The following is a 121,896-nucleotide window of genomic DNA, read 5'->3' on the forward strand; positions in this document are numbered from 1 at the left end:
CGGAGCCTGGATTAGAACCCAGGTCCTTCTGACTCTCAGGCCCATGCTCTATCCACAGGGTCATGCTGCTTCTCAAGGGATGAAAAAAGCTAAGAGTCAATGATTTGTGCAAAGGATAATTATTCACCATCTCTCACACCTCTGGCCCTCCTAATCTGTTTTTTTGAATTCTATTGTTATCAACAATCTATGCAGAATTGTTGTATGCTGACCCAAACTCATGTTTCTTTAGAAAGAAAGGAGAATGATAATGATTCTTAACTGCAAAAAGCCTTCTTTTCAGTGAAAATATGTTTAAGAAATTAAGAAATCAAACAAAAGTATTTATTGAGAGCCTACTACTTGCACATAACATTGTACTAATTGCTTGATAGAGTACAATAGAATTAGTAAAGATCACCTCTGTCCTCAAAAACTTACAGACATTAAAATAAATCAATCAATAGCATTTACTGACCGCTTACTGCGTGCAATATACTTTACTATGTGTTTGGGAGAGTAAAATACAACAGAATTGATAGACATGATCCTTGCCCTGAAGGAGTTTACAGTCTAAATGGGGAGAACAGCCTCGAGGGAGAGAAATTATAGATAAGTGGAAGTAATAGAGAAGAAAGGTAGGTACACAAGTGCTACAAGGGAGTATGTGTTTACCCAAATGCTTAAGTGATGTAGAAGTGCTGAAATGAATGTTGAGGGCCCATATGAGGTGGTCAAATTAGAAATTAATCAGGGAAGCCTCCTGAAGGAGATGTGATTTCAAAAGGGCTTTGAAAATGGGGAGAGGTGTCATTTGTCAGATATGAAGGGGGAGGGTGTTCCTGGCGGTGGGGAGGGTGTGAGTAAGAGGTCAGTGGTGGGAGAGATTGAAGTGCTCAGTACACAAAGTAAGTCCTCAGTAAATACCACTGATTGACTGAGGCAGAAGAAATAAAACACAGTGAGTTGGTTAGCATAAGAGGCATGAAGATTGTGAGCAAGGAGGTAGTAGGAAAAAGGAGTGGAAAAGTAGGAGGGAGGGAGCTGATTGAGTGCCTTGAAAGGAATGGGCAAACACTGGAGATTTTTAAGGAGGGAAGAGATGTGTGTGGTGGCATTTTAGAAAGACGATTTTGGCAGCAGAGTGAAAGCAGAGGGAAGAGACTGGAGAGAGGGAGATCAGCAAGGAGACTGACGTCAAATTGGGATTTGACAAAAGCCTGATCCAGCGTGGTGGCCAGAGCAGAGTTTTGGGGGGATCAAAACTAGAAGTTTCTAAAGACTTCAAATTACAGTGGTCAAATGTACTGAAGATTAATGCAGAAATCCTTAAGAATTCTAAAATCCAGGGGAAAAAAACAACCAACCAGCCTTTTGCCTATTGACCCCTTTCCCACATCTTTTCTCCCATTCATCCACTCTTTCTCTTAACAATCCACAGCCTAGTGGGAAGATCATGGCTTTACAACCAAATTATGTAATAAATGCCTTGATTTGATAATACCCTTCAAATGTGTCCTCTCATGAACCTTCACCAGATTTTATTTGTAAAATTTGTTTGGGACACCATTTAGAGTTTGCAAGGTTTCTTTAACAAATAAAAAGATGAAGTCTTACTTGGAGCAAGTATGACCTAATGTGAAAACCTCATTGTAGAAAAAGGAAACAAAGTCACCTTTGATAATATTTTGGTAAAGTGAATTTTTTTATAGAAAAAGGAAATAAAGTCACCTTTGATAATATTTTGGTAAAGTGAACTTTTTTAGTGAACATGTCCTTGGAATTTTATGACCCCTTGCTATAATTAGGTTTCTTCTGAACCAAGTCACCATTCTATTTTCCATGATCTATTCTTATCTTTTTATGACTTTGTCATTTATATCACAAAAACTACAGGCTGACTCAGGGGAGACAGCTATTATACTATTCTCTGCTTTCTTCAAAGATGCACAAATCACTTTCTTTCAGACACCGGGCTTAATCGAATGTGCCCAATTCTTTCCATCTGAAGAAACTGCGACCCAGAGAGGTTGAGTGGTTTTCCCTAAATCACACAGTGAGTCAGGGGTAATGCCATGATTCCTATCATTTGTCCAGTACTAAAATCATTATAATATACCACATTTCCTCTTTGGGTTCTGAGGGGATTTTAAAAACATACATTGGAATTTTTGAATTTCTATCAGGCACAGTACATGGAAAAACCCTATTAGATCACTGTGCCCTGTCATACCTGCGCAGAGAAGGCAGTTATGAACTTCTGAGAAAAGACACATTTTGGTCTCCACATTTTGGTTCATGAATCCAAGCCTTTCCAGATTAAGTCAGATTAGAGCAGTGATTAAGAGGGAGGTCAAAATAAACCAACTCAGAAATACAAAGGAAGCTCCAGTTTAGGCTTGAAAATTGCCTGCCAATAAGATTAGATTTGAAGATTCAATTAGTGGCAGATCCCTAATAGAGTTTTCTTCCATTTGTTAACTAAGAGGCCAAAACCTTGGGAGGTTTGCTGATAACATGGCACAAGGTGAGTCATCAGATGCAGGATTACTCACAGAGTAAGGTAAATGTCACTGGTTCACTGTCTTTGATGGATTTACCCTGTTCATAAATATACGCAGATATATATTGATTTTTTTCCTTGCACACGACTGTTAGTCAATGCTCTTGACAGCTAATCCTCCAGTCCAAGAGTTGTTTTTTTCTTGCATTTCCTAATGAATTCTCAGGAAGTTTCACCTGCCCTGGGTTTAAGCTGATGTAACCAGAGCGGATGTACTCAGCCATATCTCCCAAGGGCAGGACCTGCCTTAAGTCTAAATCATAAGACTAGACATGCTAGGTCAGGAGGGGCAAGTTGCTGTTGGATCTCTTAATTAATCCATTTATCCTAGACAAAGGGCACTTTCAAATGTCAGGGGGCAATGTCATTTGGGCAAGGAGTGGAGGAGAAGGCCACGGGAAGAGCTTGGATGGGGATGAGACAGAGTGTCCCATCTTCCACTTGCAGGCTCCCCTCCTCCACCCAAAGCTTCCCAAGTCCAGTTATTGGATAGAGCCGGCTTACTCACTGTGCCCCATTCTCGTCTATCTCTCCACCAACCCCTTTCCCATGATCTCCCTCTAGCCTGAAACTCGCTTCCCTTCCATATATACCAGACCATTACTCTCTCCCACCTTCAAAGCGTTGTTAAGGTCACATCTCCTCCAAGAGGCCTTCCTGGGCTCACTCTCCCTTCCACGTCATCTATGCCCTTGGACCTGTGACCTTTGGGCATTTAAGATCCGCTCCACCCACTGCCCCAAAGCACTTGTGTACACATCATTAGATTATATATTATAAATTATTTATATTAATGTCTGTCTCCCCATCTAGACTGTAAGCTCACTGTGGACAAGGAACGTGTCTGCCAACTCTCTTGTACTGTACTCTTGCAAGCACTTATCCAGTACTCTACACACATTAAGCACTCAATAAACACCACCAATTGCTTGATTGGTATTGGATACTGCTTGGCCCAAACCTCCTGCTAAGCGCTTAGTACAGTGCTCTGCACATAGTAAGCGCTCAATAAATACTATTGAATAAATACTATTGAATGAATCTGCAGGAATTTCTGATCATGAACACGCTTGCTGGGATGATGGCTCAATCCTTCCATCAGCAGTTTATTTTAATGTTTGTCTCCCCTCTGGACTCTGAGCTCCTTGTGGGCAGTGAATGGGCCTACCAACTCTGCTGAGTTGTTCTCCCTCACACTCCAAAGCACTCAGCACATGGTAAACGCTCAATAAATAAAATCCTACTGACTGATATCGCAGACACATATCACCATATTCAGTACGACCCAGTATAATTCAGGGCAAAAGACTTAAATTTCGCCTCTGCTCTTGAGAGTCCCATCCAAGGGGAATATAGGTGTTGAACACGTTATGTTCCTCAATCAATCGATGGTATTTATTGAGCAATTACTGCATGAAGAGCATTATACTAAGCGTTTGGGAGAGTACAATATATCAGATTTGGTCAACACGAACTTTGCTATAGTTTTGTTCAGGTAAAGTCCCCAACAGCTTGTTTTTTAATATGTCTCCATTTTTCTACCAGAAACCAGCAAGAGGAGCAACTCCCAGCTGAGATTACGGAAGACAGGGGCAGAGAGTTGAGTGAGGTCAGCACAAAAGAAATACTGGCCTTAGATTCTGTTGTAACTTCGGCAAATATTCTGGGCTTGCTGGTAACGACTTTCTTCTCCAGTTACAAGTCACTGAAGTAGCATAATCATTCCAGAAATGTTTATTTTACCAGGAAGTGGCCCAGTGGTGGGGCTGCTCTGTGAACAGGATTGGCAGCTGGACCAGCTGCCTGACTTGACTAAGCGATTGCAGTGGTATGCACATGCCTTGCCACTGACTGAGCTGTGCTGGATTCCATTTCCAGGTTTGGCGGCTTAGTGACTGCATTGATGCTTATGGACCCGTGCTTTCTTATGACACCCAGTCATACAATTGTATTTCTGCCCCTGTTTTTTTCCCTTTCAGTTCATTTTGTTATACCGTACTCTCCCAAGTGTGCTTAGTACAGTGCCCTGAACACAGTAAAGTACTCAATAATTATGATTGATTTTGTTTAAAAACAATGCAAACTCATTTTCTTTTCTTTTTGTAAAATTTCCCTCATCCTTAAACATTTGGAGAAGGACTTGCTATTGCTCTATTTCCTTGCCTTTCTCTCTGATTCTTCCCTCAGTTGGCTAACTCCCAAAAGGACTGTCTCTTTCTAGGGAAAGGGGATCAATAATAATAATAATAATAATAATGTTGGTATTTGTTAAGCGCTTACTATGTGCCGAGCACTGTTCTAAGCGCTCGGGTAGACATAGGGGAATCAGGTTGTCCCACGTGGGGCTCACAGTCTTAATCCCCATTTTACAGATGAGGGAACTGAGGCACAGAGAAGTTAAGTGACTTGCCCACAGCCACACAGCCGACAAGTGGCAGAGCTGGGATTCGAACTCATGAGCCCTGACTCCAAAGCCCATGCTTTTTCCACTGAGCCACGCTGCTTCTCTAATCTGTATCTGGATCACTCTGTATCTAGCTTGGGGGAAAGTATTAGATGGGGTGGAAGAATAAAACATGGATAGAGACATTGGGTCAGATATTTTCCCCCAAAATGAGTTAACCATGCAAGGCATTGTTGACCATGTATGGGATTTGGGAATGGACAGACAGACAGACACACACACGCAGAGTGCACTGTCTAGGAGTGCTCTCCAGCAACCTTATGCATATGCAAAAATAAATAAAAAGAAAAAGGCAACATCCAAGATTTCTGAGGGACACTAGGACCTGCTAGGGCACAATTTATGAAAGCTTGGGTCTTGATGAGCTTCTGAGGTCCTTTTAATCAATCAATCATATTTATTTAGCACTTACTGGGTGCAGAACACTGTACTAAGTGCTTGGGAGAATACAATATAACAATATAACAGAGTTGGTAGATACATTCCCTGCTCACAACGAGCTTAGTCTTGGGGGAAGACAGACATTAACATAAATAAATAAATTATGGCTATGTAATCCCATGAGTCAATTTTCCTAAGAACTGGGGTAATGTAAGCTCATTATGGCAGGGAACAGGTCTGCTAATTCTGTTGTATTGTAGTCTCCCAAGCACTTAGAACAATGTTGTGTACAAAGCAAGAGCTCAGTAAGTACCACTGATTGATTGATTGATTGATTGGTTGTACTTTGGTAGCCAGTTCAACTGAGTTCCTCTGTCTCTTCTGGATTTATAAAGAGAGGCTGGGCCAAGCAACGATCCCTAGGCCAGCCCGGTCCTAATTCTGAGCCAAAGTGGTCAGATGTCTGTGGGAACAGTGCTGGATCCCACCACTACAAATCAAGGATATAGAGCCTGCCTCTTTCCTCTCGACTGCCCAAAGTCTTGGGTCTTATTCACAAGAACAAACTGGATCGGACTTCATGAGAGGAGCACCTATTTCAGTCCTGTTGAGGATGATAACGATGATGGTATTTGTTAAGTTCTTACTGAGCGCAGCGTTAGATATAAGATAATCAGATTGGATACCGTCCCTATCCCACATGGGTCTCATTATCTCAATCCTCATTTTACAGATGAGAGAACTGAGGCACAGAGAATCGAAGTGGTTTGCCTGAGTTCACATAGCAGAGAAGTGACAGAGCTGAGATTAGAACCTAGGTCCTTCTGACTCGCAGGCCTGTGCTCTATCCACTAGGCCATGCTGCTTCTCTGGTCAACAGAGTATACACAGGGGCTCTTTGAAGGTTTTGGGCTTTTCCAATGGGGTCTTTTACCTTGAGAATCTGGACCGTCGTGGATCTCCAGCAGGACCAGGAGGTGTTTTCAGCTCATCATGCCTGTTGAGATTTGTCCAGTGGTGCATCCTCTCCCTGAGCAGTCTGAGCACCTCGGCCTTATCCTGTAAAAGCAAAATGAACTGTAAAGTTGGCTTTTATCCAGTGAATCATTAGCCACACCCGATTGTCGGAGCCAAAAAGTCCATTTTGAAGTCTGACTGATCCACTTTGGGCATTTAATAGCTCAAATTAATGATCTAATCTCCACTTCATTTGTACTACCTTGGTGTCAAATGACTACCAGTCTAACATCCCTAATATTTCCTTCTGATGTCTATATCCTTTTCTCCCCAAACCCATTATGGAACTCTTATCCGTGATTTTATCAAATCCTTCTCAAAGGAATTGGTAGCATCTAACTGTATAACTCACTCTAGTGATGAATGCCTTATGCTTACCACCCCTCTGCATGAAGAAGTTTTACCTTTGCTTTTTTTGAAGCTTCCAGAAGCAACCTTCAGTGGGGGCCTTTGAGGTGTGAGATTAGGTAAATAGGAATTCCTTGCTAGCCCAGTGCTTAGCCCAGTTCCTGGCACATAATAAGTGCTTAAAAAATGCTATAAAAAACCCAGTATACCCAAGTCATGATTCTGTAAACCCAGGTATGATTCAAAACCGAGGTATGATTCCCTCATTTTTTGCCTTTCCTAACTTAGGGGTAAAACTTAACTTCAGGATACCTTACAGATGTTGTCAATCATAATAAATAAAACACCTCCATATTCTCATTTTAAATAGGAATCCCTAATCTCCTAATATCCGCCCTTTCCTCTTTACCCAAACGGCTACCTTACTGCTACGGGCTCTCGTTATATCCCGGCTAGACTACTGTGTCAGCCTTCTCTCTGATCTCCCTTCCTCCTCTCTCGCTCTGCTCCAGTCTATTCTTCACTCTGCTACCCTGCTCATCTTCCTGCAGAAACGCTCTGGGCATGTCACTCCCCTTCTTAAACACCTCCAGTGGTTGTCTATCAACCTCCCCTCCAAACAAAAACTCCTCACTCTAGGCTTCAAGGCTCTACATCACCTTGCCCCTTCTTACCTCTCCTCCCTTCTCTCTTTCCTACTGCCCACCCCGCATGCTCCGCTCCTCGGCCGCCCACCTCCTCACCGTCCCTCGGTCTCACCTATCCCGCCGTCGACCCCCGGGCCACGTCCTCCCGCGGTCCTGGAGTGCCCTCCCTCCTCACCTCCGCCAAACTGATTCTCTTCCCCTCTTCAAAACCCTACTTAAAACTCACCTCCTCCAAGAGGCCTTCCCAGACTGAGCTCCCCTTCTCCCTCTACTCCCTCTACCACCTCCCCTTCACCTCTCTGCAGCTTAACCCTCTTTTCCCCCCATCTCCCTCTGCTCCTCCCCCTCTCCCTTCCCATCCCCTCATCACTGTACTCGTCCGCTCAACTGTATATATTTTCGTTACCCTATTTATTTTGTTAATGAAATGTACATGGCCTTGATTCTATTTAGTTGCCATTGTTTTTACGAGATGTTCTTCCCCTTGACTCTATTTATCGCCATTGTTCTTGTCTGTCCGTCTCCCCCGATTAGACTGTAAGCCCATCAAACGGCAGGGACTGTCTCTATCTGTTGCCGACTTGTTCATTCCAAGCACTTAGTACGGTGCTCTGCATATAGTAAGCGCTCAATAAATACTATTGAATGAATGAATGAATGAATGAATACTACTCCAGAGAGTTCCTTTGAAGAGTACATGAGGTAAAATCTCACATTTCCTAGCTCTGATGAGTAAACTGAGGCACAAAGTGTTAAGTGGATACTCAGGGTTGCAAGTTGAGTCATAAGCAGAGTCAAGAGTAGAATTGAGTTCTCCCAACATCCCAGACCTAACTTTGTCACAAACTCACTAGCTGAAACTCCCACTATTCCCTTTCTCTTCTGCATCAGTCTTCCACTTGGGTTTGTACTCTTTATTCATCCTACCCTCAGCCCCACAGCACATATCCATATCGATAATTCGTTTCAATGTCTGTCTTCCCCTCTAGACAGTAAGCTCCTTATGGGCAGGGAAAATGTCTATCAGTTCTTTTTGTTTTGTTTTTATGGTATTTGTTAAGTGCTTACTATGTGCCCAACACTGTTCGAAACACTGGGGGAGAAACAAATTAATCAGTTTGGACACAATCCCTGTCCTACATGGGGCTCAAGGTCTGAGTTGGAGGGAGGAGGATTTAATTCACATTTTACAGAAGAGGTAAGTGAGGCACAGAGAAATGAAGTGACTTGCTCAAGGTTACACAGCACAGTTGTCAGAGCTGGGATTAGAAACCAGGGCTTCTGACTCCCAGGTCTCTATACTTTCCAATAGGCCATGCTGCTGTTTTATTGTTGTACTCCCCTAGTTGTTTCATACAGTGCTCTTCCCCAGTAAGAACTTGATAAATACATTCGATTGATTGATTGAGTCCCAGAAGAGCTGTCAACCAATCGATTGTATTTACTGATCACTTATTTTGGGCAGAGCACTGTACTAAGTGCTTGGTAGAGTACAATAAGAAGAAAAGGGCAGAAATGGAAGAATTAGAAATTAGGCTAGGAGTAAGGGAACAGAGCTAGAGTACAGAGCCAGCTATTCTCCCAAGGCCTTCTCTCATGAAATGTTGAAGGTGACTCAAACCTGTTCAGCTTGGAAAGCCTGATGTGGATGTTGGGTCAGCCCTTCCTGATTGGGGCAGGGCCGAAATCTCACTGAGAATCATTTTGTTTGTGAGAGTTTTGTAGTTTCCTCTTCTGGTAAAGATTGTGATGAGGAAGACTACTAGAGACAAAATAGATGGAGACACACACACACACACACACAAACACACACTCTCTTTCTCAGCAGGATTTTAAAGAATACCAGAGCAGGTTTAGCTTTTGTTGAATATGTGGACTGTTTGTTTGCAGACTCACTAGTAAATCTCAAAAACGTTTGCATAGTCCTTTAGTGCTTTGCTCTGGCTCCTAAAACACTTTCACCTTTTTGTAGGGTTGGAACACAAGTATAAATCTGGCTAAGCAACAGACGTGGAACTTGCTTACTCTGTGCAGAGCACTGTATTAAGTGCTTGGGAGAGTACAATATAACAGAATCAGTAGACATGTTCCCTGTCCACAAGGAGCACACAGTCTAGAGGGGAGGCAGACATTAATATAAATAAATGAATTACAGATATGTACACAAGTGCTGTGGGACTGAGAGTAGGGTGAATGCCAAGTACCAAAGGGTACAGGCCTAAGTGCATCATATATATGTATACATATATACACATGTTTATATATATATATATATATATATATATATATTCCCCAACTACCTACTACAGCATTAAACGAAGTAGGTGCTCAGCTCAGCAATCATTAGTAAATAATAATGATAATCATAATGATGAATGTCAAATGAGTTTAACTACTCTTGATCAGAAGATCTGACCTGGGGCTCTGATTCAGTTATCTTTGGTTCCTATTTTATTTTCCTAGAAAATAGGAGTTTAGTAGATAGGGATAAGATATTATTGGTCCCATTTTACTGATAGAGAGACTGGCATCTTATGTCTGCTCACCATAGGAGGAAGGATGAGAATTTCCATCTCAGTTCACTCCTTTCTTCCTGATCCCTGTCACATTAATTACAGAGTTCTAGCAAATAAATCTAAGTAGTCAGCAGAATGATTTAATAACAATGGAGCATTTGGAGGCCAAGAAGCAATGAGATTAAACTACACAATAAGGATAAGACTGATCACAAGGTTAAGATTGATCCCTGCCGCTCTCTCATACTAGAGAAGCAGCGTGGCTCAGTGGAAAGAGCACGGGCTTTGGAGTCAGAGCTCATGAGTTCGAATCCCAGCTCTGCCACTTGTCGGCTGTGTGACTGTGGGCAAGTCACTTAACTTCTCGGTGCCTCAGTTCCCTCATCTGTAAAAAATGGGGATTAAGACTGTGAGCCCCACGTGGGACAACCTGATTCCCTTATGTCTACCCCAGCGCTTAGAACAGTGTTCGGCACATAGTAAGCGCTTAACAAATACCAACATTATTATTAAAAAGTTAGCCATGGAACAAGTGTTCTGAACTCTGATAAGAGGTGCTAGGTGAACGTAGGGTATGTGATACATTACTTCTGCTTAGGTAAAATAGTTTCATTTCAAAAATGGCAATAAAACATCTTTTGAGTCATACCTGTGATAGACAGTTTATACCTACTATATGCAAAACTGTCTCCAGCACACATGGAATATCAGAAGCATAAGGTATAGTCCCTGCCCAAGAGGAACTTGTGAACTAAGGGAGAAGACTCATAGGTCAACAACCATAAAATAGTGAAGAGAAACAAATGAGGTAAAAATACCAGACAGAAATGGAGAAATAAGCAAACAGCTAATAAAAGATAAATGCATTAAGTGATACATACAGGGCTAGCAAAATGGGCTGTCACTCAGAAGGAAAAATCTGGGGTACACGGACACCGGGAAGTAAGAATCCTGGGCTTGGTCCAGGAGAAGAGTTTAAGGAGTGGAACTACTGCAGCAGTAATGAGATATATTCCCTAAACTCCCATCTCCCTATTCTATTGTCAGAAGTGGCCCCAGTTCCAGCCCTTTAGCAGAGTGGTGACAAACCTAAATCATCTACACACACACCCTGACCCTTTCCCCCACCTCCCCAAATCTCTAGTGAGACTGTGAGAGTTGTGAGTAGAACATGATAGAGATGGCAAGCGGAATCTACCAACTCTTTTATATTGAACTCTCCCAAATGCTCAGTACAGTTTTCTGCACACAGTAAGTGCTCAATAAATAAGATCAATTGATTGACTGCTATCAGACCTTGAGTACTTTCTTATTCATCATAACATCTTGGTGCTTTATGGAGGGATAAGTTATTATTAGTCCCCTTTTACAGATGAGGAGATTGAGGAACAGAGAGGTTTAGCGAGTTGTCTGGAATCCCACAAGTCAATATGTCACTGACCTCTAAAGAATTTGCATCTGCAGTGGGATCATTTTGATTTGGATCACGACGTGTAACAGAGAGGCATTTAGCATGTGCGAAAGATTTGATCATTGCAAATAATTAAATAAAACTAGAGAGCTAGATACAATAATTACAGGAGTTAACTACGATACTTTGGGGTGCAGTGTAAATGTGTTTCAGCCCTGACTATTGCTATCCAGGGGGCAATTATCCAGAAAGCTAGTTTTTTTGCCATGAACCCTTTCAAAGAAGGTTTTGTGTAGCACTGCTGCCACCTAGTGGACACCGTGAGCGTGGACAACCTCTGGTGAGAGTAGTTGCAATCTCCCTCCCTCCCTCCCTTCTTTCTTTCTTTCTTTCTTTCTTTCTTTCTTTCTTTCTTTCTTTCTTTCTTTCTTTCTTTCTTTCTTTCTTCTTTCTTTCTTTCTTTCTTTCTTTCTTCTTTCTTTCTTTCTTTCTTTCTTTCTTTCTTTCTTTCTTTCTTTTTCTTTCTTTCTTTCTTTCTTTCTTTCTCTCTCTCTCTTTCTCTCTTTCTTTCTTTCTTTCTTTCTTTCTTTCTTTCTTTCTTTCTTTCTTTCTTTCTTTCTTCTTTCTTTCTTTCTTTCTTTCTTTCTCTCTCTCTCTCTCTTTCTCTCTTTCTTTCTTTCTTTCTTTCTTTCTTTCTTTCTTTCTTTCTTTTCTTTCTTTCTCTCTGTCTCTCTGTCTTTCTCTCTCTCCCTCCCTTTCTCCCTTCTTTCTCTCTCTCCTTCCCTTCTTTCTCTCTCTTTCTCTCTTTCTCTCTCCTTCTCTTTCTTTCTTCTTTCTTTCTTTCTTTCTTTCTTTCTTTCTTTCTTCTTTCTTTCTTCTTCTTTCTTTCTTTCTTTCTCCTTTCTCTCTTTCTCTCTTTCTCTCTTTCTCTCTTCTCTCTTTCTTTCTCTTTCTTTCTTTCTTTCTTTCTCTCTCTCTCTCTCTCTCTCGTTCCTTCCTTCCTTCCTTCCTTCCTTCCTTCCTTCCTTCCTTCCTTCCTTCCTTCCTATTTACTGAGCGCTTACTATGTGCAGAGCACTGTACTAAGCGCTTGGAATATACAATTCGGCAACAGGTAGAGACAATCCCTGCCCAATGACGGGTTTACAGTCTAATCGGGGGAGACAGATGGACAAAAACAAGACAACATAATCACGATAAATAGAATCAAGGGGATGGACACCTCATTAACATTAATTTGGGGAAGCAGCGTGGCTCAGTGGAAAGAGCCTGGGCTTCGGAGTCAGGGGTCATGGATTCGACTCCCGGCTCTGCCACTTGTCAGCTGTGACTGTGCGCAAGTCATTTCACTTCTCTGTGCCTCAGTTACCTCATCTGTAAAATGGGGATTAACTGTGAGCCTCACGTGGGACAACCTGATTACCCTATATCTCCCCCAGCACTTAGAACAGTGCTCTGCACGTAGTAAGCGCTTAACAAATAGCAACATTATTATTATTATTAACGAAATAAATAGGGTAATAAAATATATACAAATGAGCACAGTGCTGAAGGGAGGGGAAGGGAGAGGGGGAGGAGGAGACGGAAAGGGGGTTTAGCTGAGGGGAGGTGAAGGGGGAAAGGGGGAAGGAGCAGAGGGTGGAGGGGGAGCAGAGAGGGAGCAGAGGGAAAAGGGGAAGGCCTCTTGGAAGAGGTGAGTTCTCAGTAGGGCTTTGAAGAGGGGAAGACAGTTAGTTTGGCGGAGGTGAGGAGGGAGGGCATTCCAGGACGGCGGTAGGACGTGGGCCAGAGGTCGAGGGAGGTTTTCACCAACAAACTGGGACAATTTGGAGGAGGAGGAGTAATGGTAATTTTTTAAGCGCCTTTTGAGGGCACTTCACCCTATACTAAGTGCCTGGGAGTTCTGCTATTGATCAGGGGGAAATGCACCCCTTTGGAAATGGGGAGATGTAGATTTTAGTCTTGGTTCTGTCCGCTGGGGCTTCCGGCTGAAAAACTGCTGGGGCAATCTGGGAAGTGGACAGGCCCAGCAGGATCCTGAAAAATAGGTGGCTAATGCGGACAACAAAGACCACCACGACGGCTACAGAGGCAACCGCCTCCTGGCTCACGGCATTGCGGCATAACGCTGGCCCCGTGAGAAGCAGCAGCCTAATGGTTAGAGCTTAGGCCTGGGAGTTAAAAGGACCTAGGTTCTACTCCTAGCTTCACCACTTGTCTACTGTGTGACCTTGGGCAAGGCACTTAACCTCTCTGTGCCTCAGTTACCTCATCTATAAAATGGGATTAAGACTCTGAGTTCCATGTGGGACATGGACTGTAGCCAACCTTATCACCTTGTATCTACCCCAGTGTTTAGAACAGTGCCTGGCACATAATAAGCACTTAACAAATATGATTTAAAAAAACAAACAAACCCAAAACTGCTATGATTACTTTGGCCATAAATGAACCCTGAAGGTGTGGGGCCTTTGTGATGTGTTCCATCTTTCCCTGACTTCTTGCTTGGTTGCCAGTAGGAAGTAGGAATCTACCAACTCTTTTATATTGAACTCTCCCAAATGCTCAGTACAGTGTTCTGCACACAGTAAGTGCTCTATAAATAAGATCAACTGATTGACTGCTATCACACCTTGAGAAGCAGCGTGGCTCAGTGGAAAGAGCACGGGCTTTGGAGCCAGAGGTCATGGGTTCGAATCCCAGCTCTGCCACTTGTCGGCTGTGTGACTGTGGGCAAGTCACTTAACTTCTCTGCGCCTCAGTTACCTCATCTGTAAAATGGGGATTAAGACTGTGAGCCCCACGTGGGACAACCTGATTCCCCTGTGTCTACCCCAGCACTTAGAACAGTGCTCTGCACATAGTAAGTGCTTAACAAATACCAATTTTTTCTTTTATTTATTCCTCATCATAACATCTTGGTGCGTTAGGGAGGGATAAGGTATTATTAGTCCCCTTTAACGTGTGATTGTCAGGACACAGGGCAGGTTTGAACACGGTCATCAACTTCTCATCAGATGTTCTCAATTCTGACTGAATTTTCAGGACCAAAGCTTTCCATCATTCTTGGCAGGTGACTCCATCAAACTCTTATGAAGGGTGCCTGGCTCGCACACTCGGCTCCTCTGCCGCTAACCTCCTCACCGTGCTTCGTTCTCGCCTGTTAACTTCTCTGTGCCTAAATTCCCTCACCTGCAAAATGGGGATTAAGACTGTGAGCTCTATGGAGGACAGGGACTGTGTCCAAACTGTTAAACTTGTATCCACCCTAGCGCTGAGTACATGGGCCTGTAAGACTAAGATCAAGTCTACTAATTCTACTGTACTTTCCCAACCATTTAGTGCACTGCTCTGCAGACAGAAGCGCCTCAATAAATATTACTGACTACTTAGTATTTCAGGGCTAGACAAGAATAGAGGGAAGGCTTTCAGCCATTTTTTCTCTATAGCAACTTTATTCCAAAAAAACCCCTCAGAGATGACCAGGCTAAGCAAATCACTAATGAACAGAGACAAAACAACACAATGTGTTTAATGGCAGTGTACACACTGTTAATTATTCAAATGGGAAAAGGGAAAGGAATGGTCTGGTCTACAACAGTGCTGCCAGAAGAACTGGAATGAACTATATTTACCTATGCAGCTGGTAACAGCCAAACCCAGGGCTCAGACTCACTCTCCTCCCTCCCCCTCGCCAGTCATCCCTCTACCTGTTCTGCCCTTGAGTATCTCCAAAGCTGCCAGAGGAGCAGACTTTGGGCTTCCCAGGTTGTCCCTATCTCTGGCCCCTTTCATTTACTTCATGGAAAACAAGACCAAAAATTTTTTTTGTGTTAAGAAACACATGCTGTCTGGGCTTTCTTTCAAAATGTGGTTTATTTCATCCCTTGCTGACTTGGCCAAATGTGCTGATGAAGTCAGCAACCATGTTAAAAACATCAGGATTATTTTAGGAGTCCAAAGCATATGCTGCAACACTTCTCCAGTTAGCTGTCAAGCCCTAGAAAGGGGGTTGGGGGTGGGGTGGGAGGGGTGTGTGGAGGCAATTCTGCTGGACTTTCAATTTCAGATTTTTACACATCTGTTCCAAATTTTTCATATCGCAGACAACCTCAGCTGACAAGCGCATCAAGCAGAAACTCCTGAGCATAGGTTTTAAAAAGCTCCATCAGCTCTCTCCCTCCTCCCACTACCCCCTAGCTTGCATGCTTCACTCCTCTCGAGTCAACCTACTCTCTGGGCCTCATGTTTTCCTGCCACTGACTTTTTGCTCACACCCTTTTATTAATAATGATGATAATAATGGTATTTATTAAGCACTTATGTGCCAAGCACTGTTTGAAGCACTGGGGTAGTTACAAAGTAATTATGTTGTCCCACATAATCCCCATTTTACAGATGAGGTAACTGAGGCACAGAGAAGTTAAGTGACTTGCCCAAGGTCACACAGCAAGCAAGTGGGGGATCTAGGATTAGAAACCATGTCCTCTGACTCTCAAGCCCGTGCTCTTGCCACTAGGTCATGCTGCTTCTCTTTTAACTCCTTCCCCCTATTACATCCAGCAGACCCCCGCTCTCCACATCTTTCATATCTTTTTGAAATTACATTTTCTTTAGGTCTTCCCTGATTAGTCTCTCACTCCTCGCCAATTACCACTTCAGCACTTCTCTGCCACCTATGAACTTGGGTATTACACACATTCCAGGCTATTTATGTACATATCTGTATATTCTATTACTTCTTCCCATCTGTTATTTCTTTTTCATTGCTGTCTCCCCAGCTGCACTGTAGAGAACATGTCTTCGGACCCTACTGTTCTCCATTTTTTTAAATGGTATTTTGTTAAGTGTTTACTATGTGTCAAGCACTGTGGAAGGTACAAGCTAATTAGGTCCAACGCTGTCCCTATCCTGCATGGGGATGACAGGAGGGAGAACAAGTATCCTCATTTTACAATTGAGAAAACTAAAGCACAGAGAAGTTAAGTGACTTGCCCAAGGTCACAAAGCACACAATTAGCAGAACCGGGAATAGAATCCAGGCCCTTCCTCCTGACTCCCAGGCCCGTGCTCTCTCCACTAGGTCAAGTTCACGCTGCTTCTCCCCAGGTACTTGATACAGCACACTCACAAAGCGGGTGCTCAATAAATACTGATTGTTTGACTTCCAAGGCCCTCAGAGAACCGACAATATCCATCCTAGGTTACCACTGCATCATGGACCGGGATGAAAATCCTTTAGTCCTGAGCACCATCTTCCCATAACGATAATTATTACTCTGCAAAACCAGTCCATTTTCCTATCACAGTCTGCAGACCCAGGCACTTTAGTTTAGATTAGCTAAACTCAATTCATCGACTGTTCATTCATTCATTCATTCATTCAATAGTATTTATCGAGCGCTTACTATGTGCAGAGCACGGTACTAAGCGCTTGGAATGTACAATTCGGCAACAGATAGAGACAATCCCTGCCCAATGACGGGCTTACAGTCTAACTGGGGGAGACAGACGGACAAAAACAAGACAACATAATCACAATAAATAGAATCAAGATAAAGAGAATCAAGCTGTCTTTATTGAGAGCTTGCTTTGGATAGCAGCACAGGCCTGGGAGTCAGAAGGACCTGAGTTCTAAATCAGACTCTACCACTTGTCGGCTGTGTGACCTTGGGGAAGTCACTTCACTTCTCTAAGCCTCAATTACCTCATCTGTATAAAATGGGGATGAAACCGGTGAGCCCCATGTGGGACACGGACTGTGTCCAACCTATCTACAGTGCCTGGCATATAGGAAACGCTTAACAAATAGCATAAAAGAGAAGCAGCGTATCTTAGTGGAAAGTGCAGGGGCTTGGGAGTCAGAGGTCGTGGGTTCTAATCCCAGCTCCGCCACTTGTCAGCTGTGTGACTTTGGGCAAGTCTCTTAACTTCTCTGGGCCTGTCACCTCCTCTGTCAAATGGGGATGAAGACTGTGAGCCCCACAAAACAGAGAGCATAAAGCAGCGTGGTTCAGTGGAAAGAGCCCGGGCTCAAGAGTCAAAGATCATGGGTTCCAATTCCACCTCTGCCACTTGTCAGCTGTGTGACTTTGGGAGAGTCACTTAACTTCTCTGGGCCTGTTACCTCCTCTGTCAAATAGCGATGAAGACCGTGAGCCCCACAAAATCAACAGCATAAAGCAGCGCGGCTCAGTGGAAAGAGCCCAGGCTTGGGAGTCAGAGGTCATGGATTCTAATCCCAGCTCTGCCACTTGTCAGCTGTGTGACTTTGGGCGAGTCTCAACTTCTCTGGGCCTGTCACCTCCTCTGTCAAATAGCGATGAAGACCGTGAGCCCCACAAAATCAAGAGCATAAAGCAGCGCGGCTCAGTGGAAAGAGCCAGGGCTTGGGAGTCAAAGGTCATGAGTTCCAATCCCACCTCCGCCACTTGTCAGATGTGTGACTTTGGGCAAGTCACTTCTCTGTGTCTCAGTTCCCTCCTCTGGAAAAGGGGGATTAAGACTGTGAGCTCCAGGTGGGCCAACCTGATGACCTTGTATCGCCCCTCCCAGTGCTTAGGACAGTGCTTGGCACATAGTAAGCACTCAAGAAATCGTCTCGTTATAAGTGCCTCAGCGACCTCATCTGTAAAATGGGGATGAACTGTGAGCCTCCCGTGGGACAACCTGATTCCCCTGTATCTCCCCCAGCGCTTAGAACAGTGTTCTACAGAGAGTAAGCACTTAACAAATACCAGCATGTGTGACCTTGGGCAAGCCACTTAACTTCTCTGTGCCTCAGTTCCCTCATCTGTAAAATGGGGATGAAGACTGTGAGCCCCAAGTGGGACAACCTGAATCCCCTGCATCTCCCCCAGTGCTTAGAACAGTGCTCTGCACAGAGTAAGCGTTTAACAAATACCAGCATGAAGGAGTGTAGCTCAGTGGAAAGAGCCCGGGCTTGGGAGTCAGAAGTCACGGGTTCTAATCCCAGCTCTGCCACTTGTCAGCTCTGTGACTTTGGACAAGTCACTTCACTTCTCTGGGCCTCAGTGACCTCATCTGTCAAATGGGGATGAAGACCGTGAGCCTCCCGTGGGACAACCCGATGACCCTGGATCCCCCCCCAGCGCTTAGAACAGTGCTCTGCACGTAGTAAGCGCTTCACAAATGCCAGCATTATCATTATTAATTATACGAAGCGCTGGAGCCGCATGCAGTGGATGCCCAGCCCGCCGGACCTTCCCCCTGCCCCCGCTATTCCCCCTCCCTGCCCTCCCGTGGCGTCACTTTCGCCCCCCTCCCTGCCCGGCCTGGACGTCACTTCCGCCCCCCTCCCTGCCCGGCCTGGACGTCACTTCCGCCCCCTCCCTGCCCGGCCTGGACGTCACTTCCGCCCCTCCCTGCCCGGCCTCGGCCGGCTGCGGCGGGGGTTGATCCCGCGGTGGGCCGGGCTCTCGCGAGACTTCGGCCTCCCTTCTTCCTTCCCCGCCGGCCCAGTCCTTCCTGCCGTGGGGCCCCGGGGTCGCGCCGCCGCCCTTCGTCCTCCTTCCCCCGCGGGCCGTCACCTCCGTCGTCACGGTGAGTGCCGCCGCCGCCTCCTCCTTTGCCTTCTGTCCCTTCCCGGCGGCGGGGAAGCGGCCTGCGGCCCGGGCCGGCTCCTCAGGCGTTGAGGGTGGTAATGGCGGGGGGGAGGGAGGGAGGAAGGGGGGGGAGGCGCGTTCGAGGCCCCCAGGCCCGATCGGTCCCGCCCCACTCGTTCGTTCACTAATAGTATTTACTGAGCGCCGACAGTGTGCAGAGCACTGGGCTGAGCGCTTGGAATGGACAGATCGGCAACAGAGAGGGACAGTCCTTGCCCGTGGACGGGCTCACCGTCTAATCGCGCCTCCGCTGCTTCCCACTAAGGGACTCTGGGGGTGTGTGTGTGTGTGTGTGGTGGAGGGGGCTGCTCTGTGATCCTCGTCCTCCTTGCCCCCCCCCCCCCCCCCGTGACTGTGGGCAAGTCACGCCACCTCTCTGGGCCTCCGTGACCCCCCCCCCCCCCCCAAAATGGGGATGAAGAATCATAATAATGTTGGTGTTGGTTAAGCGCTTCCTAGGTGCCGGGCACTGTTCTGAGCGCTGGGGCAGATCCAGGGGCATCAGGTTGGCTCACGGGAGGCTCCCAGTCTTCATCCCCATTTGACAGATGAGGTCACTGAGGCCCAGAGAAGTCAAGTGACTGGCCCACAGTCACCCAGCTGACAGGTGGCAGAGCCGGGGTGAAGACGTGGGACGACCTCGTAATCATCATCATAATAATGTTGGTGTTTGTTAAGCCAGCGCTTACTATGTGCCAAGCACTGTTCTGAGCGCTGGGGGAGATGCAAGGTCATCAGGTGGTCCCACATAGGGCTCCCAGTCTTCATCCCCATTTTACAGATGAGGTCACTGAGGCACAGAGAAGTTAAGTGACTGGCCCAAGGTCACAGAGCAGACAAGTGGTCGAGCCGGGATTAGAACCCATGACCTGACTCCCAGGCCCGTGCCCTATCCACTACGCCAGGCTGCTTCTCTACGATTATTATTAACAATAATAATAATAATGTTGGGATTTGTTAAGCGCTTACCATGTGCAGAGCACTGTTCTAAGCGCTGGGGGAGATACAGGGTCATTGGGTTGTCCCATGTGAGGCCCACAGTTAATCCCCATTTTACAGATGAGGTCACTGAGGCCCAAGGAAGTTAAGTGACTTGCCCACAGTCACACAGCTGACAAGTGGCATTCCACCCCCCCAACCCAGCGCTTAGAACAGTGCTTGGCACATAGTAGGCGCTTAACAAATTCCCTCATCGTTACCCTGGATCCCACCAGCTGGCAGAACAATGTTTGGCCCATTCACTTATTCAGTAGTATTTATCGAGCACTTACTATGTGCAGAGCACTGTACTAAGCGCTTAATAGTAAATGCTGAACAAATACCATCATCATCATCATTACCTTGTATCCCCCCAGCTGTTAGAACAATGTTTAGCACATTTTCATTTATTCAGTAGTATTTATTGAGCGCTTACTATGTGCAGAGCAGTGTACTAAGTGCTTAGCACTGTACCAAGCGGTTAATAGTAAACGCTGAACAAATACCGTCATCATCATCACCTTGTATCCCCCCAGCTGTTAGAACAATGTTTGGCACATAGTAAGTGCTTAACAAATACCATCGTCATCATTGTTATTATTAATACCATACTAAACACTTGGCAAGTACAAAGTGACAAGTTCCCTGCCGGACAAGGCATATGTATGTGCCATCTGTCATATTTATTGAGCGCTTAGGGTGGGTAGTGCACTGTACTAAGCACTTGGGAGATTACAGTGTAGCAGAGTTGGTGGACACGTCCGTTCTCTGCCCGCAACAAGGGAGGTGAGGGAAAGCGGGGGTGGTTTTGCCCCTCCTCGAATGGCAGATTCCGACCATGTGTTTGAACTGGGCCGATAATAAGACTAATAATCGAGGTTTGGGGTTAGGCGTCTACTACGTACCTGTCATTGTGCCAAGCTCCGGGATCAAGACAGGACAATCAGATGAGACACAGGCCTTGCCCCCCCATGGGGCTCGCCGTCCAAGGGGCTTTGCCTAGGATGGGAGGAAGACCATCGGGGCCGACGAGTGGGTCAGTGGATCTCAGTCCCTTCTGGGTTCTAGGGTGTTACTGGGGGGGGGGGGGGCACTCCGGTGGCATTCAGTAAATGACCATAACAGATCGCAGACAGGCTAAGGGGTTGCAGGAAATAGTATTGCAGGTTGCCTAGGCGCCTACCTTAGTGCTGATGGGTACTGGGCAACCGGATGAGCACTTCTGTTAAATTTAAAAGATTCGCAGGTGACAGGACCGCTGAATTTTTAAGGATGATGAAGATTATTTTTGGAGATGAATCGCTAAATGTTTATATGAAGCCAGAACTTACCTTGTATACAGAAACTAAGAATGTATACCATAAGAGTGGCTTTGTGAGCAGTTTGAGGATGGGGGTTAAAATTAGCATTGTTGTAGTTAGTGGTCAGTCATGTGTTCGACATATGCTTTAAAAATTGATAGCCTTACATGTTTCACTCACTCCCCGATACTGAAACTGATAATTTTAAAGGTGATGTCTAAGCAGGTTACAGGAAACTGTTGAAAAGTAACTTGAAGGGGGCTCTCGTGTGTGTGTTTTTGGTGGTGTGTTGTGTTTTTGGCATTTTCTTTATGGTGTTTTCCCTCTTCTTGTAGATGTCAGAAGATCTAGCAAAACAACTTGCCAGCTACAAGGCTCAACTCCAGCAAGTTGAGGCTGCGTTATCTGGCAATGGAGAAAATGAAGACCTACTAAAATTGAAAAAAGATTTACAGGTGAATATTGAGTGCACTTGGAAATTGAGACTTAATTTCTTGAAAGATAGACTTACACATAGTCTATCTTACAGGGAGGTGTTTTGACCCCGGAGGTGCAGATAAACTCAAAATAGTATGTTAGCCACAATTTATGGCAGTGGATTTGCTTCTTGAATTTCCAATAAATAGTTGAGTTGGAAAACACTACCAATGTGGGCAGACCTCAAAATTGTCTATTTAAAAACTTTTTCATATGCTTTTTAAAAATGGGCATTAAAAAATTGAGTGGCTCTAAAATGATCAAGCTTGGAAGGAAAGATCAGAAACATTCAAAACATAACCATCTCTACAAAGGTGAGGTGTATATAGTCTTTGTATTTAAGAAAGTAACTTAACAAAATTAGTGTAAATTATGGTGGAAGAGAAATGTAATTCCTAGTAACTTTTTCAGTAAAGAGGGTAATATCTTCAGTTATGATTTTTTCCTCAAAGCTTCCATTTGTGTTTTAAGTTGGCTACAATTTATTTTCAATCCATTCTGTGGAGTCAGATCTTTCTGGCTTTAAGGTTATAAATACTACCCTGTATTATTGAAACAATATCAATTTGTAGTCCAAGTATAATCACACTAAATCTTTGGAATTTTTTATAGCAAACTTGACAATTGCAAGTCAGCAATCATAATTCCATAATAATGTGCATATGGTACTTCTCATTAATTTCCATTTAAAGCTAATAGAAATGGCTTCTTGTCATAGCACCCTCTTGTAATTTGGGGAATATTTTTCTGCCAAGCAGATCAAAAGGAGTTTATTTTTAACTATTTTGTGGATGGATCCCAAGAGTAGACGTTTGTGGTATTTCACTTGGTCAGCCTTATTTTGACATCGTGTTCATGGATCCACTTTCTGGGCTTTTTGTTCACTGGTCATGTTCTGAATTTTTTATTTAGAGTGAAGTTTTTTCATAAATTTCCAAATAAGAGTATTGTATATTTACAGTATGCACCCCCCACCCAAAGAAAATCCAGCCTGAGTAGAATCTAACTTTAAGTAGAGGAGTAACAAAATCTGTAAATTTGGATGGGGGGAGAAGAGAGGCTAATCTTCCCAGGATAGGCAAAGTCTTTATATCGTATTTTATAGTAGTCTATATATTTATATTGTGTGTTCCCCTCCAAAAGGCTTACTACCCATTTTTCCCCGAGGCCCAGATCACATTTATGATTTTCCTTTATATATAAGGTGAAATAGATGGAATAATTGTATAAATATTTGGTAAGACTTGCAATTTCAGAGATCCGTTATGTTTTCCAAGGACTGAGAGAGTATGATCTGGGAGTCAGAAGACCTAGGTTCTATTCCCAGCTGCACTACTTAGTAGCCTGCTGTCTGGCCTTGGCCAAATCACTTCCCTTCTCTGGGCCTCAAGTTCCCTCACATCAGCCAAATTGGAATTCAAAACCTGTTCTCCATCCTACCTAGACTATTTAGATAATCATGTGGGACCTGATTATCTTAATATCTGCCCCAGTGCTTAGTACAGTGCTTGGCACATAGTAAGTGCTTAACAAATACCATTATTATTATGAGTTATAATTATTACTAGTAGTATACCTACGGAGGGAAAAACACATCACTCCTACACGTTCCACGTAACTAAAATACTACAAGTCCATATTTATTTATTTAGAAGCTGAAATAGTGCAGTAATCCAAAGCAGAATGCTCACACCTTCCATAGAAGGTTCAATTGGCAACTTGTTGGGAGCTTCCAAGTTAGAGCGTAGTGAGAATTTACCACTAGTTGCCTTTAGTAAGATTTGTGCCAAGGGAGACCAAATGGCAGTGGGTGATTTTTAATTATTATTTGCCTCCACAGTGGGCCATTGTGCTAACCCTTGTGGTGGCATCGCCCTTCTGTGCTAGGGAAATGTGTTGCATCCCATTCCTTGTCTCTGCCAGCCCCCTGAAAGGCCAACTTGCCATTCTGGTTAAAAGGAATTTTTTTGACCTTTGGTTCTAATCATGGTATATTTTGGGTTGATGGCTTTTAAGCTCAAGAGACTTGACCATCTCTTGCCTTTGGTTCTTAGAAGAAAATCCTTTTTATTTTCAGAAATGTCCTAGACTTGCTCTCTTATTTTTAGTCCCTATGAAATCAGGTATAAATGTTTCAATACAGTTGCAACTGCAGTACAGTTGCAGGCCCATTCAGAGCCACACACACCCACACACACTTACACACTTGTACTTACGAGAAGCAGCGTGGCTCAGTGGAAAGAGCCCGGGCTTGGGAGTCAGAGGTCATGGGTTCGAATCCCGGATCTGCCACTTGTCAGCTGTGTGACTGTGGGCAAGTCACTTAACTTCTCTGTGCCTCAGTTACCTCATCTGTAAAATGGGGATTAACTGTGAGCCTCACGTGGGACAACCTGATGACCCTGGTTCTACGCTAGCGCTTAGAACAGTGCTCTGCACATAGTAAGCGCTTAACAAATACCAATATTATTATTACACATACATACACATTGAAAATGCTGTTTAATACAACTTAAATAAAGGAACAGTCCGAGGAGCTAGAAGTTTTGTACTTGCGTAGTGGTGGTATTGCTCTTTGAGTTTATGCACAGCTGCAGCTTACCTTGCTGCCTTCAGTATATGATTTTGTACTTTATATTGGGCTTAAAGAAATCTAATTAAATGTAGGGCCTCCGTTTGTAGCTGCTTTAATATTTTGCACTCCAAATCATTTTGTAGCTCTATGTCCCTCTTTTCAAACCCGATTTGAACCTTCTGACCTTTCATCACAGAGATGCCCCTTTTCATGCTTTAGCTTTCTTATAGTAAATCCCCTCCAGTTATCCCAGTAAATGCTGTCTTTCATTTGTGGCCAGTACAGTTTTCAACAGACAGCAAGTGAGTCTCCTGAAGTGTTATTGATTTATAGCCTGTTCCTTTTTTTTTGTTTTTACTTCAAATAAAATGAGTACAGTCCTAAGGTCTAGGATTGTGACTGACAAGCTACCAAGTTGGTCTATAGAGTTTTCAGAGTCTATATTAAGCTGTTTTGCTAGATAAACTGATTTACAAAGGAGGCAGGGGTCAAGTCACCTGTCTCCTATATTACAGTGGCTCTCTGCATTCCCGAAACGCCTTCCTTCAGTAAGCACAGTGCTTGGGTGCACCCCCTTTGACCTGCTGATATGTATATCGCAACTCCTGATGCTTCCTGGAATTGCCGATTACTGTAACTGCTGTCCATCTGTCAATGAAGGAGCAGTTTCAGAGCTCAGACTTGGGGGAGGAAAAGTAATTAATGGTATGTACCTTCAAGAACTCCCTCCTATATGAAGTACATTTTGGATAACTAATACCTTGGTCCACATGCACAAAAGAGAAGGAAAATAGTCTTAGAAGCTTTTTGATAAAATGTGTTTGAAATAAGAATTCAGAGTCTGGAAAGCTTCAAAAGGACACTTCAGAGATTATTTTCAAAACAAAGTTCATAAAATAAATTAATCAGAATCTTGGGTAACGTTCAGTGCTGAACTCAATTTAGTCTTGTGGAGGGGTGTGTTTGGTTGTTGTTTTTATGGAGGTTGCATATCTTTCCCCTTACTGAACATTCCTTTCTTGAATAACACTGTGAAAAGACACATTTCCAATGTGATAAGATGATACACACAGTACTAAATGTGTGGCAAATACAGGATTTGAGTTTGTGCTTTAATTATGTTTCACTAGCACAATCAGAGTATAATGATATGTTTAGAACATAAGGCTGGGGGGAGGGGGAGAAGGTGGGAGGGATCAGTTTCCTGAGCTCTATTCCTGGCCCTCTAAGTGACTGGTTAGAAAGTAAAGAGAAGTTGAAGTAAATTACTTTTTGTCTAGGTTTCTAAACCAAGTAATTGATATATTTGATTTGCTTCATGTTCAAAGTATTACATTATTATTAAAATGTATTTGAATTGGAACAAAGCCATCTATATAATTTCACAAAAGATGTAATTTCAATTTTTACTTTAATTCTTTAGTTAAATTTTCTTTCCTGCCATTCGTTCTTATTGGTTTTCAACTATATTTCCATTCTTCTAAATTTTGCGCTTTCTAGTTTTAGTCATGGGGGATTTGATAACCTGGGGCTAGAGGTAGGGTTTGAACTTCTGGCCAATAGACAAAGTCACTGTAATAAATTAGAGAAAGCACCAGAAGAAACTCCCAACAGCTATTGCTCTGCTGGTTTTACCCTAGGCACTTGGCATGATGCTTAAAAGGTGCTTTGTGTACAAATTTAGAAATGTCCCACATGTTTTGTTAAATTTTAACTTTAATGCTCTTTTCTGTAGCTAATAATATTTTTTGTTTTGGGAGGAAGGCAGGGGTTTAAAACAAAAACACCAGCAAAGAAATGATAGGACTTAATCATCAGTCTAAAGCTGCCTTGGCCTAGAGGAAAGTGGAAGATAAGTTCAACCAAAAGTGACCATTCTGAAAATACTTTTACTTATCCAGGCAACACTTGGCAGGGTCCTGGCAGTGATAAAGCTCTAGGAGCAGGGAGTGTCTGTAGTCTATAGTAAAGCAGATTTTTATTGTTGCCTGGCCTCATTTCTTTCCATGAGCTTGTTCTAATTTGCATGGGTGGGAAGCAAGTGAAATGCTTTGTTTCAAATACTGGAAATGGTCACTCTCTTTCTCAGGGCATGTCCTAATTAAGCAGGACGAGAAGGAAAGAAAATCAATTTCATTCTTGGTAAACATACCTCCGTGGAGCAGGGTAAAAATTGGGAGGGCTGGTGAACATTTTGTACTCAACGAGACAGCTTTAATACTCTTTGGCACTGGGCAGTGAATGCAACAGAGTTCGATCTCCATCAGTACTGCCATGTGATGCCCATTCCAAGCAGGATAGTCACATGAAGCAAACATGCCACATCATGCATTTTTCCACTTGAATATTTGACCCTACTTCGGTTTTCAGCATATGCAGATCACCAAAAGTAGCCACTTGCTAAAGTATACACTGGATTAATTTAACGCCACTCCCTTTTCATTAAGCATCTCTGTTGATTAAAGCTGTAAAGACTGATGTTTTTCTCCTACTTATGCTGTTTCAGCCCTGTTTTAATGACTTTTCTAAAAAAAAAAATTTATTCTCCCTTCTTAGGAAGTTATAGAATTAACCAAAGACCTTCTATCAACACAACCTTCCGAGACCCTTACAAGTTCGGACAGTTCTGCTTCTGCCCAGCCCTCTCACTCCTGGAAAGTGGGGGATAAATGTATGGCAGTCTGGAGTGAAGATGGACAGTAAGTGTAGAAAACAAACCTCTCTAGCTATAACATGAAATAATGCAGTACCATGGTAAGAGATTTTCATTCAGTTTGAATACTATTTGGGTCCTTCTCTAGCAAAAGGTGGAGGGTGGTAAAGGCAATTTGGTGAGTTTACATTTTCTGCTTGTCAGGGGATGGGATCTCTCTTTTAGAGAGAAAATGAAATCAGAGGAGATAATTGTGTCCTTCCAACGTACACTTTTTTCTTACTCTTTAACAGCACAAATTAGGTTACAGACTGGGTAGTGGTCACCTTCAATGTCAAGCAAGTCTTTAGAAAGATTGCAGAACGTAATCTATAACTAAATATATCTCTAAGTGAAAAAACCTTAGAGGCAGAGACTTGCTAAATTTTTAGAGGCTGTGAATAATTGACAGGCCTTTTTTTATTTAAATTAGCCTTTTCTCTTGTGATTTTAGTTTGGTCCCAGTAGCACTAGTTTCTTAAATAGATAATATTTTAACTGCCTACAAAGTAGGTTGATTGTAGAAGAACCACTTGAACTTTATATTGTAGCTGAGAAACTGCAGAGTAACTCTTATAGGGATGAATACTAAGCCTTTACTCACCTGCTTACAGCCATGATATCTTTACAGGTGTTATGAAGCGGAAATTGAAGAGATTGATGAAGAGAATGGTACTGCTGCCATCACGTTTGCTGGCTATGGCAATGCCGAAGTCACCCCACTGCTGAATCTCAAACCTGTGGAGGAAGGAAGGAAGGCCAAAGAAGATAGTGGCAACAAGCCCATGTCAAAGTGAGTGACTTAATTGATTGCTGTGTTTTAGAGGCGTAAGACATGTGCCCCAAAAACATCATCACTGTTCCTTATGCCCAGTATTCTGTCTTCAACAGTGACAACAGGAAGAACTGTGTGATAGTTACCCTCTTTGATACATGTCCATTCTTTTAGAGCAGTGCCGCTTAACCTCCCTTCCTTTCCCTCTAATTATGGACCACTGACACTTAATGCGGCCAGACATCTCTTGAACTTACTTATATTTTCACGCTGCCCAACTGGCTGAAGCAGCAAGTTCCGTATACCAGCTGCTGGTTGAGATCATTGTTTTAAAGCTACCAGCTTTTAGTTTTAATTGGAGCCCATGATCATGGTGAGCAACAATTCCTCCATGACTATAAATGTTGATTACCCTCTCAGCCTTCATCTCTCCAGACTGAGGATTCCAGTCTTTTTGCTTTGCCTCAGTAGGCCAGCTTCTCCCCACTCCTGATCACCTTGGTTGCCCTCCTCTCTACTTTCTCCAGCCATGTGTCCTTCCTAAAAGGTTAAACTCCAGGGGCGGACACACCATGGCTTTTGTGCGGTGGCAAAATGGTATTTTTTCTCTTCCCATCTCTTCCTGAAAATGTTCTGCGTAGGCAGGTGCTCACTGTCTTGCTCACCAGCGTTCCCAATATTTGGTAGTAGCGCCAAAGAATTAACCTCCCTGTTTCAGGTGCTCCATTGCTGGATGGGAGATTAGTCAGAAAATGTAGATTCAATTTCAGGTTAGGAAATTTAAGACAAAGGGAAAGGATTTTGATGTGGTTATTTTGTAAACGGGGAAATACAATTTCTTGAAGCCTGGGCAGGGGGTGTTACTATGCTGTTGCCTCTTTGGCAACAGCTTATCAAGTTTTAATTGATAGTAAGCTGCACGTGGACCAGATTGCCTTGAGGAAAATTGGGCCATTAGCTAAGAGGCAACTTTTAGAGATATGGTGATAATTTCTGTTTGTAACAAATACAATAATAACTCATCACCAGAATCGATTGATTCCAGATAAACTCCTGACTCTGCAGACTAGTCATCTTCCTCTGTAAGTGAGGCCAAGTGTTGGGACCGGGGCCAGGGAATTAATTTGGGTGGTGTTGACTTTTATGTACTCTTCCTTGGTTAAGTATTTGAATTCTATTGTCCTGCATTCTTTCCCTGGGGACCTTAATACACGGGTAATGTTTCTTCCTGCTTCCTGTTCTGGTTTTTTTGGACAGTTCTGACAATGATAGATACAATTCTTGATTTAAATTCTTGGGAGAAATACTTTATGGTACCTGGGGGAAGAATTAAATCAGTTTTTTGAAGGTGACAGGGAGGGCCTAAAAGACACCCAGTTGCCCAGAAAGAATTTTACTTTTGCAACTTGATGACTGATTGGCATTGGTTTGAGTAACTGCTTTTGGGTAGACTTGGGTTGCAGGTTTATTGGTTTGGTTTTTTTTTCCTTTTGCACAACCACTGACTTGTCATCTTTTAAATATTCTGAGTTGGCACCTTATCTCCTTTCTTTGCACACAGAAAAGAAATGATTGCCCAGCAACGAGAATATAAAAAAAAGAAAGCATTGAAAAAAGCCCAGAGAATCAAAGAACTTGAGCAGGAAAGAGAAGACCAAAAGGTGAAATGGCAACAATTCAACAATCGAGCTTATTCAAAAAACAAGAAAGGACAGGTCAGTGAATTCTCCTTTTTCCCTGGGTCATAGTCAGAAGGTGGAAGACCATTAAAGGGACTTAGTCTGCTGCTTTGAACACAATAAGTGCTCAATAAATACCATTGATTGGTGTGGTGAGTAGAAGAATGATTAGGCAACCAGGTCTTAAAGTTAACTTGCCCCTGAAGTACCAGTTTGTATTTTGCAATCTCTCAAGACGAGTACTACTCCGGATTAGTGGAGTTTTCTTTAACAATAATAATAACTGGAATTTGTTAAACACTTAATTAGGCTCCAAGCACTAGGGTAGATACAAGATAATCAGATTGGACTCAGTCCTTACCTCATAAAGAGCTCACAGCTGTAAGGAAGGAGAATGGGATTTTAATCCCCATTTTACAGATGAGGAAACTGAGACACAGAGAGGTGGCTCTTTCAAGGTCACAGAGCAGGCAGAAGTGTCCCCAAATGAGGCAGTCCTGTTCTTCTAGGCAACTTTTGACAAGGGAGACTCTACACCGATCACCACTTCATGCAGTTCTTGTAGTTCTGTAGATGCTTTAAAAAAAACAAAAACTCAATCATATGTTAAACTACACATTATTACCCGGTTGTAGGGAGGTTGAAGTGGCAGTTATTTAGTGATTCAGTTCTATTGAGTGTGTGTGTGTGTGTGTGTGTGTGTGTATATATCTTAGTACAAATCCTTATATAAACACCACACACTCCCTTGTTCCAAACTCTTAATTTTAGTGGAATAAGGTTGCTCAATGTGGTGTTAGTGGGAAGAACAAGGGTTTTCTCCTAGAGAGTCAAGAGACCAAAATCTTAGTTCCAGCTCTGCTACTTGCCTGTTAAGTAACTTTTTTTTCTTGGCTTTTTGTTTGACCAAGTCACTTAATCTCTCTGTCCTTGTTTTCTCCTTTCTTTAATGGAAATGAACCATGCTTCTTCCTATTTCTGGTACTGTGAGGTCCATGTGGAACAAGGATGGTCTGATCTCAGATCTTATACCTACTCCAGCACATAGCTTAGGCACTTGATTAATAATTATACTATTCGTTTTAGTTGCTGAAATGAAAACCCTTAGTAATTAGGACATTTCCCCCCTTCCTCCCCACCCCCCCTTGTGGGATGGCATGATTAAAATGGATTTTCTTATCCTGACCTTAAATTAAATTCTATTCCTGACAAAACATTGGTGAGGCATTTATTACCTTTTGAAATCAGTCATTTCCCAAACAAGTATGGGGTGACCTCAAGCTGAATAGCAGTATAGTAAATGCTCATTGTAATAGAGTAAGCACTATATTCATGGTGGAGTACAGCGCAAGTTGGACTTATGTCTCTGAAGCATAGAATCTTTACCCCCCCATGACATTAATTGGTGTTTGGTCATTGCAGGTGCTGAGCTTCTCTATGTTTAAGAAAATTCATATTGTGTTTCAGAATTATAATTCTGTCCAAGGCTAATTAAGAATGGTGTATATATGTTTTTCCTTAGGTCAAGAGGAGTATTTTTGCTTCCCCCGAGAGTGTAACTGGCAAAGTTGGCGTAGGAACTTGTGGAATTGCCGATAAACCCATGACACAGTATCAAGATACCTCTAAATACAATGTCAGGCATCTAATGCCTCAGTAATGAGATAAACTGCTGGATTTCATCTCTGCAGGGCTTTACATTTACCTTTTTAACCTTATATTTTTCTAAAGGTAAATTATTTGTTAGACGTGTAAGGAAGCGACCATTGTCACATTTTCTGACTTCAAACAATAGAAAGAGCCTTGAAGAAGTTGCATTTGATTAAGTATACTGTCCAGTTTTTGTTCTTCATTACCTCCAGCACCATTCCCCCAAGGGTTATCTTCCCTAACCAACTGTCATAGACTCAAGCAGCCTACGTAGAACATTGGGATGAAATATCGACTTTCCAAATCTCAGACATACCAAGTGGAGATATGTACTCTTTCCAAGTCAAACGTGACCCTCTCTGACATTTTGAATTTGGCTGATCCTCTCAACATTGTGTTGGAGCATTATGCAAAATCTCCATCCTGCTAAACAGGTGTTTGCTTTTTCCAAGTCTTTAGAACTGCCATTTCAATCCTAAATGTTGAAGTCTGTTTTGGCCAAGGCCCCTAGAAAATGGCAGCCATTGATTTAAGGTATCTGCCCCTTCAATAATTAGTGTTCAAGTTTCTAAAGCTTTTGGGGGATTAATTCAATCCTATTAGACTTTCTGATGAGACTTTGTTATTTGTGAAAACAAAACCATGTCTAAAACTACCGGCTTTTTATAAGTTTTATATTTGTTTGCTTTCTTCCCCGCTGACAGTAGTGGTTCCATCTTTGGAGGTGTAATGTTTGTATGAAGAAAAAAAGCTAATGTATAGCCCTGTATACAGTGTAGATATTATTTTTGTAAAAAACAAGGCTGAATTAATGAACAAGAGTACTCTGGGTGGCCGAACCATTGAACTCTATGTATGTCTTGTGCATTAATCTGACCACATTTTCCCTGTATATTATGTTCATGTAGCTGAGTTTGTAATTTTTTGTTAACTAGATCAGGTTGTCAGCATTTGTTGATGCAAATGACCATCACAATTACCTGAGTTACATTCAGTTTGAGCTAAATCTGAAACTGATAGTTTAGAATTACCTGCATAGAAAAAGTTCTTCCTATTAATGGAAGAAGGTGATTTTTATGACAAGTGTGTTAATTTCAGTTTTGTATGTTTAACTTTTATTAAATAAAGTGTTCTAAAATCTCAAAGAGAGTATGCAGAAAACTGGACAAAGCCGGGCCTTTAAAAACTCTAACTTCTACAATTAATCCCGGGCTTCGATTGCACACATTTCAGCCACCGAAGAGGGAATTTAGTGTTTTACAAAGGATAGAGATACAGTCTCAGATCTTACTTGCTCTTCCTGGCAAAATGAGCTTCAGAGCAACAGACAGATCTGAAGAGATGCTCTGTGTTGAGAAGACAGGACTCTGAGCTGGAACCGGGAGGAATTAAGAAAAGGAATATTTACATGTGATGGGCACTATGTTTTGGCAGCGTAAGATGGTTTTAAAGATGGCAGTGAGCAGAGAATCTTCCCTCATTCTCCCCATGCCCCGCCCCCACCCTTCTTTGAGCAGATCTTTACTTCTCCCCTACATAACATTGTGCCACAGGGCAGATCGGGCAGAACCAACTGGGACATAGTGGAACTTGTGATGGAAAATTCCACAGAAGCTTAGAATGAATGGGAGGGAGTAGAACTGATTGGCAAGAAGTCTTCATTTAAAATGAAAAACTGTTTCTCTGGTCCTCCCAAATGTGTCCCTTCCCCTCACCCCTTCCTCTCTTTTGGTGGTGGGGGTGGCGGGGAGTCGGGTATTCTTTTCCTTCTAAATTTTGCTTACACTGGGGCCATCTGAAGAGGAAATCATATTAGTCTGATCTGAACTTCTGGCAAAGGCTGAAGGGAAACCCTGTGTTTGGTCAAAAACTGTCTGTGGGGCATGAACCAGCCCTTCTGTTTCTCCATTAGCGCCTTATGCCTTGTACCTTTTGAGTTGTACATGTGAAGTGTGGGAATTTGCCTCCAATTACAAGGGATAGGAGAAGTATAGAAGTGAAGAAAGGTGAGATAATGTCAAACTGTAAACCAAAAAGAGATAGCGCAGTCTCTGGAGATAAATACACCCCCACGTCACCCTTCCCATCTCTCTCCTCTGCACCGCCCCCCCCCCCCAGCAGAAGCCTGGACTCCTAATTCCTATTCAGATCGCAGCATGTATGTACTGGTACCACAACTCCAGGTACAACTCCCTGGGCCTTAACACTCGTGAAAGCCAAGCCCCTGGGGGCCTCAGGAAGAGCCTGGTCCAGCCTGGGCTTGGTCTTCAGGACTTGGGTCAGTCCTGCACAAAGCAGAACCATGCGGGTCCTCCAGTTTACTGTTTTGGGGTGGGATCATCAGCCAGAATTGAATCCAGATTAACTTTCCATCCATCCCCTTAGATTCTGTGATCCAGCAGCCTATTTTAGGCTGGAATTCCTATATTTGGCTTGGGCTGCTCTGTAGCCTTTAACTAATCCTTGAGACATGTGGTATGAGCACCCTCCACTTCCTACTGACAGGGCTAGCCAAGGACTTAAAATTACTGTTCCCACAAAGACAACAAGATTTCCTACATTAACAGATTAGAAAATGGCTAGAGGCTAGAGAACTGACTAGGTGCTATAAAGCCAATGGTTAGGGGTTTCTTTTGATGCAGAGTGGAAATGGGTAGCCATTTGATGTTTTTCAGGAATGTGAAAATCTGTGCAGAACTGTTTTAGAAAAACGGTCCAGGCAGCAGATTGAATTAACTGGAGAAGGGAAAAACTGGAGGCAAGGAGATGAGAGTAGAGGCTACTGCAATAGGAAAGCCTGGATCTGTCAAGGCCAGGACCATTATAGTGGTTGTCTGGAAGGGATGGGTCCTGGAAATGTGGAGGAAAAACCGAGGGGATTTGGAACAGCTCGCAAATGGATATTGTAAAAGCGAGAAGGCAAGAATAATGCCATAGTTGCAGGCTTCGCTCAAGGAGGATGGTGGTGTAGCCAACTGGGATGGGATGGGAAAGTTATGGAAAAGAGGATTTTGGAGGGAAGAGGAGTTCAAGCTTTGCAGACTCTGCCCTCAAGGAGCCTTTCTGGAGACAGGAAGAAATGTAAAACTGCAGGGGAAAGAGGTTGAGACTAAGTTGAAGCAGATGACCCCACTCCAAAAGAGTGAGTGTAAATTGAGAAGAGGTATTAAGCTTCTTCAATCAATTTTTAAATTGTGTGTGTGTGCCTGCGATGCTTATGTGGAGAGGTAGTTGGATTTTCAGTTAGCTGGAGAGGGAGAGGGGTTAACGGAGGAAGAGGTGGAAGGGATGGTCCTAGGAACTAGTCTCAAAATCTGATTGCTGGGCTGAGAGTTTTGGAGGGTAAAGAAACAGTACCAGATGCAGCAGACGGCAAAGGGACAACCTGTATATAAACATGGTGAGTAGCTGGAACTTGCCCCGCTCGGGCCTTTCCAGCCACAACCTCCTCGAAAGGTAAGCTTCACTGCCACTTTCAAATACAAAGAAAGGCAAGAATATTCTGAGAGGGACTTGGGTAATGGGGTGACTGCATTATTTGGTAACAACTGGGAAATTTTCAAAAGGGAGAAATGAAATGGAAGTATGTTTCAAAGTGGAGAACTCATAAGTGAAGATCAACAGAAGTTTCCACTGATGGGTAACTACAAAACACTGGCGTCCTTACCAATTTCACTGAAACAGTGGACTCACCTGGGGAATTGGCAGATGAACTGTGACTCCAACGTGAGTTGGGAGACTTCCATTCAGGGGGGCTGCCGTTGATTTAAACTTTTGTCTTCTGCTGTGATGTATTAGAGCCAGCTGAGTGTGGGGGACTGGTGCTTCTGTCCATACTCTACTCCGATTTCTCCAGGCTTACTTGGTTGCTTCCCTCAGGTAAGCCCTCTTACATCAGGAATGGCCTCCTCAGTCACTGCTTCTTCCTCCTTCAGCTGGGCCATTATCTCCAGTGAAGGTCCTCCATGTAGCCATCTCTGGGTAAATGCAAGTGAGTGAATTTCCAACTATCCCAAACCCAACCAATCAAACCACCACACCACCCTCGCTTCAGAAAGTCAAATAAAACAAAATTCTTCAACCCTGTTTGTCTCCTGGCAAGAAAGAGTTCATGACATTTCAGCTCTGACCTTTCTTCCCCTTTTTTTTTAGTGGTATTTAAGCACTTACTATGTGTCTAGCACTGTTCTACGCACTGGGTTAGATACAAGGTAATCAGGTCAGACACAGTGCCTATCCCATGCATGGGGCTCACAGTCTAAGTAGGAGGGAGAAGAGGTATTGAATCCCTATTTTACAGTTGAGAAAACTGTTGTGGGCAGGGGCTGTGTCTGTTTATTGTTACATTGTACTTTCCCAAGGGCTTAGTACAGTGCTCTGCATACAGTAGGTGCTCAATAAATTCAAATGAATGAATGAATGAGGTACAGAGAAGTTAAGTGACTTGCCCGAGATCACACAGCAGGCAAGTGGCAGAGCTGGGATTAGAACTCAGGCCCATTTAATCCTAGGCCATGCTGCTTCCTTCTCATATCCCCTCAAATGGAGTTGGGAATGAAAGGTTGGCGCTTATCACCCAGAAAGCCATAACCTCACCTTGTACCCTTGATGGACTGATTTTTAAAAGGAGGAGTATCATTTGTCTTGGCTTGTTTTACGCCGTCAAGTCGCTTCCAACCCATAGCAGTAGGAGAGCTGGCTTTTTTCTCAAATGGAAGGAATTGTGTGCCTTGGTACATTGTGAAGCTGCATATCAATACTGCTGTTTTCAACTAACACTGATGACAAAAGTGATTACACTTCCAGATGTTTGATGAAGGGAAATAAGACCAGTTCTGTAGCAGTGTAGTTTCATAGCAAAATTTATTGCAGATCTTTTTTTTTTCTTTAAAACAAGTTAATACAGATAACCACAGACACAAACAAGGATTGCTTTTCAAACTAGACTGGAGAAGAACAAAAATGCTACATATTTTTGTCAGCACCAACTCTAGGCATAGAATAATTTGCCCTGTTCACCTGTGATCTCTCATCAGGCCCAACATCTCATTTGGGCTTAGTATCAGTTAGCTGTGCATCATTAAGCATCTCCAAATAGCAACTGGCTGCAGCACCTCCAAGGCGACTATATAAAACTGAAACCTCACAGGAAGCTAAGAACAGTTTAGCAAGGGTTATAGATCAAAATTACAACACACACTGATCTAGGAAAAAAAAAAGTTTTTCACTTGAGCAGTACCAAACTGGAATTCATCATGTATTTACATCAGAATAGGTTATTACTACTGAGCTGTATGCTGGGCAGCTGCCTGGATCTTTCAAGCACAAACTATGCTAGGAATACTAATGTAATTTAATACCTTAGTACAAATCAATGGATTCTAGTGTAGGCTGTAAACTTGAAAAAGTGCCACAAACAAACTAGGAAACCAAAGAAAGATTAGAATTTGTTGGTGGAATAAAATTCAGCTCAACGTCTCCTTACCAAAACATCATTTAGAGCCCACCCTACCACTTGGCATATGCGGCTTGTTTCATTCAAAATAAATCAACACCCCTGTCCAACTGAACAGTAAGTTCATCTTCGATGAAACAGAATCAGTTCCCCTGGTAAGCTGTCAGAAAGAGATGTATCTTTTTCATCAGTGCCTGACCAATTATGATTGTCAATATATCTATTTTTAAAATTTATCTTAATTTTCAAACCTACTTGGGTGACTTACGGAAATGGCAGAAAGAAGGCTGGGGCTTTTTTTCCTGTAGCCGTGTACCAGAATGTCGTTCCGCTTCCTCACTGTCCCCCCTTCCTCTCCCCCCTGCCCACCAGCCCGCTGTGGGGCCTGCGCACTAGCCCGGCGGAGGCTGGATGGAGGTGAGGCCCCCGGCTGCGGTCGCTCCTTTTGTCCACCCTTGAGACATTCAGCCTCTTCTCTGGTTTTGAGTTCTGGAACCTTTTCACTAAGAAAAGAAGGACCTAGGTAAAACTATTTTCACAGGAATCCCTTGAGCAAATTGGTCCAGCAGCTTAAGACGTGAAAGAAATCTCATGGTCATAAATTCAAGATAAAAAGCATTTTTGAAAAAGGCCTTGATTTGCCTTTTGGTAAGTAGAACTTGCTTAGGACATCAACCCAGTTAAAGCGTCACAAGAAGCATCACAAACTGTCAGTCCCCAGAAAAATCACCCGAAGAATGCAAATTAGTTTATGCAACATTCAGTTGTAGTCATTGTTGATCCCTTGATTTGTAGCCAGGTTTTACCTATGTTTCTCATCACTAAACCACCAAATGAAGATTAAGAAATTAGTGTGAATATATTAACATACAATTTCAACACCAACATAAACATCTTTTACACTAGGATTTTTGAATTAAAAGTTACTGCATAGAACACAAATAGATGTGAAAACAATGGGCAGCAGTTGTCACACAAGAGATCTTAGCAGATAGGAAGCTGTAATTCCAGTCACTAAATAACCCTTAAATGGATCTTTTCCACTCTAATGATAGCTAAAGTTTAAAAGCTTATGCACTTGTAACTAGGTATGATATTTGAGAAATTCTTTGGCTTTGCTGACACAAAGGAATAAATAGAAGCAAAATGTTTAAGAAAGATGAAAGTGCTGAGCTGTTATGAGACTTGCCTTTTCCATCTTCTAATCTGTTAATGTAGGAAAACCTGATGTCTTTGTGGGAACAGTAATTTTAACCTGCCACCCCCACCATGCTAGACCCGTCACTAGGAAGTTGAGGGTGCTCATACTACGTCTCAAGGGTTGGTTGAACCAGACATCAAGATGGTTAGAAACAAACTTGAAGATGAATTTTTACTTCTTCATTTGAAATTCCTTGGTTTTTTTTTAATTAAACTATGTTGGATTTAGGAAAATGGGTACTTCTGAGTGCCCAACTTTTAATTAGTTTCTAGCTTGGTGACAGCAATGAGCTAGGCCAGAAGAATCCACTCCTGCTCATTAAGGAGAAGGAAGACAGGTTTTGTTTTGTTTTTCAATCAAGTGCCATTAGCTAAACTTGAATATTTTCTTAGGGTCTCTTTCTAGGACACAATTTTCACAATTTTTTTCCTCAGTCAACTGGTAAGTTTCCCAGTAAAAGTTCAGCAAAATGCAGTGAGTCTCAGACAAGGGAAAATCCAAGCCCAGAAGAAGAAAAGAATCACAGATGAAGCTTCAGACCTGCAACTAAGTCAGCCTAGAGAAGAATGAATCACCATGCTAGCTGGAACTCAATACCAGGACCAGGCAATGGGTATCACTTTGGTCCAGCCCCTTTGCCTTGAGTGTTACCTTTCTGGTTCTAAGTTGACTGCAGCTGATATAGGGATTGGAATGAAGATACTTGGAAACCAACAAACCCTTGAGTACCATTTTTTTCCCCAAGACTTTTAAGTTGTTTTAATTGTTGCTATATTTTTTACTTAAAATCTACTTGCAACCTGAGGTGACTTCACAAGAGGTACAATTCACATGGCTACGAAGACCAGCTTGAAAAGGAGTGAAAACCAATACAGGAAACTAATTGCCATACAAAATGCCCTTCCTTGGTTATTTTCCCCAATTCTTGCAAATTCTATTGAAGATGAAATGGATAAAACTTCTTTTAGTTCAAAAATATAGACCTCACCATAAAAAGGTAAGGACATGCTAAAAAGTAAAAATCACCAAGGGAATGAAGGCGACAGTCTAGGGATGTTAGAGAATAACCACTTCCTTCCTTCAGGTCTGATGTTCCCAGGAATTGCAAATGCACATCAGTGGTGTGAAGAAGCAAGTTTCTTAAAGAATGAATGACCTGTGTAATTTCAACAGGGTTGACAAGACTGAACTACAAACAAGGTAGCTCTACAGTCAATGGAATTGATTCTGACTAATCCATTTAGTGCTTTCCTTTCTCTTTCACTTGAAAAATCTAGAAACAATCACAAGAATCCACAATCATCTATATTTTTAAACCCCAAAACCCCAGACTAATTTTGGCAGTCTGCACTTTAAAATGACGTTTTCTCTTTTTTTAAAAGGGAACGTAGTTTGTGTGTTCACATCTTTTTTTTTTTTTAAACCACCACTTTTTATAGGCAAAAGAATGCAAATGATGAATCTTTACATGCAAAATGCCTTGATGGTAATGGTGGATTCACCAAGCACCCCACCCATAACAAACAAGATGTTTGCCTCACTGTCTCGGTTTAGTCCCTCTTTGGAAGATGAAAAATGTACATTAAAAATCACCACTCACTAAATTTCACGGTGCATTTCTGTGATAGCAATGGGTTAATGACTAGGTTCTAAATGAGGTGGGTTGAGCTGATAATTGGTCATGAAAAGACCACTCTGGAAAGCAATGAGGAGAAGAGACAAGGAGAACAACAGGTGCTGAGAACAACAGGTGCTTCCGTGCATACCTCTGGTGGAAAGATGTAAGAACTAGTTCCAAATTCAGAGCTGAAAATGTCGCTCTGTCCTGATTTAAATATATAGTTGACACATATGCATTGGAAAGATGAGCTATCCAAGGGAAAACATACTACTTCATAGCATGAGTCCAAAGGATCTGAGTTTCGGGTCCTGTTACTTTCACAGAGAAACATGGTACAACAAACATTTGGATGGTCTTTAGTCACAATTTTATTTTTCGGTAATTTAACTTTTATGTTTTCAAAATTGAGTCATCTTTTTTTAAAAAAAAGTAATACTTTTTTCATCATACAAATGTTCCCCCCCCCCCAATGGAAATGACCCAAGGGAAGGAAGTAATCCAGGGGCAGTTGAAATGCGTAGTGAGCATTCACCACAGAGGTCTTCCTATCTGCCATCTTGCAGTTGCATTAGGAGGGCATGCAACAAAAAGTGGGGGGGAAGGGGGGTGGCGAGGAGGGAACCTTAAGCTCAGCAGAATGTCTCACATTCCAGTCGTGGGACTCAACTAAGGGTCAAGTTGTACCTCTATATGCTCAGTCAATGGCTCCTGTTTGATTTCTACGCTAATTATTGCAGTCAGCAAGGACACCAGCAAGCAGATATACAACAATAACCTGATCCAGACAAATGATGACAATAAAACCAGAACTAGGTTGCCTGGCTCGCAAAAAAATGCATTTTGCCCTGAATTAGGCATCGATCATGTTTTTCACAACATCTCATGGACTTTGTGGTTTGATAATGGAGTTCTAATTTCCTACTCATATTTGAGCTCTACAGGACCTTTTTCCACTTGGTCATTTCACATACTTAAGGTAAATCATATCTTTGAGGCACAGGAAGAGCACAAGAAGTACACGTGTATGCTAAGGTCCTATGTACGACCAAGATGGCAGACCACAATACATTTCACACTCACAGACGTGGTGAATGTTGTTAAAGTGCTACTTTTACAGGATAGACTAACATTAACACACAACTCAACTGCACTGCTAAATAAGGTTGTCTTTATTTCTTTTTCAGTGTTGCTTTTTCTTGCCCTGCTCTATCTAAAACATAAAATAAGTCTACAGGACTGAAATGAACAACCCATTATAATCAGCAATAAGTTACGAAATTCATAAAGCATTTTTAGTAATTAGGAGTAGTTAAATTATTTAAGGTATACAAAGTTCAAACAATGCCAGAGGTGAGGTCTCCCAAAATGTTCGCTGAGGGTGAAGGTGAGGGCGGGGAAGGAGGGCCATGGGCAAGCCTGGAAACTGGAAAGACAAAAGGAAAATGAGACCTCAAAGGGCAGGTTAGAAATCTCAGTTTGAAAAAATGAGAATATTTCTGAAAGAATTCGGTAACAGCACCTGCACACTGGGGAGCAAGGGGAGAGGAAGGTGGAGGGGAAGAGGAGAAAGAGAGAGACTGCCCTTGGGAAAATGAAGGCAAAATTTTGTATTAATATGAGAAGTGCTGAACTTAACTATGTTAACTATTCGTATGATAGTGCTACTACTGAAGATACCAGAAGGTCAAAAACTGGCAAAAAGGGAATGATTCTAATAGGAAACTACAACATTATATCTGACCTTTTCCATCTAGTCCAAACCTCATTCGTTTTGTTTTGTGCACTGTAAAGAGTGAGGTGTTACGTGTTTTATAATTATCAAATGCTGCATCAAAATAGATGATTTTTCCCCCTTGTGTTTTTCCACTATAAAAGACATCTATATTTCTTATGGACAAGCTTTAAAAAGATGTCATTTTGGTTTTTCAACACATACAAACATTTATCAAAATCGGAAATAAAAATGTTGCAGTGGCTCAGACCCTGCCTGCCTGCATCTCTCTTCAGGCTCACATAGACACTGATGCTGTTTTGACTCCCCCCGTCCCCGCTTCCGTCCTCCAAACTACTTGCAGTGGAGTGTCGCTAAAGGTGCCATCAACCATCTCCATTGTTCAGCCCCACCAAGTGCTGGTAAAAATGAGTTTGGTGCCCTAGTGCTAGCAGTGCAGGAAAGGTGACTGGCTTCAAAATGGAGCCCAACAAAACCAGAGCGGAAGGGTGATCCCTCTCAACATGCTTCCTGGGAGTCTCTCCTTGGCAGGGCATGAAATGAGCATTAAAAACAATTGTTATCCACAGGTTTCACGATAGGTGTCTCAGGCAGAGAGCTGCAATAGCATTTTGCCACACACACAATTAAATGCCTGATTGTTCTAATTTTTCATGAGCAAGGGCGTATTTATTTTGCTGTCTTAGGACCATAGAGCTCAAGAAGTCTTTAAATCTATCCCCTGAATGTAGTGTGAGCCAACTGGGAAGAGAGAGGGAGGGAGGGAGGGAGGGGGTTAAGTCTCCAATATCCTCTTTCAAATCAACTAAAGCAGAAGAAGGAAATTTAATGTCAATCCTCTGCTGCCACACGGAATTGGGATTTTGTGAAACAAACCCACAGACACATCTGTGCTCCTGGGGGAGTCTCTGCCCCGCTTACCGCTAAGGAGACATTTAATTATGGATCTGTGCAATGTTACTGGTTCAAGTATAGTTTTTTGAAAGAGGAGACTGCAGCATGAACCCAATTTAAGCAACAACGTGGATTGGATTGGCCCACTGAATGATCTGCCCTGTCCTGATGTATCCTGCTGGGTTCTAGGAGGCGAATGAGAGTTTGACACTTGCGCTGGAGTAACCTTCGTCACTCCCAATACTCTGCAGGCTGCTGTGATCATCAATGTCACTGATGCTGGTGGTGCTGATATTGTCCACTTCTCCATGGGAGAACTCTGTGCTTTCAACATCCACTTCGATCTCTTCTGTCAAAGGGAAAAAGAAGAGAGTTGGTATCAACTGAGGTGCACATTCCTTCAAGAACCAGTAGGCCCGAGACTCGGGGTGAGCATTTTTTGGCAATACAAAATGACGGCTACATAATGTGGTTGTTAACGGGGACCTATCTGGAGAGCAGGAGGGGCTGGGGGTGAAGAGGTACAGGGCCAGTTTTGCAAAAGGGACTGTCCAGGAAGGAGCCGTGGCCTCAATTAGGGGAAAAGTTTACTAAACGCTTTGACGCCAGGGAGTCTGGACCTCCCACAAGAAACACTCAGACTAGTTGGGATTAGCACTTGATATTCAAAAATCCCAGGCCCAAGTGGCTAAACATCTGTTTTGCGTCAGGCCAGAAACTAATTCTCAGAGCTGTTTATTAATTGTAGCTGCCTTGAGAAAAAAACATAAAACCTAAGTAAATCCTGGCTAACTGAAAATTGTCCTCTGCCAGACAAACGGTGTCATCCTGGGTGAGATGGTTTTGCTGCCTTACAGCCTTTATCACAAGGGTGTTTTGGTAAAATTAATAACAAACTGGCAACCACCTATACGGCACACTCATTGCAGGCAGGGAATGTGTTATACTGTACTCTCCCAAGCGCTTAATACAGTGCTCTGCACTCAATAAATATGAATGAATGAATGAAAGAACAAATGCCAATTTGAAAACAAATGCCAATCTATTCTTCCTTCCCTGACCAAGCAGAACTAACATCAGGATTCACACTTCTCCTACAAAGAAACAAAAGCAAGGAAGAGCTTCACATTTGATACTGGTTTGGGGGCTGGGGTTTATTTCAACTCCTGCAAAAGAAACGGCACCTGATCCCCAAAAGATAGGCTGAAATGGCTTTCAAATAAGTTTTCTCAGAGGACTTGACATATTACTACTTCTGCCATTGTTTCCGCCTTCCCACTTTTTAAAGTACACTTGCTCTAGCACAATCCACTGTACTCCAGGGCCCTCCGACATGACTTTCATCCTACCAATTAGCCTCATCACAGCAAAGTAGTAGCTTCCAATATGCTGCACTGAACTGCCCAGGATAAGGACTGAGAATTAATGGACTTGTCTGTCATTACTAGGGTGAAGGCTGGAATTAACAGGGTGAGAGCTATTGTGGAATTTAACAGTTCTACTTGTTGGGGCCATGAGGTCATTTACTAAGCCTAGCGTCTACTACAGTGTGTGCGGGTTGGGGGTGCAGGGGGAATGTTCAACACGTTTGTTGATTAATTTCCTTGGGGGAACTCAAGAATACGGTACCTATGGCTTAGTGGATAGAGCACAGGCCTGGGAGTCGGAGGGACCTGGGTTCTAAGCCTGGCTCTGCCACTTGTCTGCTAGTGACCTTGGCCATGTCACTTCACCTCTCTGTGCCTCAGTTACCTCATCTGGAATACGGGGATTAAGACTGTGAGTCCTAGGTGGGATCCGGACTGGGTCCAACCCAATTACCTTGTATCTACCTCAGTGCTTAGTACAGTGCCTGGTGCAGAGCAAGCACTTAACAAATACCACAGTTGTCATTATTTGTGGCTGCCCTTCTCTTCTGAGGTCTTATCTCACATTTTGGGGCATGGAAGGCCAAAACTACGGCTTGCCAATGGAGTCATTCCAGCTCACGGGACAGATTCACGCTGCCAACTGATTGGTGGGGGCGCGGGGTGGGGAGTGACTGCTTATCGCCAGCAGTGGATTTTAAGTGATTCCAGGTTTACAGCAGTTACACTCAGCAATTCCTGCACATCACGGCTCCCGGGATGTCCAGTATCAGCCACTGCTGCTGAGCACAGGGGAAGGTTCGATCTTCCGGGGTGACTGAGGGCATCCACAGGAGGCTTGGAGTCACGGCCAGGAAACACCGTCACTTTGCCCTTTAATTCTCCTCCTCACTTCAGTAAGTGGGCTCTGAATCAATACAACTGCTCTCCACCCTCCACTGCACTTTGGACCCTTCAGCACAAATGAGCTTTAGAGCCCCAAATCATCATTGACAGCATTTACTGAGCACCTATTCTGAGCCAAGTGTTATACTAGGCACTTGAAAACACACAACTGAAGTGAAAGGCCCTGTGCCTTAACCACTCCATACAATCTGAATGGAGGGAGGTGGGGGAAACAGGTGAGCACAAATTGCCAATATACTATAGGTAAAAGATATGATAGGTGCAATCTCATGCAGAGGATTAAAAGAGGTACAAGTGTAAAAAACCATATGGGGCTTAAATCCCAGGAGCTCAAAGCTGGCATCTCTAGTTTGGAGGTTTCCATCTCAGGGATAGGAATCCCTGATGACAATAGAAGGAATTGTTACAGGGACAGCCAGGCTAAGCTGTTTTCTCATGGGGACCCTGGCTAAATGAGAACACTAGAACTTTGGGGAAGAGAAACTGCTCCCTGTTGTCACTGTCAGGGACTCTGCAGCCTCTAAAATGTGGAGGTGAGAGGTCAGCTGCAGAAAAACATTTTCTTGGAGTGCAGAGCACTGGACTAAGTGCTTTCCCCAATAATCTGCAGTTCCATCCTCCTGCTCTTACATGTATGTAAGCTTGTGAGGTATGTGAGTTGGACAGAAAGGGAGGGATAAGAAAAGGTGTGTGAGGCAAACTTTAAAAAAAATGCTGAAAACTCCATATTCAAAAAGCTATTGGGAGCCAAAAGAGTAGTGGGGAAAGTCTGGAAAGTGGACTGAGAGAAAGTAAATACCGGTCTTTGAGTTTCTGATTTCTCATCCTCCTCAATGCAGAGGAACAGCTCGTAATTTTGTTTCATACAATGAAATCGTCCAAAATTTGAATTCAGGTCCACCACACTGCCCTCTGACAGACAGACATTCAGGGCCCCGTTTATATTAGGGAAGCAGCATGGCTTAGCGGACAGAGCACGGGCCTGGGAGTCAGGTCACGGGTTCTAATCCCGGCCCCACCACTTGTCTGCTATGTGACTTGGGCAAATCACTTCACTTCTCTGGGCCTCAGTTACCTCATCTGTAAAATGAGAATTAAACTGGGAGCTCCATGTGAGACAGGGACTGTGTCCAACCCGAACTGCTTGTCCCCAGGGCTTAGTACAGTGCCTGGCAAGAAGTAAACGCTTAACAAATACCTTAATTATCTTCTAGTCTGTAAGCCTGGTGTGGGCAGGGATTTTCTATCTTTATAGCTGAATTGTATTTTCCAAGCGCTTCGTACAACGTTCTGCACACAGTAAGAGGTTAATAAATACGACTGAGCGAATGAATGAATCTCCTTCCTACCTCGCTCTGAATCAGAACGATCTGAAGAAATTGTTGATCCGATGCTGTCCATTCGGATTCGCTCCATCTCCTGGGGACCCTGCAGCTGTTCCAGCCGCCTCTTCAGAAACCTCTGTTCTCGTTCCAGGTTCTCAAGCTGGTGCTGGCTCTTCCTCTCGGCTTCTTCAAGTTTCTAATATAATAAAATACAATTTATTTACATGTGAGCCTCTGCTCTGGGAAGAAATTATTTTATTTCCTGGTTGTCTTTTCGCCTATAGCACCCCGAAATCATTTTACCCTCAAGCAGTAAACTGGACCCTCTATATTTTTCTCCCTCTTAACATGGAAAAGTCTGTTTCCGTTCTTAACAGATTTCTTTGTGTGGTGGAAACATTGTTTGTATAAAATGGTCTGTCCTTCGAGTCAATAAATAATCTCCATGGAGACTTTCCCTCCATTTAAATTGTTTGACGGAAAAATACAGTGTTCAGTTAGCAGAGAATACACAATCTATCCACCAGGGGGACCGACCTTCTCAATCGGTGGAAACAAGCCTTAGGTGTTTTTAAAAAGTTCTGGCTCTGCAAATGGCTACACTGTTCAAAAATGTGCTTCGCTTTCATTTTTCCAAGAGTCCGCCTCTCAAGCGAAAATCAGGTGGTCAGTGCATTATCAGATGATGATATTATTGATGTCTGAACTCAAATGTTTTGGGGCGTGGGTTTAGTTAGTCAGTCAGGTTGTGCTACCTGATGAGAAAGAACAAGAAGTTAGAAAATCCCTAGAGTGGCTGCAATAGTACCCTGCAAGAGCCTCAAACCTGAGGCTGGTCTGGTCCACTCTAAGCCGCTGAGGTTTGGATCTGTACCTGAAGTCTTATCAACCCTGCCCCACCTCTAGGTGTGAATGTGCAGAGCTACTAATGTCTTACAGGAAGTAGATGCGGAGGCCCCGGCGGTAAAACAGCCCCAGAGGGGTTGATTTGGTCAAAATCACCACCAGCACTATGAGCTAGGTAGAAGCCACAGCAAAACCGGCCAAAATTGGGCTATACCTGAGCTGTACCCCCACCGGGATTACTTGGTGGAAGGCAACTCTGGTGTCGGGCTGGTGAATCTTGGATTTTCTCCCTGCTTCTCCAAGCCCCCACAGACCAAAAGATTACATCTACCTACTCTGTTGCATTATACTCTCCCAAGTTACACTGTACTCTCCCAAGCTAGTGTTCTGTATAAAGTAAATGCTCAAAAAATAACATGATTGACTGATTAAGCTTCAGGGCAGGGCTCCTATCCTCTATCTCCCAACAATTAGTACAGTGCATTGTTCGCAATAAACATCGTAACTGCTATGCATAATCTGCACACAATTGGTTCTCACTAAACACTACTGATAGAATGATTCTCCCTTTCCCCACCCACCACCTTGAGCAAATGTGGTCCCTAAACTCATTGTTCCAGTAAAGGTCCAAGGACTTATGCATAAGCATGTTCTTTAATATATATCGAGAGAGAGAGAGAGAGAGAAGTGTGTGTGTGTGTGTGTGTGTGTATAGTGCAATAGTTTCCAGCAGTGCACAGGTCTCAAAGTCGCAGGTGCTGTGTGAACTTGGGAAAGTCACTTACTTCCCTTGCCTCGGTTTTCTCATCTGTAAAATTTCTACTCCAATTCTGAGAAGCATAAGGAGTGTGTTAGACCTGATTAACTTGTGTCCACTCCAGTGCTTGGCCCATAGTAAGTGCTTGACAGCTATCCCAATTATAAATGGTGTCTGCCTCTCTCATCTCTCTGATGCCTAAGAGGCTCAAAACAGGGGTGCGTAGGCCTCCTCAAAACTGGTCCCCTCCAGGCTTTAGCCTCAACTGCCCATCTTACCTTGATATGTGCTTTGGCTTTATTCAGCAGGCCAAGGGTCGTATGCCTGGTGCAATCCGGTCCTAGTGGTATCAGAACTTTTAAGCGCTCTAAACACAAGCGCAGATGAGCTCGCCTGAAGAGGAGGAGAAGGATCTGTTAGGGTGTTGATCTAAGGCCTGAACACGGCATCCTATGGAAATTAACATCAGGAACCCTCCTGAAAGAAATTATGAAATCAGTTTTTGGTTCAGGAATTATTTCAAAGTGCTTACACTTTGTTCAGGCTTCTGCCACTTATCCAAATTGGTAGTTCTTCCCAGGTTTCGAGACAGCAACAAGTATAGACTTGCCTGCTTCTAACACACTGCCACGTCCAACTGTTTCTGCTGCAAACACCAGCCCTTCTAGGTTACTGTCCCCATTGGGAACTTCTGTCCAAGATAGTTCATTTCCATGCCTTTTGCCCTGTTAAGGAGTCTCAACTTGATAAATTTTGAGGTGGGAAAACACAGTGGGGCTGTTGCCACAATTCTCAATAACTGAAAACTTCATCCTGGGAAAAGGTTGCAGCTCAATTTTTAGCTCAGGCCTCTGGTGGGCACGTAAAATTTGCTTCCACTAACAGCTCTTTTGTCCTTAAAATAAGAAAAAAGTGACAAACTCCACTTCCACTTCCCCCACTTGAAAATGGGGTGAGGGGACTGTCAGAAAATGTGGTCCCAGACTCTAACAGCCTCCTAAGGCAACCCACAAATAACCAAGGTGCTCATTAACATTCATTTCATGTACCAGGTCATTAGTTTCCATTCTGATCTCATTTTTCTCTCCCGCTCCCCTTTTTATTTGTACAAGGAAACACCCAATTGACAAAGCTTCAAAATTGGTAGCTAAAAGTGAGTGAGATCCATAATGAGCCCATTATGTAGGAAATCCTGACAGAACTCTACTGCAAAAATCGGCACACAAGACCCTAGTGTTTACCTTTCCTTGGTGTTCCCAAGCTGTTGTTAGAACACTTTCCAAACACATGATCCCATCCTACAATAGCATCAATCCTGCACTTGTCCCCACTTTCCACAAACACATGCATCGCCTCATATAGTTCAACTATTCGGGTCACACACTAGAGAAAACAGCCAAGTATCTGAACATGCAGCATTCATCAAAAGCAGGATTTAAAAATAATCTATTTTCCCTGGAATAGCAGGAATATAGGGCAGAAAGAGCTTTTACCAGCTCATTCCCTAAACTAGAACAGAATGGATTCTAGCTCTATCTAAATACCCAAGATACAGTATCAAATGTTCACTTAGATTTTGTATCTGAAATTCACCATTGTTAACAGTTTGAAAGTGGAGTGGGCAAAGGAAGTAAGCAGGCGATTATGTCACTGACAAGCAAGGAAGAATAAGGGTAGGGAGGTCAGGGGTTTGGCTGATGAACTGTCAAGATTCTTGCAGGACCACTAGCCCAGCCATAGTTAAGAGTCTGTCAGTATTTCCATTACGAGTCCTTTACAAGAGCTCGATAGCTCAGTTCTAATCATTAGCTCTGGCCTGAAATCTGTCACACCAGATTTGGGCTTTTTATTTTCCTTTTATAAAAATATATGAACAAATTCTCCTTAACTAGATTGAACAATTTTCAAGTCATTGTCCCTCGCCACTCCCTCCCCAGCCCCCACCAAAAAAAAATAATAGTTCACAAGCATTCAACACCAGCTTCAGTTTTAACAAGAACTTTCACAGATGCAAACTCCATATGTTGATATGGTGCTATTCTGAAGGGAAAATCAACTGTTGCAGAAAGTTTTCTCAACTCAGCATTAAGTTGATTACAGCATTTGCCTACCATCTACGAGCAGCGTGGCCTATTGGAGAGAATACAGACAGGGGAGTCAGAAGTACCTGGGGTCTAATCCCTGCTCTGCCAATTGCTTGCTGTGTGACCTTAGCCAAGTCACTTAACCTCTCTGTGACTCAGTTTTCTAACTGTAAAATGGGATTCCTGTCTTCCCTCCTACTAAGACTGTGAGCCCCATGCAGGACAGGGACTATGTCCAATCTAAATAATTTGTACCTTTCCCAGCAGATAGAACAGTGTTTGACACACAGCAAACACTTAAATACCAAAAACAAACCAACAAAAAAACTCCTAAATTCACATTACATAGCTGGTGAGGGAAGGAGAAAGATTGGAATCCCTTGCTAATAATTAGCCCAGTTAAGAAGGTTCCCCACTGTGGTCTGGACACCATAGTTTAAAGAAACTAACCTCCAAGATGCAGTGGGTTGCATCAGGGAGCGGAGCCCATATATTTTAGTTCAGGTTGAATTGGAAGTATTTAAACCTTGGAAAACATCAATGGAATTTCACTTTCCTAGCTCAAGTTCAACAAAGATAGAAAAATAACTTATTTTCATTCAAAACAGAATACCGGTATGAAAGATTTTCCAGAGATTTTTTGTTTGTTTGTTTGAAGGGTACCTCTATTAAGGAGGGGATATGAACCCCTCAGCGGGTGCTTGGGAAATGTCAACAGTCAACAGCAAGAGAACAAAAAAAAAACCACAACACATTAGGAAGGTTTTTTTTTTTTCCCCAAGAGCTTCTCTCTCCGTCATCTCCAAGAGTAACAATCCATCAACTCTAGACTAAAATTATGATAGGACTTCACTTTTACCACCTTCCTTCCACCTGCCCAATCTCTCAGCCAGGATTAGATTCAGATGTCAACCTCTTTTTTGTTTTTTAGATAGGAAAAAATGGTATGCTCTTGAATACCAAATATTAAATTTACGCCAAAGTATGGCTGAATTTAGAACTGTTCAACTTCTAAGAGTAGGAGTCATACTCTTCAAGTCACTGTAAATGGAATATATTTAAAGCACAAAGTGTTACTATCAGTGCTGTCTTAAACATTTTGATGCACATATCAGCCATTCCCTACAAGCAGAAATCATGGAAGACTGGTAACCTGTAGATTCGGAACAGCTTGTCAGCAGTTGAACACCAGAGCCTAGTCAAGGCTGCTCTCTTTTATTCTCATGATTGGGAAAAATCACTTAACCTTTGCAATTGTTACAATGGTAGCCAAGCCATTAATACACTGAGCTTCATCCTACTGGGATCTCTTCTGCTCAATGACTCCAGCTCATGCTACACAATTACCTCATGAAAACAGAGACATTCCAAGATCATGGACCTTCATGTCAAAGGGCAGCAGGGCCAATAAGTTCCCAAATGGGTGTTTGTCTAATCAATAAATGGAGGAGAGGTCCATTATGTCAGTGTCTCTAGTGATTTTTCCCTTTATGTCCCAATAGCTCTTCCATCCATATTAAAGTACTTGGAAAATCAGACATAGTCTCTGTACCACATGGGACTCACTGGGGAAGAATAGGTATTGAATCTCCATTTTAAAGATGAGGAAGTTGAGGGACAGGGATGTTATATGACTTGCCTAAAGCTCACACACCAGGCACGCTCTTTCCACTATCTGCATTAATTCTCACTAGGCCAAGCTGCCTCAAAGTTATCTTCAAATATTGCATTCTCAGGTTCTAAGTTGTGCACAAAACTGTCCTGAAAGAATGGCAGTAGGTCTTATGCCTGTCTGTTTTGTTTTGTTGTCTATCTCCCTCTTCTAGACTGTGAGCCCGTTGTTGGGTAGGGATTGTCTCTGTTGCCGAATTGTGCTTTCCAAGTGCTTAGTACAGGGCTCTGCACACAGTAAGCGCTCAATAAATATGACTGAATGAATGAATTAGGATAGTAAAGGGGATTTCTTCCATTGCTACTGTGGCACTGCGGCAGGGAAGGAGACATTCCCAAAGTGACAGGCGGATCCCTCCCTCCACCCACCTGGGTGGATTGGTTTTTAAAGAGAAAATGGGGAGGGGCTGGGGAGGCTGCGGGCGGCACTTGTTTAGGAGGGAGAGGACACAAGATTTTATTCACATAAGCATTCCTTCCCCATTCTAAATTTGATCCACGAGGTGGGGAAGAGTTGTGTGTCCCACAGTCTGGGCTGGGTCAAAGGTGTAAAAATATCTAAGCGTGCCCCCCTGATTTGCCTGGAACTTGAAAAGTGAGTGCTGATAGGTATAATGTATTTGATTTGGGACTACAAATACAATAATTGTAGTATTCATGACCCACTTACTATGTGCCAAGCACTGTACTAAGCACTGGGGTAGATACAGATTTGAATGAAACCAGTTTGAAAATAACATTCCCAAGCAAACTTTTACCTCTCTCAGGACCCTATGTCTACCAACTTTATTTTATTGTACTCTGACAAGCGCTTAGTATAATGCTCTGCACCACAGTAAGTGCTCATGAAATACAACTGACTGGAGCTTTCAGAGTCTCCTCTATCTTTTCCCATAATCATTCTCTTTTAACTGGGTTGGGAGTTTAACCACCAATGACCAAAAATGAATATTTTGCCATCCATCTGGCTTTTTTCCCTCTTTTATTCTCATAGGATTGGTGGGTCAAGAAAGCCTCCTCGAAACCAGGGCGGAGTTGCCGTACCTCATGTCACAGAAACCAGGGGCTTCCTTGTTTTGTTTGGACAGACTCCATAAGACTAAGAGGAAAAAGAGATTGGGCAAGTGGAAAGACCTTGAGAGAACTGGAGGCTTAAGGATTTATGTTCTTTCCAAGAAACAAGCCCATTATTAGGAAGCTGGAAAAAAAAAATCTGTGTTTCACCAAGGTGTGACATGGACAGGCAAACAGCCATCCAAGTCCACCTGGGAGCTCTTTACAAGACAATCATTTATTATTATTGCTAATAATAATAATATTTGTCAAGTGCTTACTACATGCCAGACACCATACTAAGCGCTGGGGTGGATACAAACGAATCAGGTTGGACACAGTTGCTGTCCCACATGAGGGCTCACAGTCTCAGCACCAACCTAGATGGTTGACTACACACAGAGACCAACATTTGGAGGACACCATCATCATCTATGAGGAAAAGGGGAAAAAGTCAGAGACTTGGGGCAGATTCACTTGTAGAATCAGACTTCACAAATGCTGTGAAAACGTGGGGGAGAGCACAGCTTTTTTTTTCAGTTCTATGATTTGTGAATCTTATTTCTCACTTATACATCTCCTGCTCCTGCCCTGATACCTCTATACATTACAGTAGAAATAGCAAAGCTGAACTTCTTCTAATAGAATTCTGAGGACAAGAAGTCAAATCAAGGCTAGAAGAAGCAGCAGGAGGTGCCCTGAAAAACAACTGGAGTCTCATAGTTGATGGGAAAGGGCAGAGACGAAAACATTTTAAGGACCATTTTTCCAGAGATACTTTGGGGTGCTTCACAAAGAACAGGAATAAATGAGGATTCATGCTTGATTTTTACTCAGGAGGGGAGGAGGCCCTCCCCATATGTGTACCCAATTACCCAGGAGAGTTCCTCAGAATTTCTAACACCTTTAAAAATGGAAAAGGCCTTTTATAGTCGGGGAAAACAATTCCGTGTAAGATGACCTCAGATTCCATAACACGGGGGCTCTTTAAAACTTTAATATAAAACAATCAAAATACACACGGGAAGGGGAGGGATTACTTTTGTAAGTGACTCAAAATGCATACTATAAAGACGTTTTTCACATCTTTTGTTTCTAAACTTAAATCTCTCTTCCCACCAACAGAAAGAAACTCAACCCTGCCTTGGCCCTTCACATTTTCTCTATTGGCTGATGCTCTTGAAGAAACTCTCTTTCATTGGATATCTCTTCTTTCATTCCTCAACTAGAGGAAAGCAAACATTTGCCAAGAAACTAAGTCAGAATTGGATAGCCAGTTGAGTGTTGGGGACAGAGCTTGTATTTTCTTTGCTGCAGAGTGTTACGTAATGAGCTCGGAGCCCTTGGGCCATGCTGTGGAGCTACAGTGGCTCATGGCCAATTGTCAGTAAGTCCGTGTACACACACACACACACACACACACACACACACACACACACTTCTGCATGACAACACTGAGCCTGCTATTCTACACACTCAATATTTTCAGTCGCTCTGTAATACAGACAAGGCTATGAAGCTTCTTCTCAAAGTTAAAAGGAACACTGAATTTTTTCCGGCCATTTTGGGGAAAAACAACCTTACTATTCATTAAATAGGGCAGCAGATAATATGGACCCGATCCACAAACATTCCTGACCACTACTTTGCATGAACAAATGAGTAAAGGGAGGCTGTCCAGGTTACCCGGAATGTAGCTGGCTTCGAATCTGTTTCTGAATCGAGGGATCTCTACCCGAGTTTACCCTCATGGTTTGGCTATAAATATTTTGCTGTTGCCTAAGGCTGGAATGTGATCTAATGCATAGGAGGCAAATACACCCCACAAATTCCTATTTAGTAACCTCTTAGCAATGGCGATTGGCATTTCCGGAGGAGCGCCAGATCTGACAGGGTTGTCATGGGAATCAGTTGTAACAGAAATAAAAACTCGAGAGAATTTGTTGAAGCTCTTCCTTCCCGTCCATCAAAAAGCCCCCATTTTCATTGGATGCTTATTTTCACCCAGTAGGATTAGACTGAACAAATGAGATCATCTCTAGGGAAGCATAATAAAATTCTAATAGCTAGCAAATTCTGAGCCCAATGTGGTCTTCTTTCCAATAATAATAATAATGTTGGTATTTGTTAAGCGCTTACTATGTGCAGAGCACTGTTCTAAGCGCTGGGGTAGATACAGGGTAATCAGGTCATCCCACGTGAGGCTCACAGATAATCCCCATTTTGCAGATGAGGTAACTGAGGCACAGAGAAGTTAAGTGACTTGCCCACAGTCACACAGCTGACAAGTGGCAGAGCTGGGAGTCGAACCCATGACCTCTGACTCCGAAGCCCAGGCTCTTTCCGCTGAGCCACGCTGCTTCCAAGACAGTGGCAGGCACGTATGAATCTGAACCAGGTAGCCCAGAACAACTTATCTATGCTCGTTACTCTTTTCTTCCCTCCTGCAGAGAGCCAAAGACTGGGAATAAGTGGGTTTTGATACGAATCCTTTGAAAACCTTATTAATACTTCCTGCAACCTCCCAAGATTGCAATCACAGGCCTTAAGAGTTCCACATACCTAAGTTAAATGATCCATTACTTTTCAACCGCAACCATTCACAGAACAAATTTTGAAGGTCATCATCGGTTCTTCCAGATATCAGAAAATAACCAGAGGAGCCTGGCTTTTGCTTTTAATATGTTCTGAACAGTACCTTGTAGAGTTGGGGAATATAATACACTTTAATCGATAACTCTCTCTCAAAACACCTAAGACCATAGCAATCATCTGGTGGTCTTCATCTCCTGTAGAAGTGGCCTAGTGGGGAAAAGGGCCAGGGATCCCATAAAAACCAGCAATAGGACTGATTCTATTTAGTAGACTTAAAATAACCAATCAGCACATAGGACTGATATGAACAGTAAATAAAACAGTCTGTAAACTCAATTGATAGAGCCTAATGGTTTTAATCATCTCTTCATTGACAGCAACCTTACATAGCTCACCCTTCTTCAAAGGCAAACGCCACAGCTTCCAGTAATAAAAGCAAGCACACCTATGTAATGTCAGCTCTGGATCCCTGACCATTCATCACCGGGGGGGCAATAATATGAACTTTATCATTTCTAGGCAATGGAACTTGGAGGGTAGGGGGAGAGAGAGTGCTAGAGAGCAGTGTGGCTCAGTGGAAAGAGCCCGGGCTTGGGAGTCAAAGGTCATGGGTTCCAATCCCGGCTCTGCTGCTTGTCAGCTGTGATCTTGGGCAAGTCACTTCACTTCTCTGGGCCTCAGCTCCCTCATCTGTAAAATGGGGATGAAGACTGTGAGCCCCATGTGGGGCAACCTGAGTACCCCATATTTACCCCAGCACGTAGAACAGTGCTTGGCACATAGTAAGCACTTAACAAATGCCATAATAATAATAATGATTGTTTAAAAAGAGAGTGCAAAACCAAACAAAAAAAGGCTAATTTTGGTTCTATTAAGTTGTGGTTAAACTTGCACCAGAGTTTTTTTTAAAGTTCCAGGTCACATATATAAAAGCATTATTGTTTGTTGTTTGGCATTCATCTCAAAGGGAGATTTGATGACTGACAATCTCATGTTTTCAAAAAATAATTGAAATGATATTATAGAAACATCCACTTTCAACCTGATTTTCGGCAAATAATTCGAATTACTTTTTAATTTTTAAAGCAATTAACATTTTGATAAAACTATATGAAACATGCAGTATCTGATAAGCCTTATTTGAGGTCTGTAGGGAATGTGTCCGTTTATTGTTACACTGTACCTCCCCAAGGGCTTAGTACAGTACTTTGCACACAGTAAGCGCTCAATGACTGAACTGAATTGACTATGTATATTGTTTGTATTCAAGAGATGCTCCGTAGATACCACGGATGTTCAATGAGGAGGATTCTGGGAACCTCAAAGCTCATCCACCACAACTTCTTTCTTAGTCTTGCGGGTATTTTCTGGGTTCAGTACCAAAAGACCTGGGGACAGGATTTGATCAAAGGACAAAGTAGTGGCACTTTGTTCCAAATACAAAATAGTTTATTTTCCTTTGGCAGCTCTTCAGAGATTTGGGTGGTGGGGAAGGAAAGATATATATGCTGCACGTTCACTAACTAGTGGGAAGTCGGCCCATATCTCCTGTACCTGGTCCCTGTAGCAAAATCGTTTAGGGCTGTAGGATAGGAAAAAAGTTACTTTAGATTTTATTATTTATCTTCCACCCGCATTTTGGAAACTGATTAAAGATCTTCCCTTGTTAACGATTTTCCACTCCTCGGCTTTTGTTAGTGTCCACCCTGCATTTGGCAGCAGCCTTTTGCTGATTTAATGGTACCCTGGGCCGGAGAAATGCTGTAGTTCAAAAACAAGAAAGCATTCACTCGTCAGGGCCAAGAAATCAATCTGTAATCACAACAATGGCTACTTGTTAATTCTCTATTTGAAACTCAGTGATGTCAATGGGATTGAACCCTGCCAGGTATCATGGGGAAAAGTACATTGGGAAACCAAAACAAACTTCCTACATGCTGGCAACTCAGAAGTTAAATATTGGGATAACCCCGAAGGTACTACCCCTAATTACATATACATGAGACATAAATGGTATTAATTTAATCTTCTGTAAAAGTAAAAGACTGACCCCCCATTGTGTTTGCTTTACTAGATCAGATTAATGGAGTGGAGGGAGGTGAAAAGATTTGGAGGAAAAAGGTAGGAGTGGATATGTGGCTAATGGCCTTTATTAAAATGGTGAACAGCTACAGTAAAAGCAACAAACTGTGAAGTGCTCTGTAACCTACTTGCTTGTTTAAAATACAAAACAAATATCAGAGGGTCTGAGCTCATTAGTAAGAAGGGAGTAATAATAACAGTGATTCTGAAGAATTAGTACACTAAATTGCCCATGGCTTGGGTCAGTTTACCCTGCATTGTACCCTTTGGAAAATGGAAAAAAAAACACTATGCTTTTGTTTACAGTGTTGTTCACAACACTGATATCATTAAGTATCACGTTAAAGACCACGAGTGACAGCAACTTCTGCCGTGACGGTAGACAAACTGCAGACTTTCATTGGACAGCTGCCATATTAAATGTCTTTACTGGCAGCAAGAAAGGGGAAAACCTCACAGGATTACCCAAACCAATGAACCATTTTTAAAAACACCACCATTTTAACCCAGCGCCATTACCAAATCCAAATGCTTTTCAACTGTCCTCCTTATACATTCCATATTTGGAAACCTGAGAATCTGTGGTACAGAGAAACACACTACAAACGTATTGAAAAGTCAGTTAAGGCTATACACATTTTCATTTTATTAACCAACAGGCATTTCTGACACACTGGGAGAAGTAACTCCCTAGGTGGCAGTGAACTCAGGAGGAAGGGGTAAACTTTAACTTCCTATGGCTTCTTTTCGTACTACTACTACTAATAATATCAATAATAAAAATGGCATTTGCTAAGCATTTACTATATGCCAAGTACTGTACTAAGTCCTGGGGAAGATAAAAGATAATATGGTCGGACAGAGTTCCTGTCCCTCATGGGCCTCACAATCTAAGTAGTAGGGAGAACAGGTACTTAATTCCCATTCTAGAGATGAGGAAACCGAGGCCCAGAGAAGTTGTGGCTTGCCCAAAGTCACACAGCAGGCATAATTATCATGATTTTTTTTCAATCAGCCTTCCCACCTCAGGGAAAAATCACCCAGAAGAAAATAGCCCTGTGGAAAACATCCTTGAGAATTAACTTGAAATTTTAAAAAATAAACCAGGAAGTGACAACCCTCAGTGAGTTTGATGCAGTCTGGAGACAATTAACCAAGAATGTTAGAGTGTAACCTAGTGGATAGAGCGTAGGCTCGTGAGTCAGAAGGACCTGGTTCTAATTTCAGCTCCACCATGTCTGCTGTGTGACCTTGGGCAAGTCACTTCTCTGGGGCTAGTTCCCTTTTCTGTAAAAATGGGGATTAAGACTGTGAGCCCCTGGTGAGCCAGGAACTGTGTCCAACCTGATTAGTTTGTATCTACACCAGTGCTTGATATATAGTAAAGTACTTAACAAAAACCATTAAAAAAAAAGCTAAAGAAGTAGTTTGGCCTAGTGGATAGAGCAGGGGCCTGGGCATCAGAAGGCCCTGGGTTCTAATCCCAACTCTGCCAGATGTCTGCCGTGTGACCCTGGACAAGTCACTTAACTTCTCTGTGCCTGTATTATCTCATCTGTAAAATGGGGTTTAAGACTGAGTTCCATCTGGGACATGGATTGCATCCAACCTGAATTCCACTGTCCAACCTGATTTCCATGTATCTACCACAGTACTTGGAACAGTGCCTGACACAGAGTAGGTGCTTAAATACCATTTAGAAAAAAAAAGCAACACCCAACCAACCAAAAAGAAAAAGAAAGAGCAAGTTCCGACTTCCCAAACAGTGATCTACCCTGAACATTCTAACCTAGTGGGGAAGGCATTTCAAACATATATACATGATATTAACAGAACTTTAAATTTACCGAAGGGTTGATAAGGATTTAAAAGCTCAACTCCGAGAATCTATTTATTTGAGATCTTCCTACCTTTAAATTCTGTCACTCTGTACTTCATTACCTACTGTATAGCAAAAAAAAATGCCCAATCCAACAGTCTCTCTTTCTTTAATTGCTTTAGGGCACAGCCCACATCAAAAGCACTGGCACCCATCCCCAGGCATGCTCTCCTCTGATAAGGCAACATTTTTTCAAAGCTGTACTGGGACTGTGATATGGTTACAACCATGCACTTTGGGGTTGTCTGATGTGCAACAGGCTGCAGAAGCAGTTTTATCTTCTTTAAACCCACCTAAAATGAAAAGATGTTCACTAGATTAAAAACGTCACTGCAGTTCCCGTAAAAGCTGTCATTACCCTAAATCGAGGGTAAAATGAAGTTATTATAGATGGAGTAGATAAGTCATTATATAGTCAGGAACAAATTATTAGAGATCGGGGTGATTTTTGTTCTCATTCTTGTAAGTCCAATTTAAAAATCTTATCATGTGGTTAAGGTTAGGCAGGGGTTAAAGTGGGCAAGGCTCAGTCACATGTACGTACCGATAAAGTTCATATTTTGGGAGAGTGCCATGTGTGGGTGGCTGTTTGTCGAGCTGTTAAGAGCAACCCACATTTCTTTTCAACCACTAAGGCCCAGTGTGAGCAAAGTACAGTACAATATACTGTACAAAGAAATCACACTGGCTGAGAAAAATCTACTTTGTTTCCATTAGCTACTCTGAAAAGTACATCTTTGAATCCCACAAAAGTATCAGTTCTGTGGCATGGTGTGTTAGAGAGATCGGTTTTCACCTTTGCCAAATCTGGGCTTTTACCAACCGAGTCTCCCCCTACTCCAGTCCATACTTCACGTTGCTGCCTGGATCATGTTAGTCCACTTGGCAATCTGGCAAAGATGGGTGGAGATGTGATTCAGCTTCAGGTCTCTGAGACATTCACTTAAGATTTTACATTTCCATCCACATGTTTACAACTAAGAGCCACAATTACTCAGGGCTACTGTACAAGTACTGACCCAACAAAGCAATGGCTCTTGACAGTTTCCCAACTTAACCTGAACCTGCTTCTGTAGACTTGATCTGGGCCCAAAGTTTTATAGTTTTGGCGGGGGGTTCCAGGAGTCCGATATTACCGGATTATACTTTTCAGGAAAACACTGTATATTAAAAATAATAGTCCTGCTAATTATCCCAACTCAGTTTAGATCATCTGGTGTTTAAAAAAGTTTAAACTTTTTGGGAAAGAGAAAAGTTCCCAATGAAAGCAGTTTTATTTAGTGGAACATGGATTTCAACAGTTATGTCAAATCCATGCTGCTCTGGGGACTAATAAAATTGAATCTGGGTAGAATAAACAGAATCAAAATTTCTATTTATGTTTTGGATTTAAAAACGAGGTTCTCTGCTCAACACCTTCAAAGATACAAGCACAGAAAAATAAACCACTGATGAAAACATTTAAGGGAATAACAGCATTAGTAAAACAGGTGAAAAAACACCATAAAAATAGCAGCCTCATTTTAATAGGGCAGTGTTATTTTAATTGGAGAGTTTAAATAGAAATAGCCTGGCTCTGTATTTTGAAGGATGATAACCTGGGGTTGATGGACTACAGCAGGAAAGAAATGAGGAAACCGAGGATCGGAAAAGTTAAGATTCCTAAGGATCAAGAGACAAGGAGGCAAAACTGAAAACCATGCCAGGTATTGCACCATCTCACTATCCATAGCATTTATTGAGCACTTACTGTGTACAGAGCTTGGGACATAGAATTCGTAGGCATGATCTTTGGCCTCAAGGAGGATCCTTAGCCTTACAATCCAGTGGGGGAGACCAACACCAAAATCATTTAGAGATAGGAGGAAGAAGGAAAACAGGATATGTACATAAATTAGTGCTTAAGTAATAAGCATGATGCCAGGTACATCAAGGTTAAGGGTGGTTATGAATACAGGAGTGCGTAGGTGGTGCACAAGTGCTGAAATGGAAGTGGCAATCTGGGGAGATTAAAAATTACTGGAGAAGGCCTCCCAGAGAGGTGTGATTTAAGAAGGGCTTTGAAGATGTGGGAGTCTGTCGGGATTGAAGGGCAAGGCAATATCACGGAGGGGAAAGGAGCTCCTCAAGGGAGTGAGTGCAAAGTGCCTCGAGCAATCCCCACTGTTAGGGGGCGGGAGGCAGAGGAACAGCTGGCCAAAGAGATTGATAAGGAGAGGTCCAAGAAATAAGAGGAGAATTTAAGAGGGAATTGCATCAGAAAAATTCAGTTTAGATAGTGTTTCCAAAAGAGTAGTCTACAGAGTTCAAGGCAGCTGAAGGGTTAAGGAGGAATAGGCTAGAATAGAGTCCATTAGATTTGTCAAGGAGAAGGTCATTGGTGACCTTCAAGATAGTGATCTCAATGGCAAAAAGAGTGCAGAGTTACTAGGCCAGAAAACCACTATCTTGGCTTTTTTAAGTCCAGAATGGGAACTGGCAGGTCTTACAAGAGACCTGGAATGAGCTGGGAGTTCAGCTCAAAAGAGATGTGGCAACCACTGCCCTTACCTCATCATGGATTTGCATCTACCATGGCATCTTCTTTGAGTCCAGAGGACTACCACAGTTTGGGGGATAATTTTATGTTTTTAAAATAAATGTTACAAATTCACATTTGCTTGTTGTACAAGAAAAACCATTCTATTCTATTCAGGCAACAGAAGAAGTGCTCTGGATGAATAAATATGTGCAGCATTAGCAGCCTGGAGGCATGTTTTGAGAAGCAACTTTTGGGGCTGGAAATATTTATGGAAATTCGCTACTTCCGTTATGTGTTTTCTTCAACTCCTGATTTTAAGCTCTAACCTTTTAAGGCACTATCTTAAGTGGGTCCAAAGTTCCTCACAGCTGCACTATCCTTAACCACAACGGAAATTTCCACTATGAGATCTACTTCATTTCTCTAATTCTTTGGATCTCAACTTTTTATTTAAATTGAATGTATATTAGGGTAGCACAAATTAAAAGTCCAGATCCTGGATAAGAATTTTATAGAAATGATATCATCCCTCTCTATATATAGGGATGATATCATTTCTATAATAGACACATATACGGAGAGAGAGAGAATGAAACAAGATTTTTTTTTTTAATGAAATGGGGAAAACCTCCCAAATGGTTATAAACATATCAAAATGCAGATATCTGTCCTCAAGTTTTTCCCATTTCACATGATGGTCTCGATTAGGCCAACATTTAAGCTGAAACATCAGACAAAGTTGATTTACCTGTGCGGGGCAGCAGCGGCATGGGAAAGAGTCAAAGGTGGATGATAAAGCGATCAAATTGTTGATCAAAGAAAATTACAGAGACTTGAGTTTTCAGCGCGCAGAAGGCGGCAGTGGTAATCCGTATCTTTCACCAAGAAAACTCTATGGATAGATACATGTCCATAGAGTCGCTATGAACCGAAAAGACTCGGTGGCATTGGAAGAAGAAGAATATATAAGCAGATTCAAGGCTTCAAAGTCTCTATACCTTCATATATGTAAAAATATGTCTTAAATCATTTGGGCTCCTGCTCAGGATTCATAGACTGGTACTTGGACCAGCAACTGACTACAGCTGTCACTGGCATTGCCATTCTCGCTGTCCAACACAGAGGGCCTATTGCGGGTCCTATAATAATAATCTGTGGTACTTGTTAAGAACTTATTATGTGCACTGTACTAAGCACTGAGATAGGGACAAGGTTATCAAACCCCCAGTGAAGCTCACTGGCTAAGTAGGAGGAAGAACAAGTTTTGAATCCCCATTTTCCACATGAGGGAACTGAAGCACAGAAAGGTTAGGTGACTTGCCCAAGGCCACACAGCAGATGAGTGGTGGAGCCGGATTTAGAAACAGGTCCTTTGACTTCCAGGCTCATACTCTTTCCACTAGGCCATGCTGCCATAAGAGAGTACTCTGGGGAACTGGTGGTGGTTGCACTCACCTGCTGCTTTAACATTTACCTCCTGCCGCTACTGCTTGGTTTTATGCTAGGCTCTCGGCAGTTTGGCCATTCCTGCCAGCCTTCTTTCTGGCAAGTGAGGAACCAAGGGGTGAAAGGCATGACTGCTCTCCCTATGTGGGATGGATGGTTACTTGAAACTAAGCTTGGCTTTGAGTCTAAAAAGATACTAATAGGCAAATCATAGAACTGAGCAGAAAAGAAAGGTGTCATGGGGCAACTATAATGTATTCCGACGTCATGAAGAAATATTTTTACACAAAATATTTACCACAGCATTTCAGCTATTTATAGCAATGGCCCCTCCTCCAGTCAGTCTCAGGGACATCTGCACAATTTTAGCCACAGGTATAAAGCCCAAATTAACTTTATACCCAAATTATCAAACTGGTAGGTTTTTCCCAAGTTACAAAGAGTGAGTAGAAGTCATGTTGGTTAGCTCAGCCACAGCATACTTCCTAAGTGGATCATATTACACAATTTAAGCTATCCTACTGGACAAACTGTTCTCCCTGAACCAGGAGTAAAGAACCAAAGCAACAGAACAAAACTATTTTTCTTGGAAGAAATCAGCACTTTGGGGCAGCATCTCACCTAAGTGTGGGCTAGGGTAAAATATTTCCTATCCTTCGGTGGGCAAACTTCATATGGTGAAATCACCAAATTGCACCACTTCATTTTACTTGGAATTCATCCCTTTTCTCTTAATTTAACAAGGGTACATGGACATTTTGATTCCGAGATTACCACAGAAGCAAAAGGCATTTTACACCACTTCCTATTGAGGTGGCAAAGAATAGGAGAGTTTTGTTTTATTTTTAAAGTTTCAATTCTTCCTTCTTCAGGCGGCTTGTAACCAAATTTTAAAAGCAGGACCGAGATTCCCTTCCCCAAAGTTTTATAACACAGCAATGCGATCATCTCTCTTGGGAAATTGAACAATCCTAAATGATCACAGGGGATTGTTAAAATCCACAGGCTATACGACATTGACATAGAATCAGGAAACCAGACTTCTGGAGTCAAGGTAAATGCAGACTTGCCAGAATGTACAGAAACACTGAAAATGTGCCTAAATAGTTAAGCAGTTTGGAGACTAATTTAAACTCCATGCTGCAGTGGGGGTGTTAACTATGAATTAATCAACCAATCAATAGCATTTACTGAGTGCAGAGCACTGGACTAAGCACTTGGATCAGTACCCATTGGATTTAGCAGACATGATCCCTGCCTTCAAAGATTTTACAATCTAGCAGGGGAATCAGACATTAAAATAGACTATAGTCTGGGGAAGCAACTGAGTTTACAGATATGTATTTCAGTGCTGTGGGGGTGAGTGCCTAAGTGCTTAGGGGTCGGGGACTCCAGTGCATAGGAAGGAAGGAAATAAGGTGGGTACATGAGAGGTTCATCGGGGAAGCTTTCGAAGTGATGTGATTTTAGTAGGGCTTTAAAAATGGGGATATACTATGTTCAGCAAAAAGAGCTAACTGTACAATATTTGGGTTTTTCACCTTTTGATGATCAAATTTTAATTCTTTTAGGAAACTCCCTTCCAAGGTATCACAGAAAATCATGGAAGATATCTTTGTGAGCATACAATTAGGATTTTTTCTTTTTCAAGGTTATTAGCCTAAATAAGATGTCCCTATCGATCTTTGCAGTTTTAGATTATTTTCCCAGTTAATTTTGCACAGTGATTAACAGAAAGCAGAATTAGGAATTATGCTTTCATGATCTCAGCCTCTCTTGATCAGTAACTCCCCATATACTTTTTAGCTAGTGAAACCCACGACCTTTTAGAAACTATTATTCACTGGGACAAGACGAGCAATCGTAATAATTCCAGCCTCGGCACATAAAGAGCTACAGCTTATTAAAAGAGTACTTCCATCTATAGGGAGCATGCTCTGCTAAAAAGATATTTTAAAGATGCATTTTTAAAAGCTAGATAAATCTCTTTTCCTTATCAGAAAAAAGCATTCTTTACCTACACACCTGTTTTCATTTTTAAGATGCATTTGAGAATGCAGCAGAATGAAGACTATGTAAAAGTAGGGATATCTTTAAGTAGAAAAGATGAAAGTTAGGGAATAGTTTCTTTGTGACATTTTTTCAGGATGGAATATCATCTGTTTATGGATTAATATTCATTCCCAGACCAATTGTTATCAGCTTCCAATTAAACCCAGGAAGATAAAAGTCTGGCAATGGGATAGCAATTATTTATTGGGTATTAACTTCAAAGACAATTTTGCAATTTGCAGCTATATCAATGTTTCCATATTGCAGGGGTAGGTGCTTTTGTAAGTGCCTAAATAGCCTTCCTCACTGTGGATTCCATCATATGAGTTATTTTAAATCTGACCGTACTCATTCATTTCCAGATGTAATTCTAGGTATTGATTTTCAAGTTATACAGTACATGGTCCTAGCTATTTACAGTTCAGTCATCACGCTTCTCCTTAGACATTAGTTGGAGGACCAATGTGAACACTGAGGACCTGATGACAGGAAAGCTTTGGAATTGGGAATTTATTCCCTTGTCCATGAGTCAGCAGACACTGACCTTGCAGCACACCTGAATTGGGATCCAGATGCAGAGCTGTTACCTCTGACCAGCTAGTTTTGCAAAGGGCAGTATATTATGAGATGGTTTGTCCAAAGACAGATGAAATGAGTTCATTTCCTAAAACGGAAATTTTTAGAAGTAGAACTTTAATTTGGGAGTGCTACCATTGCCACCACAAACTTCATCTAAAGAACCTGCTTATTATTTATCTCTTCAATCTTAGATTCTTACTTCAATAGGCATAAACTGGAGCACCCTGATGGTTATTTAAATGGTCATTACCTATTTATGAGCCTTACCCCATAAGAAATAGCACTGAATTATTATTTACCTCCACAAACAAAATGAATTATGTTTCTATAACAAGCGACAAGGTCACCCTTTGCATGGTTGCCACCCAGATTTACTTCACTTTAATACGTCACAGCTAGCTCTTCGGCTGTGGAATCAGTCAGTTCCTGCCAGGTGAGTCAACTGTTCTCTAGGTTTGGATGGTACTTTCAGAGATGTACTCATTTTGTCATGCCACCAGAGTTATCATTCAGTCCCCTGGAGCAATACCATAATTTGCTAAATGGTATCCTTGGTGCCCTGAAAGACTGAATACAACTTCAAAAGGGCTTATTTTACTAACTGACTCATCCAGTAGGGAGGGTCTGCATTATTATCTTAGAAGTTCTTCAAAGAAAAGCCATGGTGCTGGGTGAAATAAGGTTTTTCATATAAATTAGCACGCAGGCGCCATTAAATGACTACTGGGGCGGAGGCAGTAGAGGTCGTGGGGGTTGGGAGGGAGGCAGAACGGTTGTGGGGAGGGTGGCAGGTGCCCTGTCACAGAGGATGCAGGAGGAGGGGGCTGGCACCTGGGAGTTGGGGGTGTGGCCACCAAGGAGACTGAGGAAAGACCTAGTAATGGGGAGCTGGGGGTCGTCAGGCCTCTCTTACCTTCTATCCCAGTCTTCTTCCCTAAAGTTCCCTATACAGACCTATAACATGGGGAAGACAGGCCTTTGAATTAGCAAGGACAGCAATTTGGAATTCCAAGTTATTTTCCCAGATGATGGTAGCAGCTGAGGAACTGGAAACTCCTTCAGAGCAAAACTTGGCTAAGAGATGCAGTCATATTATATTTTTGCCACCCTTCGTGCGGAGGAGATTTAATCAACACAATTCATCCTAGCATTGAGATTTGTTACTATAATATTTCAATTTCTCATTATGAGTATCTAAAATGTCATCATATTCTAATCCTTTTTCCTATAATATAAAGTCCAACTTAGGCACCGTTACCAACTGTCACTAACAAAGTTTGGGCATTCTCTTTGTTTGCTGGCCTAGATATGTTAACCCTTTAGGGCTATGTCAAAAAAAAGCCCAAAAACCCAAAAAACTAATATTCCTCAATTACACACAATGATCGCCCATAATATGCTGTACAATGAAGATTTCAGAAATTAAAACAAGTTTATGTGCAAACTAGAAGATTAACATGCACAACTGTGACTGCAGTGGGATGTGGGAAGTGGGATGTCAACTCATAATTCCTTGGGAGACCCTAGAAGTCTCTCTTCTGCTGTCTTTTAGCACACCTGAAAACAACCTGCAACCTTTACACTCCTCTCTGGCTAAACTATTCACTTGTTTATTTTTTCTAACTGAAATAATACACAGTATTTTCTTCTCACTTTTAGCCCTGGGTCCCTAAAACAAAGGCACTATTTAAAGGAAATGAATACATTTGAAATTGTTTTGTCTTGATCTGCAGTACTAACAGATAAGGTGAGTAGATTACCACTTTGACCCATCAAAGATTCCACCCTGGAAACAAACAAGGAAATCTGCACAATGCCATTTAACTTTTTCTTTATCACCACAGTGACATCCTCCCATTAATGACATGGCTTAGGGAAGCCACTGCAATTACCCCTGTAGTCTTGATGACTTAAAAAGTTACTATTCAAGTCTGCTGCTTTTTGAGATGTTTGAATGGAGTGATGGCTTAAATCTGTAACTTGCATCCTGTCGTCTTCTGTTTCATGAATACATTTTATAGATTACCATTTTGTAAAAAATCATGAGCTCTTTAGGGTGGGCTGCTGTCTGGATAGAATTATCAAGAGGAATTATATCTGCTATCTAAATCAAGATAACCAAGAAGCAGCTGGCCTAGTGGAAAAAGCCCAGGCCTGGGAGTCAGAGGATGTGGGTCTAATCCCAGCTCGGCCACTTGTCTACAGTGTGACCTAAGGCAAGTCACTCAATTTTTCTGCACCTGTTAACCTCAACTCTAATATGGGGATTAAGCCTCTGGGCCCTATGTGGGACATGGTATGTGTCCAACCCGATTAACTTGACTCCACTCCAGTGCTTAGTACAGTGCCTGACAAATAGTAAGCGTTTAACAAATACCATTTTTTTTTTAAAAAAACAACAAATCAAGTGCTTTTTTGACCTGGTCTTGGAGGTGAAATGGCCCTCTCGCCCTCAAAGATGATATTCAATAAATGATGCTGATTGAATGCCCTTTGGTCCCCAGGCACCCCCACTGCAACCACACACAGGAATTCTGCAGCCTTGCAAGGCTAATACAGCAGCCCTGGCAGCGACACACTGGCGGACCCACCCACCTGTGACTTACACCTCAAATAGTTCCAAAAAGTTTGGCTATCATAATTTCATAACCAGTTTATCACTTCAAATAACACAATTTACGGTCCCTGTTTTTTTGAAGGTGGATATTCTATGTATCTGTTATTTCCCATTTTCCTGCTTAGACATTCTGAAGAGCTGGTAGACTTGAAAAACATCTTAAAAGGAATTTAACAGAGTTGTCATTTCTTGTGCTCCAACTGTTAATACCTAGATATAAAATCAATGCTGAACAATAAAGTGGGAACATCTGTTAGTACAGAATCAAAAAGATTCATTCTACCAAAATTTACTACGCTCTAAAAACATTTGAAAAAGTCTCCAGAGAGGTGACATCTACCACTCGTAGTCTATTTTCACCCATTCCATCCTTTCATCATTATCTACAACCTTAGGGGTTTTTCCATTGCTCTGTCTGGTTCAATGAACAGTGTTCTCACTTGGCCCTTAAAGTTTGCCAAAGTTGGTAATTAGGGGTGGAATAATAGCTATTAAGGTTAAATGGCCCCTCCTGCCAACAACATTTAATGACTCTGGACCACTAAAGGCCTGCTAAAATTCAGATATTTAAATTAAAAAAATCAAGGAGCCTTGAGGACATCTAAAATCTGCCTTGAATAGTTTCTTCTCTGGCTAAAGATTCAACCACTGAATATAGCCATTAGACCAAATAAAAATTCTTGATTCCTCAAAGACACATTCTAGATCAAGCAATTTATATAGGTTCCCCAGTAATTCATCACCGATGAGAATGTTTTGGGGTGTATAGTCTTCAGCCATTCCAAGTGACCTCTCCCACCCCCAACCAGGAAGCCACGGGCAATTGGAAGCCTGATTTAGATGATCTAACCTACTCTAGACCCACACTAGGAGAGTTCTGGATCTGTTCCTTACCAAACCCGAATTCCAGACTGATTCCCAAATCTTCCTGGGGTCCTCTAGATCAGAGGAATGACCCTATTAATAAACCAACTTCCAGTGACAGAGGTGGGTGAGGCAGAGAACAGGTGAGGTAGCATGGCCAGGTGTATTTTCCTCAGTGCTGAGGTCAGATTCCAAAGTCCCTTCTTCAGACTCCAGCACTCCTATGGCTTTAACCAGACATCTGGAATGTTTAAATCCTATTAACTAACAGTTTGAATTTCTCTATCTTAATGCCCACAGCATTTTGCCACGGAGGAAACAGGCTGACTCAGCACGGTTTTATACGTGAGACTTGATAACTCATATAAAAAGTAACACTCCAAATTTTAGGCACTAATGTAACATGTAATAAGGATTAATGACATCCTTCTGGATTGGAATTACATTTGTTTATTGTTATACTGTACTCTCCCAAGTGCTCAGTACCATGTTCTGCACAAAGTAAGTGCTCAATAAGTACAACTGAATGAATGGTTATGGGTGCATGGATTACCTGAAGTCATTTTGGAGAGTTTTTGTTCTTTTTTAACATTTCTAATAAAAGAGTTAAATTTACACAGAATAAGTTAAGCAAGAATGAAAATAATTCTGCCCCAAAACAGGTTGCAATGGCAATGCAATTTCTATAGATAAGTACAAGCCAGGCTATTTTCTCTGATTTCAGGCATATAATTTTTATTGGGATTCTTTAAATATAGATATATGACATATTAGGCAGGTAATGAAAAATTACCCTAGAAATGCATACAAGTCATAAAGGCCAACAAATTGTGCTGTCAATCCTTATTCAATAGTCAAAGCATTTATTTTTTCCCATACTGTTATAATTTTTGGATTTTTTTTTCTGTTAACCTAATTTCATTAAGCCAGGGAGACTTTCTTAAACCAAAAGTAAATAAGTTGGGGCATGGGAAGGAATTGGGTGCAAGGAGCCTGCGGGGAAGGGAGCCAGACCACAGCAAGGGAAGGGTTTCAGAGGAAGGGATGGACCACCAAAAAAAATCTTAGCTGGTCCAATAATAGGCCCTGAACCACAGCTTGGAAAACACTACTTCATACAACACTATTTTCTTCTCATAATAATAATAATTATGGTATGTGTGATTATTAATACTATTACTATTATTAGTAATACAGCACTGCTTTCTTCCCATCCAAGCAGAGATAAATTCCTTGCACTTCAGTTCATGGCAGGATAATATTGACTGGCGCCTGTGATGCCTCAGCAATCCCAAATCAGTATTTAGAGTTCATGAAATGGGAGAGTAAGGAAGAGATTCATTATTCCACTTGCAGACGTATTTCAATGAAATCACCTCTCTCCAATTTGGATAAGAAAGTCTTAATTTTAGAGTTATCATTCTGATACAGGAAACTACTGTGGTCAGAATTATTCCTATCTTCTTTCCTTGTCAATAACATTATAGCAACATGTCCAGTTATAAAATAATTTAAAAGAGTTTTTGGCTCTTTTACTTACCGGTTTTTTTCCAATTCATTGTGCGTAGACCTGGAAGACAAACATAAAACTAGAATTAGTCACTTCTGATCGGAGGGAGTGGGAAGAAGAGTAACAATTCAGTTTCTGTTAGACCACCGATATTTTCCAAGAGTATGTTCCAGTGGAGCTATTTATCATCACAACATATAATATTGGTAATGTTATATATTTTGTATGCATGTAATAATGATTGTGGCATTTGTTAAGCACTTACTACGTGACAAGAACTGTACTAAGCACTGGGGTACATTCAAGATGATCGGGTCTCATATAGGGCCCGCAGTCTAAGTAGGAGGGATAACAGGTATTGAATCCCCATTTTGCAGATTAAGAGACAGGCATAGAGAAGCAGCATGACCTAATGGGAAGAGTATGGGCCTGGGAGTCAGAGGTCCTGAGTTCTGATCCCGGCTCCACCACTTGTCTCCTGTGTGCCCTTCGGTAAGTCACTTCACTTCTCTGTGCCTCAGGACCCTCACCAGTAAAATCAGGATTAAGACCGTGAGCTCTGTGTGGGACAAGGACTATTCCAACCTGATTAGCTTGAATCTACCCCAGCACTTAGTATAGTGCCTGGCACATAGTAAGTGCTTAACAAATGCCATAAAAAACCAGAGATTTTAAGTGACCTGCCCAAGGTCACAGAGCAGACAAATGGCAGTGCCGGGAGGTGCAAAGACTTGTGCTAAATCTCTGGGCTAAATATGAGGTAAACATATTAAACTGGACCCACTAAGGTTCCCAATCTCAATGGGGGTAACTCACCAGAACAATTACGTGGGAAATAAAACTAGTCAGTTACCATTCAAAATAACAAAGGGGCCAAATGGAGGTCTTGGACAGTGAAATTCTCACCCTCCTCCTTTCTCCCGGCACAGTCAACAAACAGTGGCAGACTCCAAATGTTCTGCAGGTAGGGCTTCTGTCCAATGCTGTTCTGGAGGGAGACAGTAAGTCTGGCTTGGCACTGGGCAGCTGAGGGACCACAGAGGTTTGTCTCATGGGGGCTTTGGGGCATGAGTCTCTGCTAGCCCCCAATCTGGTTTCCAAGGGCAATGAGCATCCCAATGGGATGTTCTGGCAGGAGGCAGTGGGGTTGGCTCGGTACATTCAGCAGGAAGATGTTTTTAAAAGACCAGATTTTCTCAAGTCACTGAAGGTCACCCATCCCTTTAGGGTATAACGCTTCTAGGGAATGAATTGCCCAAAGACAGATGTGTGGCCCAAACGACATGGAATAGATAGGTACACAGCTTACTTGCAGCATCTGCCTACTTTCTCCAGCTGAATAGATGGTCTTTAATTTTCCAGATTAAGCCATTCCAGTACTTAGTTGGATTCAAAGCAATTATGTGGGGGAGGCAGCACGGATGAATGGAAAGAAGTTGGAAATGAGAGGAAGAAGACCTGGCTTCTAGCATCAGCTCTACCATTTGTCTACTGTCTGACCTTGAGCTAGTGGCTTAACTTCTCTGTGTCTCAATTTCTTCATCTGTAAAATGGGGTTAAAATGCCTGTTCTCCCCACCCCCCGCCCCACCCTGCACTAAACCTGTAATCCTATATGGGACAGGAACAAGGACTGTGTGTCCAATCTGATTATCTTCTATCTACCCCAGCTCAAAGTTTGACACAGTGAGTCATGAGAGGTACTTACTGAGAGCTTACCATTTGCAGAGCCCTGCACTATTTGGGAAAGTACAATACAACAGAAATAGCAGACACAAAAAAATCTTCAGTGCTGGAACGTAAAAAAGTATTTTTTTATCGGAACATCAACAATTTCACACACATTACACTGGGCCTGTAGTGTAAGGAGCTGCTGGTACAAGCTCTCACAATATCCCGACTGGATTATTGTGTCAGCCTCCTTTCGGATCTCCCTTCCTCCTGTCTCTCCCCAGTTCCAGTCTATTCTTCATTCCGCTGCCCAGATCATCTTCCTACAGAAATGCTCTGGGCACGTCACTCCCCTCCTCAAAAACCTCCAGTGGTTGCCTATCAACCTTTGCACAAAACAAAAACTCCTCACTCTTGGCTTCAAAGCTCTCCATCACCTTGCCCCCTCCTACCTCACCTCCTTTCTCTCTTTCTACTGCTCACTCCATATATTCTGCTCCTCTGCTGCTCACCTCCTCACTGTCCCCCATTCACGACTATCCTGTCAGCCCCCGGCCCACATCCTACCGCTGTCCTGGAATGCCCTCCCTCCCCACATTTGCCTCTCTTCCCCTCTTCAAAACCCGACTGAGAGCTCACCTCCTCCAAGAGGCCTTCCCAGACTGAGCCCCCCACACCCTCTGCTCCTCCCCCTTCCCCTCCCCTCAGCACTGTGCTCATTTGTATATATTATTTATTACTGTATTTATTTTGTTAATGAGGTGTACATCCCTTTGATTCTATTTATCTTGATGATGCTGTCTTATTTTTGTTTTGTTCTGTTTTGCTTTGCTGTTTGTCTCCCCCGTTTAGACTGTGAGCCTGTCACTGGGCAGGGAATATATCTATCTGAACTGTACATTCCAAGTGCTTAGTACAGTGCTCTGCACATAGTAAGCGCTCAATAAGTACTACTGAATGAAATGAATAAGGAGATGACAAGGCAAAAGGGGCCGGAGGCCAGGCTTTAGGGCTGGGCTGACTCCCCCGCTCAGACCAGTCCAAGGTCTCTCCCCTCCCTGCAATGCCTCAGTGGAGAAGTCCATAGCGGCAGTGATGGCGGGAGAGTAGAGGAGACAGGAGGCAGATGAAAAGGGGGACAGCGTCACCTCTCTCACACCAAAGACCAGGCTTGGGCAAGGGGTCGGGCCCCCTGGGTGGATGGGGAGGTGGCGGCCTGAGGGGTGGTGCCGGCTGGACTGGGGTGGTGCTATACAGTGTGCTCTGAGCGGCCTGGCCTTCGGCCACCTTGACCAGCAGTGCTCCCTTTCCATGGGTCTCCGAGATGAGCCGGGGGGTTGCCTGTCTGTACCCAGTCCACGGCTGACGCCTACCCGGAGTCCCATCTCCGGCTCAATCTGCTGTCATCGGGGCTGGGCACAGCAGCCCCTCTCTGGTACCATATAGGAGACGATGGCTGGGAAGTTATAATTTATGGATTGTAAAACTGAAATAGAACATCTCCAAATTTAAACCCAAGTGCCATTTGTTGTAACTTGAACATTTTAAGTCAAGGCCCGCCTGCAGTTAGACCAGTTCAATTTTGCCAAGGTCAAACGTGTACTGTAATCAGGAACCTGAAAACAGTAACGTGCCAGAATAAACCACGAATGGATACTTAATGGTACTACTTGCTAAACTCTTTATTACCAGTTTACTTCCTCCACAAACCCATTTAATATTTCCCATTCTGAATGTCAAGGAGAACCACCTTGTTTCTACTGTCTGAAACAAAATACTGGACTGTTGGCCTGGCCAATAATGGCCCTGCTTGCCCATCTTGCCTCTCTTACTTATATTCCCTGACTGACCCAAGCCTGCACAAGTGAAAACCCTGACACAATCCAGGAAGACACCCCAAGTAAGGGAAAGTTCCTCTCCTGAATCCTGCCATCCCCTGGAGTGATAACTTCCTGGGTAAGTTCCATTCAACTTGCAGCAAATTCCTGCACAGAAGCCTCCACTCACCACCTGCCTGGAAATTAATAAAGGGAAAGTAGCAGCTGCTTCAGTCTGGTAATTTATTGGGAAAGGGGAGTGAACCGAGTGCTGTCAGTACATCTAATGATAATAATAATATTGGTTAAGCGCTTACTGTGTGCCAAGCACTGTACTAAGTGCTAGGGGAAACACGAGATCATCAGGGTGGACACAGTCCCTTCCACAGTCTAAGTAGGAGGTAGAACAGGTAATAAATGAGAGCGTCATAGTGGATCCATGTCTTACAAGCCCACATGATCTGCTCCGGGCAGGACTGTCTCATTTCCAGGGGTTTTGTCTTGATAATGAAATGGCCTATGATGGGCTCTACTTGGGGTGGTGGAAGGGGACCCACAGCCATGGGTGGTGCATGGCAGTAGGGAAGAGGATAGGTGGAAGGGGGCCAGCCCAGGCTCTCTCATCAGAGACAAGAAACACTGCAGTTCAGCTGGCCCTTCCTGGGAGGTTTACTGCTCCTGAAAAGCCAGTTCTGCAGGGGCCTACAGTAGCCATGGTGGCCATCACTAGGGCCAAACAAATGCCACATGATTTGGGATGCAGTGAACCTGGCTATGGCAATCACCCAACCACCCTGAATGAGTCTTCTTGAGGATGTTATTTGTAATTCTGACTTGTCAGTGCCTGTTTGACTCCCTCCCTTTATCCTTCTCTCTGCTCTGTACCCTCCTGTCTGTCATCCTTCTATTCTCTCCTCTCTTTCTCCCCCTCTGGCCCCTGCCTCTTTCAATCCTTCTCTCCTTCTTTCTTTCCAACTCCTGGAGAGCCCAACCCCTTCCTACCTTGGACTATTGAGAATCTGGTCACTTCACCCATGTCAGGAAGCCAGTGTGTATCAATGTACTGTCTGACTGCCCACTCCCTCACGTCTAGGGTCTAGAATACATTATGGTTAGGATCAAAACTGGAGCATAATCACAGTTACAGAGTCAAGCCTCGATGCAGAGTGGATTCATTGCAAACTTCACAACAATTAATGTTCTGTCAGGAAAGCTGTCAGTTTTCACCTCAGTGGTCATTTGCATTACTTACTCTACTACTTATACTCTAAGTCCCAGGATGCTGGAGGACATTCCCCCATTTCAAAATGACCTATCCATCCATGAAGCAAGAGAACATTTTGGGAAAGCAATTTATGAATTCCTCAGAAAGGCATGCCTGTTGTAGTAGATTTCCTGAAAAGAGGAATAGTAGTAGTGATGGCATTGAATAAGTGCTTACAAAAAAAAGAAGGTCTGTCTTAAGGGCTGGGAAGGACATTGAAATCAGACACTACTACTAAGGATAACTGTGCAACTGCTGACTGGCTGGGCCCATAGTTGCCCACTTGACAAGGGGTGATGGCCTCCACAACTCTGTGAGCTGGACGCCCACCCTTGCTCATCCGAGGCCTCTGGCAAGACCCGAGAGTTTCCAGTAAGGGCTGAAAAGACCCAAAATGGTGGCTTTCTGACCTTTGAACTCTTTGAAGTCTGCTTCTTCCCAGTCTTCATCCCCCTCTCTAAAATCTTGGCCTCCTTTTTACCTCCCATGTTCACAAACCAAACCTGGCCTCAGTGACTATCAGTAGTCAGTAGCTCTTGGGCGCCACTCAAAACACCAGGCTGGGCCAAGTCTCCAATTTCCCCCAACTTTCTAAACGTTGGGCAGGTGGCCTTCAGCTTGCCCTTCATTTCTGTTGCCCTCCGAGCAGAGAAGGAGGGGTCATGCCCTCCCCGCCCTATAAGCCCTCTTTGGAAGGGGCTAAGGTCCGCAGGGTCCCTGCTTCCTCCCACCCTCCACCCTGAGAGAGGCAGGATTACTCCTCAGCAATGGGCAGGCAAGGAGAGAAGGGCCACTTTGGTCATGAGGTCAGGTGGTGCTGCAATCAGTTCCAAATTGGGATGTCTGGTCCCCTTAGCCATTTCCCTCTATGTGTGCTTACTAACACAATCATACTCTCCCTTCTCTTACTGCTAATGAACTGCTGAAACTGATGGTGCAGAATTCTTCAGACAAAATGAATCCTACACAATTAAAATTTTTAATCAAATGCTAAATTTGACCTGAGTGCTGGGTAACTGAAAACTGGCATACCAACACCTCTCTCACTGCTAACTAAGTCTGCTTCCACCTGGAACACTTGAAAGTGGGCAGGGGAAGGGCGTGAAGAGCAGAAGTTTCTGCCACTTTCACCCACCGGGTCTGTCGACCTACTCCACTTTCCAAAGGCTCCCTGGCCGGCCCCAGGACCAGACCTCTACCCTCAACCACCGCAGCTCTCCCTAAAGTGCCAGAATAGGTCCTGGAATTCTATGCCCAGATCTCAGGGCAAATTACAACACAAATTGAGTCCAGATCTTCCGGGGTCCAGTCTTTTGTCAAGTGGAAAGGCATGGAGTGGCTAGATTTGGGCTTTACAGAAAATACAGTTAAATATATCCCTTGCAATGCAAAATCTGTGGATGGAGAGAGAGGAAGGGGAAATAGGAATAAGTGGCTTACAAAAATTAAAAGTTTCCTTCATTTTTCCAGATGACTTAAGTATAATAGAAAAATTCTTCGGCTTCTTCACCAGTTTGGTCTCCGATTAGACAATTTTACTGATGACAGCCCATTTCAAACTAAAGAAATGCCTGCACTAGCATTATATTTTCATTGCATCTTTGAAATTAGTTTATATGTATTTCAATAGCTAACTTGCATTAAGATTCCTAAACCTGCCACAACAGTGTAGAAGCACCAGCAATCCTGACAAGATTTACTTTTTTTATGCAAACTTCATCCATGAATTTCTGCAAAATTCAACCAAGAACCTCCACAGAATGAAAAAGACTATCCATTTTCTCAAACATCTCTCATTTTATTTTCTCTTTTTCTCCCGAAAAATTTGGTGATCATACCTTCAAAAATGAAAAGCATTTTAGTATGGAAGGCCTTTCCCTGTAATGATAGAAGTGCATGCGGGCTGCATTTCAGATGAGCAGAAATTTATGAATTTACAAATATTTCCCCAAATGATCACAATTTTCCCTCTCCATCCTATGCAAATATTTAAAATGTTGTGTTTTTAGTTTTCCTTTCATATGAGGACTTTCAGAGTAAATTAATAAACAGAAGGAGAAAAAATATATATTATATATATTTAAAATGAAAATATAAAATGTAAACACTCAAATATGGCTTTTTCTTTCTCTCGGGCAAATGAGCAGTTTTGGTCTGGTCATTTCCAGGTTAAAAAACAAAAAAACCAACACAAAGGTAAGCCTAGATAAAATACACATAGACAATAATTCATAGGAACTAAATACAAAAACAACATTTAGACTGGAGTAGACTTCTTTACTATAGGCTTCCCCCCCAACCCCTTAACACTCTGGCAATTCATTGATAGCCATAAATGCATCAGATAATATTCCTAGAGACCGGCAATAGATTTCCCATATTATAATGAGCCAATTATCAAGGCCAGCACCAAAAGAACAGAATTTGGCCCACTGCTGTGAACAAAATTAAAACAGCAGGTTCTCCCCATGCCTCCCAAACAGACACTCCTTTAATTCTTATCTTCTTTCTAAAGAACAAAAAATTCCTTTGGGTCAAAACCTATATGAGTCAAGCTACCCACTCAATTTTTTTGCTATACAAATGGAAATATTTTTCAATAACAACAAATGCTCAAATTCTTCATTCTGTAGGCTTTCCAAAATTCTGAGATCAAAAAAATCCAATCCAGAAACAAGAATTGGGAGGGAAAATGACCAAAGTGAGACCACTGTTCACACTTCTTTAAACTACATTTTTGAACCCAAATGTTAATTTCTGCTCTGAACAACAATAAGGCCACAAATATTTTAACTTGGAGGAAAACTGAGTATGTTTAAACACCTGAGAGAGGCCCAAAGTCACGTGAAGTCAATTCTACTACTTAGCATGGGCTACACTGAAGGAACAACCCTCTCTTCCAAATGAGCAGTCATTAAAAGATGGTAGTCTCTGGAAGAAAAACTATGACAGAAGTTTCTACGTCTAGTCATCAAACAATCTAGAATGACTTGAAAAATAATGACACCTAATTATGTTTGCATACAGAAAATCAAGATCAAACCAGTGACTGTAATAAACACTGGTTTAATGAGTAACACACCAGCCTGTTCACAAACACTTTCTCTGTACTTGTGCCATACCATGCTTTTTCCAATAATGTGCCACTGAAATATTCAATCAAACTATATCCTCAGAAAGGTTGAGATGTTTGAAATACTCAGCCTGGTTTCCTAATCAAAATAAAATACCTCTTTGAGGCTACATATATTTAATTTTTAAGGTCAGTCAGCACACTCACTCGTAAACACCTGTTTCCTGAATGTTTAAGACAAATAAGCAACGACAAAGTCTTTTTTTGGCCATTTTATTATTTAATTCTACAAAAACTTATTTAAAAGTAATTTCCTTTGGAGAGAGGCATCCTGTTGCACCCTGTATTCAATGTTAGTTGCTATATTAACCAGATGCATGCTTTTTCACTGAATATGATCTAGGATTTATACAAAGCCCTCTGATTCTTTGCGGGTGCAGGTTGGTAGAAAATGAAAAGGCACCAAAGCTAGATTTGCACTCAAGTCCCATATTAATACTAGACAGCAAAAAAACAACCACCACCACCACAAAAAAGAACACGTAGCCACAAAAAAGACCTTTCCAAACAGAATCGACTCTCCTATGGAAGAGACTTCTATCCCCGAACCTTAAAGCCTGAACATGAGAGTGTTGCCAATTTCGGGCCCGGGTCAAACCTGGCCCAACCCTAGGAAAATGGGGTTACGAAATCAGATCTGATATGCCCAGTGGGACCACACAAAACAGGCCTGTGATGGCACTCCATATATGGCGATCCCTTTCGGCCGCTATGATTTGTAGACCCAGGAGGTACACAAGGATTTCCACGTGTGTGTTAGGCGGCCCCTTGGTGAAGCTGCATAATAGTGCCCAGCCACTTTCTTACTTGTCTTACGCCGTCGAGTCGTCTCCGATCCAAAGCGACTCCCTTAACATTCCTCCTCCATCTGCAGTCATTCCGGTAGCGTACCCGTAGAGTAAAAATAAGGAAGCGGTTCGCCATTACCTTCTTCTGCGCAGTAAACTTGAGTGTCCGCCCTCGATTCTCTCCCGTGCCGCTGCTGCCCAGCCAGGTGAGTTTTGACTTGGGGCAGCTGGCCTTCTACTAGCTAGCCACTGCCCAAGCTAGGAATGGAAGGGATACACCTCTGCTTGGCTCTCCCTCTCATAGTCAAGACTGGTAGATTACTGGAAATTCTCCAGGTGAGATCCTGAGAGGCGACTTTATTACAGGAAGCCATATTCCTCCCTGAGGAATATGAGAAGGCCCCATGTACTGTGGTGGAGCGGGCCATAGCCTCCGCAGCCTGGCCTGTCAGAAGGGTTTAAGGGCCAGCACATACCACATCTCCTGCCAATCCAAATGGCACAATCCGGCCTTAGGTATCTCTTCCTGCCAGTTTTAGCATGGCCCCCTAGCTGAGCAGTGGCACGTTCAACCTGCAAAAGCAGCACCTTTGCTCTCCCCCTGGGCCCCTCCCACCCCTCCCATGGTATTGGTCATCTGCACTTCTGCTACTCCAGACAGGATTTACTTCCCGTTCCCTCCAACCCAACCTATCCAGTACAGCACAAGCTGTTAAGTGACTTTACCCTGGAGTCCTGACGTAGCAAGGGGTAAATAGCCCTGGGACTCCAAGAATTGTCTGGTCTGGCAAATTTTACATTTCCCAAGTGAATTCCAAAGGCAGCAGTGTCAAAGCATGGAAGAAAAACATACAGGCACAATGTCATGTGAGGCCTACTTAAAAAAACTCATGTTTTGTTTTTACATTTGTCCTCCAGAATATGGTGGCCTCCATTCTTAGGCATTAACTACTGGCCATAAAAAGGTTGGTAAGACTGTTCCAGGAGAAAGATAAGGCATCTCCAACCCACCCCCCAAAAATCAAACAAACCACCCCCCACCCTGTGGAAAAAAGATTTGCAACTGTAGCAATTTGATTCTCTCTCAGAAAAACCTACATCGCTTTGATGAAACTAACTTCTATTTACAAACAAAATTATTGTGCTTACAGACTGCTATATGAGGGCATGAATAGGATTTTCCTGACTCTCCATTCAGCTGCTACATCCTAGAATAGAGCTCTTTCAGGGATTATTGTCACTTTAACATTCATCCCCTGTAAAAGGAGTGTCATACACTATGTTGCTTACTTTGGGACCACCACAAAGAGGAAATGAGGTATGGCATATAATCGAGATCACATTTAAAAATCTATCGGACGAATGCATTCAAGATTACAGTGACCAACCATAATTTCAGACAGTTGAGCAGTAAACCCAAATGACAAGAAAAAGTGCAAGAATTTCACTACTGACCTAACACTGTATGAATAGACTTATTCATACAGTGTTAGGTCAGTAGTGAAATTCTTTTCTCTCTCTTTTCGAGGTGCGGACAGTGCTGTGAGTCCAGATTATCATTTAAGTTTGGAATGGCGAGGAACATTTAGATGCTGTTAAGAAACCGTCAGGCTGAGTGGGAGAAACATCTGCAGCTCATCATTTTAACTATAAGCTACGATTTTGGAATAGCGCCATGGTTTAACTCCACTGGTAGATGCATGACCACAATCTTTTTTCAAGTTACCATTTAGCTTTTCCCATTACTTTTAAATAATTTGTTTCACGTGTGGATATAGGATACCCTTCCAGTTCCTCCACTGAATTTCACCTTTCAAATGTAAGATGGAATAGGTTCACGTGACTCTTATAATACTCACTTCATCAAACTGTACAATGTAGTTGCGTTTTTTTATGATATACAGAAGGTGGCCTACATAAAAACCATGTGAAATTTAAATAATTTACCCAAATCCCCTTTGCACCCAACCACCAGATGAAAATTAGTAGGATTTTGAAGGTGCCCTTTCAAAATGGAGTAAATGGATTGCTTTCCAATTCTTTCAGATTAAAGAGGCCCACCTGATCTGTGTGTTCAACTTCTCATCGCTATTACTTTTTCTCTCGGATGAGACAGAGACCTCTGCATATGGACGGAATAAGGTGGTTTCTAACTCTTCCATCTTCATTCGCTCAGTCTCATGAGGAGTGAGGGAAGTTTGAGCTCTCCCATCGACATCATTACACCCTCAGGAAAAAACTCCATCTATTTCCCTGGTGGTCTGCCGTGTGCAAGCAAACCAAATCTTAGCAGGCTGGGCTACCAGGCCACGATGGGCTCTGGGCCCACCGCTGCCGGGAGGAGCAGCCAGCGGCTTCCTCTCTCTTGTGACATTAAGGGAGAACAGATCCCAGCCCCCGGCAAAAGCACTGGGCTGGGGTGGAGCCTTCAAAAGCCTGTGCTCTTGCCAGGGGCTGGGATCTGTGCTAAGCGTGCTGGGGAGACTGCTGCCACCTGGAGAGGAAGGAACCTGAGAAGCAGCTTGGCCTAGTGGATAGAACACAGGCTTGGGAGTCAGAAGGACCTGGGGTCTAATTCCAGCTCCTACACTTAATAATAATGTTGGTATTTGTTAAGCGCTTACTTTTATTGCCATTGTTCTTGTCTGTCCGTCTCCCCCGATTAGACTGTAAGCCCGTCAAACGGCAGGGACTGTCTCTATCTGTTGCCGACTTGTTCATCCCAAGCGCTTAGTACAGTGCTCTGCACATAGTAAGCACTCAATAAATACTATTGAATGAATGAATGAATGTGCCGAGCACTGTTCTATAAGCGCTGGGGTAGACACAGGGGAATCAGGTTGTCCCACTTAGGGCTCACAATCTTAATCCCCATTTTACAGATGAGGTAACTGAGACACCGAGAAGTTAAGTGACTTGCCCAAAGTCACACAGCTGACAAGTGGCCGAGCAGGGATTCGAACCCATGACCTCTGACTCCAAAGCCCGTGCTCTTTCCACTGAGCCATGCTGCTTCTACACTTGTCTGCTGTGTGACCTTGGGTAAGTCACTTTACTTTTCTATGCCTCATTACCTCATCTGAAATTGGGGATTAAGACTCTGAACCCCATATGGGACAGGGACTGTGTCCAACCCGATTAGCTTGCCCAGCGCTGAGTACAGTGCCTGGCACATAGTAGCTCTTAACAACAACAAAAAAACCCCCTCCCAGTACTATTCAACTTCCCATCTTCGCCCCTCATTGTTGAATCTGGTCTTTTAAAATGCTACTGTCTCTCATCCATTTCTCTTTTCAGATAAATACCAAAATTAAGTGCAGCCATTTTCTGAAGTCAATATGGCAACAAAGCATGCCATCAAGTCTCATGTGGCCCAAAGCTCACACATGATGAAACATACCATTGCCCCAAATATGATAACAATGCCACCGCGGCAGAGTCTCAGCATGAAAATCACTAGAGCAAGAGAAATAGACAGTGAAACCAATCAGCAAATGCCATTATTGAAGCTGAGAAAAACATAAAAAGAGAGCATGAATGATGAATAATGAACCATGATGTTATTAGTCACTTTTACAAATGATATTAAGCTTTTTATTCAGTCCCTTTATGTAGATTTTACATGGATCATATCCTTTTGATATCTTACAAGTGGAAATGCTATAACTGCAATCATTTGATTTGAAGATTCCACGTTGAATTCCCTATGTACTTATCTGCATCCGAGAATTGTCATGCCTCCAGAGCTGTCGATAAGCCCAATATCTCACTTAACCTTAAAGGCAGATGAGCTTTCCAAAACGTCTAGGCTCCTCACTAGGGTAAATTTTAAGAGACCTTACATTGCTGCTGCATTTATTATATGATGCAAAAATATACACCATGCTTTCACACAAAGCATGCCACCAAAGTATAGCTGCAATCAGATTTACTGTACTACGGAAACATTTTATGCTTGGGTAGCTCAGTTGGTAGAGCAACAAACTTTTAATCTGAGGGTCCAGAGTTCATGGTCTTATTTGGGTGGGGGTTTACTAGAGAAGTGGTGTGGCCTAGTGGAAAGAGCCTGGGCCTGGGATTCAGGAGACCTGGGTCCTTAACCCGGCTCCACCACTTGTCTGCTATGACGTGTCGCTTTGCTTCTCTGTGCCTCAGTTCCCTCATCTGCAGAATGGAGATTCAATCCATGTTTTTCCTCCTACTTAGACTGTGAGCCTCATGTGGGACCTCATTTTCTTGTATCTAACCCCGTATTAGAAACATTAAGAATTTAATACCAGTTATTATTATCCATTTCCAACCAAATATAAAAAAGACACAGTGTTTATGACTTTAAAGATGGCCGTTATTAACAATCCATCAATCGTACTTACTGAGCACTTACCATGTGCAGAGTACTGCACTAGGTGCTTAGGAGAGTACAATATAACAGAGCTGGTAGACACGTTCCCTGCCCACAATGGCTTTACAGTCTAGAGGGGGTAGAGGGGAAAACAGGTGGGCTTTGACCATTCATTCAAAGATAGCATTTATTGAGCATCTAATTAAAAAAAATGCTAACAAAATTAGTTTTTATCACTATCCCAAAAAGGAATCACAATAGGTGTTTGGGCTTCACATAGACAATAACGGGGACTTCAGATGGGGAAGTTCTGAGACAGCAACACGTTTCGCTTTGCTGAGATTTGAATGCTTTGAGCAACACACACTCTCTAATCGAAGTGGAAAGGGGTAGAGGTAAGCCTTATTTAGTTCCTCTCCTATCCACCTCAGAGCTGTGAGGCATATCCTTAGAAGAGGTGTGTGGTGCTCAGGGATATGTACAATAGATTCAGGTATATGGTGAATCTTTGGAACTAGGTAAAATCCTTGAACAAAATTTAGAAGAGGTAAAAGAGGCACTTTTCAAAAATGGAAGCCAAGTATGTCTGATTCTACCCAGACAGGCATTTTCTAGGGATTTGTTCCGCTTGAAGGATAAGCAGTCCCTTTCAAAGTTTTCTGTTTTAAAGGCTCCCCCCGCCCCTTTTCTTAGTTACAACCTAATTCAACCTTGTTTTGTTTTGGTTTTTTACCAAATGAGAGGGTTCACTGCCCCTGCATCCTTCTCGGTCATTCACCACAATGCTTTTGTTATTTACCTCCCTATTTTCTTATTTACTTTTCAACAATGTCTTTTCCTATGCCTTGGAGTCTTCAAAATCTATGTTGCTATCTGGACTTCTCTTTAAATATAGATTACTATATAACAGCTGAACCTGAAACCAACGATAGCCTGTCAATGTATAGAACATGGGTGCAAAGAACCCAGAATCTGTCTTCCTCAGAATTATATGACTCCCAATTTAAAAACTCTAGGAGAAATGGGAAGCAGCGTGGGCTTTTGAAAAGACCATGGGGTGGGAGTCACGACACCCAGGTTATACTGCCAGCTCTGCCACTGGCCAGTGATGGAATCTTGGCTGAGTCACTTCACTTCTCTGGTTTTTGGGTTTTCAACCCAACAGCCGTTCCTACCATTTGGGTATTTTATGCCTATCTTTGGCACCTCAGTATTGCTTTTCTTTGAATTCTCATTTGTATAGTCAATTTTTTTCTTCTGCTAATTCATCCTGATCTACTGTACTGTACCCAATGCTTCACAGGGTGCTCTGCACTTGTAAGCACTCAATAAGTACCACTGATTGATTTGCTCATCTGTAAAATGGGATAAGTAATGCCTTCCTCTCCCTAACACTTTGAATGTGAGCACCTTGCGGGACAGGGACTGCACCCGATCTGATTATCTTGCATTTCCCCCAGTGCTTAGCACAAAGTAAAAAGTACTATAAAAATCCTTTTGGCCATTTTCAGACTTTCCTCCTCCCAAAAAACAGCAAGCCTGTTTTAAATGCAAGAAGTACTGTTCCCGTCCCATGTGTTGCTCCTCTTGTTCCGGCTTCAGGCCCACAGGGTGGTGTAAGTAGACCGTCCCCCAACCTCTACACTTTCTTTCCCCAGTGTTTTTCCAGTCTTGGAGCTGGAGCTAAACCCAGTTCAGGTGTTCTGCATCACTGCTCTAACCACTCCCTCCTTCCATGGCCTTCTCCTGGTTCCCCAGGGTGGTACCTGTTGGCAGTGCTGGTGTTGCTGCTCCCGCTGCTGTGTTTCTGTGCCCGACTCAACCTCCGCGGTGGCTTTGAGTGCTGCAGCCGAGGGCTCGGCATAGAGGGGAAGGTTGAGGCATAACCATGTTCGCACTCTGCACGAGACGGGAAGAGAAGAGGATAACGATTAAGGAAGAATTCACCTGCACCCGGGAGGCCCGAAGTCTTTTTAAACCTTGTCCTTAGGGGTATAAAACATAGGTGGTGAGACAGAAACCAAAAGCAGGTGTAGGTCAAGGAAACATGGGCATGTGAGACCATTCCCTCTTAATTGATATCCCCTGGAAGAGAAATGGATGTCCCCCATCCGCCCCGCACCAATACTTCTTAGTTAGCCCAGGCTTACACCCCTCTTCTCACTGCACACGGATTGGGTGACCCTCCCCCTACCTACACATACACACGCACGTACACACACAGGCACACAGGCACAAACTGAGCAAGGACATGGGTCTCTCCTCGGTCACGTCAAACAGCTCCCAATTCCAAGTGCCCTGCCACCAGGGCACCTTATTCCCGTCCCCACCTTCCCATAATAATCATAATGATGTTGGTATTTGTTAAGCGCTTACTATGTGCCAAGCACTGGGACAGATCCAAGGTAATCAGGTTGCCCTATGTAGGGCTCAGTCTTCAAGCCCATTGAGATCACTGAGGCCCAGAGAAGTGAAGTGACTTGCTCAAGGTCACCCAGCTGACAAGTGGCAGGGCCGTGATGAGAACCCATGACCTCCTGATTCCCAGGCACAAGCTCCAACCACTACTCCAGGCTGCTTCTCTAATTCATTCATTTATTCATTCATTCAATAGTACTTATTGAGCGCTTACTATATGCAGAGCACTGCACTAAGCGTTTGGAATGTACAGTTCGGCAACAGATAGAGACAATCCCTGCCCAATAACGGGCTCACAGTCTAAATGGGGGAGACAGACAGCAAAGCAAAACAGAACAGAACAGAACAGAACAAGACAACATCATCAAGATAAACAGAATCATGGAGATATACACCTCATTAACAAAATAAATAGGGTAATAAATAATATATACAAATAAGTACAATGCTGAGGGAAGGGGGAAGAGCAGAGGGCAGGGGAGGGAGGAAGGGGAGGAGGAGCAGAGGGACAAGAGGGAAATCCAATCATTCAATCGTATGCATTCATTCAATAGTATTTAGTGAGCACTTACTATGTGCACAGCACTGTACTAAGCGCTTGGAATGTACAAGTCAGCAACAGATAGAGACAATCCCCGCCCAATGACAGGCTCACAGTCTTATTGAGCGCTGTGTGCAGAGCACTGTACTAAGCGCTTGAACCACTCCCCTCCCTGCGCCCCCGGCAGATCTTTAGTGGTTGCTCTGTCCCGAGGTTGTCATTCATTCATTCATTCAATTGTATTTATTGAGCGCTTACTACGTGCAGAGCACTGTACTAAGTGCTTGGAATATACAATTCGGCAACAGAGAGAGACAATGACGATAGAGACAACCCCTGCCCAATGTCGGGCTCACAGTCTTATTGAGCGCTGCGTGTAGAGCACTGTACTAAGCGCTTGAACCCCCCCCCCCCCCCCCGCAGATCTTTAGTGGTTGCTCTGTCCCCTTAGATCATTTAATACTATTTATTGAGCGGTTACTCTGTGCAGAGCACTGTACTAAGCGCTTGGAATGGACGATTCGGCAAGAGAGACAATGACGGGCTCACGGTCTTATTGAGCGCCGACAGTGTGCAGAGCACTGTGCTAAGCGCTTGAACCTCCCTCCCCCGGCAAATCTTTAGGGGTTGCTCTGTCCCCTTAGATCCCAAGCCCTGGGAGGAAGGTTGGGGGGAGGAGGGGAAGGGAGATAGGAGGAGGCTGTCATTCATTCAACACTATTTATTGAGCGCTTACTCTGTGCAGAGCACTGTACTAAGCGCTTGGAATGGGCCATTCGGCAACCGAGAGAGACAATGACGGGTTCACAGTCTTATTGAGCTCCGACAGTGTGCGGAGCACTGGGCTAAGCGCTTGAACCTTCCTCCCCCGGCAAATCTTTAGGGGTTGCTCTGTCCCCTTAGATCCCAAGCCCTGGGAGAAAGGTTGGGGGGAGGAGGGGGGGGGAGATAGGAGGAGGCTGTCCATGGAGGGGGTTGGTTGTCCATCCTCGCCCCGAAGTGTGTGTGTTGGGGGGGCTCGTCCCCCTGCCCCCACCTGCGGGAATGTCCCCCTCCCGGCCCCGACCCCCGGGCCGTTGGGACCGTTACCTCTGTCCCTGCGCTCCAGGAACTCGGCCGCCTCCAGGAGCCGCTGCACGTTGATCATCCGCACCCGCTCCATGGCGAAGGGGGGGGGGGGGGGAGGTGTGTGAGTGTGTGTGTGAGTGTGTAAAGGGGGGGGGGGGCGCGTCGACGGCCGCGCTCTCCAAACCTCCCCCCTCCCCAGCGGACGGCGGCGACCGCAGGCTGCCCCCCCCCCTCCCGGCCGGGCAGAGCCGGCGGGACGCTAAACCCTGCGCGACACGGTCGGGCGAGCACCGCGCTCCGCGCCTGTCAGCTCCGCCGCACAGTTTGTTTACCTCTTGTGCGAGACCACGGGAGGGAGGAGGGAGGAGGAGGGAGGAGGGAGGGAGAGGAGGAGGGAGGGGGCGGGGCCGCGCGCCCCGGGGCTCTCTGGGAAATGTAGTCCTCCCCGCCCGCCGCCGCTCCCCGCACTGCACGTCGGGAACTGTAGTCCCCCCCCCCCCCCCCACACACAACTTGCCATTTGCTGTTACTAATCCTAACGTTGGTATCTGTGAAGCGCTGCCTATGGGCACTGCACCGTTCTCAGCCCTGGGAGAGATCCAGGGTCATCAGGTGGTCCCACAGGAGGCGCACAGTCTTCATCCCCATTTGACAGAGGAGGGAACTGAGGCCCAGAGAATAATCATCATAATGAGGGTATTTGTGAAGCGCTGACTATGTGCAGAGCACCGTTCTCGGCCCTGGGGGAGATCCAGGGTCATCAGGTGGTCCCACAGGAGGCGCACAGTCTTCATCCCCATTTGACAGAGGAGGGAACTGAGGCCCAGAGAATAATCATCATAATGAGGGTATTTGTGAAGCGCTATGTTTAGCGCACCGTTCTCGGCCCTGGGGGAGATCCAGGGTCATCAGGTGGTCCCACAGGAGGCGCACAGTCTTCATCCCCATTTGACAGAGGAGGGAACTGAGGCCCAGAGAATAATCATCATAATGTGGGTATTTGTGAAGCGCTGACTATGTGCAGAGCACCATTCACAGCCCTGGGGGCTATCCAGGGTCATCAGCTTCTCCCACATGAGGCTCCCAGTCTTCATCCCCATTTTTTGAGAGGAGGTCACTGAGGCCCAGAGAATAATAATAATGTTGGTATTTGTGAAGCGCTTACTACGTGCATTGCACCGTTCTCAGCCCTGGGGGAGATCCAGGGTCATCAGCTTGTCCCACATGAGGCTCACTATCTTCATCCCCATTTTTAGAGAGGAGGTCACTGAGGCCCAGAGAAGCGAAGTGACTTGCCCACAGTCACCCAGCTGACAAGTGGCGGAGCTGGGTTAAGCGCTTACTATAATAATAATAATGTGGGTATTTGTTAAGCGCTTACTATGTACAGAGCACCGTTCTCAGCGCTGGGGAAGATCCAGTGTCATCAGGTGGTCCCATGTGAGGCTCACAGTTTTCATCCCCATTTTTACAGCTGAGGTCAGAGGCCCAGAGAAGTGAAGTGACTTGCCCACAGTCACACAGCTGACAAGTGGCAGAGCTGGGTTAAGCGCTTACTATAATAATAATGTTGGTATCTGTTAAGCGCTTACTATGTGCAGAGCACTGTTCTCAGCACCGGGGGAGATACAGGGTCATCAGATTGTCCCACGTGAGGCTCGCAGTCATCCCCATTTTTGCAGCTGACGTCACTGAGGCCCAGAGAAGTGAAGTGACTTGCCCACAATCACACAGCTGACAAGTGGCAGAGTTGGGATTTGAACCCATGACCTCTGACTCCCAAGCCCGGGGTCTTTCCACTGAGCCACACTGCTTCCGTGACCTCTGAGAGATCTAGTGGTCCCTCAGATTCTAACAATGCTGGTATTTGGGGAGCGATTAGTGTCTGCCAAGCACTGTTCTAAGCGCTGAGGGAGATGCAGGGTCATCAGATTGCCCCACAGAGGGCTCACAGTCTTCCCGTTTTACAGATGAGGGGACTGAGGCACAGAAAAGTTAACTGGCTTGTCAAAGATCACACAGCTGCCAAGCAGCAGAGAGGGGATTAGAACCCATGACCCCTGAGTCCCAATCCAGGGCTCCTTCCACTAAGCCACGATGGTTAGGGTCCGAACCCCAGGGCCGCTACCTAAGTTTCCATCAAGCACTGAGATTATTTCAGCTGCGTGGCTCAGTGGAAAGAGCCCGGGCTTGAGAGTCAGAGGGCATGAGTTCTAATCCCAGCTCTGCCGCTTGCCAGCTGTGTGACTTTGGGCCTGTCACTTACCTTCTCTGTGCCTCAGTTACCTCATCTGTAAAATGGGGATTAAAACTGTAAGCCCCAAATGGGACATCCAGATCAGCTTCTATCCCCCCTGTGCTTAGAACAGTGCTTTGCACATAGTTAGCGCTTAACAAATACCACCATCATTATTATTATTATTCTGGGACACTCTCCCCATAGACTCCAGGAGCAGGGAGATCAAAGAATCAAAACGTTGGGTGGAAGGGACCGAAAGAAGTCGTCTCCTTCTACCCCTAGCCTCGGGACAGAATATTAACCCTTCTTGCAGTGGTAGAGGGGACAACTTCAAGGTCCCTTGACATTTGCTTTTTGATATTTAAAACCATTCCCTCCTCTTCTTTGTCCTTTATTCCCCATCTTCCCATTCTCTTTGAGTTTCAGAGAGGTTTTGGGGAGTAGTGCACATGGCTGATTTCTCTCACTCTGGCCACCAAAAATCACCAGGGCATCATCACACATGGTGATTTCATTCATTCATTCAGTCGTGCTTATTAAGCACTTGTGTGCAGGGCACTGTACTAAGCGCTTGGGAGAATACCATATAGATTCTCAAAACTACTATTCCTCCCACTCCCGATACCGTAGATTTAACAGCCCCAAGAGCCTCAGAGCTAACCAGGGAATTGAAGGGTAGCTTGCTGGAATATTTGACTTCTGGGGCCCCATGCTTTTCAGCTTTCTTCACCATTTTCCTTTCACAAAACTACATCTGAAATAAATGTAACTCCTTAAGGGTAGCGACCACCTCTCCGTGTTCCCTGTGCTTAACAGCTTTCTTCACCATTTTCCTTTCACAAAACATCTGAAATAAATGTAACTCCTTAAGGGTAGTGACCACCACTCTGTGTTCCCTAAGCTGTCCGTTCAGTAAATATTAATTGAGGAGGAGGATGAATATACTCCTCTCTAGGGAATGAACTTCACTCTATTTTCTATCCTCAACTCTAATACTCAAGTTGAGTGTTTGTGGATTTCACATTGAGGGACAGTAAAAATAAGTGATCAACAAGGGGCAGAAGTACTGAGTGGAATAAAATTATGAACCAAAAGATGTCTGCGGTTCAGTGGGGAAAAAAATAGCATTTTCAAGATGTCAATTATTTAAGGGGATAAAGCAGGTTTGAAATTTAGCCTTTGTTATTTGAAATGCACCTTCAGCCTGTGACTCCCCAATACTTCATTTTCATAACATTTCTGTGATATAGAATTGACACTGTAACTTCCATAAGACAGAAGGGGTCATGGAAAGTAAGAGAAACTGAATGTCATTCCAGAGACCACAGATAGTTAAGGAGAGGACCCAGGCATCCTTACTTTGGTTCTTCCCCCTTCCACTCCTCCCCCCCAAATTTTGACTCTTGGAACAGTTTGCAAACATTGCTCTAGATGAGGTGAAGCACTGTAAATGAGCAGAATTCATTGAGCACTTTGTTCAGGGACTTTTGAAGAATACATTTGTGTTAGTTAACATTCCCCTGCTCTCAAGGAGCTTACAGTCTTTACTGCACTAAATGTGAGAGGCAATCTGTTTAAGAAAGCATGAAACACTTTAAATTCCAGCACTCCATTTTTTCCCCTCAGTACATTAAATTTAGATTCCAAGGACAGAACTCACGGAGAGGGCAGTGAAATTGTATAGGGCCATTTCACAGTTGAAGAAATTTGAACACAAAGAGGTTAAGTGTCTTGCCAATAGTCACTTAATAAGTCAATGGGAAAGCAAGGTAAAGAAATCGGGAATCCAAGGGTGCTTGGTATATGTCTTCTGCTTTAATGCTTAAATGTTTTTTCCCCCTAAATATGTCCCTCATTTTTAAAATTGAAAAAAAAATACCAGGGTGAATGTGCAGGGCGTACAATTTTCTGTAAGTCTTCTAGGCAGGAGAGGGTAAAGGTTTCATTCAAGTCAAGGGCAGAATGGATGACATCTAGGCTTTGGAAGGATGAAACAACAGTCTCTGGATGAGTAACACAACCACAACAATAACAAAAGCCTGAAACAAACAACCCCCCTTCCCCCCCAAGCCCCAGGAACACTACCAGCACAGAGAAGCAGAACCCAAAACAAGATTCTTTCAGGAGTCAGCCCTCCCTAACTTCCAGCATGAGCTTTCCAATGTCAGTTTGCAGCTAGAGAGCAGCAGGTTTGTGTGCAACAGAGATAAATTTGGGTCTAAAACGAATGACGTAATGATGTACTGGAGAGGCATGCTGCGGGATCCCATTCACTGATCCCAACTGACATTCAGAATCAAGCTGAAATGTTTTCAAGCAATACATGTGACTGGGATTGAGGGGGAGAGGTAAAGGGGAAAGAAAGGACATTTTTTTTGGGGGGGGATATCGGAGATGATTTAAACTGGAAGCTTTAACTACAGTTTTCTGTTCAAAAGTGCAAGCTCTCTGGCAATGACTCGGGCAGCTGCACTTTACTTTCATTCTGTTCTTCGTTCTCCGAAAACGACTTTCTGCGTTTTATTAAACGGCACTTGCACAGCAGCCTATTTTCCGAGATACTAATGGATCTGTTAATCTCACCGATGTCCTTTTTCTTATTAGCAACAACTTGAATCTAACAAGAAATCTGCATTGCAGAAATCAATTAATATGCACATCTGAGTTTCTAGCTTACAAGCAGCAACACAAGAAGAAGATATTTTTCATCTGGTGAGGTGTCCGATAGGATTTTACCATGGCTTTCAAAATATCATTTGAACTTGAAATCACAAGTTAAAAAATTTAGTAAAATGAGTTTTCCCTTCTGGGAAACTGTCATGTGATGGTGAAGGTAAAGACACCCCCATTAGCAGAATATTCAAGCCGAGAAGGTTAAATGTCGCTTTCAATTTTGGATAAAGTTAATTATTATTTCACTTTTCCCCAGTAAAGGGCACCTATATATCAACGTCTTCCCTAGTGGTGATAGCAGGAATCCCCGGCAGGTCCAATGTAACCATACTTCTCCCAATTAAAGAACAAGGCCACCGGGCTCTACAGCCGTTAGAAGATCTTTACATTCCTGCCTTGGTTCCTGGTGACCCCCTTCCTCCTGCTGAGAGCGGTCACCGTTTAACTCCCACTCCCCTCCACCCTGATCACATTATAGCTGTGGCTTAGAAAGAAATCGGCAGCCCCTAGGGAGATATCAAGTCCATAGAACGAGTGATGGATCACAGTTAGGCAATCTGAAACCCCCCGACGAGTCGAGGATCCTGACTCAATAGTTGTCCCTTCTCCTGCTAGCCTGATAGGGATGGAAATGGAAATGATTTTCCACCCTCGGCCACACAGCAGTTATGTACATCTCCGTAATTTATTTTAACGTCTGTCCCCCTGTCTGGACTGTAGGCTGCTGAGAGCAGGGGACATGCCTACCAACCTCGTTGCATTGTCCTCTCCCAAGCGCTTGGTACAGTGTTCTGCACACAGTACGTGCTAAATAAGTATGACCGATTGATTGATTCTGAGGCCTCTGTCTCTGTTCTATTATTTGTCAAAGTCATTTCCACTGATTCCCAAACAACTCTCGCCTCCCCATCTTATACAGTATTCATACCTCGGTTTTGCAGAGCGCTTTCATTCCCAAAGCGCTCTCACGTGAATTGGCTCGTTTTTGCCCTCACAACAACCCTGCGAGGGAGGAAGAAAGGCTTGTAGAACGGCAGGTATTATTATTCCCATTGTGCGTATGAGGAAAAGGAGGTACAGAGTTCAGTGACTCACTCACAGACACCGAGCAGGCTGGGCACAGAGATTGGACTCATGGTATTGTTTTTTCATGGTATCTGTTAAGCGCTTTCTATGTGCCAGGCACCGTACCAAGTGTTGGGACAAGCTAACGAGGTTGGACCCAATCTATGTCCCACGTGGGGCTCACAGTCGTACTCCCCATTTTACAGATGAGGTAACTGAGGCACAGAGAAGTGAAGTGACTTGCCCAAGGTCACAGGGCAGACAAGTGGTGGAGCCGGCATTAGAACCCTCGACCTTCTGACTCCCAGGCCCGAAGTCCACTGCACCCTGCTGCTTCTCTAGTCCCCGGGTTTCCCATCAGGCACATTTCCACCCTGCCACGCTGCCTCTCCGACTGCTACCTCAGCACTTCTGGGTCATCTAAGCACTTGGGTACTGACTCATAATCACCCTAGCCCTTAAATACATATTTTTATACTCTAATGCATACTCTATCTGTAATTTATTCTAGTGCTCGTTTCCCCCCACTAGACTGATGGCTCCTTGAGGGTAGGGATCGTTTCTATAACTCTGTGCTCTGCTCAGTGTAAGCTCTAATAAATACCACTGATTGACCGATAGGTCACCACAGACTTGCCATTACATTTGGACACTGAAACAATGTCACTATCTTTAAAAAACCCAGGGGCAAGGATATTTTCTCTTCAATCCCTGTTTTCCTTCCTCTTAGACCGTGAGGCCGCAATCAATCAGTTAATCAATTGTGTTTATTGAGCGCTCACTGTACACTAAGCATTTGGGGAGAACAACATAGATTTAGTAGACATGTTCCCTGCACACAAGGAGCATACAGTCCAGCAGGGGAGACAAAAACTAGAATAAATTACAGATAGGAGGAAGCAATAGAGTTTAAAGACAGAGCTCCAGCTTTCTGTGGGACAAGGACTGGGTCTGACCTAATTATCTTGTATTAGCTCAGTGTCTGACACATACAAATACCATAATTACTAAGTATTATGGCTATTTATTATTTCTTTTTCTCTTTCTCCCATCTGATTCTGTTGGGCTTATTCCCCTGTTCACTGGAATGTTAAGAAATCTTCCAGTCACACGTGTCTTTAGCTCAGCTACAAGTTAGTGCCTCATTCCCAGTGTAAAATGAAAAACCTTTGGACTGACAACTTCCTGAAAGTGCAGTTCTTTGATTTCAAACTTGCATCAACCTTTGGGTCTTCTGCCCAAACTACTGACTCACCACGTGACCTTGTTCTAGCCTTCTCCATTTTGGTGTCATGACATACCTGTTTAACTTGAGTAAGCTCATTTGTGCTGCTTTTTTTTTTATGGCTTTTGTTAAAGTGCTTACTCTGTACCAGGCACTGTACTAGGGGGAGGTACAAGCTAATCAGGTTAAACACAGATCATGATCCCACATGGATTTACAGTCTTAATTCCTGTTTTACAGATGAGGCAATTGAGGCGCAGAAAAGATAAGTGACTTGCCCAAGGTCACACAACAGACAAGTGACAGAACTGAGATTAGAACCCAGGTCCTCTGACCCCGGGGCCTGTGCTCTTTCCGGTAGACCACATTGCTTCACAAGGCTATAGCAAGAAGTGAAGCCCATTGCCAATGTAAATGTCACAATCTAGATGACTTAGAAAACAGGTGAGGCTATGGCAGTCTTGGCTACTGAGAACATCTCCCAGAGATTTTCTGTTCCGTGACTGCAGGCCGCACCTGCTCTCCCTGCCAATTGCCTCACAATGTGGACTGTTGACCATGTAGACGCTAGGACAAAGATTGCTGGTGACCTAATGCAGGGCTGTTCTTTGCTGTTTGAGGCTAATTCACCTACTGAAGGGCTGTCACTTTGGAAGGAGGGAAGGCAGGGACCTAAGGAGTGACACCAATTACTGGTGTGGTGGATCTGGGGTTTATCTGGTCTCACAATAGGCAATTTCTCCCAAGCAGGCAGCAATTTCCCCACGAGAAATCCTTGAGCTCTCAGAGCACCAAGAAGGATGAGATCCACTTTCCATCCCATTCTGAAGGAAGTGTCTGGGTTAACACCTTTATTGATATTGCCAACACAGTCTACTAGACTGTAGGTTCATCCCCTAGATTGTAAACTCATTGTGGGCGGGGAATGTGTCTACGAACTCTGTTGTATCGTTATATTGTACTTTCCCAAATGCTAAGTACAATGTTTGGCATCCAGTAAAATCTCAATAAATAAGATTGATTTATTGATTGACTGGAGGATCAGAAAGCTATATTGGAGACTACAGATCTTTGTAGCTGTGCACAAGGATGAGGAATTAAGACATCTGGTTTGTAACAGTGAATGGTGAAAGAGTGACTGAGAAGAAACACTGCCTAACTGTCTGGGATCAGCTGGGATTCTGACTCTTGTTTTCATCTCTACTGACTTGCTAGGAAACTCATTTAGTAAATACTATGAGCCTCAATTTCTCTACCTGCTACACAGGAGTCAAAAATGACCTTTCCCAGTGGCATGCTAGGAGATTTGTTATGAGAAATTCATTCTGAACAGGACTCTGAGTGCTTTAAGCAAAGTGAATTAGAACTGAGACATCACTCAATCCATCATATTTATGGAGCGCTTACCTTGGGCAGAACACTGTACTAAGCACTTGGGAGAGTACAATATAATAGATTTGGCAGACATATTTCCTGCCCACAATAAGCTTACAGTCTAGAGAGGGAGACAGACATTAAAATAAATTACAGATATCTATCAATCAATGGCATTAATTGAGCTCTTAATATGTGCAGAACACTGTACTAATCCCTTGGGAGAGTACAATGCAACAGAGTTAGCAGACACGTTTCCTGTCCTCAACAACCTCAGAGCCTAGAGGGGAAGACAAACAATTCATACCATGTTATGGCTGAGGGTGGGGTGAATATAGGGTACTAATCCATGTGCAAGGGGGATGCAGAAGGGAGAGGGAGTATGGGCTTAGTCAGGGAAGGGCTCCTGGAATAGATGTGATTTTAACAGGTTTTGAAGGGGGGGGAGTAGGGGTCACATAAATTAAAGCTAGAGACTGGAAGGAGGCTAGATCTGAGCAGGGGTCAGAGCAGGATTCTAGTTCTGGGAGCTCAGCAGAGTTGGATAGGTACATGGGGAGGCCTTAAGTGGACTTTAAGATCTCTTTACAGAGTAGCCTGCACTGCTGCTTTGAGAGAGACAGTTTGGTTGACTGGCTGTGGACTGGTAAATGGTTCATCCTTATTTACAAGGCTTCCTGCAATGCTCTCGGTTCACCTGCCTTGGGAGAAAAAAAAAGAGGCTGAGCTTTGTTAGGATTAAATAGAGGTCATCCGCTAGGAAAAACAACAACAAAAAACTGCATCTCTTGGCAGCATAAGCTGAAACTGTGATTCTGTGGGAAACAACAGGGACCGTCAAGGTATCAAAATCACAGTGGAGAAGGAGCACCAGGTTGTTGTGTTTCTTCTCATCTCCTATTCATAAGTGAACTGAGATCAACAGTCATCACTAACATAGGTCAAGAAATGAAGATGGATTCTCCAGACTGGGTTAAATTGGTTTTTTTTGTTTTTTTTCTGCTGGGGGAAGGTTAGTCAGCTGTCCTGGGTCTAAATCGTTTGGCTACAACTCCAAAGGACCTGAGTGTCAGAATCCATTGCTTCCCCTAGACTTAGATGTTACAAAAGGAATCAAGCAACCAATGAGCATATAGTGGTTGTACACACGCAGAGCACTCAAAGGCTAAAAGACCCCTTGAATGTGAGCAGACGACTGCAAGTGTGTGAGACTGTTAATGACTGAGAGTCCAATCTGAACCAAGCTCTTCACTGCAGGTTCTAACTCTGCCCTCCAATCAGTATGCTGAATCCCCAAGAGACAGGCCTCTAGAGAATGCAGAAGGTTCATACTCTGAGTGTCCCTTTTTTAGTCGGCCTGCTCATTTTTATTTTATTTTTGGGGGGTCAGATTTCATGTCAACCATTTTAAAACCTGGGGGAAAAAAAGAAGTCTGGGAGGAAGGGGTGGGGTTCAGAGGTTAAAGCTATGTCAGCCTCACTCTACTTCTGACTTCTGAAAATAGCTTCTGCATTTTTGCAGAAGTTTCCTCATTTCGTATTTTTAACACGAAGCCACAAAACCACAGTTCACCTCCCAGAAACAGTTCATTTGGAACTAGCGAGTTGTCAGGGATACTAGGTGTGACTTACTGGTGGGATCCCAGTGAAGACTAGGTCAGACCAAACATGTGACTCATCTTCAGAAACACAGTTTAAATCAATATTTATCCAGCCGTATTTATAGAAAGGGGTAGGCAAAGAGAGATGGAATAGCAGGGGTCTACAGCAGAGCTGACCACAATCCCTGGGGCAGATCTATAAGGCCAATTAGTTTATGTAGTCAAGATTTTCTTTAAATTAAAAAAAGCCACTTTTGAAGAATATGCAGCTGGCCCCAGTCATGCTGCATCAGTCTGAGGTCCTCTAAGAAGCGCTGAGGGTAGACTTAGGAAGTGCAAGGGCTTTTGAGCTTTATTTATAAAGCGCTGATGAGCAAAGGTAATTTCTGTCAACCTTATTAGATAGCCATTTCTGCCTCCTTGACCTACTCAGCTATGGGCCTCTCTCCTACGACTCCCAGGGAGAGAGGTGGTGTTTTTCTGTGATGTGGACATCTACTCGGTACTAGTAAACATTCTCAAATCTCCCTTCTGCTACCCAGAAGACACTGAGATGACCAGACTCCAGTGGATGCTCTGAATGGCAAAAAGTACCTTTCTCATTAATAAGATCATGAGCCAATCAGTTACAAAGGGCAATTACGTCCTCTATTCATTCTAAAGCCCTCCTTTAAAAATCTATTTAAAAAGCCACCTATTTCCTAAATGTATCTATTTCTAACAACCTCCATATATTATCAGGCAGGACTGTCTACGAGTGGATTATCCAAGGTAGATTTTTTTTTATGGATCTCCCAAGATGAGAGTCAGCCTTCCCTGATTTCCTGCTAGACTGTGGTACCACAATAGCTCCCTTAACCTAGGGATGCTGAGAAAGGCACCGGGAACACAGGCAATTCCCAAGGTCACCTCCCCACCACTTCTAGGGTGAGACCTATCTATCCACCTACCATCTTTTCAATTATGTACTACTTTTGTATCATCCCCCACACTTTTCCTCTTGTTCTCTTTGTGTGGATGAATAAGAATTGATTACATTATGAAAAAATGGAATATGGCTTTCGGCTTAATTGCTGATACATTCCATCTCTCCAACTCAGAGAAGCACCGTGGCCTAATGGAAAGAACATACAACTGGGAGACAGGAGACCTGGATTTTGATCCCGGCTCTGCCACTCGCCTGCTGTAAGGTTCTGGGCAAGTCACTTAATTTCACGGCACCTCAGTTTCTTTAGCTGTAAAATGGAAAGCACCTATTCTCCTTCTCCCCTCGACTATGGCCCGGGAACTGTGTCCAATCTGATGATCCCTGCATCTATCCCAGGGCTTAGTATAGTGCTTGGCACATAATAAGAGCTTAATATCTACCATAATTATTAACTCTATTGTACTCTACAGGTAATAGCAAGGAGGTGACCTAAGGAATTACCTGGGGGATTAGGTATCCCTCTCAGCATCCCTGAGTCAGTGGTGCTGTTGTGGGGGATTCGGGGTGCCACCGTCTAAGAGAAAATCAGGGAAGGCTGACTACAGTACTCTACCAAGCGCTTAGTACAGTGCTCTGCTCGCAGTAGGTGCTCAGTAAGTATCACGGATTGATTCACTTGACTCTATTTCGAATTGTCTCTGAAGCCAGAGTCCTCTACGGTCTCGGAATGGACAAACTCTGCCATTTTTTTTTGCAGCAATTTGCCTGTCCACTTGGACATGTCCTCACTCTCAAATGGAAGCTACTCATAGTTGAAAATCTATTTGTTTTCATGCCCTGTTTGGAATTCAGGGAGACAATGCTTGTGGGTGCAAATGGCTGCCCCCTCCTCCCCACATCAACCACCACATTTTCCCTCGGTCTTCTCTAGGTATCCTCCGCACGCTGCACAAATCCTACCTTCCCTGACTTTGAAGACAGGCAAGGGGATGTTTCCATTTGAGGCCTTTGATTCTGGTTACCTTGATGGCAAAGTTCGCAGGTGCACAGATTAATAAATGCCTCCTTTTCTTTCAAAACTAAGGGGTATCATCTCATCTTTTCATCTTGATGTAATCCTCTCCCATGGAAGGTGAGATTGTTACACTAGCTATACCTCCTCCACAATGCATCTAGTCTCTAGCACTCTGGGCCCTTCAATGCCGATTATATTTTCAAAGCCAGATATCGCTCTTTGTCCAGAAGCCAACACACTACACCTGACACCTGCACTTATCGGACCAGCTCGCAAAGATCAAATTTAAAAGTGAAATATGTAACAGAGCATAGGGTAATTGCTACAGCATAAAAACGCTTACTAACACGGTCCTCAGATAAAAGGAAAAGCAACTGAAGATTTAAAAAAAAAAACCTGTGGTGTTTTCTGTAAAGCAAAACAAGTGTTAGTAAGAGACAGAAATGTTACCTCGACAAGCATCAGCTGACATAGAAACCCTCGTTATTAGGCCGGGCTGTTATCAAGTCCCTGAAATACCTCAGGTATCTAAGACATTCTCATGTTTTTACCTACTATCTGGAAGCAGAAATCTACTGAAAATAGCTTGCAGTCCTGTCCTCTTAACCTTAATCCACCCCTAGCCCCCGCACCTTATATCTTCCCCTAGATTTACTGCTGCTACCTAAAATTCCACCTGGTGTACGCCTCCTATGGGCAAAAGTTTTGTTTCCATGTCTTCCAGAAGGGCCCTTGGGCGGTGGTGCATGCCAACAGTGGAGAGGCAACTTCTTCTTCTGACTGGAAGCTGCCACTTCGGTGGCAGCTTGTGGGCTTTGTGGTTTCTGTGGCCACCCACCCCACAGTCCCGTCTCTGCAGTTGCTGCTTCGGTTATTACATTCCCTCACAGCCAGCTTCTGTTCTTTCTCCAAATGTCCCAGCCAACTGAGCAGAATGGTTGCAAGACAGAGTTGCAAGGGACCTGGGAGAGTGGAGGGGATCTTGGAGCACAGTGACAGGCAAGAGTAGGTGTCTTGAGGCACTCCAGAGGTGAAGGCCGGGGCTTGTGGTGTTTCTGGCAGCACACGTGGTGTGCTGTTCTCTGCAACACATCCTGTAGGTCACCGGTGCCTGGTGTAGTTAGCAGTCCCTAACCTCCTCCAACGTCGTTGGCAACACCAGCGATTCTGAACCCCTAACTCATCTTTCTCTTCTTAAGAGCACTTAGAGCAAGCTCTTTGTCATCAGTAACCTTGCTTCTGGTCTCTCCTTCCATCCAGCCTCTCGTCCTTCCAAACGGAAGGTTTTAAATGCCACCCCCAAACCAGCTTTCTCCAGAACCTTCTGGTTTATGTCCTTCTCCTCCTCCTTACTCTACAAGTCCAAGCCCGGGCTTGGGAGTCAGAGGTCATGGGTTCGAATCTCGGCTCTGCCGCTTGTCAGCTGTGTGACTTTGGGCAAGTCACTTAACTTCTCTGAGCCTCAGTTACCTTATCTGTAAAATGGGGATGAAAACTGTGAGCCCCATGTGGGACAACCTGATCATCTTGTATCCCCCCAGCTCTTAGAACAGTGCTTTGCACATAATAAACACTTAACAAATACCACCATTATTACAAGGGCTGTCCACCATACTCACACACAGTCTTTAACCCTTACACAGGTCCTTGATTTAAATTTTCCAGAGATGATTTCATCCATCCATCCATTCATTCAACCGTATTTATTGAGCACTTACCGTGTGCCCAGCAATGTACTAAGCGCTTGGGAGAGTACGATAAAGGAATAAACTGACACATTATGATTGAAGGCTGCCACCGAATCTCATCTTGGAGAGCACTCTAGAGCAGTCTGCAAGTCCGATCCTTCTTCCTTTCTCTAAAAGGTTGTTGCTTTTAGTTTAGTCTCTGAGCTCACTGTGGGCAGGAATGTGCCTATCTGTTGCTATATGGTACTTTCCCAAGCGCTCAGTACAGTGCTTTGCCCACCGTCAGCACTCAATAAATCCAACTGGAGGAACGAAAATCAAACCTAAATGCAGAAGCCCACCCAGGAGGCACTGTCGACATCATCGGAGGGCACTCTATTCTGACAGGAGAAGAAAGTGGCAGAGAATCAATTTCGATGCAAAGTGCGAAGAAGGTATTTTTGGACACATTCGTAAACTAAAACAGAAGTCCCCGTAGAAAAGGACGAGGGACAAGTAGATCTCTGTTCCTATCCGACATCCACATGAGGAATGAGCATCGTTGAAAGGCTTGCGACTAGGAAATCAATTGGGGGGAAGCTCCTAGTGGAGCCATGTTGACCCATTATTCCAAACGATTTTCGGGCGGCGGCCTGTGCCTTTAAGAAGGGAGCCCAGCACTACACTTCCCAGCCATTCCCCGGCTCCACGGCCGCTCCGTCCCACTGGCCTCCGGGCCCCAGCAACGCGTGACGCCAGAGGGGGGACAAGTTTCTGATTGGTGGATGACTGAGCTAGGTCAAGTCCACTCAGAAGAGAGAAGTTTGTCTCCATGTGGAAACCATGTGTCTCTAGCTGGGAGGAGGAAAGAGATCAAGTGATTACAGAGAAGCAGACTGTATTGCAGCCAGGGAGACGGTGCACCTGAGCCAGCAGCAGGCTACGCAGTACTGACCTCAAAAAAAAAAAAGGTGGGGGAGGAGAAAAAAAATCTAAACTTCCGAAAACACGATCTTTTCCTCCAGCCGGTTTCGGTCCTGATAATAAAAAACAAAAACAACCACCCCAGAGCCTGAGAGACGTAAGAAATCGGGAGGAAAAAAACCCGACCCTCTACCCGCCGAACCTTTTTTTCCTCTCCAGCAGATGATCATCTTTAATGCAAGCGATGCAATTTTGCCAAACAACCCGACCATAAAAAGCCAACCCAGATCTCGGTGGCCTGGGCTGTCTGCATTATGATGGAAAGCTCTATTGCAGGATTCTCCCCGCGACGTGCTTTATTGTGTGCACCCTGACCAACGTGACGTTTGTGCTCTGCTGTCGGGTGAAAGGAAACAAGGGCTTGGGACAGAATGGAGAAAAGCCTCTATTCTTTTGGGCCTGGGGGGGGGGGGGAGGGCAGTGGGAGTTGGGGTGGATAGATACCGTGGGCTGGATGTGTTCGTCAGTGATCGAAGACCTCGAAATAGTATCCCGCTCTGCCATCATGCATAAGTATTGATCTGAGCGCCCGCTGGAATGAGGCTCTCAAATTGAGCCCCCCCAAAAGGACCAGCAGCAATGTTGGTTTTACCCGGTGGGTCAGGGGGGGCAGGAGGGAGAGCTGAGGAGGGGTGCAGCTCACTTTACCTCTCTGTGCCTCAGTTTCCTCATCTGTAAAATGCGAATTGCGACCGTGAGCCTCACGTGGGATAATCTGATCACCCTGCATCTACCCCAGCGCTTAGAAATACCGACATTATTATCCTCACGTCCTTACTGCCCCTCAACTCTTTCTGCAAAGCAAGGTCTAATCCGTCTCACTCGGAATCGCCACATTTCACGCTCCGGTCTGCAGAGGGGCCGAAAATAATGGTGCTGGGAGGATCACGTCATGCCAAGAAAAGAGCAGGGGCGAACGGCGGAGTGATGTAAACACCGATTTAGGGGCAACTGGGGACTCTCTTGCAGGGACGGGGGAGGGAAGGAGAGGCGAACGCCTGCAGTTGGTTGTTTTTGCAGGGAGGAGAATCCTCCAAAAGGGCACCCACCGGAGGGATGGCGTCTTACTTTGTTGTTGTGTGTCCCAGCCCCCTCTTAACCCAGGAACAGGAGCCCCAGCTCCCCGCCGGCTCCCCGGCTTGTCCTCCTCCTCCTTGCCTACGTGACTGTGGGCCACGCCATGGGCCCTTTGGGGAGGGCAGGACGATCAACGAGGAAGCGGCGGCCGCGCCGGCCTCCTCCGTCAACCCCTTTCCGCGGGGGGCTCCCCTTACCCTGCCCACCTCTGGCGGGGTCCCCCCGCGGGGAGGAGGGGGGCAAGGGCAAAAGAGAGCAGAAAAAGAGGAGGGGGAGGGCCGAAGCGGCTTACAGCTCAGTGAAATGCACCTCGATGGGGGGGCGGTTGGCTGTTTTGTGTTGTTTTGATATAAGAGGACCTGCAAGACGCTCACCAAGGTGTCCTCTAAAAACGGCCCAGACGCCAGGAGACCTGCTCTCCGGGATCACACGGCCCGACCCGGGGGAGGGGGGGAAGAGAGAAGCAAGGATTCCCTTTCCAACCCTTCCCCCCTCCCGCCTCCAGTTTTTCAGGAACTACAAATCCTAGCAAATCCATGCCTGCACCCTCCCCCCCCCCCCCTTTAATAATCGAAAAATAAGAGACGTCGTGACATCAACAGCAATGCCTTTCCCTCCGAGCAATCGACTTACCAAGGGGATAAAGAGCAAGATTTTTTTTTTTAGAAAGAAAATAACAGATTGATCCACCCCAACCTCTGAATACCATTTTTTTTAAAAAAACAAAACGATTCACACCATTTCTTGCTCGCATTTACATCATCACTTTTACTCCTCCAGGAGGCCTTCCCCGACTGAGCCCTCCCTTTCCCTCTGCCCCTCCTCCCCATTGCCCCCACTCCCTCCCTCTGCTCTGCCCCCTTCCCCTCCCCACAGCACTTGTGTAGATCTGTGTATATTATTTATTACTCTATTAATGATGTGTATATATTTCTGATTCTATTGATCTGTTTTGATGGTATTGATCCCTACTTGTTTGGTTTTGCTGTGTCCCCCTTTTCGACTGTGAGCCCGTTGTTGGGCAGCGATTGTCTCTGCTGCCGAATTGTACATTCCAAGCGCTTAGTACAGTGCTCCGCACCCAGTAAACGCTCAATAAATACGACTGAATGAATGCTCCCGGGAGATATTTTATAGGATTTTTGTTTTTGGATGTACACGGGGGGGGGGGGGGAGGGGGGAGGTTGAAGCTAAGGTTTGACACGTTGCAATCTACCATTTACGTTCTTGCCTCGATTCATTCCTTCTCTCCTTTCTTCTTTTCTTTCTCCTCCTCCCCCTCCTCCCCCGCTGTTATTGTCGACGATTGTGCTCGGAGACGTTGCAAACGCGTGCACCCGTTTAGGGGGGTTATTTTGCTGACGGGAGACATGAACAGCTAAAGGAGGGAAAGGAGGGAGGGGGGAGAAAGCCGCCCCCGACCCCATCCTACAGTCCAGATTTATTCTCTTTCGCCAGACCTTCAGAAGGAAACGCGATTTACTTGTCCTACCAGCAGAGTTGGGAGCTTCGCGCCCATAAATAAATAAATAAACCCCACCAAAAAAAAAAAAACCCAACCAAAAACAACATTTCCCCAACCCTCCTCCACTACCAGTTCTCCTGCAAGATTATAAAGTTTCCACCTTGGCTGTGCCCCTTTCGCCAACTTCTACGTGGCGGAGCAAACATTTCGGGGGGGCCTGAGTTAGGATCTGGTTAAGATTTTTGGGGGGGCGGTCTTAATATTATTATTTCCTCGTCCCCATCGCGCATTTACAGGACGCTTGTTTCTCTGGAAGGGGAAGCAGCCCCCAAGAAGGAAAGTAGCGAACGGGAGAAAAGGGAGAAAGCGAGAGACATAAAGGAAGAGGCTGGTTTTGTTGTGGGATCGCTTGGTTTTGCCCACCACTAAAGAACTTGGGGCTGCTATGCCGACACTGTCGATTTAAAACCCCCTCAGTCTTGCTATTTACAAAAGGAAAGAAAGAAAGGGAAGCGAAATCCTGCACCATCATTCCCAGCGCTTGGCTGTCAGCAAACTTAACACTTTCCAGTTTCTCCCTGGCTATCCTCAATACTCCGGCAGCTTCATTCTTTCAGATTTTCTTCTTCTGTCTGTCTCTCCCTCCCTCTCTTTTGTTACATATTCAAAAGCTCTGTATGTCTGAGTGTGTATGTGTGCCTGCACTGAGATCATCGGCTTCTTCCCAAGCATTTTCTGACCGCATGTGCGACTATTTGTTTGTTAAAGAACTGCAGGAAGAAGAAAGACAGAAAATAAACCCTCAACCGAACTTACTTTTGTTTTCTTTCTCGATTTTCTCCAGGTAGCTGGCGGCCTCCAGTAAAATCTGCACATTCTGCAGAAAAGTGTTGATCTGTTTTTCCATGGAGCTTTCGCTGGTGTTGAAAATGTCACTGAACGGACACCTGAGCTTTTCTCCTGCGAGGTCTTCTCGCTGCTGTTCAGGAGAAGCAGCCAACTCGTCCTCCTCGCATTTCAGTTCTTTCCTCGGTCTCCCACGTTTTCCCATATTTAATTCAGGTTTTTGGGGTTTTTTTTAAATGACAGATTTCGTGATAGTCCTTTATCTTGGGAAGAGCCCAGGAAGGTGCCAAAGCAGGCAGAGGAGAACAGTCTGTCGCTGACTTTTCGATCCTCTCCTTGGGCAGTTTGGTGAGTATATGTCTGTATGTGGGTGCGTGTACAATGCGTGTGTGCGTGTATATGTGTGTGTGTGTGTGTGTGTGCGTGTGTGCATGTGTATAGAGAGAGATTGAATGAACCGAGAAGCCTGACTTTGGGTCCCGCCCTCCTGGGTCCTAGTGCGAGCAGGGTTTCCTCTCGTGGCCCGTCTAAAAGAAAAAGGTGGAGAGAGATGGTGTCCTGTCCTCTAACCTTGAATTTGGCCGCCCTTCACCGGCCTGGCCCTGCAATGCACTTCGTTTTAAAATGGGATAGAAAATCCCCGGAGTGCATGTTTGGGAGTATTTATCCAAACGTACCCCCAGACGATTTGGGAGAGGAAGGGCATGGGGAAGGGAAGACAGACAAAATTGAAACTGTCTAATGACGGGTGGAATTTACTCCCTTTGAATTTCGGAATACGTTCCTGCTGTTCTCTAAGACAAGACAGAGACAGACTTTCGAATTCCTATCTGATTTCTGGAAGTTTTCAAATATCTATATACTGTCGATTGATTAGATGGTGGCTTGGCTTTAGAAGGTGAATTTGGTTTCTGTCCTCTTCGAATGAAAATTGTGTGTGTGTCTGTTCCTTGCCCCCTCTATTTTTCTCCATCCCCAGTCCAGCTGTTGCAAGGCCTCAGAAGCTGTTTTCCAGTCCCTCTTTGAAGATGTGGAAAAAAAGGGGAATGTCAATTTTTTTTAATCAAAAATAAAATTGAAAGACTGTAATCTGCACAATGCTTTCTTTCCCCTCCTGCTCTCGGACCTTCTCCCACCCCTCCCACACACTCTTTGAAAGGAAGAATAACACCCCAGCTGCTAGCCAAGGTCTAGACCTTTCTTGGGTTACATATTAGGCCAGCTTCTGTGCACTGTGGCTACGCCACTCCACAGATGCTATTGTGCACCTGTCTTAGACAAGGGCCTGATGCATTTGCTTTGTCAACTTGTGCACGTCTTGCCCTACTGATAAAGTTATTGAAAATGAACCAAAATGAGGATTCACTTTCATTTAGAGCTTTTTAGGGTTTTAGCTGATTTAATATACTTTTTTCCTCCAGATGTATTTCCAACCCCCAGGGAACTCCCTCGCCCCCACACCAATGCCAAAATTTCAATTTAAAACATTTCACTGCTATTTAAATGGATTTACAATTCTTTCCTCATTTGAAAGGTAGTCAAATTGATTCAGATTTTTTTTTAAATGGTATTTGTTCAGCGCTTACTATGTGCCAGGCACAGTACTAAGCAGTGGGGTAGACACAAGATTGTTAGATTGGACACAGTCGCTGCTCCACATGAGGCTCACAGTCTTAACCCCCATTTTACAGATGAGGTAATGGAGTCACAGAGAAGTTGTGACTTGACCAAGGTCACCCAACAGGCAAGTGGCAGAGGTAGAATTAGAACCCATATCCTTCTGATTTCCAGGCCCATGCTCTATCCACTAAGATAGAGCTTCTTCTCAATTCAGTTTGACAAATTTTCATAATTTAATATCTAAAATATATGCCAATTCTATTGATGGCTATTCTGGAAGGTTTGATCATTTAAAAAAGCATTATAATTTTTTTTTTCTGGAAATTTTCTCCCCATTCTGTAATAAACCTCAGGGCCCTTCCTGTGGTAACATGTACCCATGATCAGTTATTTGCTTGCTTATTGCTATTGTTGTCATTATTCTCATTGTAATCGATTGATCATATTTATTGATTATCTACTGTGTGCAGAAAGAACTACTAAGTTCTCGGTTGAGTAAAATGGATCCCTGCCCTCAGGAGCTAGTAACTTAATGGGGGAGTTAGAAACAAATTTACAGATAGGAGGAAAAAGGAAATGAAAAGATGGATAAGTGAAGAAAGGGCTTAGATAGAGCTTTTAACAATGTATACGTAAGTGATATAGGGGGCTAAGTGTATAAGGGTTGAGGTGGCAGTTGGGAAAATGTGACCCAGGGAGAAGAAAATTAATTTGGGAATGTTTCCTGGAGAGAACTCTTGAAGAGCCTTAAAACCAATGGTTAACCAATCAGTAGTATTTATTGAGTGCTTACTATTATTTTTATAGACACAGCATGGCCTAGTGGAAAGAGCATGGATCTGCAAAGTAGAGACCCTGGGAGTTAGATGACTTGGGAGTCAAAGGTCCTGGGTTTTAATCCTGGTTCTGCCATTTGCTTGCTGTGTAACTTTGGGAAAGTCATTTAACTTCTCTGTACCTCAATTTCCTCATCTGTAAAATGAAGATTAAATCCTTCTCCCTCCTACTTAGACTGACAGCCCCAAATGAGAAAGAGACTCTGTCTACCTTGATTACATCATATCTACTCCAGCATTTAGTACAGTGCTTGGCACATAAGTGCTTAACCAACACTAGTATTATTATTATTAGTTATTGATGCAGAGGGAAATAGAGTAGCCCTTGTAGGTTTTTGAGGAGGAGATGTGAACAGAAAGACATTTTAGGAAGATGAGTTGGGCAGTGGAGTTTGTATAGACTGAATGGAGAGGGAAGGGAGACCAAATACGAAGGCTGATAGGGTTAATCTAATCAGGAGATGGTGAGAACTTGAACCAGCAGGGTGGTTGTTTGGGTGGAGAGGAAGGAAGCAAATCAAGAAACATCTTAAAGAAGGAACTAGCAGTGTTTAGCTACAGAATGAATTTGAGGGTTGAAAGATAGTGAGGAGTCAAAGGTGACACTAGGTTGTAGACTTCTGGGATAGGGTGGATGGTTGTGTTCCATTTTAGACATATTCAGTTTAAGATGCAAGCATGACATCCAATGGAACTGTTCTGGAGGTAAGAGAAGATGTGAGATAGAAGAGTAGGAGGAAGATTGGGGCTCGAAGGGCAGATTTGGAAGACAGTCATGTAGAAGTGGTAGCTGAAGTCACTTGAGTGTATAAGCTCCCTGAGAGAGTAGGTGCACAGCAAGAACACTACCCTTAGTACTACTCTGGACCCAGACCAGAATCTTGTGGGACACTCAGAGTTGGGGGATGAAGATTGGAAGGAGAGCCAGCAAATGCCATTAAGAAAGGGCTGTTAGAGAAGTGAGAGGATAATCAGGAGAGTGTCTTGTCAGTAAAAACAAGACGAGTTGCATCTCCAGGACTGCATCAAGAGTCCTGGAGGTGTCCAAGAGATCCAGGAGGCCTAGGGCAAAGTACAGCCCATGCGTCTTGGCTATGTGAAAGTCACTGCTGATCTTGGGGCATAAAGTCAATGGAGGGGAGTGACAAACTGATTGTAGTGGGCCAAGAAGAGAGCTGGTGGAGATGAAGGCAAGGGAACATGTATCTGTACCCCTTTTATGGAGTTTGGATACAAGTGGAGGGAGTAGTAGTAACACTACTAGCATTATTGAGTCCCCACTTAGTACAGTGAACTATCTGAAGCACCTAAGAAGAACAAGATAATATAATGGTATTTGTTAGCACTTACTATGTATCAAGCACTGTACTAAGCCCTGGGGTAGACACAAAGTACTCGGGTCCCGCATGGGGCTCACAGTCTTTCTAGGAGGGGAAACAGATGAGGGAACTGAGGCACAGAGAAATGAAGTGACTTGCCCAAGGTTACAAAGTGAAGTAATATGTTCCCTGCCCACAAAGAGCACACATTTTAATGAGGAAGCAAGCATACACATACAACTAGAGTGGTCAAAATAATTAATCGAGTACACTTATAATTGAATACTAAGGAGGGTGTAAATAAGTTTACAAGTGCTAGAGTTGGCTAAAAGGCTATGGCTTGGAGGGGGTGGGAAATTCACTGGTTGAAAACTAGTTGGAGGAAGTGGGATTTCAAGAGGGCTTTGAAGGTGGGGCTAGCTGGGGTCTGTCAGTCTGATGTGGAGGGGAAAGGAGTTTCAAGCTGGAGAAAGGGCCTGAGTGAGGAGATTAAGATGGGAGAGGCAAGAACCAGGTACAGCTAGGAGGCTGGCTTGAGAAGAATGAAGACAGGGGGTTGGAAAATAGTGGGTGAAGAGAGCAGATAGGTAAGCTGGTGCTAGATGGTGGTCAGTTGTGAGGAGTTTGTGTTTGATGTGGAGAGACACAGGTGGCCAGCAGAGGGTTTTGAGGAGAGGAGAAATGTGGGTCAAGTGACACTTGAGGAAGATGATCCTTGCAGCAGCATGTAGTATAGATTGGTGAGATAAGAGGCTGGAGGTCCTCGCTGACCCCCTGCCTGCAGTCTCTTCCTTCTCCAGTCCATATTTCATTCTTCCTCCTGGATCACTTTGCAAAAAAACATTCAACACACGTCTCCCCACTCTTTAAAAACCTCCACTGGTTGCCCAACCATCTCCACATTAAACAAACTCCTTTTCATGAGCTTTCAGGTATTCATTCTAACAACTCTGAGATTAGTGTAGTGCTCTGCACCCAGAAAGTGCTCAGTAAATAATTGATTGATGGAATGAGCTCCCCCCTCCTACCTAAACTCACTAATCTCCTATTATAACCAAGCCTGTCCACTTCGCTCCTCTAGCACCAACCTATTCACTGTACCTCGATTTCATCTCTCTTGCCGCTGACCCCTTATGTTCTCCCATTGGCCTGGAACTCCTTCCTCCTTCGTATCCCTACCTTCAGTCCCCTTACTTAAATCATATCTCTTCCAAGAACCCTTACCTGATTAACTTCTCTTTCCCCCCACACTATTTGCGCTTCCTTCTGCACTGCCTAAGCACTTGGGCCTATAGCCCTTAAACACTCGGCTACTCATACCCCTTCCCCACAGCACTTATGTACGAGTCCCTATGCTCTGCCTCCTCACTCCAATTATACTTTATTTAAATGGCAGTCTCCGCGCCTTAGACTGTAAATTCCTTGAGGGTAGGGATTATGTCTACCAACTCCATTTATTGCACTATGGAAAGAACTCAATATATACCTTTGATCGATTGATTGATTGAGGCTGGGAGACCAGCCAAGAGGCTAATGCAATAGTCTCGCTGAGGCAAGACCAGAGCTTGTACCAGGGTGGGAGCAGTTTGGGTGGAGAGGAAGGGGCGGATCTAGGAGACGTTGTGCAGGAATAACCGGCTGGATTTGGCAGTGAACCGAATTTGAGAGACAGTGAAGAGTGGTGACTTCTGGGTTGGAGAGGGTGGTGGTTTGTTGGCTGAGATGGAAAAGTTATGGGAGGAGTGGGTTTGGGGGCTTCAGACATATTGAGTTTGAGGTGCTGACAGGATATCCGATTGGAGTTGAACAGGGGACAAGAGGAGATGCAGGACTGTAGGTTAGATGGGAGGTCAGTGAGAGAGAGAGAGAGAGAGAGATTTGGAAATCATCTGCATAGAGGTGGTAGCTGAAGCCAGGTGAGCAAGGAGGTGGGGTGATAGTGGAATAGTGGGATCCAGTGAAGAGACCTGAACACTTTTGAAGGCAAAGAGGAGGGAAACAATAAAAAGTGAGAGGTGAAAGCTGACTGTAAAGCAGAGAAGGTTGGGAGCAAGGATTTTTAATAGGTGAGAGGGGATGGGGTCTGAGGTACAGGCCAAGGATGTGAATTTTAAGAACATTCTTACAACTGTCAGTTTTAAGAGACAGTTGGAGACAGTTGGAGGGAGGAGCTGAAGGAGGGAATTGAGAAAATGTAATAAAAAGTCCTCATTTTAAAACCGAGAGATGACTATTGTTAGATTTTAGATTTGTGCTAGGAGTAAATACTTCAAATTAAGCCAGTTTTCCCTAACATTGCTACTTGTGCCATCAGGTAACTATGTTGTTGTACTTTTGTTTAATTATTTTTGTCAGTTTTGAAGAAAAGTAATATTGTGAAAAAAAATTGCTATGCAGACATTATTGTATATGGACAAGGAATGTCTGTTATGTTGTTGTGCTGTACTCTCCCAAGAGCTTAGTACAGTGCTCTGCTCACAGTAAGTGCTCAATAAATACCATTGATTGATTGACAAAAATAAAACTAAAGCCCAGAATTTTAAAATGGAAACTCAGTGTCTTCCCAATTAAAAAAAAAACACCTAAAACTTGATCATTTCTTCAAATCACATTCTTAAACTCCATCAATTCATGTTGATAATATTTGAACAAACCTTGTAGCTGGTGACTCTTACAGTGAAATCAATGTGACCAGAGAAAAGCAAAGGCTGAAAACACAGAGGGAATTCTGTATTTCACTTTGAAAATATGTAAATCTCTTTAGCAAAAGTCCAATAGAGTAACCATTAGAGTCATACCTCCATAAATATAACTATCAAGAGTCCCACTGGAAATAGGAAATTAAATGATTGGATTCTTGATATTTATATCTCCATCCTTGAATTTAACACTATTCATGTTTAGATTTTATTCAAATGTGGGTGTGGTTGAAAAGACCATTGAACAATCAACAATTCTTTCTACACCACCAAATTCTGAGATAATATTTGCTGCGCATTTGCTATCTGCAGTGACTGATGTTGATTTTAGATCCGTTGCTGGGTATCACAGTCTCTTCTCAAAGTCTCTTGTCTGAAGTCATCCCATCCCTGATTTCAATATACCACAATGGTAAAAGCTGTTGTCCCTCGATAGACCACAACTTTGTGGGACCCTCTCAGATTGTGGTACATTGTGTTTCTTCTGCTCCCCTTGCTCCCAGTGCCCCTGCTCTACAACAGCTAAAATCTACATGTATATGCATATATTCATACACACACACACACACACACACACACACACATAGGCACCAGGTAGCCCATTTACAACTGTCCCCATTTTGATACCAGAGGGTATTCACTGCAGTGCAAAGTATAGAAATGAGGCAATTATCCAGGCAATTTGTCAGATGAACTAGAAAAAAAACTTGTTTTTTTCTTGAATTATCTTAAGAGGGTCTAAACCAATTGTGTGTTCAAGGTACATGCATATTGTCTAAATAGACAAATAGATATGCACAAGCATAAACAAACTCTTCCCAAGATAATTTGCTTGTTTATCTATTTGTTCCAATCTACCTCCAGAAGATTTTTGGGCCCCAGGAAACCCACTGGGAATAATTGAGTCAGGATCTGTTCCCTGTTTTGACCGAGAGGAACAATAGGTTGTAGAAAATCAGCAAAAATGCTGATTTGAACTATTCCCACAGCCTTCTCTAGCCCCTAGGATCATTCCCATGGAAAACTTCACTGTCTATGCCAAATCAAGTTTTCTCCATCATCATGGTATTGTTTTATGTTATTATGCTAGTTCTTAGCATTAGACAATGGCACAGTGGAGACACAGTGGAGGCAGGAGAAATGTCTTTGTTTCTGAGAGGCTTCGCTGTGGTAGCCTAGAGTATAGTATAGCTCAGTATAGTTCAATTGAGAATATTCATTTTTGTAACAACTGTGGTGCCAGAAATAGGCCAAGATAAAGCCTGGCAGCTCCTCCTTCCCCCAAGCCTTAAAGTGTTGAAGGATTGCCCCCAATTAACAGATTTGTGCAATAGAGTTCATCTAGGTAGATGGGGGACAGGGAAAGGTAAGTTTATGTGTGTGCTTGAGCATATGTATGGTGGTCTTTGGGTTTGAACTGGACAAGACAGCCAATATACTCAGTTTTGACCTTAGCAGAGATCTGGTTTCCTTTGTTTTCCAGGACTTGCCACTTCTGTGTCTGGTCTTTGAAACAGGATAAAACGTTATGGGGAATTTTTTTTTTCAAAGTGGGGTGGAGGGTGGGAGAAGCACAGTAAGGGAAGAGAATCTGACCTGCTTTTTGTTTGAAAACATTTGGGGAGGCTTGAAAGGAAAGTATTGCTGTAGATTGAAAGTATGACTAAGCTCCAAAGCTCCAAATGTCATGTCTTCTGATGCCTGCCTTCCTCCCTCTGCTGCCTGTTTCTTTGTTTGCTTTTATTTTCTTTCTTGGTAATATTTTTCCATCTGACTTGTTTGCATATTAAAGCAAGATTGTTCCCAGTTTTATTTGCCCCCTTCTTTTTCCCCTAGTAATTCTGCACTCTCACATCAAAGGATTTGTTTTGCCTGTAATTATGTCTTTAGTGTACACATAGGTAGGTTAATTACTGAGAAGGAGATAGCAGAGTTTCCACAGACATCTCCTTCATGCATTCAGATAGGTTGAAACTCAATGCGTGGAGTTATTCTTGTACTCTTTCCTCTCTAGTATCAATCACCCTTCCTCTCTCAGGCTCTCTTACCAGTTTTCTTTTGCACTGCTCCCTTTAAAAATATATATATATCTGTCTTGCAAGTATTTCAGGGCATTTCCAGGCCAACATGACACAGACAGGCTATAATTTGTTTGTTGCCCTGATGTCTTTCAGCGATCCCTTCACAAACACCCCAAAGGATTTTCCTGTTTCCCCTACCTTACTCAGGTCCAAATCCCCAAAGATTTCATAGAAAAATGACTTTCCTTGAAAGTGCTTAAAATTGGCAATAATCCTTAAACTGCAATTGGTGCTGCCGACTCAGCTCAAGGAAACTCACCCCTCTTCCTGAAGTTTCCCATTTATCTGAAGAGAGGAATCTTGCTAACAAATCTGCACTCCACTTTCAAGAATGGGAATTTAACACTCATCTCAAAGCCTTCCTGCCTCATTTTTAATGTCCAGAAACAGTCCGTTCTCAGAGATACCCTTTGACGCCATCCACCAGTTCATTTGCTATGAAAATTTCAAATCTGCTCCGGCTTGAAGTAACCAGATAACTGGGAATGTTTTTTGTTTTCCCCCGAATTATCCAGCTAGTAGTCCTCATCTTCTGTTTTGTGCTGAGTGGATATGATCCTAATCTTAGTAATACTACTACTACTAATTGTGGTGTTTGTTAAGCGCTTACTATGGGCCAGGCACTATACAAGGATGCAAGGGATAGATAAAAGTTCAGCAGTTTGGACACAGTTCCTGTCCCACATGGGGCTCACAGTCTTAATCCCCATTTTACAGATGAGGTTAACAGAGACACAGAGAAGTTAAGTGTCTTGCCCAAGGTCACACAGCAGAAAGCGATGGAGACAGGATTAGAACCCAGATCCTTCTGACTCCCAGATCCATGCTTTATCCACTAGGCCATGCTGCTTCTCTTATCATAAATATCATAATATCATAAGCAGAGCCATTTGCCACAGGCATGACAGGATTTGCGTGAATTATGATACCGCAATATTGCAATGTAGAATTGACAAGCGTCATCCCCAGCTCTGAGCCACCCCTGACACCTCTGCTACCCCTATATAGCTCGGTCAATCATATTTATTGAGTTCTTACTGTGTGCAGACCACTGTCCTAACCGCTTGGGAGAGTACAGTAATCCTCTCAACGGTGAGTTCTTTGTGGGCAGGAACATGTCTGTTTATTGTTATAGTCTCCTAAGTGCTTAGTTCAGTGCTTTGCACACAGTAAGTGCTCAATAAATATGATTGAATGAATGTATGAACGGAGTTGGTAAACACATTACCTTCTCACAATGAGTTCACAGTCTTTAGTCTATCTTACAGATTGGGTCTAGGTTTCTTGTTAAGAGCAGCCTGTAGTGGAGGGCAGTAGGATAAGACACTTGCCACCACTGTCTCTGCCAATCACTCTGGCGGTCTGATTCCAAGTCTCTGCCTCCATTGCTTGCCTCCCTCCACCCTGGGGTACAGCTGTCTCCTATCTAAAGTGGTCTGCAGAGATGGAACCGGTGATGTTGGGCTCTGGAACTGCGGGAGGCCATCGACCACGCTGGCAAAGGACCTGGGATGGCTGTTCCTCCCACTCCAACTTCTTCCCCTGACAACGCTTCTATGGACAAACACACAACATACAGCCTCGTAAGATACTTTCAAAGATCGTTAACCCCAGGAAGAAATATTCAGTCGATCACATTTATTGAGCACCCATTATGGCATAGTCCTTTAGTTGTAATATACTGGATTTACTTTTCCCCTTGTTTCCTCCTACTAGACTGTAAACCTCTTGAGGACAGGGATAGTTTCCATCAAACTATCGCACTATACCAAACGCTCAGTAAGGACTCAATATATGCTCAATAAATACCACCGGTTGCTTTGCTTATAATGTTTGCTCTTTTTATCATTTCCATCTTTCTGACATATCCATCCCCAGCTTCCCCTCCTCCCCTCTTTTCCTTTGGATTGTGAGCCCGCTGTAGGCCAGGGATAGTCTGAATTATCATCTCTTTGTTTTCTCCAGATCTTAGTCGAGAGCCTTGGAGGGCAGATATTCGGTTCTATTGAATGAGTTAAAAAAAAAAAACAGTTTAGCAGCGGAGGTATTCAAAGTTAAGACCCAGATCAATTCTCATGAAAACCAAACCTAAAAAAGGAAATAGAAAAGAGAAAACTTTTTTTAGCCCCATTGCTTGATTTCTATTAGGACCATTTTTGTTCACCAGCACTTACGTTCCTGGCTGTTACATACCTTGCATACTAACCAGAAGCCCTCATTAAACAGACATTGGGGAATATGTAAAAGTAACTGTAAAATATTACACAATAATCAAAAGAAACAAACATGAAAACAAAAAAGGGAATCTGATATTTGCTCATCTTATCTTATCTGGGGACCAAGATATAATCTAAAAGGCAGAGATCAAGAATAGTAAGTATTTGGGATTTGTAGAACGCTGCAGAAAATCAAAATCAATCAGTGTTAATTGAAGATAATGATGATGGGAGGGTGGAAAAGGAGTGAAACAATGTTACCAAGTCCCATCTATGTTTACTTGCTTATTACAAAAAAAATTTGGCTATAGAGCACTGCAGTGTGAAATTGATCCTTTTCAGGTTTCAACCAACAGACTTCCTTGAATATGGGCCAGAGTGATTTTCAGAAATATCCTATTTCATATAAAATACTGACTCATGGCTATCGGACTACCTCTTTTAAAAGAGTTCCCAGCTAAACATTCATATTAAAACCTCTGCTTGAAATTACAGCCAATACTGAACCATCAGAAATGTAATCAGAGGCTACTTATCACCACATATGACTCAAACATTGAAAACACCAGGCCCAGATGAGGCAGCAGAACAATAAATTAAAATACAGTTACTTCTCATTTTGAGAACTGCTCATCACTTTGACACTAAAGAGGAACATGCCTCTTGGTTTCTACGGATGCTCCAAACTCAAGAGCTGAAGGATAGATGTCGGTAAGGTGGAGGATCAGTCTTTGCATCTTTGGAACCCTCAACCCCTTTAGGGCTCTAGATGAAGGCATGTTTTATCCACTTCCAGGGATGGAACTGACATTTTGGGAAGCACACAAACACATATCCAATAACACATCCACGTGTCCATGAACTGGTGAGTGGGTTGCTATTTAGTGAGCTACTAAAGCAGAAGCAGCGTGGCCTAGTGGCAAGAGCTCAGGAGTCAAAGGACATGGGTTGTAATCCCAGCTCCACCACTTGCCTGCTGTGACCTTGGGCATGTCACTTTATTTCTCTGGGCCTCAATTACCTCATCTGGAAAATGGGGAATAAGAGTGTGAGCCCCAAGTGGGACAGGGACTGCATCCAACCTATCTACAGTGTCTGGCACATAGAAAGTGCTTAACAAATAGCATAAAAGAGAAGCAGTGTGGCTTAGTGGAAAGAGCTTAACAAATATGACAAATATCATTATTATTGTTACTGTGGCTGGTCTTTCCATCCATGTTTGACCGATCAACTTCAGGACAACCAAAGCAGCTCAACAAGGAGCAAACCAGGCCCTGCATGCCCAGAAAAGACAATACTTTTACATCTATTAGACAGGTTGCAAAATCCTATGTAAATGTTTGTCCATTTGTTGGCAAACTCCTCTATTCAGCCTCCTCGAGAACTCTTCTCCATGCCTAGTTCAGTGCTCGATCCTAAGTGGGGACTAAAAGGTACTGACCCAACTGACTGCAGCCTGCGCAAGAATTGAATAAGGAAATTCAGAGAGCAGAAGTCCAAAATGAGGAAACTGCCAATGGTCAGATTTGTTGAGGGAGAGGAGTTGTGTAAAGGGCAACTCAAAACAACTGCCAGAATTTCACCAAGCAGTCTTTAGCTATAATCATCTTCAGTGCACTGCTGTACTGCTCTTAAACATTCTACCTCGGTTTAAGGTGAAGGAACCTGAAATCTCAGCAGCTAGGTGTTTTTTTGGTGAGGTTTTTTTTTTGGTATTTGTTAAGCGCTTATTATGTGCAGACCACTTTTCTAAGCGCTGTGATCAGGTTGTCCTACTTGGGACTCACAGTTTTAATCCCCATTTTACAGATGAGGGAACTGAGGCACAGAGAAGTTAAGTGACTTGCTCACAATCACCCAGCTGACAAGTGGCAGAGCCGGGATTTGAAGCCAGGACCTCTGACTCCCAAGCCCATGCTCTTTCCATTTAGCCACAATCATAATCAAATTGTGAATTATAGTACATGTAATTTTTTAATGTCACCTCCATATTACTTTTTTCAAAAATTGCTATATCTTCCTCTGGTAAATTCAAAGAACTTTATAGACACTCTATTGGTAGCTCAATTCCACCATTAGATTAGCAGCATGGCTTAGTGGAAAGAGCCCAGGCTTGGGAGTCAGAGGGCATGAGTTCTAATCCTGACTCTGCCACTTGTCTGCTGTGTGACCTTGGGCAAGTCGCTTAACGTCTCTGTGCTTCAGCTACCTCATCTGTCAAATGGGGATGAAAACTGTCAGTCCCACGTGGGACAACCTGATTACCTTGTATCCACCCCAGTGCTTAGAACAGTGCTCTGCACATAGTAAGCGCCCAGCGCTTAGAACAGTGCTCGGCACATAGTAAGCGCTTAACAAATACCAACATTATTAACAAATATCATCATTATTGCAGAAACGCTCTGGGCATGTCACTCCCTTCCTTAAAATCCTCCAGTAGTTGCCTGGAGGAAACACACGAAACAAAAACTTCCCACTCTGGGCTTCAAGGCTCTCCATCACCTTGCCCCTTCCTACCTCTCCTTCCTTCTCTCTTTCTACCGCCCACCCCGCATGCTCCGCTCCTCTGCCACTCACCTCCTCACCGTCCCCCGTTCACGCCTATCCTGCCGTCGGCCCCTGGCCCACGTCCTCCCGCTGTCCTGGAATGCCCTCCCTCCTCACCTCCGCCAAACTAACTCTCTTCCCCTCTTCATAGCCCTACTGAGAGCTCACCTCCTCCAAGAGGCCTTCCCAGACTGAGCTTCCCCTTTTCCCTCTGTTCCCTCTGCTCCCTCTCTGCCCCCCCTTCACCTCCCCTCAGCTAAGCCCTCTTTCCCCCCTTTCCCTCTGCTCCTCCCCCTCTCCCTTCCCCCCCCCCCTCGGGACTGGGCTCATTTGTATATATTTTTATTACCCTATTTATTTTGTTAATGAGGTGTACATCCACTTGACTCTATTTATTGCGATTAAGTTGTCTTGTTTTTGTCCGTCTGTCTCCCCCGATTAGATTGTAAGCCCGTCAATGGGCAGGGATTGTCTCTATCTGTTGCCGAATTGTACATTCCAAGCGCTTAGTACAGTGTTCTGCACATAGTAAGCACTCCATAAATACTATTGAATGAATGAATGAATAAACTCCAGGGCAAGAAGTGTGTCTTTTCTTTTTATTATATGATCCCAAGCACCCAATACAGTGCTCTGCTCCAGTAGGTACTCAATAAAAATGCTATTAATTTTCTATTTATCGTTATCAGTAACAATAACAATAATGGTATTTTCTAAGTGCTTACTATGTGCCAAACACTAAGCTCGGTGCTGGGGTAGAAACCATATAAACAGATCTGACACAGTCCCTACAGGACCCAAACATTATAATAATAATGTTGGTATTTGTTAAGCGCTTACTATGTGCCGAGCACTGTTCTAAGCGCTGGTGGAGATACAGGGTAATCAGGTTGTCCCACGTGAGGCTCACAGTTAATCCCCATTTTACAGATGAGGGAACTGAGGCACAGAGAAGTTAAGTGACGTGCCCACAGTCACACAGCTGACAAGTGGCAGAGCCGGGAGTCGAACTCATGACCTCTGACTCCGAAGCCCAGGCTCTTTTCCACTGACCCACGTGAGGCTCACGTTCTTCATCCCCATTTTACAGATGAGGGAACTGAGGCCCAGAGAAGTCAAGTGACTTGCCCACAATCACACAGCTGACAAGTGGTAGAGCGGGGATTCGAACCCATGACCTCTGACTCCAAAGCCCGTGCTCATGATCTCTAAGATGACGTGGAAACTTGCCTTGATCTTACATGGATGTCTCCACACTTCCTGTGTGCTTTTCTGGTCATTTCTACTCCCATTCATTCATTCATTCATTCAATCATACTCCCAATTTCTTAGGGGGTACATACATTTTTGGTACCTGAGCCCCAGAGCCTAAAGCAATGTTAGCACAGCGTCAGTGATTCACCTTAGTAACCCTAATAGCACTATCAGCCTGACTAGTGAAATTATTATCATTGTTGTTACTGTTATTAATAATAGTAATAGTAAGCATTTCCTCTATTCCTGCCCTCTGCACTCCACAGGGAGGTGGGGAAAAGGCAAGGCCAGCAGTCATCAGTTTCCAGTTGTGTAGGCTCAGGAGGGACATACAGGGAAGCAGTTCCACAGTATAGCTACACTGCCTTCCCTAGCCCAACTGAAAGAAGGCCAGGACAGGAGGGATATACAGGAAGGATCCTTTAACTTCTTTTTTCCTTTTTTGTTCCACCTTGGGCCAACATACTCACAAAGTCAGATGGGGAGGATATAGCAGACTCCAATCTTCTTATTCCCCATCCAGTGCCTTACCACTTGAGAGCCCAGGTTGCCCCCTCTGGAGGAAAATTGAAACGAAAGGAAAGTATGGTTGCCCAATCAACTCTGTGGAGAATTACTGAGTTTGAAAATTCTATTGGGTCAGCAAGAGCTATAAAGGTCTTGATGGGTAGCCAATGTGACCCTTTGGTCGGTTGAATTCAAGTAGTCCTTATGTGGTGAGATATCAGCAGAAAGTGGATAGATACAAATCTGCTTCTTGGAATTTCTTTTCTTTTAAAGAAAGAGGAACAAATAAAGAGAAAAAACTATTCTAGTTGTGAATTCCCTCCTTTTTCCAGGAAACTTAACAAAATCACCAATACTGACCAGGTCCAAAGAGGATATCAGTGTTTCTAACTTGGATTTAATGGTATATTTTGAGAGTCATTAAAAAACTGCTGAAGATTTTATCTTGACAGAGCACCCTAGATGCACCTGTTCCTTTTCTTTGGGGGATAATCCCTTTCTAATCCTTTTTCAGATTTCACCTGCCGTTAGAAGTCCACTGCTGCAGCCCATTTTGAAGGACAAACCTGTTTTTCAAGTGATAATTGCATTGACCATCTGTCAACATTAGCCATTACCTTTTACACTCCTCCATATAATGGGGATAATATTAAGGTTAAAACAAAATCTGTTTGAAATCCTATAACATTTCATCCACATTTATCTACAATGTGATGGATTTAAGAGCCAGAGAGTCAGAAACACAGGCCTCCCTTTGTGTTTCCTGCCGGCTACCTGCAACGTCTTGAGCTTGCAGGTCTCAGAACTTTATGAGCAATGCCTTTGCAGACCTGATTAGGAGAGTTAGTTTATTTGGGTGGCTTCCAGAAATGATTTGTTTTAACCAGCTAATATTCATTCAAATGCATATTCTGGGGAAAATGTTTGGGTGAGGCTTAATTATGTCCTCAAATAATGTCTTCATCAAAGTGTCATGAAATCTTTTTGAAGTTTCACAGAAAATACCTGGCAAGCACAGTTAAAAAGACAATGGTATAGAGAAAATGGTTCCTTGATTAATAATATTTATGGATTTGTTCCTAATATGGCCTTCGGAAATTTACCTGATTGACGAGTCCAAGTGTATTAATTCAAAGGTAGAGTCCAAGATCAGAGAGCAACTTAACATGCCTTTCTTTATCATCATTCAACACAATATTTATGAAAGACTCAGGGTATTCTAGGAGCTTCAGGTAGCATTCTGGGGCGGATGGGCTCGGGGTAGGGGAGCTTGCTCCCTTCCATCAGTTATCAATCAATTGATTGATCACTGGTATTTGTTGAGCGCTTACTATGTGCAGAACACTATATTAAGCACTTGGGAGAGTACGGTACAATTGTCCCTGCCCACAGCAAGTTTACGGTCTAGCTTTCTGGTCACTTGCCTTTTATCACAGAGGGAATCAAGAAGGCCTCTTGACTGTCCTTCTGTAGCTTCACCAG

At 43.5% G+C, this 121,896-nt stretch overlaps 2 protein-coding genes and 1 long non-coding RNA gene across 6 annotated transcripts; 2 read left to right on the forward strand and 1 right to left on the reverse strand.

The window, feature by feature from the left end:
• Positions 1-18,748: 18,748 nt before the first annotated feature.
• Positions 18,749-32,223, forward strand: SMNDC1 (survival motor neuron domain containing 1). Of its 2 annotated transcripts, XM_029081231.2 has the most exons (6): positions 18,749-18,889; positions 21,566-21,685; positions 26,839-26,981; positions 27,606-27,767; positions 29,311-29,464; positions 30,951-32,223. In XM_029081231.2, the coding sequence occupies exons 2-6, from the start codon at positions 21,566-21,568 to the stop codon at positions 31,086-31,088; spliced, it is 717 nt and encodes a 238-aa protein (XP_028937064.1). In that variant the 5' UTR covers positions 18,749-18,889; the 3' UTR covers positions 31,089-32,223. The 2 variants fall into 2 exon arrangements, with proteins under 2 accessions (XP_028937064.1, XP_028937065.1); XM_029081232.2 differs by lacking the exons at positions 18,749-18,889; positions 21,566-21,685 and adding an exon at positions 24,969-24,987.
• A 3,699-nt stretch (positions 32,224-35,922) lies between these two features.
• MXI1 (MAX interactor 1, dimerization protein) lies at positions 35,923-105,560 on the reverse strand. 3 transcript variants are annotated; one of them, XM_029080485.2, is made up of 6 exons: positions 105,306-105,560; positions 84,916-85,048; positions 70,166-70,195; positions 47,461-47,575; positions 45,604-45,775; positions 35,923-42,330 (listed from the first exon to the last, which is right to left on the reverse strand). In XM_029080485.2, the coding sequence occupies exons 1-6, from the start codon at positions 105,538-105,540 to the stop codon at positions 42,167-42,169; spliced, it is 849 nt and encodes a 282-aa protein (XP_028936318.1). In that variant the 5' UTR covers positions 105,541-105,560; the 3' UTR covers positions 35,923-42,166. The 3 variants fall into 3 exon arrangements, with proteins under 3 accessions (XP_028936318.1, XP_028936319.1, XP_028936320.1); XM_029080486.2 differs by lacking the exon at positions 105,306-105,560 and adding an exon at positions 87,198-87,292; XM_029080487.2 differs by lacking the exon at positions 105,306-105,560 and adding an exon at positions 87,145-87,169.
• On the forward strand, positions 105,490-106,424 carry LOC107547482. The gene is made up of 2 exons (XR_001604257.3): positions 105,490-105,683; positions 106,315-106,424. It is a non-coding gene; the product is annotated as an uncharacterized LOC107547482 (long non-coding RNA).
• The last annotated feature ends 15,472 nt before the right edge of the window (positions 106,425-121,896 follow it).

This window comes from Ornithorhynchus anatinus, chromosome 16 (genome assembly GCF_004115215.2).
Source record: "Ornithorhynchus anatinus isolate Pmale09 chromosome 16, mOrnAna1.pri.v4, whole genome shotgun sequence".
Classification (NCBI taxonomy): Eukaryota; Metazoa; Chordata; class Mammalia; order Monotremata; family Ornithorhynchidae; genus Ornithorhynchus; species Ornithorhynchus anatinus.

Excerpts from the sequence above, each read along its gene's own strand:
- SMNDC1 (XM_029081231.2), top strand. The coding sequence starts at position 21,566 with ATGTCAGAAGATCTAGCAAAACAACTTGCCAGCTACAAGGCTCAACTC. Across the intron at positions 27,768-29,310 it reads GGCAACAAGCCCATGTCAAA|AAAAGAAATGATTGCCCAGC; the intron begins GTGAGTGACTTA and ends CTTTGCACACAG. Across the intron at positions 29,465-30,950 it reads CAAAAAACAAGAAAGGACAG|GTCAAGAGGAGTATTTTTGC; the intron begins GTCAGTGAATTC and ends GTTTTTCCTTAG.
- MXI1 (XM_029080485.2), bottom strand. The coding sequence starts at position 105,540 with ATGGGAAAACGTGGGAGACCGAGGAAAGAACTGAAATGCGAGGAGGAC. Across the intron at positions 70,196-84,915 it reads AACACCAGCACTGCCAACAG|GTCTACGCACAATGAATTGG; the intron begins GTACCACCCTGG and ends TTTGTCTTCCAG. Across the intron at positions 42,331-45,603 it reads TCGTTCTGATTCAGAGCGAG|AAGAGATCGAAGTGGATGTT; the intron begins GTAGGAAGGAGA and ends TCCCTTTGACAG.